The sequence below is a fragment of the Canis aureus genome, chromosome 18 (genome assembly GCF_053574225.1).
Source record: "Canis aureus isolate CA01 chromosome 18, VMU_Caureus_v.1.0, whole genome shotgun sequence".
NCBI classification, from domain to species: domain Eukaryota; kingdom Metazoa; phylum Chordata; class Mammalia; order Carnivora; family Canidae; genus Canis; species Canis aureus.
In genome coordinates this window covers 30687693-30809588 of record NC_135628.1, presented here as the reverse complement: position 1 = coordinate 30809588, position 121896 = coordinate 30687693, and the positions used below count along the sequence as shown (strand labels likewise).

General features: G+C 34.6%; 1 protein-coding gene and 1 long non-coding RNA gene across 2 annotated transcripts; one reads left to right on the top strand and one right to left on the bottom strand.

The window, feature by feature from the left end:
• Nucleotides 1-4508: 4508 nt before the first annotated feature.
• MEOX2 (mesenchyme homeobox 2) lies at nucleotides 4509-69806 on the bottom strand. The gene is made up of 3 exons (XM_077856703.1): nucleotides 68838-69806; nucleotides 21257-21429; nucleotides 4509-5921 (listed from the first exon to the last, which is right to left on the bottom strand). Exons 1-3 carry the CDS (start codon nucleotides 69349-69351, stop codon nucleotides 5697-5699), a joined length of 912 nt encoding a protein of 303 aa, XP_077712829.1. The 5' UTR covers nucleotides 69352-69806; the 3' UTR covers nucleotides 4509-5696.
• Nucleotides 69807-71372: 1566 nt separating this feature from the next.
• LOC144288819 (uncharacterized) lies at nucleotides 71373-104359 on the top strand. Its single transcript, XR_013356816.1, has 3 exons — nucleotides 71373-71561; nucleotides 72103-72165; nucleotides 103876-104359. It is a non-coding gene; the product is annotated as an uncharacterized LOC144288819 (long non-coding RNA).
• Nucleotides 104360-121896: the final 17537 nt, after the last annotated feature.

Here is a 121896-nt window from a genome sequence, read left to right as displayed (position 1 = left end):
TCAGAATGTTAAATTACAATACAATGTTAGCAAATCCAAAGAAAATTAAACTCTGCACTCAAGAAAGTGAAAGTCATGCAAATACTTTACTGGCATTAGTAGTTTGATTTTTTTAAAAGATTTTATTTATTTATTCATGTGAGAGACACATAGAGAGAGGCAGAGACACAGGCAGAGGGAGAAGCAGGCTCCATGCAGGGAGCCTGACGTGGGACTCGATCCCGGGACTCCAAGATCACGCCCTGAGTGGAAGGCAAATGCTCAACCGCTGTGACACCCAGCCATCCAGTAGTTTGATTTTAAATATGTAATTTAGGTGTGACATTTCATCAAACTGGGCAAGTAGTGATATATTTTCAAAATTAACATTTGTACTAAACATAAGAAAATAATATTTAATGTTTTCAATTACCAATGAATGTCACACACATGAAGAAACATAATACATGTTTAAATAATTTTGGGATAGTGTAATTATTCCTAATCATGTGCTTTATTTTTCATTCAAATCAAATATGTGTTTATAGCAGTTCATTTGTTCATAAAGAACAGAAATATGAAAGTACAGCCCAAACTTGATATTGCTATATACTCAAATCACTGTTTATCGCTCCCTGTGTGAAGCAGAAGTGATAATAATTTGTATTTGCAAATTCATTGTCTTTTAGAAAATTTTTCAGGAAAAACATATATTTTTAAATTTATTTATTTATTTATTTATTTATTTATTTATTTATTTATTTGAGACAGTGGGGGAGGGGCAGAGAGAGAGCAGGAGAATCTCAAGCTGACTCCGTGCTGAGCATGGAGCCCGATTCGGGGCTGGATCTCACAACCCTGAGACTGTGCCCTGAGCCGAAATCAAGAGTCAGAATCTTGACTGAGGGAGCCACCTAGGTGCCCCCGGAAATCATCTCTAACAGGAGTAAACAATATTTTAATGGAGATTTACTGAGCTGGTTAAATACATTATGATGCCATCGAAATTTTTCTCGATTGTTTTCTTGACCTTGGTTTGAAGCTGGATTTGAATAATAGCTGTTAAGGAGAAAAATAAGCTATAAAAAGAAAAATGGGTAACCTCTGATTGTACCCTTAAAATATTCAACCATTTTAAATGTCAAGATAAGAATATTGTAAAAATATATAATAGAGAATTACTTAAAGAAAAGCCATATTTAAATCCTGAAATATGTATTTATAGGTTTGCCGAGTTTGCCATAGCAATTTTTTTTTTCTGGACTTGGTTTAATCCTTTGTGTACTACCTCTAGCATTGTTTTGCAAGAATTGAAAGCAGAAATGTTGAGGTACTCATGAGAAGGCCTATTCTTCAGTATTCTGGTCAGCTTTTGGTAGGAAATAGGGAAACATAACAAGAAACTCCACTTTTATAACACTTTTGTAAACACTTTTACTTTTTGCAGATCAATGCTGCAGATTCCTAATGTGCGTAAGATTTGGAATGTTTTGAATATCAAAATAAATGTTAGATTTTTAAGTAGCTATTAATTAATTTTTTTTTAAGATTTTTAATTTATTTATTCATGAGAGACACAGAGAGAGGGGGGCAGAGACATAGGCAGAGGGAAAAGCAGGTTCCATGCAGGGAGCCCGATGCGGGACTTGATCCCGGGTCTCCAGGATCAGGCCCTGGGCCAAAGGCAGGCGCTCAACTGCTGAGCCACCCAGGGATCCCCCTATTAATTTATTTTTAATTATGGACTGCATTTTACTGAAACAAAAGGAACTGCCAAGAAAATATAATTACAATATCCCCCAAGTAGTTCAAGAACTATACCAATTAAGTATTCATGTTTGATAGCATTGTAATCTAAATACCTCTCACCTCAAATATTAACTGAATTATCTTAATGACATCTTATTAGAAAATAGGTCATGGCATAAGTGACTATTCTTAAAAATCATCAGCCTAAGTATATTTAGAAATAAAGGTGGAAACATATTACAGTAAATATTTCTAGTCACTAACTTGATACTCTACGCCACTGATTTTATTTTAGTTCCATAGGTTCCTCAAAGCTTCCCTAAGAAATTAGCATTTGCCATCATAATTATGCTAGTAATTTTTTAAAAGGTTATTGGAAACTAGTAGCATTAAGAACATAAAATATTTATTTTTGTAATTTACTTGTTCTATTTGCCCTTCACTCTTATCCTATTATCTCAAGGAAAGCCCTTATTTAATTTTATGAGCCATTACTACATTTATTTTATGTAATCATTCACCGAGTGTATTAAAATTGTGTTGGGGTTATTTTAGATGCATGCAGTTCTTAAAAAAAAAAAAAAAAAAAAAAAAGGAAAACTAAGGTCTTAGGTTTCTGAAAAGAAAAATATAGGCTGACAACCCTAGGTAAATATGGGAAGTAAGGGGTAATTGGGGTCATGTTAACAATGAGTTAAAAATATGTGGATCAGCTTTTGGAAAAACTTTGTAGTGTTTCATCCTTCTGAATCCTGCTGGAAAAATCGCTCTAACCATGATTCCATACTATTTTCAGAGAAAGGTACTTTCATGCTATTATAAATTTCCACAGAGCTACAAGTTCTGAGACAGAATTACATGAAAAAGGCATTATGTGAAAAGATACCATGGCAAGCCAGGATCCCAGTGTATAATAAAAACCGAGTTCTTTCAGATTTTGCCATTTCTGGAGTAAATTAAACCTGATAGTACATGAGAATATCTTAAATTTCCTCTGAGGATTTTAATTCTAGAACAAAGTTGGCATATTATCTAGCAAACATAAGCACCTTGTTTAAGATAGAAGAATACAAAAATGCTCCAAAAAGATAGCAAGTTTTAATTAAAATTAATCTGGCCTGCTTGTTTACTTGTCAATGTGTTGTCATTGTGCTAACATGTTTCAACATCTTATATGGTGATCATTTTAATCTATTATGAATAAGATGATGCCCCCTTTTGGTCATCCAGTGGTCCATCTTGCCTAGTGATTCTTCATGGTCTCTGGAGTCAAATTTCATTACATCATTTTAGAAGAGTTCACAACTCTCTAATAAAGTCCACAATGCAAATGCCTCACATTTCCTGTCATAACTATTCAGAATCACTTTTTTCTTACTCCATTTATCTTACAAAATTGTAATTCTCATATCTTTCTCTTTGGCCACAACCCTTAGCTCTCTCTTTAGCTACCCCTAAGCAGTCTTTTCCTCTTATTTCTGGAAATTATTTTCCTGCCGCAATGAATTATCTTCCACTTTGTCCCTATTGAACTCAATTCGATTTATATCTTCCCACTTCTTCAATTTGTCAAGATGTTTTGAATTTAAAGCTTACAATATGGAAAGTCAGTCCACCCAAGTAGATGTCATCAGTACAAATATACTTCGTATTCATTCAAGTGATTGATAAAAGAGTGTTTGTTTTATGCCTGGAAGGTGTCAATGTAAATGGTCTCTGCACCCATTGTTAATTTAGAAATGTTACTAACTGCTCTGATAACATTTATTACACAAAGGGAAAAATGTGATATACACAATCTAATTTTTTTTAAATTTCTTGAATACTCTCTACATATCATGCTAGAAATTGAGATCATTCAAATCTATTTTTTTTTGTCAGTCTGACCATTGTAAAACAAATGAAGTTAATTAAATAATGAGGTTTTGGAAATGTTTACTGATTAGTTTCTATTCTATTTTGAATTAATTAGGGGGGGAGAGGAAGCTGCTGGATATTTCTAAATATTTTAGGTTACAATATGGAACAAATGAAAAATAGTGTTTATAAAGTTATCACTAGAACTTAGATATCGCATATGTAATCATGCACGAAACAAAAATACATCAGTGTAATCCTTAACATTTTACATTGGTAATGTCTATTAGAATTTAGATTAGCCAATTTAGCTTATTTTCACATATAAAACACTGGATATTTTAACTTTGGAACAATCCATAGATTCATATCTAATATATATAAGTTTCAAAATGTGTGACTGCTCCCTTTACCACATTGTAACATATACTACTACTTTTTATCTTATCTTTAATTTCATAAAATACACATAAAAATCCATTTGGCATTTTCTTCTTTTTTTTTTTTTTATAAATTTTTATTTATTTATGATAGTCACACAGAGAGAGGGAGAGAGAGGCAGAGACACAGGCAGAGGGAGAAGCAGGCTCCACACAGGGAGCCCGACGTGGGATTCGATCCTGAGTCTCCAGGATCGTGCCCTGGGCCAAAGGCAGGCGCCAAACCACTGCGCCACCCAGGGATCCCTGGCATTTTCTTCTAAGCAGGAAAGTAGCTTTATATATATGTATTCTTAGATGTTCTTTGATTACCCAAGGATTGATTTTTTTCATAGTAAAAAATGTCAGAAACCAGAGAAAAAAATATAGATGATTCATTTATTACGATCATCTGGATATACATAAGTGCAGATGAATTTGGGACTTTAAGTATTTACATTAAAACGTGTAAAAATTTAGGAAATCACAGTAGGGAGACCAAAATTATTTACAAAGGATCATTTATTAAACACCTTTTTTTTTTTTTTTTACAAAATACAAAGATCGTTGTTCTGCATGAATACATCATATATGAAAAAATAATGTTTTTACTGAATCTCATTTGAAGACATTCAGAATTTTATCTTCTACCAACGTGAGGAATCAATTTTTCTTTGCAACTTGTCTAATGCCAATACCAATCAAGGGGATACCTTTTTCGTGTTAATTAAATCATATAACAGCTAGCATTTTAAAGAAACAAAATCAGACAAAGTCTGTCATACAAAGCTCTTTCTGTAAGTTAACTGATTTGCCTATGATCCTAAATTTTTTGTCAAGCTATAAGATAGGAAGAATTGAGGAGCTAGGTAAGTTTTATAATAACATATTAGCAGCAGTTGATAGAAAATGCAACATAAGATTTGTTTTGTCTGTGGTACAAGAATATGTCCTATCAGACTCTAATGTATTTTTCTCTACTTGAACACAAGTAAGCACGTGCTGATTGTTTCTGGGATGACAAAGTGTATAAACAGACAGGAAGCTGGTTCTGGTTGTCATCGTGAGTGCCTGTTTTCATCAGCTAATATGAATGCATCGCTAAACTTAGTGAAGACAGGAAAATGACTTAAGGGTAATATATACAGAGTTAAAATACATTTTTTATCCACTTAAGAGTGATTTCAGGCACTGTGGCTATTCAGGATAAAATGTTTCATTGGTTTATTCTTGATAGCAATTTAATTGTCAGTGCAAGCAAAAGCAAATACCTGCCCACTGTCATACACATGACCTTGTACATCTGGAATGTTCAAAGCAAGTTCATCTTCTGCATCTTCACTCTGGAGGCATCTTGAATTAAAATGTCTCATAGTTTGCTCTTGATAGCAATTTAATTTTCAGTGCAAGCAAAAGCAAACAGACCTGCTTACTGTCACACACACGACCAACACATCTGGAATAGTCTAAGCAAGTTCACTTCCATCTTCACTGTGGAAGCATCTTTCATAAGCGGCACTTAGTGTAAACCCTTTATAAATCAGAAAATGAAAAACAGACTGGAGATGCCTGAATTTAATAATATTAAAAAAAAATCACTGTCCTAGTGTTCTCTCTGTGTAAACGATGTTTGAGTAAGGCTTGCCATCACAACATTTCTTTCCTGAGAAGGGAGCCAATCCTCTCTGTGTATCATAAGTGTGCATGCTCTGAGCTGTGATCACTGTCGTGGCTGTCTTCATTTGCTAGAGAGTCCCCTGTTTGCTGGAGGGTGGCTGCACCAATCCCCGAGAGCTCTGAAGGGAGAAGTGTTCCTTTTTTCACATTCACCAGTTCCTTTTCTCGAGCAGCAGCTCCTTGTTGTCCTCCTTTTACTCTCTTCCATTTCATCCTCCTGTTCTGGAACCAGACTTTCACCTTTAACAAAGAAAAGGAACAAATAAAAGAAATAAAAAAATGAAATGGCATTTTCCCCTTCCTTTTTGGGTCGTCAATGTAAAAATAGCCCCTCATAGACTTGGACAAAGGACACTGTGAAGCAGTGACTATGAAAATAAATGAGCACTGAATTTAACCAGATACCATATTTATGATAGTAATTTAAACTTTCAGAAGATACTTACAAAGTGCTATATTTCATATTTTATGACATGCAATATAAAAAAAAATAGATGGGAAAGAACTCTGTCATTTGGGGTTACTCAAAGGTACTTGGCTTTATAAAGAGTTTCTATGAATATCAGCTAACATCTAAATTATTATCATGGTCAAACTTTTTTTCCTCCCAAGTTCTTTAACCTCACATCTAGATATTAGATGTGAGATTAAATTCCTGAACGAATTTAAAACATATTCAAAGAGCCACTGGTGAAGCTACATCATGAAGGACCATTCTGTGCCACTGCGGTCCACTGCTGCATTCACAAAGCTTTATGCGACCATTCCAGCTCAGTGTGAGTGCTCTTATACCCTATGTATTTCGAACTATATATATTTCACATCAGTTTTGTAAACATACATTTACCTTCTAAAATTTAATTGAATAAGTCTAATAAAGTACACATATCATAAAACAAAAAATAATTATGTATTAATTGACCATTTATTTTCAGAACCAGAATAGAATTGACGTCATTTCATCTTGTTTTGGAGGAATTTTATGTTCCTTTCACATTGCTTTGATCTGTCTATTCTACTCAAAGTTACCACAAGCCTGAATTTTGTGCTTATCATCTCTAAGCCTTTATGTAACAAGCAAACAAAGATAAACAACAGTTTGTGTACAACATGTGATCAGAAAATGTACTGTTTAATTTTACTTATCAAAATGGAATGTTTCTAACTACAGGCTTCTTGACCTATATCCATGTTGACTCAGGAGCCCACAATCACTCATTCTTTATGATTGCATACTCTTCTGCTGTGTGAATATACCAGTTTATCCATTCTTCTGTCCATGGACACTTGAATTCTTTTCTTTTTTATTCCCCTTTTATAAATGATGCTGCTATAAACATTTTCACATTTGTGTTCTGATAAACATATGATGGAAATTCTCTGAATGTATATCCAGGGTTGCATCAATGGTTGCAGAGTGTATGAACATGCAACTTAACATTATAATGCAGAAAAGTGTTTTCCAAAGTTGCATCAATTTAGCTCCCACATACACACATAGAGTCAAATGTGTAAGAGTTATTATTGATCTACACCTATGTCTCTGTTTGGAGTTACCAATTTTTTTCTATTTTGACTATAAATGTTATCTTACCATGTTCCTCCTACTTTACATTTCCTGATTACTAATGAAGTAAAACAACTTTAAAATGATACTTACATCTTCTGTGAAATGCCTCTATATGTCTTAATTGCATTGAATTTTTTAAAAAGATTTTATTTATTTATTCATGAGAGACACAGAAAGACAGAGAGAGGCAGAGACATAGGCAGAGAGAGAAGCAGGCGCAATGCAGGGAGCCCGATGTGGGACTCGATCCCAGGACCCCAGGATCACACCCTGGGCCAAAGGCAGACACTTAACACTGAGCCACCCAGGTGTCCCTGCATTAAATTATTTTTAATTTAGTTTTTCTCTACAGATGTTTAAACTATGTTCTGAATGATAAATTACCGCTTTGCACTTAGATGGCTGCTACTATATTCTCTCAATTTATAGTCTTTTTTCTTTCCCTAAAGTATCTTTTGGTCAGAAACCCTAAAATTTAATATACTCAAATTTATCAATTGCTATCACTTTTATGTCTTCATTAAGAGCCCTCTTTCTGCTGAGGTTATTAAGATATTCTTCTATGTCTTCTTCTAAGAGTTTTAAGGTTCATATTTCAAACTGAAGTGCTTAATCCATGAAATAATTGACCTTAGTATACATTGCAAAGAAAAGATCTAAATTTATTTTATTCCATATGGATAAGTTGCCCAAAACTATTTATTAAAGAGTCCACACTTTTTCCAGTGATCACTATTTCAACTCTGTCATAAATCAAGTTTCCATGTATGCATAGCTTTATTGATGAATTCAATTTTTCTAACTCTATGACCAAATCACTGTCTTAATTTTTACATTTCATAATGTCTTTATATCTGGTACATATAGTTCTGTTTTAGTCTACTTCAGGAATATTTTGAATATTCTCCATTTCCAATTAAGAAACAATGTCAATTTCTGTAAATGCACAGTGCTAAAGAAAAGGTGAAGAGAAATAAATTTCCAAAAATGTATTTATTTTAGTGGTCTTCAAATCACAATACTCCTTCAAAATTAGTAGTTTCCTCAGATGTTTATACCAAAAAAAAAAAAAAATTAACTAACACATTTCTCCACTCTGGATTTTCATTATCTATGAGGCCATAATTGAACTCTTATAATCATACCTTACTCATACATATATATTAATCCATGTGGTAATTTTAAAAAAATAATAAAATATTGAAAAATATTGTTTAAAAACTCAGAAAATGTAGTAAAAGAAGATTTATTAAAAACTAGTTGATTGGGCTGTACAGCTGGCTCAGTCAGTGTAGTATGCAATTCTTGATCACGGGATTGTGAGTTTAAGCCCCATGTTGGGTGTAGACATTACTAAAAAAAATAAATAAATAAACTTTAAAAACAACAACAACAACTGATACTGGCTGATGGGTGTTCATGTGTTATTGTTACTTAATAACTGAATGATCAGTAGTTACCTTTTATTATATGCCTATTTAAGGCTAGACAACTATACTATAGGTGTTGTATATAAAATATTTCTAATAGTCATGATTTTTTCCAGATATCTTTAACATTATTCCAATTTTATAGATAAGGAAGTTGAGACTCAAAGGTTAAGTAACTTGTTTAAGATTACTCAGAAGGGGAAATAGGGTGCCAGAATTTAAACCTGGGGTGGTTTGGCTTCAGATTAGGTTTTTGTTGTTACTGTTCCTGTTATATTTCTTTTTTTCCCGCTGTTATATTTCAAACTCCTACATTTTAGGTATTTAGAATAGAAAAGTAAAGCATATAAAATATGTGAACTCCATCCATATGATTACTATCATTCATGTAATTCTCCTACTTGATATAATTAGGTTTGTAAATATGACACTATTTCCTGTACTATAATTTAGGTAATTATACTACTCAATTTAATTACCTTTGTAAGCTTGACATTGCATGTTGTATTAGATCTTTTCCACATGAGTTGTGTTCTACTCCTGGCTTCACTTCTGAGTTTCTGTGTGAATTTGAGAAAATTATACTTTTCTCTACCCCAATTTTCATATTTGTAATATTGGAATAATGAGCCTTTCAAGATTCTCCATAGGGACATTTTCTCCATGGACAATTCCAGATGGAAGAAACACATCATCATCATTGTCACCAAGAGCTGAAACATTCAGTCAAAATAATCTTGGCAGAAAATGGGAGGAATAGATTTCTTTTAAAATCTACACTTATTTCCTTTTCTGGGAGAAGGGGTACAGTAATTCTATAATAACAGTATAAGATCTGTTATATGCAATTCTAAATGAGAAAAATGTAAGAATATGGTATTGATTTTAGAAGTTTTATAGGCTATTTTGTGTTGTTTTCTGTTATCATGTGAAATTTTGCCACTTCAGTTTTTAAAAAACAGACTGATAAAATACGTTTATAGTTTTCAATGGTAGCTATATATCTATACATACATCTATGAATATATGCATAAAGACACATATGTAGATGCATATGAAAAGCATTTGATACTTATACAGTAATTATATACTATTTTTCTTTAAAGATTAAATTACATATTTGATACCAGAACTCAATGAAATTCATAACAGAACAAAAAACAGCAACAAATACATAATGGCTACATCTTATAAATATTGAAAGGAAGAATGCAAAATATCAAAAGTTAGTGTGTCCAGACTTATTTCCAAATATACTATAACATTTTGAGTTGAATTGGAATGAGAAAGATTTTGGGAAAAAGCATGTTTTTCCACTAGCAATATAGTATTAAAAACAAATCTACAACAGTAATAGATTATAAATCAATATTTCCATTAGAATATTAATACCAAAGTTTTATAAATAAACAAATTTAATTTAGTATCATTTTATATTCTAACTTCATTGGTTGAATTGAAAAAAATAGCTTTTGTTTTGTTTTATTTGTAAGTTAGTGAAAGTATTAAAATGTCTTCATGTTTTAAAAATAAACATGCTATTTATTTTGATTAAAAATTTCATGTGCATTTCATACAATAATCTGCATTTATAAACTAGACAGAGTAAAACTAATCTCACATTTCCTTGGTGACTTTTTTTAAGATTTTATTTATTTATTCATGAAAGACACAGAGAGAGAGAGGCAGAGACACAGGCAGAGGGAGAAGCGGGCTTCCTGCCAGGAGCCTGATGTGGGACTCAATCCTGGGTCCAGGATCAGGCCCTGGGAGGAAGGCAGCGCTAAACCGCTGAGCCATCCAGGGATGCCCTCCTTGGAGACTTTCAAGCTCCATTTATTCATTCATATAATTCATATTAGTGAATGTCTAGCAACAGCTACTTTGTTAGATCAAAAATAAGCGGGCTTAGAGTGAGAAATGTACAAATAAATAAGACAAAGTCCCTGCCCTCAAGACATTCAGAGTCAAGGAAAAAGACACATAAGTAACAGTTTATTGACTGTATATAAGAGCCTTTGATATGAAGATTAACTTCATATTTTATAGAATATCCTTAAACCATTTGTTGTTCTAGTTGGTATCATTGCTAATTAACTATTAAGAGATTCTCCCAATGGTCCATGATTAGTAAACAACTCTACCCCTACAGTCAATGTTCCACACTGCAATACTGCTGCATAATTATTATAGAAAATTATTTCTTTCCTCTGGGAATCTCATGTTCTTGATATTACTGGCATCCAAAATTTTTGTCCTAGCTACCTAGAGCAATACTGTAGGTTCCAGGAAATTGGGCCATCAACATTCTGCATATAATTAAACAAATATGTCCATCTTGGAGCATAATATGAAAATTTTGTGAATTTTCATTATTTTGGGAGTCCTAAAGCCAATCTTATATTGTAGTATACAATTTCTCCAGAAGGTACTAGATAAGTGAGGTTTTTGTTTTTGTTTTTGTTTCTTCAAATATTTCCTTTTTCAAGCTTGGATCTATGGGCAAGATTCCATACAAGATGCATTTTGTTTTGTTACAAAGTATGATTAACAACTCAGATAAAAATAAATTTTAATCCCAAGAATTTGAGTTATGAAAAAATACTACTATTCATGAAATCATAGCAATATGAAACAAACTTGAGAGACTCCTAATATCTATGCATACAGCTAGCTTTCAAAAAATATGCATATTAAAAAGTAACAAATATATAATAGCCTACTGTGTTATAGTAGTGAATATTTAAAGTGCTTGGCTATACATCCTACTTTTTAGAACATTTGCTTTAGCATGAAGAAGTCATGATACTTGATATCCCTTAGTATTTACATTGCCTGGATGATCAAACTAGTTTAAATAAACAGAAAAATCATTTTTTCATATATTGACTGCTTTTACTGAAGAAAGCAGCCAAATGTCAATTTGTTAGAATGATGTATTTCAGAATTTGGAAATCATCTTTTTGTCCTTAATAACACTGTGAAATCAATGCTGCCATTTGCTAAACATTTGTTTTACCTTTTTATTTAATTTATGCAGTCATTCATATTACAGTCTTCTATATAAAAGTCCATAATACCTGTCCTTTCAGGGCTCACAATATATCACAGGATAACACAAATGAAATATGCATCTGCAACTGCCACACAATTTTCTAAGATGGCCAGAGGCAAAGAAATTGATAGCATGTTGGACTACATAAGGTCATAACCCATATTTATATAACACCATAAATGTCTGTCTTTTGAAGAAACAATCGTAACACCAAACATCTGGATGAAAACTGAATATTTCAGTGACATATCTAGAGGTTTCTAAACATCTGGAATTTGTAGATTTAACATTCTAACTGTTTTCATTTGTATCTGGGCACTTGAAATACTGTAGACATTATCTAACAAATATTTATTCACATCTTTACCACGTAAAAACATGTGAAGAATAATTTTATAAGTACAATTTTCAGATTTAATCACATGCCCTGTGATTAAATTTGGTCATGGCAGCTGATCTAGTTAGCCAAGGTAAACACACTCTAGAAAAACTTACCCAAGTAATTCAGTGGCAAAGTCAGAAGTTGAACTGAATAATTAGAACCAAGAATGCTCCATAAGGTAAGGATGAAAAATGAGGAAAATAAATACTCTTCCTGCTTGAATAGATTTATATCTGATTAAGAGAAGGAATCCCTCAGCTATTTCCAAGCAGTGTGTGGGAGCAAACAGTTGACAGTGCTGTTTCTACAGCCATGCAACATGGGGTTGGGAGGTATCAGTTTGTGTGTGTGGGAGGATGAAGGGTATTAGGATATATTCCATGGCCAAAGCCTGAATTCTTGTTTAGAGGGCTGCCTTTCATGATTATCCTCTATTTTAGTATAATGTTTATGACCAAATGAATCATTTCCTCGCCTCTCTAGTTTTTAGTTTCAAAGCCTCTTTTTTTTTCTTATTTAGAATACTTGAGAATTAGGTTTACCAATGTAGTCATAAAATATTTACTATTTTGCATATTTTGCATATTTTTAAACAAACTGGCTATTGGGAGCCATAGCAAATTATATATTCCAAAAAAAAAAAAACTTTTTTGAGGCAACAAATAAAATTCTCCATATTAAATTGTACGTTATGGGTATTATTACAAGCCAATAGCACAGCCTCCTTTCCAAAAATGCAACCAAAGTAGCCATTTACATGATAAGCAAAATTCTCAGAGGAGTGATTCCTTTTAATTGACTTTTAGGAATGTCATGGTAGTAATAGATGCTAACAACAATACCTCTTTCTGTCATACCTGAGGAAATTCAATACAAATGGCCTATTTCAATAATATTATAGTGAAAATTTATTATTTCCTAATCCTCCTTTTTATGCATTTTATTTTTATTTATTTTTATTTTTTTTATTTATGATAGTCATACAGAGAGACAGAGAGGCAGAGACACAGGCAGAGGGAGAAGCAGGCTCCATGCACCGGGAGCCCAACGCGGGACTCGATCCCGGGTCTCCAGGATCACGCCCTGGGCCTAAGGCAGGCGCCAAACCGCTGCGCCACCCAGGGATCCCTTTTTATGCATTTTAAAAGTAGGTATACCTTTTAGTTATTTTAAGTGAAATATTGTTTACCTAAGCATAGTATGAACATATGACTTTAGTAAATTTGTGTGGAAATATCAAAACTAAATTAGGCACCTTTGCCCTTTATTTGTGTTAAAAAATTCCTGACTAGCAAATCTTTAATACATAGAATTTGTGTATCCTGAGCCACTACTGGTATTTGTTTTGTTCACACCACTAAGATGAACTAGAATGATGGCCTTTGCTCTCAACGTTTTGCCTAATCTCTGGGATGATGTTTAACAATAGTAGAATATCACAACCAGTATATACCATTTTGATATGGTATATATGGTATATGAGCAGACTCTTCTAGTCATATCTAATTAAGGGAGACTCCTCAAATACAAATATGTGGTTGAAACATAGGAATACACTATTTTTATCAAGACAGTAGAATAATAGGCAACTTCCTATGGTTCAATCTAATGAAATTAATATTCTGATTATTTCCAGACAAGCTTAAGTTCATTATTATAATATCATAATATTTATGAGCCTTCACTACACTCATCATTTCATTTATTAGATTTAGGGATCACTTTCTTATATCTAATATTATTTTAAGAAAGTGTAATAGTAATTACTATCATATTCAAATGCACTGACCACAAAAAATAGTCAATAACCTAATATCTGGAGAAAGTTCAAAAATTTAAAAAAAGAAAAAAAAAAAACCTGCCCAGAGGTGCCTGAGTGATTCAGCCAGTTAAGCTTCTGCCTTCCACTCAGGTCATGATCCCAGAGTCCTGGGATGGAGCTCCATGTTACCCCTGCTCAGCGAGGAGTCTGCTTCCCCCTCTTCCTGTGGCCCTTCGCCTGTCTATGCTCTCTCTCAAATAAAATAAATAAAATAAAAAAAAAAACTTTCCAGCATTAAAAATGAGAAATGATAAAGAGATTTGAGGTTAAAAACTATTCCAAATTGAATGCATTTTTGAGGTTCTCATGACAAGTGATGGAACTATGGCAACCAATTGGTAGAAATTCTTTAACAGCCAGATTCTCTACAAATTGTTCTCTTAGGTCTGTATTTATTAGTTTATAGATGTCACAGACCATATGAATATACTGCCGTATAAACATATGTCAATAATAGAACATCTTGGGCAGCCCGGGTGGCTCAGTGGTTTAGCGCCGCCTTCAGCCCAGGGTGTGATCCTGGAGACTGGGGATCGAGTCCCACATCAGGCTCCCTGCATAGAACCTGCTTCTCCCTCTGCCTGTGTCTCTGCCTCTCTCTGTGTCTCTCATGAATAAATAAATAAAATCTTTTAAAAAATATATAATAGAACATCTTTTTAGAACTGAAAATATCCAGCACAAAACTGGCTCCTCAAAATTTCTAGAAGCTTATTAGTTTTAGAATTCCTTTAGATGACATGAAAAAAATCACATGTATGCAAGGACAGTGTGGAAAAGGAATAATCTTTCATAGTAGAAATTTCTTTCTCTAGTATTACATTTTAAAATGGTGATCCTGTGATGCAATGCATGCTATGTTTCAGAATGTTAAGTTGACTTACTGATTAAGCATAAATTTATACATTTGTTTCCTTATTGAAGAAATTGGGAAATAAAATGTGACAATTCTGAGATTAAAAAGAACTATCTTTATTCTTTCATTATATCAGTTTGATGAATGCTCATAGCAAGAATCTATAGAGCAAGTTTAATAAAGTTTCTAAAATTTTACATATATAAACATATATACACAGACATATATGTGAATGTATGTGTATATATACATATAGATACATATCTGTATTTGCTTCTCTATCCATCTAACATTTAAAAAATTGATTTGTTATATATTCTCAAGGCTATATTATGTTATTATATTCTCAAGGCTATATTATTTTTCAGAAATTTTTTCTACATTATTTCATGCTGGGTATTTATATTTGTAAATTATTAGAGATCAATTGCTTATTTCTCAGTCTTCTACTTTATACAGGTAATATCTCTAAAAATTGATTTAGGAGAGGGTTAATTCATTGAACTTTTCTTTATAGATCTTGTTTTATAATTGATTGTCTTACATTATGCTTCTTACACTATAGCCTTGGTTTTGTAGTATGTAAGATAGTTCTGCATTTGCCTTTTAGACTGTCCATTGTCCCAGGACTCCTGGGCAGTTCAGTTGGTTAAGTCTCTGACTCTTGATTTCAGCTGAGGTGGTGATCTCTGGATTGTGGGATGGATTCCTGTGTCAGGCTCCTCACTCAGTGGGGAGTCTGCTTCTCTCTATCTTTTCCTCTCCTTCTGCCTCTCCCCCTGCTCACATTCTTTTTCTCTCTAAAATAAATAAGTAAATCTTTTTTAAAAAGTAAAGATTGTAAATTGCCTATCTGCATTTCTTTAAAAAAAAAAACACAATAACAGCAGTACTAGGCAATACCACTTTCCATTACAAATGAAATTTCTATCATATTCCACCATCAACTCCTCCACCTTATGCTAATTATCATTTTTCCAATAAGAATCAACTCATGTTAATTTTTTATTTTTTTACTTTTATTTTTTTAAAGATTTTATTCACCTATTTGACAAGAGTGAGCCTCAGCAGGGAGAGGGACAGTGGGACAGGTAGAGAGAGAGAGAGAATCTCAAGCTGACTCCTTTCTGAGCACAAGACCTGACGTGAACAGTGATCTAACATACAACCCTGAGATCACGACCTTAGCCAAAGCCAAGAGTCAATGCCCAGCCAACTGAGCCATCCAGGAGCCCCACATGTTTAATCTTTTAGAATAGCAGATACCATAATTTAAGCAAAGAAATGCCTTATTGTTACTAGAGGTGACTGTTAAATACTACTTTAAAGAAATGAGGAAATATTCTGACATAATTGGCTATACATGTAGTCCTGAATTACCTTAAACAGACAATATATCTGGTCATTGAGAATAATTTATTAGCTAAATAACTAAAAGTATTTATAAGAATTTGTAGAAATAAACTTGCAAAGCACAAGTATTGTATAAATTGATGAGCAAAAGTCAAAACCAGTGTTTATTTGGCACATGGAAAATTCTCCTTCACAGTGATCCAAAAAATGGATGCCTATTTTGAAAATACTTGGCATTGAGCCATTTAATGATTTAGGAGTAACAAACAAAGCATAATCTGTCTCATTTCCACTAATGAAATATGATCCAACTAGGTGGGATTTTCCATTTATCTTGGCAGAGGGATCCTGAATTCGGTCTGTTTATTCCAGTAATCTTTGCTAGTTTACAAATCTGCAACATTGCACCTTTGATTAGCTTTGTGAAATGAAAGGATCTCCCATACTTTCTATGTTTGGCAGCCTTGGCCATATAAAAATGTCCATTTTGTCACTCCTGTTATAGTTTCATGCAGCTGCCTTCTCTCTTCTTCCCACTGTGAGATATTAAAAAATTGGCAGCAGCTTTCTCCAAGTGTGTCTGGATGGATGAAAAGGCCAGAATAAGCATGTCAAATGTAAAAATACCTTGGGACAGGAGGGTCTTTAGACTGACTGGCCTTCAAAATATTCCAGGTAGCTCTGCCAATTGAGGATTATTAGCTGTTGATTGAGAAGGGTAGACAAGAATATATTGTAAAATGGAAACTCTAAGTGAGAAGCTGGTAGATACTGGAGTGGTAACTGCCACACAACAGCATTATATAACTAAAAATATATGAAGCTCGACTGTGTTCTAGTATCTCCATTTTTATTTAGCATAAAGTAATCTTCTTTAATACTTAGGTGCTAAGGTGGAATAACTTCGTGGAATGAGCCTCTTTTTCTTCTTCTTTGACCAGATGGAGTTCAAAGGGGATTATAGACTTCCCTGACCTGTGAAGGCATTGCATTATGGGAGAAACAAACATTAAGAATCTGACTTCTTTGTAAAATTACAGAACTATTCTTCAGAAAGGGTGTTGAAAGTTCAAGGACTCAGTGATAGTTAAGGATTTAACGTATCTTACTTTTTCCTTAAAGGAAATCTAATCATCATAGCAAATATGTTTTATTTATAGTAAATATTTATAATGAAATGTATGTGGCCTAGAATAAAATGTAGTAAGTATATTGATTAGTGGTATCAACAAAGTAAGAGTATTTACAAATAACATATCAGTTATACATAGATATACTTCATAGGCAATTATATAAAATTCCTACATGAAAGTATATCTAGAGACTACTTCTGATTATAAATTAAGTTTTCATTTAGGAGAAAGTTATTTCTGTAAAACTATTCTGCCATAAATTGTTATAAATTATTTAATATTATTTTTTTCTCTTTACATTATACACATAAAAGTTCTGCCTTTGCATTTGAGTTTTGAAAAGCTTTTACAAAGTCAAGAAAAAATATTTTAGGAGATTGAAATTTTTATTAAAGTTAAGGAAAACACTGCTCAATATGGAGTGAGATCTAAGTCTCAGGTTATTTTAAAGTATGGAAAGATAAATTTTGCAGAATGGAAATGAATAAAGTACATGTCTACAATTAGAATATTTTACATATGGTAATCCTGTTAAAGGGGTGCTATTTAAGAATATATAGGGCTAGGATAACAGATTACATAGATAAGCAGGCACTGCATTGATGAAAAATTAAAATAATGGAATTGCTATGTCACAACTAAAAGAAGATGAAGGAAATGGGTTTAGTTTATAATTCTACATTTATAACTTTAAAAGTCCAAGCTTCAGAAAATAAACTGAAAATATCTCACTGGGACAAGAGCTCTGGCATTTTGGAGAAATATGCATTCAGACTTTTAAGAATAGTAAAATTGATGACTGATAGCATACAATGTTTTTCTGATAAATTGAGCATAGTAAAATCCATCCCAGAAAACATACATAAAGTCTTCAGATTCTCAGCATGAGATAGTTCATGTTATATAAAAGTCTAGGAAAAAAACAAACATCTGGCATAATCAGGGAATGTTCTCCCATTCAACTCTGTCATTCCTTTCTTATGACAGTCAACACTCATCACAATTGCTAGTATTTGTTTAATTTTTGCTTCTTCCAAGAGTTCTAGCAGAGACTCGTCTAGCTTATTTTAGCAAGATTTTATTTCTAGCATCTAGCTCAACAAATATTTGTGCTACAAAATAATTAATTCACTATGCCTTGAATGGCAAAAAGTTTTCCTTCCTCTGATTGACAGTTGTGTTTTTCAGTTTATGCTAGAAATTCTTTCATATTCATTATAACACATAAACCTGAGTAGAAGCAAGAGAAGTTAGCTTTAATTTCCATTTTGTGACTTAGGGAGATTGTTACTTGCCTAAGAATCCAAATTCCAATGGAAAATCTAGTTGTTCTATTCAAATTTTTATCATAATAATTCAATTTTTCTCACTGTCACATAGTGGCCCTCTGAAGACTTAACTTTGACTAGGAATTTAGATTCCACATGTATGCATCTCCTTTTCATATTAATCTGAAAAACTGGAAATAAAGATTTATAGGATAAAAAAATCTTCACGATATAAAATTTCAATTCTTTCAAAATCCAATTATATCTCAAGATTTGTTTGTTTGTTTTTTCCCCTATGACACTATAGTTAGATCATTTCGGTAACGGCCTCCAGCAAATGTCACCTTCCTTCCATATATCCATTCCTTAAATGGTCTCCTTCTACATTGACACTGTGCTTGGTCATATGACTTGCTTTAGACAATGAGTCATCAGTAAATATGAGATAACGAGAGTCCTTGAAAGCCTTGGTCCATTGGAGTTTTTCTTCTATTCCTGACAATGCTTCTATCCCCATTTGAAAAGTCTCAGAGAGCCTATTAGAAGAAAATGAAACCACATACAACAGAGACAAATGTCCCAGCTGAGACTATTTAAACCAACCAGCTCTTCAAACCCAAACCCGCCATGTGACTACAGCTCTATGGGAGATTTAGGTAAGGTAAGCAGCTTAACCATCCAACTGAGCCCAGTCAAAATCCCCGACCCACAAAACTGTGAGCAAATTGAATGTCGGTTATTAGTTGAAACCACTATGATTTTTGAATGTTTGTTACATAGTCAAGGCTAACTGATAACAAAATTGAAAAGGGACCTTTGATAAACAAAAACAAAGATTAGAATTGTATGTGTGTGTATTTTGCTTAAAATTACATATCATCCTTTTCCATAAATGACAACTCAGGAAGACATATCCAAAATACCTAAAAAATTGCCAGACCAAATTTATAGAATTGCTTTTCTAAAAGAAATTATTTTAAACCATAAGGGAAACTTCTGCTTTATAATCAGAAAATCACAGGTAACCAAAGCCATCCCCAGAATAGCAAGCACAGAATCTTCACATTCCCTCTTGGCTAAGAGTATAGTACTGCATCCCATTATTTCTATAGCTTGGAAACAAGTCTTAGCTTGTTTCCTTTATGTACCATAGAAAACATGGTTGCATTTCCTAGAATTCACTGTCTATGGATAAGAACATTAAAATATGTAATTCTTTCCCTCCCTTTTTTTATCTGCTCCCAGTTTAAAAAAAATGAAAATAAAACAGATGTCCAATAATGTAGATTTTGGATTCTCCTTTCCAGCATGCCAAATGTTGTACACTTATGGAGAGGAGTTTGTCTGTGAAGTTCAAGGGAAAGAAAATGTTGTGCTTCACAACTTAGGCACTAGTCATAATATTTAATAAAATATAAACTGCCAATAAATAAAACCACATAAAAGTGTCTCTCTCTATATTCCCAATCCCCAGAAATACCCTACAAAAGCTGAAATCCAGAAATTAACAGAAGGAAAGCAGATGATTTAAGAAACTGGATAAAATAACTTGCTCTCCTAAGATAGTATTCATACGTCCACACCCTGTTGGTATTTCTTTGGTTCTGATGGGATCCCTGGAGGAGGTGCATACAGTGAAAGGAAATGAGACTCTAGTCCTAGGAGTGCCAATCATAACTGCACTGTCCATAAAGATGTTTGGATTTGCCTTTCAGGAATGTTTTCCTAAAGATTAGCAACTGTTAACCATCAGTAAGCTAGATTCTCCCAGGGCAAATCAGAATCCATAAAAAGAATGCACTGGGAGCACTACTGGAGCAAGTAAAATCCAAGAAAGGACCTTTTAGGTTTTATCAACTGGAGTCCACAGATCGTTCATAATTGCAAAGTGTTCTCTAAATGAGTCAATGTCAGAAATTTAAATTTTTGAGACCAATATCAGTTCAAAAATATTTGGGAAATATTTACGAAAGACCTATGGGCCCTTGCTCCCATCATTTCCCAGCCCCCCTTGAACTTAAGTGGCACCACGGATGATTTCCGGACCTTGGAGTATAAATGGAAGTGACATGGGTCATTTCCGGGTGAAAACATTTAAAGGTCAGTGCATGAACCTCTACCTCTTTCTTACCTCCTGTGGTTACCAAGGACACCACATGTCGAGATGCCAGAGAGTCAGCCTGGGTCCGTGAGTGACTGATTGTTTATAATGCTGAACTTGTAAAGTTAGTATGGAGAGTGAGCAAATAGTGAACTTTTTTGTTATGTCATGGAGGTCCGGGGGTTAATGTGTTACAGCAACATAGCAAACCCTGTCCTGAGCAATAGAGGAAACTAATATGGGGTTGCTGGCTTTCTATTATACCAAAATAAGGAGATTTTAAAATATAAGCAAAAAAGAATTGCTCACTATATGCCATCATTAAATACAAGAAATACTATTTTAAACCAAAATATATAGGAAGGACACAAATACAGAATAAAGAATGATACCTTAAACTGAATAAATGTAGTTTTCCTTAAAAACACTGCTATCTTATCCTTAATTTTGCCATTTTGCCGTGCCAAAACTTCATCATGGAACAGAACACCTATCTTACAAATGGCATTTAAGAACCACAGATCTAGATATTTCAAAAATGGCGAGAGAAGATTGTTGACTCAACACAATTAAAAATACCATATCACAACAATGTCCAACTTTACCTGTCTTTCAGTGAGATCCAGATTCACTGCTATCTCATATCGCCTCAGTCTGGTCAGATAATTATGATGGGCAAATTCTGCTTCAAGTTCTCTGATTTGCTCTTTGGTAAAAGCTGTCCTTTCCTTCCTGGGTTTGCTATTGACTTCTGACTTGTAATTTCCTTCCTGGGAATCTGGGGGGAATGTAAGAGAGAATTAAATTGACTTTATTCATTCAAATGCATACAATCATATCATTCATACCAGAAGCATTTACTGAATAACTACTTTTTCAGGTACTATGTTAGATATGGAGAAACAGAGAGCAAAGGCAGAAGACTGATCTCACAACAGGATAAGATACATTTCTTACTTTTTCGATCTGCTCTCCTGTGACTCAGCCTAATTGGCAAAGTGTCTAATATTCTTTCAAAATATGAACAAAAAATGTATTTGCTCTTAATATGATAAAAAGATAAATAAATAAACCACCTCTAGAAAACAATTTCGGATGTAAAATTGTGTTTAATAAGTTGTTTAATAGGTATACTTGGGATCTAGGTATGATTGAACTCTTTAATTCCTAAGAAAAAAAGTGTTGACTTAATATGTGAATATTTAAGCAATTTGAATGTTTAGCAACTGGACCATAAAAGTCAGTTCAAGGTCAGACAAAGCATACATAAAAGTGTGTGTGTATTTACTGACTTTTTAATTTCTATTTAAGTTTAGTCTCTTTGAGGGCAATAGCAATTCTATTCTCTTATTTTATATAATACCTATTCTAATGTGGAATCTATAAATAAAATTGTGTTCATAAGACTCAAAATATGAAACATTTTTAAAATGTTTGTTCACTATATATGAGATAGACAAAGATGCACAACACTGGAGGGCCGGGGTGGCTGAGTGGGTTAAGCAGCCAATCTTGATTTTGGCACAGGTTAATGATCCTGGGATTGAGCCTGGTGGCAGGCTCAGCACTTAGTGGGGAGTCTGCTTGAGGATTCTCTCTCTCCCTCCGCCCCTCCCTGCCATTTGTGTGTGCATGCTCTCTCTCTCTCTAAAATAAGTAAATAAATCTAAAAGAGAGAGAGAGAGAGATATGCACAACACCTAAAAAAGCTATCCAAACACCAAAGTTTATAATGCCATTTAGAAATAATAAAAATTTGGAGCATAGTGTTCCATTTTTATTCCTATGCATTTAAGGTATAATTAACATATAGTATTTTACTTATCCTTATCGTATCCCTGAGATGTAGGTTAGAAGACATTCTTAATATACTGAAGAATAGAATATGTGCCTATATTGGAAAAAATTCCACATAAACCAATAACAGGTAATCATACCAGCTCTAGTAATTCATGTTGAATCTATTTTCAGTGAAATAGCAACATGATCAAGGTAAAGTCTCTTAAAAATTACGGTCTCTTAAAAATGACTTCAGTTCTCTATTTTTGTGCATGTACACACAAATTGTGATGTCTTTATTAGGTGGGAGTACAAAGAACCCAAACAAGAAAAGCAATATAGGAAAAATGATGGTTAATAAAAGGTTACAAAGTGTGGGGCACCTGGGTGGCTCAGGTGGCTAAGCCAACTTAATTTTGCTCAAGTCATGATCTCAGCATTGTGAGATTGAGCTCCATGTTGGGCTTCACACTGGGCATGGAGCCTCCTTAAGATTCTCTTTCTCTCTCTTCCTCTGCCCCTCCTCCATCTCTTAAAAAAACCCTTAAAAAAGGGGTTACAAAGAATGACATTTTAAATTTTTTTAATTGACAAATGTAATATGGTATACTTTAGGAAAGATCTTTTTGGGCAACATTTGTTTCTTCACCCAGTGATGTTTAACTATGATAAGTAATATACATATTATATACATATATGTGTATATATGTGTGTATATATATATATATATTAGTGTTCTTTTCTGTCTGGCTAAGAAAGTCTAACTGAAGTCAAGAGGGCCCTGGATAATGGGAATCCACTAGACAAGGCACTCTGATGTAAACAGTTTCATTCTGACTCTTACTAGAATCTCTGTTGGCCAGATGTAAAGTTGTATAGGTCCAGCAGCAGCAGCCACTACAAAAAGTCTGCATCAAAATTTTGGCACACTGGCCATTACTTTTCCTCTGAGGGATGACCATATGATTCACTGAAGCAGTGGCACAGTCGGAAATTCCTCAGATTTCACTGACCACATTTCTGGGTGTGTCACTTACCCCTGTGTTGACTGGCTCCCCACGTTGGCAGAGCAAGCAGGGCTTTATTCAGAGCAAAAGTGGTTTGTGATATGTCACACATAGGCTTTACCTTATAATAAGCCACTAAGACCAGGTAAGTTTTGTAATAGATGATGTATGAACTCTCGGGTAGGGTATGCCTACACAATGCCAACTTACCTGACTCAAAGTGGAAGCTTCAGTCATTATTATTATTATTTTTATTACTATTATTATTATTTAGCTACAGATTTACCAACCTCTACATTTTTAGAGCGTTTATAGCTATTAGGTGTAAGCAAACCTTGATGACTTTTTTTTTTTTTTTTAATTTAATGTTTCCATTGACTGTCCTGGCAGACTGCAAACTCAGTCATAGCCTAGAATACTCAGATAAGTACCTCTCAAAGGATCTATATTCTGTGAATCAAAAGTATTGATGCCAATTTGGAGCCATGCTCAGTCTGAAATCTGCAGCCGATTATTCTTTATATGGGGACAACACTCTTTTCCTTTCTGTAAAGCAACTCTGGAAACTGACAGCAAAGCCAGAGCATTTTTTCTCATAAGCAATTCAATTTGAATGATTCATGGTTAACACAATCCCTTATATAAGCATGAATGAACAAATTCACATGGAGGAAAGCCTATTAATTTATATTTATTTTTGAAATACTTTAACTTTTGTAGTATTCAAAAGTCCTTCAAAATCAGTACACACATCACACACAAATACACAAGCACACAGAACTTGGGCCAATACTTGTAAAAATGGTCATTTGGAGTGGATCTAAATACATGCCCATTATAACTAGAAATATACAACAGGAGGTTTATATATCCAGTGACTGAATTTAAACAAAAATCTGGCTATAATTCAACATTTAAATCCAAAAGCAATTTACTGAATGCCTGAGTTCCAGACCAAAGTAGCTCACAGAGTATAATCCAGTGACTAAAACAATGCAAACTGTGCACACTTACATTTACATTTACCATAATCACACATGGGATAGTTATATTGTAATTAACTTGATGAAGAGTGGGTGTGTGCTTCCTGAATTCATCACCCGAGAGAGAGTGCCAATACAGTTGAGGTATCACCAATGTCAATTAATTCTGTGTACACTTTCATCCGTGTATCTGTGATTCTGTTGTGGTTTTCACCCACATTGCTCCCACTTTTGCTTCCTACTATTGAAAACATGCTCCTTGGAACTACATTTCTGCACTTATATTTCCTATAATCTCAGATTTTTAAAAATTTGTCTTTCTTCTTTTTCCCTGTCCATGTCCTGAAGCCCATCATTTGCTAACCCTAAGGCCTCCACTCCTATCACCTGACTAGTTTTTCTTTGGTGGAAAATGAGTGGGACGCTTGAACAAGGCTTTTGGCAAATTGCACACCAGCTTCCATCTGTTTTCCAGCTGTTTCAACTGAGGCAAATATCCCTCCGTTTTCTTCAACCTCCTGTATCCTATGCCAAATGGTAGGTGTTGAGGGGGGAATCTGGAAACTGCCATACTTTCTTCCCTACAGCCACAAACAAAATGTCACCATCTGTACAGTATATTCCAATGTAAAATATTACAATAGTTGTTTCTCGTCTCAGATGCTTTAAGGCACATGTGGGTGCACTCTCACACTCCCTCGCTGCTTGGAGGAAATGTTGACTTATGTGTTCAGGTAGAGTTGGCAGTCCCAGTTCCCTAACCTTTTGCTCCCTGGGACTATGCTAATGGAAGAAGTCTGCAATACTTCCGTGGAGGATAAAAATTGCCCTCCAAGGATCATTTCTGTCTAGCATTTAGAACTTCTCCACATGTGACTTTTTATTTCCCCTAGTGCAAGAGGATGCCAAAAGATAATAATGTTTTATTGAAGACAAGTAATGTAAGGGCTTGGTCTGTTCACTAGTGCCATAGAATGCTTTTTAGCAAAAGAGAAATATTAAAGTATGATTGAGTATATTTTTTTGGCTAACCTGGGTAAGCTTATTAACTTGTTTAAATGAGGAATATAATTTACCTATGTCTGTAAAACATCAAAATGTAAAGGAATGTCTCTATAGCTTAGACTACAATGAATATTTATTCCATACTCCAAAGGAAGATTGAATACTAAGCCATTGTCTATTTTAGTCCTTTGCAACTTCTTGTATCAATGTTTTTGTACTCTATTCAAAATGATAGATATTCTGTTATTATTAACAAAGCTGCACAAATGGTTGGTATCGGAAGCTAATAATTATAATTACATGGGCATAAGGATTGTGGATGGAGGCAGGGAAATTTATAGAATAATCCTATTGGTGCTAGTATTTTCACATTTAAATGGGAAATAGCCTACCTTATGGAAATTTATCCAACTTGCTACTCCAGCTTCTTAATGACTAGGAATATCAGCTTCTCCAGACTTTTTTCCAGAATAAGCAACCTTCCCAGGGGTTCTTAAATCCTCTTGCCAATCCATGATCCACTCTCCAGATTTGAAAACCATAGCTTAGTGATCTACTATTACTAATGAATATTATATACTGAGATGTTACAGGAAAAAATATGATTGGAAGCCACTATACTCATTCTCGAATAAGAATTAGTTCTGAAAACATTCACTATTTCTTGCACCTTTGATGTGAAAAACATAGAGCTATAATAATTGTTTCTCTTTACTTATACAGCAAACCCAAATTTCAAAGACCATTTTTAGTTTAGTATTGGTAATAGTAATGGCAATTCAACATGCAAAAATAATTCTACAGAGCCTCCTTGCTCATTGCTCCTTTGATTATCAGTCAATAATTCATTTCAATTCCCTACTTTTTGTGCACATAAATACAGGAATCCATTTTTACCTTGCAGCCTCCTCTTAGTGGAGTCCCTTTGTTTTTAAAGAATGACACGTTAACAATTGGTTTTAATTTCATTACCTTGCCCTTCTTATTATTTAATTACTATGTAGTTCTTTCTATAATAAGAGTATGTCAACCTAATGGTCCTTCCTCTATGCCACAGAAACAAAGTAAAATACAGAAAGAACTAACAAATTTTGATAAAATTAATATTGTACAATTCCAAATATTCTTAAACAAAAGAGTATTTTGGTTAAAAAATTAAACAGAGGCAAAGACACACAAAATGAAAATACAATGCAACTTACTCGAGTCAAATTTAGCATAATTTTAGTTCTCACTACCAAGTTCAAAGTATTTAACACAAAAACAAAACCAGCATATGTCTTCTGGGTAAATGTAAACTTCTTCAATCTTGCTACATACTTCTAGGATTAGAAACTGGTTACAGATGCCCAGAATTGACTTTATGCCTCTTGCTATATTCCAGAGAGAAAACATAAACTACAGAAATATCATGGCCATCTGTCCAGCAAAAGAAGGCACACATACATGTTTGAATTGTGCCTGCTAGCAAAGGACTTTACAATAATCACCATTTGCACTCCAATGGAACACCTAGTGAAGAGCTTTTGACATATATTTTCCTGATCCTATTAGTTTAAAGAATGCACCCTTCCTGTGAGATCTCATCAAATGATCTGTGCTCCTTTCTTCCAATGATTACCACATTCTGTGGTAGTCGTGGATCCTTTGTTTCCTCAAGTAGGATATAAATGTTTCATACATACTACTGTCCTCATTTATTCAGTAGTTGGAGGCAAATATAAAGATAATCCTAGCATCCACGTTACATCCCAATTCTTGCAGAAGCAATGGACAAGGGCATGCAGAAGATGCAAACTTCTATAGGCATCCCCCATTCACCTCCTCCTCAATTCTTATGTCAGGAAATGGCTTTGTGTTCCATGGTGTTACTGTAGCCTTGAGAGAATAAAGAGGGAAACAAACTCTTTTCAGAAGTTAGGGATAATAAGTAACTTGGCAGTGCCAGAATTGTGACATTTCTAGTTTACAGCTGTCAATATAGCAAAAAGGATGGAAATCTCTTATGGCTTCCGAAAACACCACACCGCTTTTGCAGTAAGGCACCAAAATTTTCAGTACCAATTCTGCTAGAAGCTTGGAACAGGAGAGCTTCTATAAAGGTTTTTTGTTTTGTTTTGTTTTGTTTTTTATTCTGGAAGACAAATCTATATCCTCTAACAGTGTGAGGGCTTGCACTTATGTCGTGATTCTGAGACTTTTTTGTTAAGCCACCAGTATCTCTAATGTATTTTTATAGCGGTAACTCATAATAAATTGAGTTTCTTATTCATCTTCATGTTTGCTTTGCTTCTCGGAATTCTAGACTCCAGCTAACTTAAGATTAAAAAATGTTCTTTACTCATCTTCATATTCCCAATATTAAGCACCTAATTCCGAGTTTTTGCTGGAACTTGGATTTTCATGCTGTTTGTGGATTATGATTCCAATGATAATCCTAAGGGGTTTTGTTCATTTATCAGAATTTAAATTATCTTCAGCTTAAAAAAAGAGAAAACACCACAGCAATATTACTTTATATTAGCTTTTCAAAGCACTTAATTAATAGGAGATGGGAACAAGGAATATTATTTACATTTTATATCTGTAATGATATCTCTAAACATGTTCAGATAGAAAAGCAGCAATTTAAATTATAAAATTTAAAACTGAGGAGGCTGGAGGCTTTGGGTGGCTCAGTTGCTTAAGTATATGACTTAGTTTTGGATCAGGTCATGATCTCAGAGTCGTGAGATGGATGTCCATGGGTAGGGCTCTCCTGCTGCGTAGAGCCTGCTTAAGATTCTTTCTCTCCCTCTCCCTCCCCCTTTGCTCTTAAGGCCTCCCACACTCTCCCTGTTTGCACAGGTGCATGCATGCTCTCTTTCTAAAGTAAATAAGTAAATAAAATACTTAAAAAAATGAGGATACTAAATGTTATACAAATGAAGGAACAGACCGTACACAGATTATAATTACTATTCTTAGCACTATTAATTGACATATTGGACTAGATAAACCTTGTTAAATTTATATTCAGTGAAATATGAATATAGGGCATTTTAGGATGTTTGGCAGCATTCAGGTTTGTACTCACTAGATGCCTGTAGCAACTCTCAAGCCCATTTTGGCACTGTCAAACACTACACAGAACTTTCAGTTCAATTTAAAATCCAGATAAACAACAACAAAAATCAAGGTAGACAATGCATTTTTTAGTATATCCCAAATATTGCATGGAATGTATTTACATTAAAACTATCAAAAGTTAATCAGAAATTAAAATTGAACTGGGCATGATGTATTTATATTGGCTAATTCCTGGCAACCTGGTCCCAGTTATGGCATTCAAAAATGTTTACAAATATTGTCCAAGTCTCCAAAGGGAAAAATCTCTCCCAGTTGAGCCCCACTGCACACAGGTAATACTTGAGACAAGATATCAGTAACTCCGTGGTACACAACTCTCTCTAGGAGTGATCAGCTTGATTCAGAAGTTAAGGTGAATTTCTTGTGTGTAAATAATACCTTCTTTACGCTATGGCCAATCCTTGTCTCTTTCAACTCAACGACTGGATTGTCTCATGATAAAAATTGCTCAAAAAGTGTTTTTGCCAATGCTAATCTATCCAAATATATAACTGCAGAATAATAATTTCTAAGAATTTCTGAGATTCTGAGAATTTCTAACAATTTCTGAGAATTATCCAGACAAAACAGTAAAATGGTGCATATAAAATCGTTAAAGCATTTTTTTTGCCATTTCTCTAAACTATCCTGTTAGAGATGTGATGTGTCAATAGATTTCAGAAGAGAGCATTATGTTTCTCTAGCACATCAAAGCACATAATACTAATTTAATTATTCTATTATAATAAATCTGAAACAGCCTGACTTAATATGCATGAATTTTAGAGTCTGAACAGTCCTTACAAATCATCTATTTGGAAACCCGCTCTATTTATAGATGGGAAAAATGAGACTCAGTGACTGAGGGGCTCACTCAAGGTCCCATACTGTCATACAATGTTTCTGGCTTCCAGTGTCAGTTATAGAAACAGACATAAATCCATTTTACAGACCTCCCTAAATATCCTTTACCCCTTGCATGGCCTTTTCATAAGAACAAAGATTGAGAAACATCAGCATTTTTAATTGTGATACTAAATATGGCTAAGAGCACCATCTCTGCCACTTATCTGCTTATTCCACTAATCAAATCATCCCTTTTTCTCATCTTTAACACAGAATTAAAGTGAAGTGGATTAACTTAAGTAAATCATTCGGCACAGTGCCTGCATATTGTGGAAACTCAATAATCAGTTGTAAGTTCTAGCCATTATTAAGGAAGGACCTTAATACTGCATCTCAGAATCTCAGTAATTGACAATGATAGATTAATAGAATCAGGTTTTAGAAGTTTTTTTTTTTTCCTTTAAACTGTAGGAAAATTTTCTCTCTCTAAAATAAATAAATAAATAAATAAATAAATAAATAAATAAATAAATAAATCTTTTAAAAGGGGGAAGGAGAGTGCCTGGGTGGCACAGTCTTTTAAGTGACTGATTCTTGGTTTCAACTCTGGTCATGATCTCCGGGTCCGGAGATGGTCCTAGTCGGGCGCTGCCCTAAGCACAGAGTCCTCTTGGGTTTTTCCTCTCCTCTCCCTCTGCCCCTCCCACCACTACCTCCTGCTCTCTCTCTCTTAAATCAATCAATTAATCAATCAATCTTTAAACGGAAGGTAAATCTCATTCTGAAAACAAAACTCAATATAAAACCAAAAAAAATTTATAATTTGCATAGTAACTAGCAAGCTTCTATTTTACACTGACAATTAATGAATCCCTAAAAATACCTCTGTTACTTTTGATTAGTCTACAAATGAAATTAAGTTTAAGATTGAATTATGATTTTCCAGTGAAACTGTTGAGGTGACAGTTTATCTAAGTCCTGTGGGATCAATGTCTGAATTTTTTTTCTCTGAAAGCTTTTATTTAAAAATTTGATAAAACTTAACTGGCATATCCAATGAACTGGAGTCAGGTTGTGTTTGTGTTGTGTGTGTGTGTGTGTGTGTGTATTTCTTCTCCTTTAAAGAATCCTAGCAGCCGTTTACATGGATTGAGATAGTTTAGGTAGATAGGAGTCACATTCTGTTTTGATGTTAGGGCATACAAATGTTTATTAGCAAACACTATTAAATAGGTTTAAAAAAAACAGGTCAGGGGTATTTATTAAACAAATAAACATACAAACTTACTCTCTTAAATACTGTGCACTTATTTACTTCCTTAGAAATATTATCTAATAATTTTCCTCTCATATAGAAGGTTTGAAAATAAATTATTTGTTTCTTAACCTCAGGTATAATATTAGAAGATTAATGGCAAATAATTTATAAATTGATTTTGCTTTAATTTCATAGTAGAAACTATAAAAAAATAAATAATACATTAAAATAATAAAATAAAAACAATCATAAAATCCCAACCAACCAGGGGCTCTGGTTCAGGAACCAAGCAGCAGTTAGTTTCCTTCTGATTGCTGTTGGTAGGGTTAAATGCTTTTGTCATCTATTTCTTTATTGCAGCTGTACCAGCAAGAAGGAAAACAGTCTTCGGATGACTCATCTGCATTAAAGTCAATTTGTGATTATTTTTGTAAAGGGATTTTCCCAACTGGAAGAAGTGTAAGAATTTAGAACTTACATTTATGGAACACTATTTAAATCCCTTCCACAAATAGAATTCTATTCACACTGACTAGGGAACACCTGCTTTCTATTAAATAAATAAATAGGTGAATAAATAAATAATCAGCTCTTATTAAATCATCTACTTGTGTGATTTGACAATTTCTCTAAATAACAAAGAATAAAGAATAAGTCTGATGTAAATATGCTTGAGCATAATATGAAAATGACGCACGTGCTGATGGATCTCAAAATGTACAAGTCATATTATCCTCTTTCTCCTCAGCATCATTACTACTATTCACTACTTATATATATTTTGAGTTAAAAAAAAAAACAGCAATGAAATTCACTTGGAAAAAAGTCTGAAACATGAGATCTAAGTATAGGGATCAAATGGTAACTGAAAAGGATTTTTGACAATAAAATGTTTAGAACTTCTGGCCTGTGCCATAAAGAATATGCAAGCAAAGATCGTTGGTGGCAGAGACCAGTGAAGCTAGAATGGTTGCAAGAGTCTAAAAGAGTATGAATAATAGGAAAAGATGAGGCCTCCATTTAGTTCATAAATATTATTCTGAGAGGTGGAGGAAGAGGTTGAGGCCAGAGATACTGATTCTAGACTTCTATTTCTTGGACAAAGGAAGATAAGAATGATACCCAAGTCCAGAATCTGCTTGCCTATAGAGAAAGGCCATTAGGAATTGACAATATTGTTGAACTGTGAGGCTAAATAATAAAGTGTCATTTACATACCAATTTATGCTATAATTCATTTTTGAACCAGGTTTCTACAGCCTATACTCTTATGTTGACAGTGGTGTGCTATATATATATATATATAAAATTTATTGTGTCATGTGCTAGCAAATGGGTCAGTCCAACATAATAATCAGTCCTAGAGTAGTTTATAATCAATTGGGAATAAAAGCTGATACAGATAAATCTATAAATAATTATAAATAGTTATTTGGGGTATAACATCACAAGCACCTGTTTATTAAATTTAATATTTGGGGATGTATAGCTTGTGTTTTCATAAGACCGTTTTGTGGAAATATCTGAATAATATCACTATTACTACATTTCATGGGGGGTGATAATATAAAGATATACATATATATTTGCATATATAACAGATTCTAACCACCTACCCATGAAGCCTTTAATCCCACATATGGTATGAAACATTCTATAAAGTCTTAATGATTGCTATATAGGAAACTTCTAAAAGACTTTTTGAAGGTCTTAAATGCAATTATACATTTGATATAGAAACTTAAGAACTTAAGGGCAATTATCATCTATCCATCCATAATAATTTAAAGACTAACTTGAACGTAAGACTAAAAGAATTACACTAGGAAAATTTTTACTGAAGTCTAAAAGATAAAAATTATCGTAATACCTCCTATATTATACTACATGTGAAAAAACTTCTACATCTATTTCTAATCTCTACCAAGTCAGTATACCGCTTTAAGCTAGGTTTGGCAGATAATTCATGGCTTGTAACTTTACATCAAATTGAGGCACTCCACCAAAACTCACAATTTAATAAAATATTTTATTTTTTTCATATGTCATAGATCACAGACTATAGTTTTTGAAATGTTTCAAAAGCTTTTGAACGTTACATATCAAATAGCATTTAGTATTCCACTACACCCTGGAGGGAAAGGGTGTTTCCCTTTTCCATTTCACAAACATTTTTGTTGTACCCAGTACTTGGGAGTCAACACCGTGTTGTACAGAAGACATGTATAGTTTGCTCCTAAAATGTAATTTTCCAACACACACATACACAAAGCATATCCTCTGCTTATCTTGTAATAATTTCAATCAGTGGACAGATCTATGTACACATTTTTAAAAGTTCTGCATTGATTAAACAGAATTGTGATTATAATTAGAGCTGTATAAGTTTACAGCTTTACATACTTACTGTTTAAAACTTTTACATATTTAGAAGGGAAGAATGACTTGGGGGAAAGTAGCAGGAGCTTTGAAGTCTGCCAACCTGAGTTGGAAATCCACTGTTGCTACTTACTGTGTGGTCCTCTGAGCCTGTTTCTGAAATTCAGATTCCCCATTTACAGAATCCACATGGGATTGTTATAAAGAGAAAAATTAGGGAATTTAAAGTGTGTATATCTAAGATATAGAACCAATTCACTAATATATATTTATTATTAATAATATTATTAAACTAAAGAAGTATCATGAATCAGACTTAATTAACTGAAATTTTTACTAAATCACATTTATTAGACTTTTAATTTTATATGAATCACTTAACTGTCATTTCACACCTAGCCTTTAGCGAAATGTATCTTGATGTGTTTTTTAAAATGAAACTGATTTGAAAAAAAAGGTGATCATATTTTTTTAGCTTTTTCTACCCATACATATTTTAAAAGACCCAGCTGTGCTCATAATTTCTTTGGCCAATCAGCAAGGTTTAATTATGTTTCCTTTAAAAAATAAATGGGTTTTGCAAGTCTGTATGATTTTATTTTTTTCATATTTTCTTTTTACAGCTTTGCTACTAAAAAGTAGAGTCAAAATTATACTTTTTTTGAGTATAATTAAATGGCACTATCTTTTATTTTCAAAGTAAACCAAATAAAAAGTGTACATTTGTACGTACGTAAGTAAATACATATATATGTATACTTTAAACATTTAAAATATTTTGTTTGCTTCAATCACCACTGGTCACATATGCATGTAGTCAAAGTCATGCACATATCTGGCACATAAATAAAACATTTGTAGATTTTTACATTTTTGATCACTTGTGCAATATTTGAATACTCTTTTTGAATGATTTGGAATGAATCACTCCCAGTTGTGTACTGATAGGAAGGGAAAAATCCTATGGTAGTTCAAGTTGCCACTTTCCATGATGTATATACTTTCACCTTAGGGAATTTCAAGCCACTAAGTTAAGGTGATATCAACTGGTTCTCAAACTTCCCCAAAATTTAACAATTGACTCCAGAAAGTCCCTCCTTAAATGGCCCCAGCACAGCAGTAACACCCCATTTCACAAACTAAATTCTGATATCCAGAAACTATCATAAAATCATAAATAGCAATGTCTACAGTAATAAAGTCTTAGAAAAGAAAGAAAGATCAATAAGGCTAAGAGTATATGTTTAGCTAATTTGGAAATGATCTCAAGGACTAGACAATAGTATTTACAACAGTATTCTAAAGTTCATCTATAAACTAATAGTTTGATCTGATAATCAATTCACCAAAATGTGTAAGTCACAGAAACTCTGCTCATGCTATTTTGGGCAAAGAAAGGCTAGGAGTTACTTTAAATAAGTAAAAAAGATTTATTTTTAATCTTATGCAATACATAGTAAACTACCACCAATCATAAATTTTTGGGTATCCAGCAATAATCACTACATCTAAGTATTTTGTTGTTTAAATGATATAATAACTGTGCCAAACCTAAAGAATACTATAAAATACATCAATAAGAAAGAGGACCATCCTTCAGTATCCAAATACTGGAAACTAAAAATATACACATAGTCTCATACCAGTGAAAAGAAACTCCAAACTTCCCACAACTGCAATAATACTTTCCTTTTAAGATGGAAATTGAAATTATTTTCTCTTGAATATATTTCTACGTTGAAATTACTTAAGGAACTTATAACTGAAAACAAAGGAAAATATTTAAGAATTGTTTGGAAAAAGACCATAGAGTACCTAAATTTGGGGGGCTGTCAACAAAGAAAAAAAGCATTTCTCAGAGGGTCTCTGGACTATCATGCTATTTTAAGTACCACACAATGTAAGTAAAAAATACAAAGTACCTGGTGTCTAGAAAGATGTTGGCTTACAAATAGCAAACAGAAGGAAAATTACACAGAGGGATATAAACCTTGTATTCTGAGGAATGCATATAAGTAATTTTGTGTCACATGCATTTAAGTGTGTGCCTGTGTGTATGCACATGTGGCAGTACTAAAGGGGAAGTTTTCTTATTTTTAAGCTTACATTTAATTATAACATCAGGGAATCTTCCATAATGGGCACTTGCTATGAAAAACTGGAAATGAAAAAGAATGTGTTTATAATTAAGCTCCATGTTAGCAGTCCCACAATAAATGTTCATTAATCTATTCTAAAACACTAAGCTTTCTGGGGATAGCTATGGAAATGAAAATGGCAACAGGCTTGGCATAAAAATCTCAGCGCTCTCATCTCTCTGCACTGACCTAACAGTTGTAATGCCGTTATTCTCAGTTTACTGCCAGCCTTGTAGATTTCCTAAACAGACTAGTGAGATAATAGACATAAAAGTACTTCATAAACTTCCCCATAAATAAATACTTTAACCAGAGATAAAGTTTCTAAAGCACTTTGAGATATGTTTTCACAATATAATTGCATTTTTTTTCTCCCCAGATCTCGGACGAAGTGACATTGGCTTTCTATTATCAGCTCTTTCACATACTACACACTTACCTCTTTCCACTCTGGAATATACTATTTCTCAACTGTAGAAGAGACTATCTTTGCAACATATGAAAGTTTTGAATTCCAGTTTGATAAAGTATATTAAGCTCAGTAAAATCCATGCTATTAAAGATCTGGGCTATGGGAAATACTGTATTTAAGCGATCATGTTTTAAATGCTTATTATATTACAAACAGATCTCCATCATGTGCTTACTTGGCTATCAAGCAATGTCTTATTAAAAGTACTCCATGGAACATGAGAAGGTTTTCATAATGAAGAGAAAAAGCTCTATAATTCCTAATTATATTTAATCACCAATTTGAGAACTCCAGTATTTTTCATGTAAATAAATCACACTGACATAAAATTAATATCCGAAGTATGAAAGAATAATAATTTAGTGAGTCCATGTTAAACATTGCTAAGATAATAATTGATTTAAATAAGTGTTTTCTCTTTACCCCAGCTCATAATCCTCAAGGTACTATACAGAATGTTGTTCATAGGTCAAAATGTATTTGCCATACTAAATGCAATTTTGTCACATATTCTATTTTTATATACATGTGGATACATACCAAGACACAAATATAACAAACATATTTATTATATGTTAAGCAAACCATAGCTAAACTTAATACTTTACCTAATGTTCATAAGACTCAAATATAAGAAAAATTCCTTAATTTAGGTATTTCAATAGTTTCATAAGAAGAAAGTTTTTAATAGCTTAAGTAAGGTCTTTTCTGATTGTGATTATGCTCTAAAAATATCAGTTGACATTTCTCCTGTGAAAAAGAAATCATCATACAATTCCCACAAACCTATGATACTTAGACATGCATAAAATGACTGTAGGAAGAACTGTCAAGGCTGATTTTAACCAATAATCCAGGTTTGTCTCATGAAGCCATGAGACATACCGTGTTATGGTATACCATAACATTATCTCAGTGAGGTCTCTGTGCTTCCCACATTAAAATGGTAGGACATTTCCAGACATATGGCTCAAAGATATGTTTTAGTAAATTCTATAGCTAAATTCAACAAGCACTAAGATTCTGCTTGTTATGCAAAAGTCTGCTTTGATGGCTTGATTTCTTTGTCTTCTCATATTACACTATTTCCTTTCCTTAAGTAATTGTATGCATTAACATAGCAAAATCTCAAGGATCACAATCTAGGTTCTAAAATGTAAAGACAGGAAGCTCAATTTTATGGAACATGTAACTAAAGCTGCTGTGAACAGTTATTATATACTAGTGGCAATGCTATAAAACGGAAACTTTATAATTGTTTATAATAGCCAACAACAACAACAAATCACAAAAAGTTTATTATTGTACTTTTCCTTAAATTGCTAGAACATGAGCTCTCAGTTTTAAAAGATAATCTTTAATAAAACAATAAGATTTTTAAAAGTTAATTAACTTCATCTTTTTTAGGATTATCATGTATACGTTAGCTCATCTTCTTACAAAGATATCACTTCAGAACTGTAGTTTACTTTTAAAGCCCTCAATTTACAAACCCTGTTTTGGAGAACTCATAAGACAAACTCAGATAATGGAAACATAATAATCTCAAAAGAATTTCCTTTTTTCACTCATTGAAGTGGAAAAATCTGGCCTTCAAAATACTAAATATTAACATGTTGACCCTATCATGACAGTGGTATTCCCACAGCATTCAAATTCATCCTTATGACATATGTTTTTTTAAATTAAATTAATACACATTGGAAAATAAATATCAAGAATAAGCAAACTTGGGGCACCTGGGTGGCTCAGCGGTTGAGCATCTGCCTTTGGCTCAGGGCATGATCCCAGGATCCTAGGATCTAGTCCCTCATTGGGCTCCCAGCAGGGAGCTAGCTTCTCCCTCTGCCTCTCTCTCTGTGTCTCTCATGAATAAGTAAAAAAAAAAAATCTTAAAAAAAAAAGAGAGAATAAGCAAGCTTTGTCTTCCTTATATTTAAAAAGTCTAAGATTTAATGTAATATTGGCTTCTTTGAGTTATTATCATTAGCAGTATGAATAATAAATATAGATAAAGCATGGTTACTTTAAAAGATAAGACTTTATTAGAATTATTTCACTGAACAACAAGACAATTTTGAACACTTAATCATGATTTAGAATGCCTTCTCTTTCTTGAAAAATGTAGCTACCCATAAAAAAAAATGATTTTATGCTCTTGTGAAGAAAGGAAAAAAAAAAAAAAAAGACAGGAAAGTGAGGATCACATCACATCACACAGTAAATAAATGACAGCTTTCATTTGGAAGTTTTAAGATGGCTCTCTTGTTGGAAGCTGTATAATCACTGCCGGGACACAGAGAAAAGGATAGCAAGCCAGAGAAGGGGATCTGGGTCCTTTATTGTTACCATTAAAGTCTTACATAAAACTGTCTCCACATTCCATAAAAATGCCATGGTGCTTCAGGAAAAATACAGACCTGAGACAATAGTTTATTTTGGCTGGAACTAAAGTTCCAGAACTGAAGAGTTACTGCCAGAAATAGGAACCAGCTTTGAGAAAAATCTAACTGACCTAGGATGCAGCGAAAGTGCTGCAGCATTAATACCCTTGTGCTTGGAGATCTGAATCAAGGCTCCTTTGTTAAGAACCTTGCAACATAATTAATCATCCAGAGGAAGTAAAGAGCTTTGAGGTTGGAGTCTAGTTACCCAGGGAATTCCCTCTTCCTCTGGCACCCATTTGCCAGCAGAACTATAAAATAGGAGCAGAAATATCTCACTCTGTAAATGATTAATATAGCTGATTTACATGAAATTAAGTTGTTCACTAGCTAAGCCACAGTTGACCTGGGTTCCAGGGAGGCCCTCCCACAATTCCCTGAATAACCAAAGCAAGTCACCATGTCTGGGCTGCCCCATTGCCATTCCCCTTAATCTTCCCTCTCAAAATGGGGAATCCTCCAAGGGCTGAACTTCTATAAAGAATTTCCATAACTAAACAGTTCACAATTTTCAAGGCATCAATTACCATATAATTCCACTCCACAAATATTTATTAAATGCAAACAAATTGGTAAATAATAGATCATGTAACTTCATTCAGGAGCTTATAAAAATTGTGTGTGTGTATCTGTGTGTATGTGTGAGTGTTTGGGGCAGAAATCAGAAAGAATTTTTTTTTTTAATTTCAAAAACAGCTCAAAACATCAAAGAACAGCTTAGTGCCAGAAGAGAGATACAAACATCTATGGATAATCAAAGAAGGATTTTAAAAATTTGCATGAAATTGAGGGATCATGAAGTTTCCTGAATAGATTATATTTTTGATGGTTTTGGAAAAAAAAGGCAGAGCCTCTGCAATGGGAGAGAACGTAAGAGGGCTTCTCAGGTGACAGGGAAACTCAGGTTAGAGACTGAGTAATGAGTACAGAAAACAGTGAGCACCAGTTGTATGAAGCACAGATGAGAGCAATGATTGGGATCATCCCAGAAAGATAGGGTGAAGCCATGTGGTGCCTTGAAGGACAGGCTGAGGGAATTAATATGTTTTTGAGCAGAAAAAAAGCTGTATTGTCACAGTGGTAAGGAAGAGATACAGCAAAAGTATACAGCCTACAGGATCAGGGTTGATCAGAACACTGCTGCAGACAATCATCTAGAGTTCTGGGGAGGTTCTAGTTCAGCAGAAAGCTTGATAGCCCACAGGAAAGTCAAACAAGACCTTCAACTTGAAACACTACAGAGATTAAAGGGTGGGATGGACCTGTGTATTTTGCAAAACAATTCATCCTAACCTCTGGAAGTTTGTAACCAAATCAGCCTAAAGATAAGATCAAAGGTTTTGGAAATCAACAACAAAGAAGGGGTGGAGAGATCTCATCAGCTCCACCCTTCCAACTGCCTACAGGGCATTCCCAGGAGGTTCTCTTGCCAGCCCCTATGAGGCAACCCATTTTGAGTTAAATTCTTTCCCCAAACTAAACCAGCTTCCTTTTCCAGCCTAGCAGTGGTACAATAGTTAATCCTTAAAAGGATTTTGATTCTATTTTTCTCCATCCCTCACAACCTATTTCACAATGTTCTGTATAATTTTCCTTTGAAACAGGAAACAACCTGAGTCAGGTTCGGCATCTTGTGCTAAGAGTACAACCGTAATTGCCTAGTCCAATCCACACTTGTCTGCCTGCTTTCTAGGTATTCTGAAATTGCCCTTATGCTGCTTTTTAAAAATATGTTCATATTGTGTCAAGGAAGGTATCATATCTACAAAAGACGCTGGTCTCATTACTGTATCTCAAGAATATCTCAAGCCAATTCCATCTCCTGCAAATGTGATGATTCATAAAATGTTTACTGAGTGTTTCCTGTGTGCCAAAACTGTGCAGGATACCAAGGGGACACAAACTGGAATAAGCAATCATCCCTACCCTGGAGGAGCTCACAGAATTGAAGAGGGAGAGGGAAAAGAGAGAGGAGGAGGAGAGGGATAGGGAGAGGGAGGAAGGAGGAGGCGGAGGAGGATGAAGAGTGGGAGGAGAAAAAGATGAGATAGAGACAAAAAAAAAAAAACCTTGGATTCCAATTATTCTCTTATTTTTACTTTTCTGTACTTAAGAAATTTTGAAATATGAACTCAGACTAAAAAAAAAAAGACAATACAATGAAGGAGTTGCTAGTAGAGCAGAGGGATTGCCACTCTGGTTTGAAAAGAGAAGAGAAGCACTCAATCAGCCTGATTTTAGTTAAGAAGAAATCCTGCAGGAGGCAAATATTAAGCCAGAACTTGGACATGGAGAAGAGTTTTTCTGAAAGAGAAACTAGGAATTGCATTAAGATCAGAGTGAACAGAGGACCTGATAGAGCACCTGAAATATACTGGGAAAATTAAGTACTTCATAGTGCTGGAAACAAGGATTTGGGGAAAGATGGGGAGAGGAGGCCAGGGCAAGCCCATGAGAGCCTTTGATTTCCATGTTGAGTGTTTCCTCTTGACACTAGGAAGCCACTGATGATTTTATACCCCCCCCTCCTTTTTTTAGTTTAAATTCAGGTTGAGGGACACCTGGGTGGCTCAGCAGTTGAGCATCTGCCTTCGGCTCAGGGAGTGATCCCAGGATGTGGGATCGAGTGTCCTATTGGGCTCCCTGCGAGGAACCTACTTCTCCCTCTGCCTATGTCTCTGCCTCTCTCTGTGTTTCACTCATGAATAAATAAATCTTAAACAAAAAAATTCAAGTTGGTTAGCCTATAGCATATTATTAGGTTTCAGGGGTAGAATTTAGTGATTCATTGGTTTTGTATCATAACCATCACTGATGGTTTTAAAACTGGGAGTAAAAAATAAATAAATAAATACAACTGGGAGTAAAAGATTGATTTTAAATGCCTAATTTTGGTTACCTATAAATAAAGTATAATACATGCTACCTTTCTACTGCTATGAAAATCTTCATGCTCCTAAACAGAGTTGTTAAAGGCAGGGATCATTTAATATGTCATCACCAGTAAACAGTACATGCTAGGCATTGAACAAAAACCAATCAAATAATTCTAGCATAATTTTGATGGCCAAAGATGATAAGCTGTTTATTGTCTCTGGTAAAGTTCCAATGGAGTATCATTTCTAATCACTAAAAAAAGGAAGGGAAATTCTTTAGAATATAATATTTCTACAATGTTCTTAATGTTGGCATAATAATAATGGCTAATCCCTAAGTCGTGTTTATTATGTGCCACGCTGTATTCTAAGCACCAACATTTAATGGCTCAAGTAATCTTTCATTTTAGGCATAAGGAAACTGAGACACAGAGAGATTCAATAACAAATGCAAGGTCACATGGCCAGCCAGCAAGGCACAAAGCTAGGCTTTAATCCTGATGAATCCTCAATCAAAGTCTGTGCTCTTATTCATTGCACAAGACAATCTTGTGCAACTTCTCCATTTTGAACCCATATCAAAAGACATCCTACTGAAAGAAATGCAAAATAAGGAGAAAAGACCATTATGAGCAACATTTAATGGCTTGTACCTTCTCAATCTAAAAACTTTAAATCCATACATGATCTCAAAATTCTCAAGGTCTTTAATTACTAAGTAACTACATCATTAATAGTCCTACATGATTACTTCTTAATTTCGTTCCTCTAACATAAAACCACTAGACATTAACAAGCATATCTTGCAAAGAAAGGAATAATCTAGAACCCATCCAATGATTAACTCATCTTGTTCTCAACCTTATATTCTACCAAGAAGGGACTGAAACAGCTTGCAAAATACCAATTTTCATATTTTGATATTATTATTGAGTATTATGTTAGGGTATTAGGTGTTAACTGTTTTGAACTTATAGGATCTCATCAATAAATTTATTTTCTTCTGACTTAACTGAAAATTTGTTTGCAAGTGCAGTTATTTTTTTTATTATTATCCTGCTCAAAATAAATTATGATAGATTAATAGGTGAACTAGCTGTGAGTAGGATATCCTTAGGGTGTCTCTTTAGAACACTGACACAAAGTGTAAAACTACTATGTAGTTACTCATGCTTCCTGAATATTCTCACTTAATATTCTCAATTAATATTTTCAACAAAATATATATGACATAAAAGCATGGAACATATGTTGTGACATCTTTGGTAAACACCAGTCATGTAAACACATCTTCTATTCTGAGCCAAAAGTTGTTGCTATTTGAAAGCAGCACTAAAAAAAAAAAAAAAAAAAAAAAAAAAAAAGGAAGAAAGAAAGAAAGAAAGAAAGCAGCACTAACATCTCCACATGGGAAAAGAAAGTATCTACTAGGAGTATGAATAGTATCATGGCCCATATAAAAAGTTAAATAAACTTTATTATAGTAGAGTATATATAAAGATATTCTAAAGAACTACTAAGCCATCATATTTTTTCAATTAAATGAACCTTTTTGAGATAGTTGTTGATTCACATGCAATCCATAAATAACACAGGGAGATTCTACGTACCCTTTATTCAGTTTTCCCAGTAGTAATCTAGCTAAACTAGAACACAATATCACAAGCAGGATATTGGCATTAAAACAGACAGGATACAGAACATTTCCAACACCATAAAGATGCCTCATGCTACTCTTTTAGAGCCACACCCAATTCCCTCTGGGCTCCACCACTTCAACTCCTAGCAACCACTACTCTGTTCTCTATTTTTATAATTTTTGTCCTTTCAAGAATGTTATGTAAATGGAATAATATGGTATCTAACCTTTGGGATTGGCTCTTCTCACTAACCATAATCCTTTGGAAATTCATCTAAATTGTTGAGATTCATGGACAGTTCCCTCATCCTTAACTGCATGCGAGTTAGATCCTTTATTGTTCTATAATTATTCAAGTATTTATTTCACTCTTTTATCAAATATTTGAAAAGAATCTTTTTGCCAGACATTGCCATATGTACTTAGAGCTAGAGACTCAATCCCTGCTATCAAGTTTAGAACATATGGGTTAATAAATAATTTTAATGCAAAATGACTCATTCAAAAATAAAGAGATGCACAATAAGCCAAAGACTAATGTGAAGAAGGCAGTGAAAATCTTTTCTTTTTTGTTGGTTTATTTCAGTGAATACATTTTATAGGATAAGTCAAGGATGGCTTCAAGGAGGAAGCGATCTGGAGTGTGATTTAAAGAATGAATGAATTTCTGTAGATGCAGAAAGAAGGGTTTTCCAGACAAAGCAAGAACAAAATCTTACAAATCCAAGACCAAAGAATGCCCTTTTCCTTTGGAAAGCAACAATTCGTCTGGGATTGAAGGCCAGTGCATGCAGAAGGCTGGAGAATTGGAGGAAAAAAATGCAAGAGAGTGTGGGCTATATGTAACATGGAATTTACTTGTAAAATTTGAAGATTTTAATCAGGGCAGGATTAGATGGGTGAGCCTAAAGAGCAGAAATATGACTTTATTCTTTAGAACCTCTCATCTATATCTCTCCACAAGAATTTCTGAGCTCAGGCATAATTGACATATTAGACCCAATAATCCTTTCTTGTGGGGACCGTCCTGTGCACTGAAAGATACATTGCAGCATCCTTGGCCACTAACCACTACTTGCCAGTAGCATTCCATACACAAAGATGAGATTTGCCTCTAGATATTGATTGCCTCTAGATCTAGAGGCAAAGATTTGCCTCTAGATATTGCCAAATGTTTCCTGGGGAACAAAGTCATCCTGGTTCAAGAGCAGCTGATGCTGCCTTAAAGTTCCAGCACTGAGCTTGACACATATCAATAATCAATGAAAGATGTTTAAATTGACAGTTACACTTGCATTAAAAATAAGTTATATTTTAGTCTTTTATTTTTATTTTTATTTATTTATGATAGTCACACACACAGAGAGAGAGAGAGAGGCAGAGGGAGAAGCAGGCTCCATGCACCGGGAGCCCGACATGGGATTCGATCCTGGGTCTCCAGGATCGCGCCCTGGGCCAAAGGCAGGCGCTAAACTGCTGCACCACCCAGGGATCCCTAAAAATAAATTATAATAAGGAAGGAAGAAGCCTTGGGATAAATTGGAGACAAACTCTTGTAATTATACAGGTGAAAAAAAACTATATTCTAAACTAAGAGGTTAGAGTATGAGGAATATTAAAGTGATTCAGAATGTAAAATCAGTAGTTTTTGGTAACTAAACACATGAATAGATCTGCTATTGGTAATTGGCTTATCAAACTTGTCATGATCTGTAGCTGAGATCTTTAGAGCTAAACTAACAAGCATGGTTTGAGAGAGTAATATTCAAATTATTTCAATTTTCCTCTTAATTGATGAATACATTTAACATTCATTAAATTGACTTAGTTAAATAGGCTTCTACATAATATATGGGACCGAGCTTTGAGACACTTTTTGCTTTTTAAATCAACCACATTTTTTTTTTTTAAGTACAGCACTTTGCCAATGCGAGGCACTCAATACGCACATTATAAATGATTGAATGACGGAAGGAGTGGGGGGGGTGAATCAATCATCCTAAAAATATATGATCAACCAGTTCAAACTGGCATTCTTAAATGGGTTTTCCATTTATGGCTGGGCAAACATACAATTCCCTGTGTAACACAGAATGCATTTATTATACGGCTGGCAATGATTAGGGTGGTGCTCTGGAGAACCACGAAAGAAAGTCATTCTCTGAAAGATGCTAATGTCACCAAACCTAAGCCTATGATTTTGGCATTATTAGCACCCTCTAACCACTTAAGCTAACTGACAAATTTCTGGAACAGATAATGACTGTCTGAGTAACAGATACGGGTCCTAAGATACGGGTCCTACTAACATCATGGTTTATTTAATCACATGAGATAGCATTATGAAATGAAGAAAATCAAATTAAATAAGGTAAGATGAAAATAATTTTATTGTTAGGGCTTGGAAAAGTTAACTATTTCATTTTTACTTTAGGCAAGACTATCCTTATGCCCTGGAATTAAGAAGGACAAAATTTTACACATTACAGTTTATTCTCTTTTCTGGTGTTGACTAAGGAAATCTAGAACAGAAAAATCAATACTGCTACTGCTGTTTGTCCTCTGGATTACTTTGGAGGAAAAAAATAAAATAAGCTCTATATAAATATAGAGCAAATCAGTGGCTCTATATTTAGCAGCTTTGAGATCTTCAAAGAAGGGTACCATCTTAATGTAACACATAAAACTTTTTCTTTAGGAAAGTGTTTGAGTTTTAGTGTTTTTTTCAGTTCTCCATTTTCCTAAACTAAAAACAGTTAAGTATATTTGGGAAAAAAAATCTCAAGTTGACTCTACTTATAATCAACAAAAAGGTGTATACATCAAATGGCTCCTATAGCATGAGAAGATTATTAGCTGTACAATATTCTAATGAAGTTTTCACTACTGGTAGATCAGAACTTTTGAATGAAATAGATTCAAAATAGAGAAATAAAGATAGGACCGAGAAAATCAAACATACCTTGTAGTTGCCAGGCAATAATATTTTTCAAGGTTAAGTAATGTATTAATCCCCTATAGGAATATGCAGACTTTTAGTTTCCATAGTTTTATAAGCCAAATTTTGATATTTTTAGCTTGGAACAATGAAGCAATCCCCCATTCCTTCAAAATTTTCCAATCCTCTTTAATATTCACACAGAGCAGTGACTGATATTTTTGGTAGTGTATTTGTATTTCATCATGATATTTATAAGGAATGAAGCCACTCCAAAAGATTTATGATTGCATATAGTGCATAGAAAAATTTAAAAACACAGTTCTAATAGACCAATAAACATTTCCCATAATTAGAAATCAATAACCTAAAAGACAATATATTCTTCATGTTCTGGATTATCACTGTAGTAAGAACAAAAGCCCAAGAATTAAAAGGCCTCTCTACCTTTTTATCAAAAAACTCATAGATGTACATTATTCAGTCCACAAATATTCTAACATAGTGGTCATTCCCACAACTCTACATGGCCAAAGCTATATCTATGAATAGAAAATCAACTTTCCAACGGCAGCTCCCAATGACCAGGGCCACACAGAACATTCGCTTTCGCAGCCACGAACTGCATTTTCTTTCAAAGTAGCAGGAATCTCCAAAAACCAATATAATTATAAATCTATTGATAAAAAGGTGATGAGTGGATGATTCAATTTTCAAAAAAGCATAATGAAATAAGAACTTTCATACTGTGGCCAAATCTGTTACTATCAAGTGAGAGAAATTTCTACAGTAATCTATATTTTAAAAATATCTTCATTTAAACATAATTGACATATATTACATTATTTTCAGGTATTCCACATAATGACTCAACATTTGTATACACTACAAAATGATTACCACAATAAATCTGGTTACCATCTGCCACCATACAAAGCTATAAAACTGTTTTACTTATGAGAACTTTTAAAATTTACTTTCCTAGCAACCTTCATATTTGAAATACAGTATTTTTGAGGTATAGTCACCATGCTGTACATTATATCCCCATGTAATGATGATCACTACTCATCAGGAAAATGCAACTTAAAATCACAATGAGATCCTAGCTCATACCTATTGGAATAGCTATTATCAAAAAGAAAATATAACAAAACCTGGTGAAGTTGCAGAATACAGAACATCCTTGTGCACTGTTGGTGGGAATGTAAACTGATGCAGCCACTATGGAAAACAGTATGGAGGTTCTTCATAAAACTAAAAGTAGAAATACCATTTGATCCAATAATTCCACTTCTGGATATTTATCCAAAGAAAACAAAAACGCTAAGTTGGAACATGCACTCCCATGTTCGGTGCAGCATTATTTACAATAGCCAAGATATGGAAACAACCTAAGTGCCTGTAAATGGATGAATGGGTAAAGAAGACGTGGTACATACAATGTACCAAATACAGGGGATCCCTGGGTGGCGCAGCGGTTTGGCGCCTGCCTTTGGCCCAGGGCGCGATCCTGGAGATCCGGGATCCAGTCCCATGTCGGGCTCCCGGTGCATGAAGCCTGCTTCTCCCTCTGCCTGTGTCTCTGCCTCTCTCTCTCTCTCTCTCTATCATAAATAAATAAAAATTTTAAAAAATTGCATTTAAAAAAAAACAATGTACCAAATACAATGGGATACTCTCCAGCCCTAAAAATGAATGAAATCTTGCCATTTGACAACATGGATGGACTTTGAGGGTATTAAGCTAAGTGAAACAAATCAAAGACAAATACCATATGATTTCACTTGTATGTGGAATTCAAAAGACAAAACAAACAAAAAAATACAACTCATAGATTCAAAGAATGGTAGAATGGTTTGGTAGTTGCCAGAGGGGAAGGTAGTGTGGAGTGGGCAAAATAGGAGAAAGTGATCAAGAGGGACAAGCTTCTAATTATAAAATAAGTAAGTCAGGGCAGCCGGGTGGCTCAGCGGTCTAGCGGCACCTTCAGCCCAGGGCCTGATTCTGGAGACCCTGGATCGAGTCCCACGTCTGGCTCCCTGCATGAAGCCCGCTTCTGTCTCTGCCTGTGTCTCTGCCTCTGTCTCTCTGTCAAAAAAACTAATGAAAATAAAAATAAAATAAAATAAAATAAAATAAGTAAGTCATAGGAATGTGACTATAGTCTGACTGTAACTGACTATAATACTGTATTGCAAATTTGAAAGTTGCTAAGAAATAATATTTAAGGGGATCCCTTAAATATGCACAGCGGTTTGGCACCTGCCTTTGGCCCAGGGCGCGATCCTGGAGACCTGGGATCGAGTCCCACGTCGGGCTCCCGGTGCATGGAGCCTGCTTCTCCCTCTGCCTGTGTCTCTGCCTCTCTCTCTCTCTCTCTCTGTGTGTGTGACTATCATAAATAAATAAAAATTTTGAAAAAAGAAAATAATATTTAAAATGTCTGAATGGTATAGTACTAAATTTATTTTTAAAACAAAAAATGTGCTAACGTTTTGAAGGCAGAACTATTATAAATAATTGCACAGTGCAGGCATCCTTAAAATAAGGACAGACTAGTATGAGGCAGGCTGTGGGCATAGATATAATAGCAGCAACACAGCAGTCCCTGAGCTACTGGCAGACAAAAAAAAACAACTTGTAGTTTCGGTCTCCCAAACTATACTCCTAGGCCTTTCAACATCATATATTTGGGAAAAATACGCACGCACACACACGCACATACACACCTGAGTTAAGAAGTTTACAAAACCTGAGATGAAGAAAAATTTTAGTTCAAATGAAAATTTCAGTTTGGGTCAATTGTTTTTTTTGTTTTTGTTTTTAGTATTATGATTGTTTGTCAACCACAATTATAAGTGCTCAAAGAACTAATGACTACACAGAAAAGACATGGGTTGAGAAACTGGCTCTGTTGTTGAGGCAAATACATTCCTTAATAAAAAATAATGGATGCAGAAAAAATTTAGAAAAAATAGAGAAGTATCCCTCTTTTAAATTTAATTGTGGGATATACATTAAGTTTTTCTTTTAATGGCTGTTTCTTTCCTTTGTATCTTATTTGCGTTTGGCCTTTCCAGGAGTTTAGCATTTTCCTTCCCTTTTTGTCCTGCCTCTTATGTGAACTTGTATCTCTTTAATGGATTGATGGTTAGAATGTGAATTTACTCTAAAAGAACTCATGTATTTTGGTTGAGATAAATAAAAATAAAACCTAACTCTGTAATTCTGAGATTAAATAAGCAAGCACACACACACACACACACACACACACACACACAAAAACCCTTGACAAAGGACGCTTGATGTTTACTCCTTAACCAAATCCTTGCCTTTCTAATAAAAGTTCTTATATATGGATCAATTACCATTTGATTTAAAGTAGAATATGAAGTAATCTAAAGATTAAAAAAAACTGTAGGGCTAATTCAGTTGAGGGCCACTGGATTTCTAGCCTTTCCTCTTTAAATTTCCTATGTTCCCTCAGTTCAGGCTTTCTATTTAAGAAGTTTCCAAGGGCCCTACAAAAGTTCATTCTTGGCTTTGCCTCTGCACTTGTGCTGAATGTCAAGGTTTGAGGTTTGTTTGAATTCCTGCTCTGTGAATATCTGCTGGACTTTCTAGCAGGTGTGAAGACCCCACGGCTCCTTCTGTTGCATCTCATTTCCACTTATTAAATACTTTATCTTGGAGGATGAAGCAAAAGTGACTTTCGTGTTTCCTGACAGTCTCTTGCTTCAAAGGACTTAATAGTGATTTGTTTATTTCAGAGGAAATGGAGACCAGTCAGTGATGACAGATTTATTAGTTAAGTGGACATCACACACACAAAAACCTTTTCTTACAGTTCAGGCTCCCTTCTAACTACACTCTAAATGTTCAAGACAATGTCATTTATTTGCCAAATCAAACCCATGTGATTCAATATAGTCAAATTTGTGAATTAATATGACCTCCTCCACATACATTTTCACAATAACTCAGAGAAGAGAAATGAGCAAAGAAAACAAATATTATCCTAAATTAAAAGAAAAAACACCCCCTGATGAATTGGTGACACAGGATATCTTTTGGAAAATCACTGAAGGAATATTTAAACAAAGAATCGTGAATTGCAAGAATTCATGCCGGGGATTTGGAAAGAGTTCTTACAACATAGAAAAAGCCTCAAACTCAGATCATGAAGTAATTTCATGTGTAACAACATTATAGATTTAATTGTTATATTAATCACTGACAAAATATTTGTTACTGTTTATATTTTCAGAGTAAATTTGAAAAACAGACATCAACTCCAGAATGACCCAAATTATTGCTCCTCTATGAATGACCAATTTTATCAGGAAATAAATGTCATGTAAGGCAGACACTAGGCTCTCATCAATGGAAATTCTATCCCTTCCAGATATTTTACAAATCAACTAAATAATGTTCAGTATTCAATCAAGTCAAATGGAGAGTGACAATTCAATGATAATATTGCAAGTCCAAAATAGTAGATTTGCATGCTATCGTTACTCCTACTGTAGAAAGTAACCAGCTGAGCAATCCTCAAAAAAGAAAATCTCAACAATTTGACATCTTAATAAATAAATGGAATGAAAATTTTGGGTTATAGAACTAAGATAAAGATACAAAATTCGAAGTTACTAGTTCCAGCACTGCACACATTATTTTAGGGATGCCTTCTCTGAGCTTCCATTTTCTCATCTTTAAGATTAAAGGGATGGTTTTGATGCATTCTAGAATTCTTTCCAATTCTAATGTCCTGCGTAATATCCTACGTAGGTACTTGAATATGGCCTAAAGGAAAGTCCTAACAGCTCTAAAGATAAAGTTGGAGAGAAATGCTAAGAAGCTTGAAGAAAGAAAACCTGGAAAGGACTAAGAGTCATTTCACTTGTTTCACAATATTCCTCTAAAGTCAGTCCTTGAAATAAGGGAGAGCCAATAACATCACTGTCACACTGGTAAATTTACTCCACAATGTCTTCCATGGACCTAATTCTCACTTGCCTTGTCAAAATGACATCAATTTCATGCCAAAAATAATGCAGCATATATACTTAACCACTGAGTAAATAAAATCTCTTACCTTTCACTCTGATTTTATCAAACGATGTCTGGGGAATAATATTTCTGAATTGCCAAGTTTATCTATCTATGATCAATTATTGCTCCACAAACCTTGGTGCATAAGAAAAACAAAAGCTTCAATCTTAAAACTGAGGATATGAACAAGGATGCCCGAAGAACACACTTTGTGCATCAGTCCAAGAACCCAAAAACCTATTTTCCATTTCATGTCTTTATGATTCAACAAGGGTCTTTGTATTTTTCACCAATGGTAATTTGGTCCAATCAGTTCTAACAGATTTTCATGAATTCATAACTTCCAAAGTAGAAAGTATGAAGTGAGAGGAACTGAGGCAGGTGCCATACATTTCCAAAAACCTTCCTGGATTTCTCTGGATATTTTTACCACCTTTGCTACATTATTATATTCTCTATCGCAGTGTTGCATCCAGTTGTTTCCATCTTTGCCTTCACCACTATGCTCTGGACCCCTTCCAGAAACCTCAAGGTGTTCTATTCATCTTAGTGTACCCACTGCATAGAACCAAGACCCAGCACGTAGCAGGCACTTGGTGAAGTAAGTATGAGTTTGCGAATTAGGATCCTACTGAAACACCTATGGCATTGGTGTGGTCTGGGGCCAAAGGGAGGATGGGCTACAGTATGACACTAATTATCATTTATCTAGTTAGTTCTTCTTCTCTGAGCCATGTTTTTGAGGAATTCAACTTTATTTAAAATACTAATGCTGCTTCATAACATTAAAAGTTAAGTGATTCAAAATGAAGTGAAATTCTATTAGAAAATAAAAAGTGAGGTTTGTTTTTTTTAACATTAGGAAAAGTAAAGAAAAAAATGTGAGAAAGTATTTATATCTGACCTAAGAACAGCACAACTACCTCATGAAGAAAAGCCTCCAATAATATTTCTGCTTGTAACTCGTGTTAAGTACCTTTCCCCATCTCAGTTCAGCACCTCTTAAGGACATAGTTAAATTATGGATCCACTTTATTCCATCCATTTTGAATAACATATTTAAATTTCTTATTGGTTTAGTTTGGCTTTCTCACATTCTGAGTTTTCAAGGTAAAACCATTTAATTTGGAAGTCCACTATTTCTACTATGTACTAACATGGTTTAACTAGTTTATTGCATGCAACTAACATATTTTAATTAGTGATGATTTTTTATTTTATTTTTTATTTATTATTATTATTTTTCAAAGATTTTATTTATTTATTCATGAGAGACACAGAGAGAGAGAGGCAGAGGCAGAGACACAGACAGAGGGAGAAGCAGGCTCCGTGCAGGAAACCTGATGTGGGACTCAATCCCGGGTCTCCAGGATCATGCCCTGGGCTGAAGACGGCGCTAAACTGCTGAGTCACCCGGGCTGCCCAGTGATGATTTTTTAATACAAATGCTTTGCATATGGAGACTTTCTTCTGAGTGGCTTCTTCTAAGTGGTCCTTAAAAAAAAAAGCCCAAACCCCCTCATATCTCTGCTTACTGTGTCCATGGAAAAGCACACTTCGTTTTTAAATTAGGAAAAACTAATAATCATTCACCTAAAATGAAAAATAATTGCCATTAGTAATATAGATTACAATATCCACACATTTATGCACCAATGGCCACCAAAATAATATGAGCAAATTTTCAATATAAAAGTAAGCTTACAAATTTCACTCGCTGAAAACTACTAACATGTTTTCCCTACTCTTCTGCGATGCCTACAATAAAACTTTATGACAAATTATATTTGATCCGCCCTGATTCTATTCCAAAACATTTTAAAAACAATGAGAGCTACCTGGACCCTTGCATTTGCTTGCTTCAGAGCTATACCATGTATATTTGATTTTTGTATCCATAAGATAGCCTGAATGTAATTATTAACATTTTTCTACATTTTCATACTTGAGTGTACACTCTTAATGCATATATTCTTACATGAAAGTATCCAGTGAAATCTTTGCTTACCATGTAGTGTCAGTTTGCCTTTTCCTTCACAAAGCAATTGTCAGCAGGTCAATCATCAATTAATTAAAATTAATCCCATTAAAAATTAATCCACAGGTGAATAGTCCTCCTGCTTCCCACATATTGAAAACTTTGAAATTGTGGCAACTTAATTGTGTAATGTATGGCCACACCAAACATGCCCAGATGTTTCACAGTACAGACGTGATACTCCCTATACTCCACTCTTTGTTGCATTTGTTCTCTTCTAATGCCAAAAGGAATGTTTTATCCTCATCTTTCCCCCTAAAATCTTAAAAAACTCCTGTAATAGGTTCCTCTGTCGGCTACCTGACTTGCAATTCCAGAAATCACACCAGGGATTGTGAAAGACTAAATCTTTTGAGAGGCTTTAAAAGTTAATAATTCTTTGTCATTAATTGCCACTGTCTGATTCTATTAAGTTTTCATACTTTCCCCCTGGAAAATCTAGCCTAATTCCTGGCATGTTCCCCACCCTTTCCCAGAAAAATGTTCTCCTCCCTATTCCTCAAGAGGCCTAGAAGAATCTCCCTAGTTGACCTTACATTTTTGAATATGCTTTGTTTGCCTTCCCTCTTCCAAAATTGTTTTTTGTTTTTACATTTACATCCATTGTTACGTTGTGTTTTATTTTCTTTTAATTGTGTTTATAACTCAACCATTTAGTATCTCTGACTTTGCTTTTATGCTGATAATTGCCCAAGTCCCAGGCTTATACATTATGTTTTATTAATAATTATTTTAGGAATTATTTTAGGATACATTTTGGCCTCTTTGAAATCATGAATGTATTTTATTTTAGTAAACACATAGTTGACTAAGCATGAATTTATCTAAAAATAAAAAGTCTTTGAAAAAAATAATGTTCTCTACATTTTACTTTCAGATATGCTTCAACTTTTACAGATAAACTTTCAATCGCATTTAGTTTAGTGTGGCATTTAAATTTTCATCATCTCTTTCTCAACTTGAGGAAATGCTAAGAAAGTTTGTCTTTTTGCCTAAAAGCACTGTTCAGTTGAACTTTCTAACAAATGGAAATGCTCTATATATGTACTGGTTAATACATTAGCCAGGAGCCACATATGGCTGGTAAGTATGTGGAATGTGGTTAGTGATACTGAGAATTGATTTTTAAATTTTACGAATTTTAATTAACTAAAATTTAGATAGATCTATGTGGTTAGTGATTACCACATTATACAGCATAGAAAAGTATCATGATTATTGGTGACACACACAGTTACATAACTGGCCATTTTTAGCAAATCCATAATTTTTTATTGAACAACCAATTGCTCTCCCATATGCAGAAAAGGATAAGATTTAAAATACAAAGTCCATGCTTCTCAGATCTTTTCAACTTAGAAACAATATTTTAAATCAGTAATTCTCAATCTCAAGTTGCATAATCACTTTGGAGTTTTTTAAAATAGTGATGTTCAGATGAAATAAGATATCTGAGATGTGTTTCAAAATAATTAAAACAAGGTAAAGGAGGAGTGGGATTGTATAAATGAGATAAGATTCATAAATACTGAATACAAGGGATACATGAGTGTTTGTTATATGATTTTCTCTATTCTTTAAAGGTTGTAATTTTCCATTATAAAATTTTAAAAATTCCAGCTGTACTCTAGATTAACTTAATTATAACCTATAAAGCATCAATATTTTTTAAGAGCACCTCAATCATTCCAATGTAATATCAATGTTGAGTTACTGTTCTGAATAATGTAATCTTATGATACTACATTAATGAAAAAGGCCAGAAGCATGGAGAAAATGCAAGTTACTTTTCTTCATTAAATGAAGGACTTGTTGAAACAGAATCAATATCAGAGTCATGGGTACCAAAATTTTAAAAAATCATCAAAATATATCACAATATGGATTAATTTTAACTCTTACAGAAATAAAAGCTAACTCACTCACACAGGTAGATTTATTGCAAACTTTCTCTTCCTTAGTTTATATGAAATGTAACTAACCTCAGAACTACAAGTGAGATGATTTCTTTAACGTGCCCACCCCTCATTATCGTTGTTCTTTCCTTACTAGGTAGGCCACCTTATGTGTGGTCATTTGACAGTATCTTAGATACACATTTTCTCATCATGTAGGATTGTCTGAATATGGTTAACGAGTCTGCGTAAAGCAGATTCCAAGGCGCTGTGGATTGAAGCAGCATCATTGTAACAATGTCCTCATAAAAGGGCATATGAAAATATCCTAATTTTCTTTTTCATATCACCAACTATTTGTGCCACTACCTAATGCAACAATGCAGATTAATTAATATTCCATATTTTTCCCAACTGCCCAATGATTTCAAGTTTAATTTAATTTGGGGGCTTTGTTGGACAGACATTTTTAATACTACAATTACTTGGCTGTATGTAATGTGCAAAAATTCAACAATGCATGGCATAACTTCACAGAATGTTTATAGAATCTCATGTTTCACCCAAAAATAATGGAATGAGGCATTCCCATATATTAACAGGAAGTTAGGTTTAACAATCGCTGAACTGTTGAAAATATAGACACTTTAACTTTTAAAATGTCGGGCTTTTTTGGCTAATTTATGATAAAGTTTTAATAAATGCATATTTATTTTTGTCTTGATTTATTCATAAGCGGTAACTATATACCACATAATCACAGGTATTTGACCTTGGAAAGTGTCCATAAAAATCAATTAGAAATGAACACAGATTGTTATTTAGGCTGGATATTCATTATATTCTCCTATGGACTGCCTAAGAATCTTCCAAATTTGCCTGACTACTGAAAGCTGGAACCAAGAATTAAAAAAAAAAAAAAAAAAAAACTAATACAGATAATTCATTCATCATTAGTGAACTATTTTCTATGCCACAAATAGGATTTACTAAACATTTCTGCATGCCTAAACTGATGCTCAATATCACACTAAAAGAAAAAGGCAACACTGATTTTTCCCTAGGGAGTATATATATATAATTCAAGTTAAAGACTAGAGTTGTGAAATAGGAATAGCAAAAAGAACCTCAAGGTAAAACTTAAGTGTATTATTATGCAGTATAGAAACATTAATGTGGTAAGGGAAATGCAATGATTAGCATAGGACAGTAGTGACCTGAGAAGGTATCATAAGCCAGCTTTTATTTTTTTTATTTTTTAATTTTTTAAAAAGATTATTTATTTATTTATTTATTTATTTATTTATTTATTTATGAGAGAGAGAGAGAGAGAGGCAGAGACACAGGCAGAGGGAGAAGCAGTCTCCATGCAGGGAGCTTGACGTGGGACTCGATCTTAGGTCTCCAGGATCAGGCCCTGGGCTGGAGGCAGTGCTAAACCGCTGAGCCACCTGGGCTGCCCATAAGCCAGCTTTTAATTAAAATAATGAATATGTATTGAAAAAGGTATTACAGGCTATGAGATCAAAATTCAAAATAAATCCTGCAGGCAGCTTAGAGATAAATACACACATTAAGTACATGTAAAACTAGTGAAATGTGAATAAGATTAGTGGATGTATCATTATCAGTTTTCTGGTTAAGCTACTGTATTATAATTAAGCAAGATATTACCACTGGGGGAAACTAGGTGAAGGGTATACAAAATCTCTGTATTATTTCTTACAACTACATGTGAATTTACAGTTTTCTCAAAATAAAAAGGGGGTAGGCATAAATAAGTTTATTCAAGAAATATTGTTTAAAATAAAAGAAAAACCACTAACAGCAAAACTGACCCAGTTGATCAATAAAGTCTTTAATGATGGAGTGGGGAGACTTCACCTGGAAGCCCATTAATAATGGCCCTAAAATTTTACCAAAGGAAGTCAGATAATAAGCAATACTTTGCATACCATGAGGGTTCTTGACTAAATGGGAGATGCACAAAATCTTGTGGAAAACTTCTTGAATGCAGCTATGATGATATATTTTTAGGTACCCACACAAGGAATAAGAGAACACTGTTTTAAACTAACACAAATGCCAAGAATTGTGTTCCAAAGACTAAATGAAAAGATCATTTTATCAGAAAAGCACTACTTTAAATATCTATCTATGTGGTTTTATACATAATTGAGATTATACAACATTATTATGTTATATTATATCTAATTATATCATATATGTATATATGATATTAAGCAAAATTTGGTTGCATACCAGAAACAGTACACGTAAAATCTAATAGTATATTGTTGATGGATGTTAGCCACCCCATGTGCCTTATACATCAAAGCCTATAATTAAACATTCATACTGTGTGAAATAATTTCAGTTTAATGTAGAATTCCAAGAAGAGGCATGAAAGTCAAGATATTACTGTATGTTGAAAGTAAAATTCCACTAGGGAAGGATGAAATAAGATAAAGAAAGATACTCAGAAGAGAGCTACATCAGGAGTCCTAGAAAGAAAATTAAATTAAGTGCAAGAGACATCAAAGTACAAATAAGAAAAAAATACAGAAGCATGTGGAATAGTATGGATTTGGGCCAAGGTTGTGGGAAGAGGTTGCATGGCTGAGTCCTGAATATAAGTCTAGCAGAAAAGGAGAAATTATCAACTGAGACCATTAATGTGAAAGCGTTCTGAATATAAAATAAAATTAACTACATAAAAGAGGGATCATGTTTTATTATTTTGGAAATGGTGTGTTTAGAGAAAAAAAGGAAAAGAATTTCTTGAATGAACAAATTGTATTTTTGATGTTTAATTTTGTGTTTTGAGGGACTAGTAAAAACTAAGGATCTGGAATCATTACAAAAGGTGAATGTTAGAGTGATCCAGAGGTTGTATGGGTCAATGTATTGGGGAGGAACAGATGGGTCTGGTGTTTACAGATTGTGGGGAAGATGGGTGTGGGCAGGAAAAGAGGGGAAACAAGGAAGGTACAATTCATTAGCCAAGGTAGTAAAATGGTCAGCCACTAGCATTTCTGAGTATCTTCTATGCAAGAAGATTGCATTCAAATAAAAACTAAGAGTAATACTTATCTAAGAATGGACTTAAGACAAAAGAGAGTTGCTTAGTATCTATTTGTAGCTATTCATTTCTTTGAACACAAAAAAGCAAATACATTATAAGTAAAGCTCAATTTAGCAAAATTCGCTTGAGTTAAAATTAAAAATTTTTAAATAGAGGGCAGCCCAGGTGGCTCAGTGGTTTAGCGCTGCCTTCAGCCCAGGGCCTGATCCTGGAGACCTGGGATCGAGTCCCACGTCGGACTCCCTGCATGGAGCCTGCTTCTCCCTCTGCCTATGTCTCTGCCTCTCTCTCTCTCTCTCTCTCTCTCTCTGTCTCTCATGAATAAATAAATAAAATCTTTAAAATAAATTTTAAATAGAAGACAAATTCTTCAATTCACAAATGGCTATCCAAAATATGATTCTGTTACCTAAATATCTATTATTTATAGATATAATTCAGCAAAGTCCACCTGCACATTACCAAATATTGAACTTTAAAATGCTATGGTTGATTATATGAAGGTGTCAAAAATATATAGGCAAACTGGTACTTGATAACAAGAACTATGTTATTTGAAAACCGAAGCTAAGAAAATTTAACAGTGTTTATATTCATAAAATAAGAATGAAAAGTGACTGAGGTAACCATAAAATCAGATTTAGAGAGAGGTAGTTTACACCCAAGTGAAGCACTTTGTCAAATTCCATTTTATTCACTCAAAAGCAGTAGCCAATATTTTAAATGATGCTGAAATTTATTTTTATTGGGAAGACTAAAAACTTAAGGTTTCAAAAATATTTTATGAGATTTTCCTTTTAAGGGCACTAGGCTGAAGTCAGGATATGGAAGTTCAGCTTCCACTACTTGGCTGAATCTACAGACATTACTTAATTTCTCTGGGCACATTCTCTCATCTAGGAAATACATTCATTGAACTGGGTGATGCCTTGGGAGTCTTCTAGTGTCTTGATAATTCAGTTCCTAATGATCTATTTAAATATTACATTAAGAAAACTGACCAATCAAGCCTACTTTGAAATCTAAAAATCAGGGGCACCTGGGCGGCTCAGTGGTTGAGCATCTGCCTTTGACTCAGGGTGTGATCCTTGGGATCACAGGGTTCCTGGGATGGACCCACATCGGGCTCCCCGTGGGATGTCTGCTTCTCCCTCTGTATATGTCTCTGCCTCTCTCTGTATGTCTCTCAAATAAATAAATAAAATCTTTAAAAAAATCTAAGAATCATGAACTAAACAATGTCATCTGTCCTTTCTTGTCATTGCAAAGTAGTACGGAACATTTAATATTCTGTTCCTCCTGTACCCCCTTCCCTACTCACTCCCAGCTCTTCTGTTATTCAGCAGAGAAGCAATCACTAGTGATTTGAACTTCTCTAATTTTAAGGACTATATTGCTTTGAATCTAGGAACTCTGAAGTGTTAACTCTGGCATTTAGAATATTAATACAGTATTTGATTCTACTATTCATTCAAAAGCAACTGCCTCAGACCATTGAATATAATAAATTTCCCTGAACTACTTCTCTGAATTCCTCATACCGAGCTGTGGGTATAGGAAAGGCGACTAAGGTTACCAGAGTGAAATCAACCAATCATCTAGGACTTGCCACTCAGGCCAGTAGTCTGTAATTCTCAAAAATTTATTAAATTTAAATAAATACACAAGTAAAATATTGCTTTTTTCTATGAAAAATAAAATTATAAAATATAACTGTTTCTCTACATTTTATGAGGGATCTAATACATTCTTAGCTTTCAGTGGTATCTGCATATTTGCCATTCCTATTTTTTTATTATTTTTAATTTTTTATTGGAGTTCGATTTGCCAACATATAGTATAACACCCAGTGCTCTTCCCGTCAAGTGCCCCCTTCAGTGCCCGTTGTGTATTTACCATTTGTGAGGGGCTCCAAATGAAACCACCACAAATAACAAGGAGCTCCAAAATATAAATTCCGTCTGCAATAAACTTCATAAACATGGCAGAAAAAAATGTCATGCCTCTATCCTTCTAGTTAACAGCTGAAAACAGAAACCTGAAATTTCATTATAATGTTGAAATCCCTTTCGTTTAAGTTCTGCTCCCTTTTGACTACATGTGCCTCTGTATGTTCCTCTTGAAGGGAATTATTTGATGGAAAAGTGGCAGGGGACACCTAAGAAAGGAGGTTAGGAGATGCCCAAGCAAAAGAGGCTATGGAATGAGAATCTCAAAAGGATGATTAAGTGAAAGAAACTGGGGTCTCGTGGTCTCGAAGTCACTCTACATTTCAGGAAAAAGGCAATGGGACTTAAAATTCTAGCGACAATGGCAGATTATTTTAAATCTTTAGCCATCTTTTCAGCAAGCAACATTTCCAATAGCAATCTTAGTAGTAAAATACAAACAAACAGGCAACGTAAGAGAGAGACTGTTTTCAGATGGGGCACAGCCATGACATAACTGCACCTACACCGATGTGTGATAAAAATAACAACACTACTGACCCAGTCATTGTTCTAAGTGCTTTATGTTTATTAACTCACTTTAATGTTTAGGAAACTAAGAAACAGAGAAGTTGAATAACAGCTAGTGAGAGTCAGAGGAAGACGTTGGGTTCTCCCAGATTTACTATTGACATCTCTTCCCTGTAGCCTGCATTCCTTTATGACTTCTACAGATTTCATTACCAAGACTAGTGTGGTCTGCTACACTGTCTTCTGATTATATTTGGCCAATGGAAGGTAACAAAAGAAGACTGGAAGGCATGGACATCGTTTACTGGATGATATTTGATATCAGCTGCAATCCTCCACCTGAGGTCTCCACTTTGCCAGAAGGCTTCTGTCCTACTGCTCTCATTAGATTCTGGATTCTTGTAATTGCTCCCTCTATTTGTTGCTTCATGTTTAGAGGAGCTAATGTTTTCCAAATGTGGGCAGACCCTGGACGATTGAGCATTTCCTGTTGCTCCCCCTACGTACTGCTCACCATCAAATAGTCATCATCAAACTCTCTTCATCTTCAGTTATCTCTTTGAGTGTGACATCTATTTTCTTGTCTGATGGGATGACTAAGAAATAAGATCCTTTAGGATTTATCAACTAATGACTAATCTAGAAGAAAAGATACCTGTAATTCCCTGAATTCTGAAGGCAGGCATCCAAAAGATGATAATCCTGGAAATGTGGGCAGCAAGATCTCAGATTTGGATGCCTTACCTCTGGCTTTCCTGTCATTTCAATCTGTCTCAAAAGTTTACTTCTAGATGCTGTCTAGTTTAACATATCCAGATCTGTTTGTATTTCAAATTAAAAAAAAAAAACTCCCAAAGTAAACATAGCCTGTAGTTGGAGAGATTTTAATTGTTAAAAGCAGTAAACATACTGAGAGCTCATTTTACATTTGAAAAATATTAAATAAGGAAAGATGTCACTTAATTTTAATCTACCCAGTTAACACTAAAGCTCTCTTTGCATGGTTCTTAAAATGTGAAAGCCATTTGCTAAATTATTGGTGTCCTACAAAATCAAAGCTACCTTTTATCTATGTAGTTCCCACTAAGTTTCTGATGACACAATTCTATTTTCCTGAACTTCATGTTTTAGCTCTCAAAATAAAATCAATCATTTGTGAAATTTACTTGATGTTCACAGTTTATTTGACAAGAATCACTGCTTATTGTACTTTTTTTTTTTTTTTACTAATAAGAATACATTTCAGTTTAGTCTGCTAGTTTTTCAGGAGGCTAAGAATGATCATCTGTAAGTTTACTGAGCAGTCTAGACAATATAAGAAGCCGCCTCTACAGACACTGAATACATTTCACCAGTACATTTGCAAATAACTATCACTTTGCAAAAATAAGTTTTTATTTGGGTGTCATTTCTGGCAAAGCTTTAAGGCTACATTTTCAAAGAGCAAAATTCCAGGCCTTTAAAATTCTACTGGCATCCACTCGCCTAAGCTGGACCCTCCTCTACGTTTCCGCAGAGCCCGAGAGAGAGATGACTTCATCTTAATCATTTTCTTGCCCATAGTCATGTAAGATACTGAGAGTTTTTTCTTCTCTTAGAGCATTATGGGATCTCTTGAAGTGTGGGGAAAATAATGAGCTAGAGGAAGAGAAAAACAAAAGAAAACAAAAACTGCAGGGGAGTTGGCAGATTTGACTTTAATGACTATCATTGATTACCAGTCTCAGCCTGGTGGACTCTCTACACAGCTGTATATGCTTCAAACCTAATATTTTATTTTCTAACCAGAATATGTAACGTCGTCATGTTAAGGTCTCTAATGAGGATGGTCTACTTCAGGTCATCTTTTATCAAGAAATTGGTATTCTATTATCGTGTATGTGTACCTGTATATATTTCTTTTTTTTTTATTTTATTTATTTATGATAGTCACAGAGAGAGAGAGAGAGAGGCAGAGACACAGGCAGAGGGAGAAGCAGGCTCCATGCACCGGGAGCCTGATGTGGGATTCGATACCGGGTCTCCAGGATCGTGCCCTGGGCCAAAGGCAGGTGCCAAACCACTGTGCCACCCAGGGATCCCTATATATTTCTATATAAAGATTATTTCAAAGCACGCTTTAAGAATAGCTGCCATATTCTAGTTAAATTAGCTCCCTCCCTGTTTTTTCCTCAACACCAACCTTTTACTAAAATGCAGTAGAAACGGAAAACTATGAATAATAAACACTTTATATTCATAATTTCAGGCAATCTAGTTTATCTAAAATTCAAGAAATATGCCTAAAACATCTTAGTAAGAGAGCTTATGAAAACAAAGAATACACTTAAATACATTTGAAACATTTGAATTTAATTGATTCTATATGATTTTGAAGAACAGTAATTTTTTAATTTAATTCTTTAATCAGAACCCTAATATTTTTACCACTATGGCTTATTACCTTGTTAAACTTATATTTACAGTAAAAGTAAAACTCCAAGGATGTAAGAATGGAGTCACCGAAATACACAAATATTTTTGAATTATTAAACGTTTAGGAAATGCTAACTTTTTAAACAGTATTTTTAAACCTATATAGTATAGAGAGAACTGATTATTTCTGAAAGTAGTTTTCTCTCCTTCATACAAACTCTTTCCAAGAATGTACGCATATAATACAGATTTTACCCAATGATTCTTGTTCATATGCACATGTAAGAGATCAAAAAACGTATCATAAAACATATCATAAAACATTTTCAGAACCCTATGAAAACCAGGATTCTAATACATAGTACTAAGTTTACAGAGGGCAATGTGTAAATTCAGAAATATTATATTGTTGTGGAAAATGGAACATTATAAATGAAAGTTTCATGAATAATTACAAACATTTTTATTGCATATTTAAAATTCCAAATACAGGCAAAATAAATAATTGACCCATTCAAACACATATGAATGTATACTCTCACTAAGTAACTTTCTGTTAATTTACTACTAAATACATCAAAAGGTTTCAAACAGAAATGCTTACTCTGAAATATAAAAACTATGTCTGGAATTTATACAGATAGATCAATAGATATATTGTTGGTTGTTTTGTATCTTAAAATACTACCTAACACAACTTACTTGAAATAAATTCCTTACACTTTTATAATGTAAATGAAAAACCATTAGAGAAATGGGCATTAGATTTAAATTAATTCTGTTTCAACACAGGTAACCCAAATTGAAGGCTAAGACCCAAATGACCTTTACCATTGTAAGTTTTACTCCATGAGAGCAATAAAATATTCTGCAAGTTTTTCTCCAGTTGGATTTTGAACCTCACCGATGACTATGATTTAGGAGTAGTGTAAAGTGTCACAAGTAACTTTTCTGTACTGTGTTCCTCCATCCCTATTTAGACGTTTCAGTTTAATAGCTATTCCAACAGTCATATGAGTATCATAACAAAAATAGGAAAATTGTTAGTGCTTCATTTTCTTTACAACCTTTACAGAAAGCTTATCATTGATAACTAAACCATATTAATGATTAAAACACATAATCTAGAAAAATAAGCTGTGATAATAAAATGTTATTTATTTATTTATTTATTATTTTTCTAAATAAAATGTGTTTTATTGCTTAAATACATTAAATAGGAAATACATCATACCTACCTCAATTTCTAATTTGCGGACTTTGGTCTTGGTTTGTATTTCATCTTTTTTTAATTTTCTTTTTATTTTAACCACTAGAATCAGTTACCAGTACCATACCACAGCAAATATAATTTAACTGGCCACTCAAGAATTAATCCTTCTTATTTTATGATTTCAATCAAGGGGGAAAATGCTACTTCTGATAGTCTCACTTCATGTGCTAATATACTTTCCCAGAAATTGTTTTATTATTATAAAAAAAATTATAGCAAAAATATAGAAAACATGATAGAGATAAATCATCTACAACTATTAACTCAACAAATATTAAGTAATTCCTGAATGTATTTTGTTTTCTAATAATTTCCCATCCTTAACGGTCTCATTTATAGATGTTTCTAATCATTATAGCAATGCTTAGAAAAGAGACATGCTCTGAAACTTTAGAAATGAACTACCTAAGTGAATAAGGTCTAAAAACTAAAATATATTATTGTATTATATTGGTCTTTCTCATTTGAAAAGAAACTCTAAAAGGCCCTCACATCTTTGTTTCTGGCTGCCATTTTTAATACAGTTAATAAAACTACCCAGTATATATATATAATTATTATAGTAAATGAATAAAATTGGCACCATTACCAGGCCAGGTATAAGAAATAGATTTATACACGGCCAATTTTTATATTTATTCAGCTATACATTAATCCATAAGTTATTTCTCAAATGAAAAAAAAGTTAGCTTTTCTATTAAATATGGAATTAGTCTCCCAAATTTCCCTGAATCTGATGAAAAAGTTTATCCACTTTTGCGATTTCATTTTTGTTTAAAATTAATTTTTTTAGTGTGTTTAAGTCTTATAATAAACATTATGTTATTATACATGCCAATGTTGTGATAAAGGGTCGATATTTTCACATCACACAGAGGGAAAACAGAGTAATTCTCAAAACTTTTTTTCAGTTTATTAGTAGAGATCAGCTTACAGGGCACCAACATAATGGTTTCCATTGATAGCTATTATAAATAAAGATTATAATTTCAAATATTTGAGTATTGGGTTTTTCACCAAAATGAAAGTATTAGCAGTGCCATGACTCGCATTTAATGCTTTTCCTTTTTAAAGTAACTATAAATAAAGATAGTCACAAAGATCTTGAAACTATTGCTATTTGCATTCTTCCTTCCATTCATTGGTAGCTTTCAACAATAAAGCACCTTAATTCTAAAGGGACTGCTACTCTTGACTTTTTTGAGTGTAATCATTTGAAATCACTCATGTAGGTCAATGGTTCTTAGAATTTTTTTCATGTCAGGTCACCATTTTAAAATGTTCACACCTAAAATTAACCTACTACTCCAAAAAAAAAAAAAAAAAAAAAAGACTTAAATGACATTTTTTATTCCATAGATTTGAGACATTCAATTTGTTCAATCAATATTCTTCTTTAATTATCAGGATCCAATAGACTTTTTTTTAAAATTCTAAAGCAAATGCTGAAAAGCCATAATCCAGTAACACAGAGATGAGTAATAAAGTATTTTTTTCCTTTCAGAAAACATGACACTTGAAATATCTAAAAAAATATATAATATAATACCAGTGTTAGGGTGGAGAAGACATTACCCTGTATTTAGGTTCCAGTTTATTAAGGTAATACTTACTCATTATTCTGCATAGCCAAGCATATAGACAGATATAATTTGACAGCAAATATTTTATGATATTGTAGCTAATAAATATTTGTCATTTTACAAGAATCTAATATTATTCAAAACCTTGTAAAATCCATATTCCTAAATCATTTCCTTCCTTTTTAATATAATTTTGATTTTTAAATAAAATGTATACTTATATTAATTCAACTCATTTGAATACGAAATATTTATAAGTTTATACTGTATTTTACCTGCATAAGAACTCAAGTTAGATTGACTAATTTGTTTTAGTTATTTTAGCTAAAATTGGACAGTTTATACCTACTAGTACATTGCTTGAAGAACAATCAAATGTAATTGAAGCCAAGTAATTCACACTATTTATAGAGTTTTTTTTTTTCAGAATCACCTGCTTTGTATAGATTGTTTTAAGTGCAGTTGTAAAGTTTTGATTTTTAAGAGTTCCTTTGAAGACGTCGCAGATGTTGGCTTTGCTAATAATGCTGGAAAGCATGGCAGGTTCAAAGTTGCAAAAATGTTTAACACATATAAAAATAAGTGTGCTTTTCCATTAAACTCGGCTATTTTCAATTGTCAATAAACTATAATGGAAGCCCAAAGTCCATAAATATTTGTTTCTAAGCCCTTAAGCTTCTTGAGTTTGCATATGTGTGTATTTGGGAAGAGAAATGCATGTAAAGGCATACTGAAAAATATTACACATTGTAGTTTCAGCATCATTACCATGGATAAAAATTTGGGTTATTCTTCAATATTTTCTGTTGCCTAAAGTTCTATTTGAATTTCAACTTCACAGGGCCATGCACACATACACATACACATATATTCTGGGTCTTATATGCAAGGATAAAGAATTTTGGTTCTGACTTTGCCCTGGATTTATGTATTACATTTACTTTCATTATAAATACATAGTAATTATAAACTTCCTAACAAAATATAAGTAGTCTGTTCCACGCATGATATGACTTTCGTCTAATACAGTTTTAAAATTTTGAAAGTTCAGAAATTAACCTAATTTTTGGAAATATTGAAATATTAAAACTGTGCAATAAGCAATGAGAGATATATGTGTTAATAATATGCCAGAATTATGTGATCTTCTACATTGCTTTAGTTTCTGCTAGATCAGGATGCCTTTATAATTCTATGAAATGAAATAACTGTAAACATAAATATGGAAGACCAATTGAAATATCACAGGAGAAAGATATCTTGAACCTAAATCTATCGAAAAATCTAACAAATATTAACTCAAATAGTGAAATTACCAAATTAAATTTACGAGTATACATATATTTAACTGGAACCCATTGTGATATTTCCTTTTAGTTAGTCAAAGTGTTCTTTAAAAATATCCTACCATGAATAGAAAACTCTCACTCTAACTTCCCAGTGATTCTAACCTTGGTGATGACTAATTATATTTCCCACTCAAGATCAATTGATTAATACTTTATGTAGCAGATGCAAATTTTGTATTTGTTTTTCCAGTACTCTAATTAGTTTCAACATGTAAATATAAACTAATTTTGCTATATGGTCATTTTCCACCAAAAGAGAATAGCACTATTAGTATAACCAGTTTTCTTAAGAAATTTGTTATCAAAATACTTTAAGGGAAGCAGTTCTTGGGTCTCACTTTTTTTGTTTCCCCCTAACCAAAATAGTATGTGCCTATATGAAAATCCAATTTCCCCTAAGAAGCTTAGGTGCATTGATTCAGTCCAGGAAGGAAAAGAAACAGTCCATCATAGGTTTTTCACTGCTGAAAGTAAAATGAACAGTAAGAGCCTCTGTTAATCGCAAAAAATGGACCGACCAACCTGAACTGGGATCTGCTTCCAAAAAAGTTACATTGATATCAAATGCTGAGCCCAGGAAATGGAACACTGTATTTTAAGAGATTTTTTTTTTTTAAAAGAAATGAAGATGGAAACCTTAGTGCTACGGTTAACCTTTCAACTCTGTCTTAAAAGTTTCGCTTATAGTTAGTAAAAACCGTTAAACGTGAATAATACTGCTGGTAACTTTCTTAGATATCAACTAATTTGTGATGGAGCATAAAAAGTTCACCCTTGACCTTGGAAAGTAAAAGTTAGATTTTAAGTGTGTGATAGAAGAATCCATCTCTTACTAACGCTGAAGAACAACTGATACCATTGTTGCAGAAGAACACGAGATACGCAGCTCAATCATTGCCATTTACGTGGGATCTTACCTAAAGCATTATGAAAAACAAACATCTTCCAATCCTTCGCATCAATACCTGTCATTGCCTTCTAGGACTGTTAAACCAATTCCACAAAAGAAGAAAAATGTGTAAATATTATATTAAACAAATGACACTTTCCAAAAGGGATGGAACGCAGGGCACGCTGTAGCTACAGAAGAAAATCCACAAGTCCCTTAATTGTAAAGTATCTCTTAACAATTGGAGGATGATACAGATTGTGAAGGGCTTTAAGGAGTTGCTTGGAAAGCTTTAGTGTCTGGGATTGCTACAATTTACTTGGCAGTCTGCGCATTCAAGCATCTGCATTTAGTAAGGTTCGCTTTTGCGTGGCCACTCAAGTTATCCCCACATAGATCAGCGCCTCCTGCGCGCACCCTCGAATACCAGCCTTAAGCACGTAGAGAACCAGCACTACCCCGGCTGCTGTTTGTTTCCAAATACTTGCCTCCAATAATACTCAACAGAAAGATATTTTACTTTCCACTTTGAAACTCAGATTCCCTATTTAGATTAGCACCACACGAATACAACTACTATTAAAAATCGTTTTTTTTTTCCGCAAGAGTCTGAGCATGTATTTATTTACCGTTCTTTGACACATTCCTTAAAATCCTCTGAATTCCTAGATTGTCTCCTTCCCCAAGAAAGGGATTTTTTTTTCTTTTTTTTTTTACCATTTGGAATAGGGTGCTATTTAAAGAACTCTGAAATCAGAATAAAAAAAAAACTAAAACTTTTTTTTTTTCTCATACGTTCTGCCAAGTTCCACTGCAAGTTCCAAATATTGTGCAATAATTTGGAAATCCAGTTAACGATGGGAAAAATCGAGCCAGTCGGAGTCGGGAACTTGCAAGGGAAGAGTCAAGGAGCGGCACCCGCACGCACGCCCAGCGGACGCCGCAACCCCGGGTGCGCTCCCCTCCCCACCGCTCAGATGGAAGGTCACGCTTTGCAATCGATTTCACGTACTGTCACTTGTCCTTTTTTCTTAACCCTCTGGTAAACTAGTTTGAACCTTGGAGAGCTTATCGCTGTTGGCTGCAGTGTTGCCCTTGGAGAGAAACACGTGCCCCCAAATAACAGGACCAAAGCAGCCCCCGCCGAATTTGGCGGCGCGGAGCCAGAGAGGGCGAGACGCGTACCCTATTCCCCGCCGCCTCACTGTAGCGCCAGAAGCTTCTCTGTCCTTTCCCCGCCCCCTTTCGCCGACCGTGCCCGGTGCGCTCTTACCTGAGCTATCACTTTTCCTTTTGCCGCCACTTCTCTTCTCCGCCTCCGCGGGTGACAGCGCCTGGCGGCCGTAGTCTCCTGGCGCGCACGCGGCCCCGGTCGGGGTGCTGGAGCCCAAGCTGGAAGAATTGGAACACAGGACCGGCGGGCTGCTCCCCAGCTCCGGGGGCCCTCCCGAATCCGGCTGGAGGCAGAGGCTGTGACGAGCCGCGCTCGGGGGGGAGGACATCTGCGGAAGGTGCCAGTTGGTTTGCAGAGCTTGGTGCTGCTGCTGCTGGTGGTGGTGGTGGTGGTGATGGTGGTGGTGGTGGTGCCCCCTGTGATGCTGGCTGGCAAACATGCCCTCCTCGTTGGGGTATCCCGCGATTATGCAAGACGAGGAAGAAGTGGAGAGCTCGGGGTAGGACATATGGTCAGATCTTCCATGGAGGGCGAGAGAGGACTGGGAAAACGGGTGCAAGCCTTGCGCGGTGGCGTGAGGGCTGCGCAGGCAGCCAAAGAGCGGGTGTTCCATAGCATGCACGTCTCAGGTTCCAGGCAGAAGACTTCACGATGGTTCCGAACGCTACCACCCTCTGTCACTTTTCACTGGAAACCGTGTGTTTTCCCCCTCCCAAACAAATTTTACCCGCCGTTTCTGCAGAGCTCGGATAATCCCGGTCCGGAGCCCTAGCGGCCAGTCTCCTTTACATATAAACACTCGGACCTGGAGAAGCTTCCCTTCGAGCTACTCAGATGTCAAGAGTAGGAGAGGTTGAAGCCAAAAGAAGGTGGTCCCAGAGAACTGCGTTCAGGGGGAAACGGCTCTGAGAGGTTATAAATAGAGTGTAATGTGAGCTGGGGGCTGGCTCAGGAGCCCGGAGCTGACCACATGCAAACTCCCTCCAAAACTCCCGCTCAGTCTGCGCCACGCGCTCCCAGTTCCACTTCCTATCTCCGGCTGGACGTGCGCACTGCGTCCACGCCCGCCCGCCCTTGCCAGCAGCCCAGGCTGCGAGCCGCGCGCCTGGCGCCTGAGCCCGGCCCGAGCCCGAGCCCGAGCCCGAGCCCGAGCCCGAGCCCCAGCCGCGCGGACAGCGGCTCTCCCCGCCCGCCGGGCCGCCGAGGTGCCCTCCGCGCCCGCCCGCGCACGCCAGCCCCAACTCTGCACCCACCGCCCGACCCGCTCACTTCTCTTGTCACTGCCACTCGGGCGCTGTCACCTGCGGGAAAGCTCGGGGTACGCCCGGCTCTTGGGCTCGAAAGGGGAAGTAGGATTACGGAAAAAAAAAAAAAAAAAAAAAAGATTAGTTTGGCGCGCGCTCAGACAAGTTTTTCAAACTCTGCATCGACTCGTGCCCAGGGCGCAGCGGCGCGTCTAGCTTTTCGCAGCTGTTTTCTCCGTCCGGGTGGGTGGTTACCGCGCTCGGACCCGGCATCCGAGGTTTCTGGGAAGTGCCCCGCGGGTAGGAAAAGGGCCATTCTCAGCGCCGAAAAGAGAGAGACCTGCTGGGGCGCGGGGGACAAAAGCGTGGGGGCAGCAACAGTTGCAAGATGTCCCGAGACGCTGGCATCCTCACCTGCGGTGCCAGGTGGGGGTCTTTCTTCTCTTCCTATCTGAGTATGCCTTTCCTGCTTTGCACAACGTCCTTGCCCTTGCTTTCCTGGTCCACGTCAAATTCCTAGCCATTTGTCAACCCAAAACTTTTCGGGCAGGAAAACCCGAAGCGCTATCGCCGTGGTGACATGTGATGCGGTATCTTGCAAGCACATTTCCAGTCTTTCCCCTCAGGAGTCAGCTCATGTCCCCTCGTCTCCCTCCAGAAATTCACCTTCTCTTCCGCTCGAAAATAAATCAACTAATGGCACTGCTTCTGGCTCCCCCTTCCACCCCACCCCCACCCCCGCGCCTGCCGCCATGGTCCCATTTACAGGGCAAATATTACACTTCGATAACCCCCAAAGTTCACCGAAGCTGGGTGCTGCTTCAGATCTCCCTGGTTCCGCTCTCGCATCATACAAAATTAGTTAGAAGACTTGCAGTCAGTGAATCAGTGAGTAGGCGCGGCGGCTGGGCTTTAACACTGCCACTTGCTTGAGGGGTGACACTGTCTGCTGGGGGCACAGTCGTTTACACAAGGCAAGCGAGCCGCACTGAATGAGCTACAGAAACAGTCAAGTCCTGTCTGGGACGGTTCGCATCAGAAGATTGGCGCTCACCTATGCCGCCCAGGACCACAAACATGCCACCAGCAGTGTAGCCCCGTTATTTTCATTGTCTCACGTGTCCAGAGGATGGGGACCAGGTCTTTGAAGTTGTTAATGGGATTAATGAGGACAGCAAACCGGGCCAGCCATCTGGTTTGAATTAGGAAAAAGTATTGATTAATCTTTGAGAAGTGTCCCCAAGGCAGAAACTTTCCCTCAACTAGTCCCTTCAGGTTTCAGCCTATCTCCCTGGTCTTTTAAGCCCCACTGCTGAATAGTGGCCTCTCAATAAACCTTTACATCCGTGTGAAAGTTCGAATTGTTTTCCATTGCTTAGAGGTGGGATGGGGTGGGGGTGATCAGGAATTCTGAGATTTGTAAGCGCTGCTTTCTTTAACGGAAATTGAGCCCTATTTTGAGGGAAATTAGTTTTGCAGACTTCGTTAAAAAAAAAAAAAAAAAGCTAAAACTTTTGTTCACCAGCTGCTCAGCTTTTCAGTCTGGGTCTGAGCTGGAACCTGCTGCAAGCTTTTGACGGTAAGACTTTCTTTGCCGATATGTTTTGGGAATCTAATATTGTTTTAGACTTCGAAAGGGGGTGTTCTTCAGGTTGCACGTTTCTAAGGGTTTTAAGCACTCCCAGGATGGCGTCCAGGGCTTAGATCTTAAGAATGTTTCTTCCTGCCACTCCCCACGCCCTTGGCTCTTTAAGGAAAAAAAAAAAAAAAGGAGGGGGTATATTCTTCTAATATGGTCGGAATATTTTTTGAATTTTCATTGTGTTTATGGTTTCAATATGTGCTGATATTAAAAGTTGAAGTACAAAGAGCAACACTAAACTTCCCAAACTTGAGCAGCTCCTCTATAGGGATTATGGGTGAATGCATTAAAAGCTTTATCCAAAGAGAAATTTAGGCAACCACCTCCATAAACAGTAACCAGAAATATTTACATAATATAATGCTGTCTACTAAAAGCATTGTGGAAAAAGTCAGACAAGGCTAACTTAAAGATATACTAGATCTACAAAGATCAACAGAAAACATCCATAAAGGTCCCCTTTTGGTTTGCATTACAGTGGTTTAGAGGGAGCAAAGCAACTGAGAAATGAATGGATTTGAATTTAACCAGTGTGCTTCAGGTAACTAGCAACTAACAAACACAAACTTTTCATCTCCAGGAGCTGTCAATTCTTGTTGAACCTGCCCAGTGATTGTGCTGGTTTTTTCTCACTTACTGTGTCAGATGTTAACAACATGTCCAGAAATTTCTCTACAACCTGCCTCAGTCAGCCTCTAGAACTATGGGGGCTAGAAGTCTGGGAAAGCTAGAAAAGATTGGAAAAAGGAGTCTCTTTGAAAAGCACACAATTAAAACAAAGCTAGCAGGAAAGGTCTTTCTAATTGAAGACCCAAAATACACAATATCAATACAAGTGATGGAAGTCTAGATTTCTAATAGAAAGCATAATACAAGGAAAATATTATTTGAAAAAGTGTGATTCAAGGAAGAAAGACAGTCTTGATGCACTCAAGAATTAAATATTACTTTATTTTCTCTAAATTTCCAAATATATATTATTCCATAAAGTTTTTTTTTCAAAATTTTCATTTCCTTGAATATTTGGAATAAGAAAAAATACTGATTTTTATTCTCTAGGCCATAGAAAAAAAATTTTAACATCGTAACAACAGGAAAAAAGTCCTAACATTTCCTAAAACAGCTACTTCAGTGTCTACATCTTTCACCCGATATTGAAAGATGCCTTTTAATATTTAATGACTAATTATATTAAGAATGGTAAATTTTTCAGAATTTATAGAATTTTAGTGGCTTTCATTTTAAACTATAAATAGTATAGTGTTTATCCTGTATTAAATAATATACTTGAATCTTCCCGAGGAACATTCTATTACTACAAATATTTCATGCGATGTTTTGATATCAAGCAGCACATTGTAACAAGAGCTTGAGTGTATGAATAATGTAAGCTACTAATCTTTTCTAGAAAACATAATCAAAACTATTTAAAGCGTGTCCTAGGCTCGTTAAATTTGGTAAATGTGTAGATCTATTATTCCTTTTGCTTAACAAAATGATATTCAATAGTAAAGGCAGAGACTCTTTTGAGTTAAGATTTGTTTATTTTAAAGAGACTATAACTTAAATTAAGCAATCTGAAAAATTTGTTTAAATTTTAAGAATTATGATGCTTCTTTTAAGAGTTGCCATCCTTGTGTACATTTGTGACGTGAGGTATGATGGGAAAAATATTTAAAATTAAGTATGATCTTTAGCTACAGATATTATAAACTTTGCCTTGCATTTTATCTGCCAGACAGATTTATCTTGGTAGCATATAGTTAGGATATATGGGTTTAAGTTTGGAAAGTTAAACTAAAGTTGGAATTTGTTTCTGAAAGTTTTGTTATAGAAAAATATTTTTTCTGCTATATTTCTCCAAGAAATAGGAGTTATGCCTTTCTGTTGATTCTTCTGAAATAAAAAATTTTGAAAATGTATTAAAATATGCTAAATAGCCAATAGTAAGTTATGTGATTTATGATGCACTCCATGTTTAAAAACTAAGGAACTGCCTTTCTTCAGGAATTATGCATTTTAATATTTCAGGAGCAATCTTGGTATGGCTAATGCATGTTATTTGGTGACTCTATATACTTTTACTGATTTTAAAGTAAGTTGCTATTTTTATGTAACACTAATTCGTGCTTTCACAATAAAATTTGTTATGTTTCTACATAACTAAATGAATACTTAAACATTACTTCAAGAAAGTGTAAAGTGATACCCAATATTCTGTTTTCCTAATTTCTGTCTCTTCCTACATAGTTGTATGATTTCTTTCCGAAATTTGTAGTTTTCTTCAAGTATCATAGAATAAATAATGTTCAGAAAACTGGCAAGAAATATAGATTATGACTGATTAAATTTATAAAATGTAATTAAAAGTTCAAAATATATGCAGTCTTTCATTATTCCAATTCCTTAACACATATATTTTATGAAATTCCAATTACCTTTTTGTGTATAGTAGGGAGTGTTAAAATTAAGAGACACTGACTACCTTCTCAAGCTTCAAAAACTTCTAAATGAACTTCCTTTTGTCTACTTGTTTTAAAATCAGAATTTTTAACAATTTCCCTATAATGCACAAGGGAAATAGTCAGTTTCTACATTTTCATTTGCATTCACCTTGTATGTTCTTTTTGTTGATAAATGTATGCATCTCAAATTGCCCCCTGCACATATCTACCTGTAAGAAGTAAAGGCACACTAATGCAAGACAGTTCCATAATGAAATGCTATATATTACATTATATATTCTATACCATCAAACTTATAAGCATTAAATTTCTACCCAGAATTTAAGGGAAATAAACCATTTATTTCTCCCATGTCATAAAAAGCAACATTATACTTTTAAGTGGACTGAATTTAGAACAAGTTCATAAATCTTGGAGAAAAAAAAATTCAATCAAAACTAAACACAGGAATTATAGGTAAAACTTTAGTCTTCTGTTTTAAATTTTCCAACTTGAAGAGTTTACCATGACTAATGTAATTTTGGCACTATGGTAGGTTATTTTTATGTGTTTTTATTTTTCATGCTTCATCAATTTGTAGCATGTTTTATTCTTAAAGTGGTTCTTTCATTTTGAGCTTGGGTTTATGATTTGAATCACTAAAAATCTCTGTTTTAGCTTGTTGGTATAGCTCTCCCAAAATATTTAATTGCACACTCCAGTTTTATATGATTCTGACTCAGCAAAGAACCACCAGCTGCCTTTGATATCAATGCTTTTATTTGTAGGAATAAAGGAAAAATGTTGTGTATTTGTGTACCAAACAAAATAGAAATTTAAGGCAAAACACATGATCTCTTATAACAAAATATTTCAAGAGTTTAATATTAGTACCTTGATAAACTCAGATGTATAAAAGATTTTGAGAATAGGGAGACTTTTTGATCAAAATGAGAATGAAAACGATTAAATGACAACTATCTGCTTATGTCTCATTTGTCTAAGGAATTCGATGACAGAAATACAAAATAGGCCACGGGAAAACCAGAAGAAGGTATGTAGTAGATAAGTCAGAGAAATAAAACAAGCCAAAATACATGAAAAATAGTTCTATATTTCATAATATAAGCATATAATTCATAAGCCACGTACCCTTATGATAATGGTGAAAAGATCCCAGGTACATGTTTTAGTTTAATTGGAATTTAAAAAAAAAAAAACTAGTAATCACAAAAGTTTTTGTTTAAATATATATACACACATATCTAGCATTTTTTGATAAAAGAAATACTAACAAAATACTGTTATTCTGAGAAACATTTCCAAGTAATCACATACATATAATGTGAAAGTTAGGTAAAGATGAGGTCAATGCCTGGACATGTGCAGGCTACTGAGTGTCTAAAATTCTGAATCACTGCTTTCTTGTCTTACAAATCTGTAACCTGAAACTCATTGTAGTCAATTTTTTCCTAAATTTTATTTATTTTTAGGGGATGATTTCTGCTAAGTTGGGGTAACAGTATATGTGACGAGAATAAAGCAGTTTTCAAAAGCTTTCAGTGGCTGAGAAAAAAAGAAAAAAAAGAAAAAGAAACCTATTGGGCCAACTGCATCTTAGAACACTTCAAAGTACAAGTGATTCCAATAGAATCAAACACTAATCAGAACCCAGAAGGAGTATCAGTTCTGAGCCCAAGGGCCCGGCATAAGGCAATTACTCATACCATCAGTTAACAGTTGTTTTCACCAACTAAGGAGACCTGTGATCAGAGCGATGCTTTCTCTATGTTACATAAGAATGTATAAATACTAGATGAAACTTCTTCAACACAGTGACCGCAGAAGATTCTTTCCTCCTACTTGGCCTATTCATTTTGCACGATCCTTGCCTAATAATCTCAGAGTAGCGGGAATCACCTTCGTCCAACTCCATGTTTCTAACGACTAATTCTTGAGGGATAAATAACAAACAGGGAAACAGAGCTGTGACTAAAAAAGTCAAAACAATCCTGGAATATGTTATGATAAATACAGTAAAACTTAATTACTGATCTTGAAAGTAAACTACACAGTAATGGGAAACCTGACAGTTCTTTCCTCTAATTTATAGCATTTGTAGTGATCTGCAGCAGCATTTCTGCAAATAATTTATTAAAGATAATTATATGTACTGGCTACAGGGAGGTTCATGTTTCTATGAAGACATAAAGTCAATTTAAATAAATTTCACCCATAATCAAATACAGTAACACCTCTACTTATTGCAAATAACTTTAATATTTCCCTGATGTAGTAAATACAAAGAAAAAAATGGTACAGTTTTGACTTTTCAGGATAATTGTTACATTTTGCTTCATAACAGTTCTCATCTGTGCATCAGCATTACCTGTCAATAGCTTATGAAATGCCTGTATTCTCCCAAGTTTTGTTCTTAGTCAAAATTTATATCCTATACTGTCCAAGTGAAAAGCTGAGTCCCTTTGGATTTTTAAGATCAGATTTCCAAATATGTGGCATATCATCATCTCATAGGCTTTGCCAAAGCAGATACCCACGTGGCAACACTTGGAATTGTTCTTTCAGGCCCAAAGATAAATACATAATTAGAAAACTCTGTAAAAATCTCCACTGTCTCATGTGTGGTGACAGAGCTGAATGAGTGTCTTTTAAAAAGACATAAAGAAGCACACAGAAGCTAGTAAATGTTACACTATGCAAATATAAAGTTGTTGAATTAGCTGTTGGTGTTCCTCTTTCTGAAATAATATTAAAGACTTGCCAATCCATGTGCAGTTCCTTATGTAGAGTCATTTAAAAAAATAGTTAGCAGATGCCATTATCATCTGGCATTTGTGACCAAATGTAATATAGACATGGTTAAAACAAAAAAGTGGGTAAGGTTCCTTGCACTGTACTGCCAAATCCAGTGATCAAATATGGCTGTATCCTACTTCAGATTAAAAGGCCCATGTCAGTCTCTCTCTAAATGACATCACTGCCAACTCAGTTGCTCAAGTTAGAAGAACCCACCCCCCAAAAGCACCTCCCTTTCTACTCTTCCCCAATATGCAATTAATCATCAAGTAGAATAGTCTCGATTCTGCTTTAATATTCATTAAATCCATCCTTCTCTCCATCACCAATGCCACTGCTTTAATTGGGGCCCTCACTTTTCTTGCTTGGATTACACAGGACTCCCAGTTGTACTCTGCTTGCCTTGTGCACTCCTCCATCTCCAGAGGCAGGAGGGAGAATTGGTTTGAACCTTAGCTCTGTCACTTTCTGTGAGTGCATTAATTTACTAATGCAAGAGAATATTATAATGAATAAATGACAATGTTGTGAGTGTACCTAAAAAGATGCCTAACAAAATGTGGAATAAAGGTACATCATGTGGCTGTTGAGCATTTGCAATATAACTTTTCCAAATACATGCTTTAAGATTAAAAGACTATATGTGAAATTAATAGTTTTATCCTGATTGCAATTAAAATAATTGTTGGATACACTGGACTAAATAAAGTACGTTACTGAAGTTAATTTTCTTTCTACTTTTTAAATGTAGCTACTAGAACATTTAAAATTACACATGGGGCTTGCACTGTATTTCTCTTGGATAGCACTGATCTAGAGGATGCCACTTAAATTTTTCTCTCATTCCCAACCCCCTTGCAAATAGGTACCAAATTACATATGTATCTGTCAAAATGATGTAGGGTTTGAAATATCTCTGTAAGTTGAACCTCTTGACCCCATGATTAGGAGCTTCACAATGTGATACAACACATGGAAACCTCCCGAACAAAATCTCAAGGAAACACAGGAAATTCCTGGAGTGGCAAAACATCCTATTTGAAGACATTCAGTTATTCCTTTGTGCATCAGGAGTATCATTATTAACCAACTGTTGATAAGCTTGAAAGAGTTCATTTAGCAACAGTCTTTACAAAGAAAGAAGAGCCATGTGTATTATTCAAGATGGACTAGATGAGGTTGTTACAATGTGTTAACCTCTATCTCTTAAACCTTTACAATAGTTCTTATTCCTACAAATTCTGATACAAGATGGTGGGCTCTCCACGCAGCAACTGATTTTGTGAATTAGTCACCTCAATATGTTTCTCCAAAATACCACAGCAGGGAAAAGAGATGTAGAGGGTTACACACGTGGTCTTACATACTTTGATGCAGAGGTGATATATATCAATAGTTTGTAGGTCAGAACCAAGCCTAGTATACCTATAAGGGGACTGAGAAATAACCTAAAGCACACAGCTATTTTGTGAGCAGTAAATGTTTCTGCTGTATCAGGCATTATCAAACTTCAGTTTGCTCCTAATAGGCCTAATTCACTCGACCAAACAATATATTCCTGGAGTCTTCTTGGCATCTTATGTGTCTGGCACAGAGTAAACACTCAATAATTATACTCAACAGAGCACTTAGAGCTGCAAGTTTCACTTTATCAGTAGGCTTTAGTGCCCATCGAGCTGCTATCAAAAAAGTCTATCTGTTATATAACTTCAAAGAAAATTTAACTGATAAATGTTCAGCCCAGCTTCAGTTTTTGTTTTGTTTTGTTTTGTATATTTTTGCTTTGATTTTTGCACTGGAACGGAGAGATCTCTTCCTAGTTTTCATTAGAATTAGAACATTTGTGTCCATATGTAGTGAAAATGGTTCAAATTCTTTGGGGGAATTTGCCTTCAAATGTCTATAGTCATATTGTGACACAAATCTTTGTGTAAATGAGATTCATTCGCTGTCAAATACTGTATTTTCAATCAATACTGTCCATTCTATAATGGCTCACAGCACAGACTTTGAATATGACACCTTGGGTTTCTTTGGTTTTGTCACTTAATAGCACTTTGATCACACCAAGACTAAGGTTTGCTTACCTAGGGTTTTTTTTTACCTAGGTTTCCTCATCTCTAAATAAAGATGTTTCTATAGTTTCAGACTGACAAATGATATAAACTAGAAAATCAACCTAAGTCTAGTAAGTATGTCTATAAATAACAAATATTATTATAATTTATTATCATCAAGTCTTGAGGATCTTACACTATCTAAAAAGGAGTTCCTGTAAAAAAAATTTGAGAGTATTTACTTATATCTAGCCATTCATTCCACTTTTCCTCCAATTTATACTCTAATGATATCTCATGACATCTTATCCCAGAAAAAAATTCCATAAATGTCTGTTGAATGAGTAAAAAATGTTCTAATGATAATTGTAACTTAATTATCTCAACATTTTATATTTAATGATCAAATGTTCAGGCTGTACATTTTTCACTTGACTTTTCTATTTGCTCCAAAATATGATTTTAAAAAAAACCTGTTCATCATATAAAACTTATACTGGGATGAGTGACAAAAACTCTTCATTATGGCCAAAGGACTATTAATTTCTAAGGAAGAAGCTACATGATATTGCTTAACTAGTACACTGAAATTAATTTATAGTAGCATTTGATACCTTTTATTTTAGGCTCTACTGGATCTAAATTTGTTTCAGAGATAATGAATATTTCTTTAATAAGAAATGTTTAGTAGCACAATAACAACTGAATTAATCTTACCCTCAATTCTATTGAAATATGTAATTCCCTCAACTCCAAACAATAAAACATAATAGCAATAAAATATCCCTGAAACAAATAACATCCTAGGACTTAAAATTTAATATCTTTGTATATAACTGATGCTTGATTCAAATATGTAGTATATATAAATTAGGCTAAAAGCTAATTGTTACATAGGTAATGTTCAGATACTGCTATATCATCTATACCTGAATAATATGAGATAGCTATAGTAGATAAATATGAACCCTATCTTATTATTCTGATTAAAATACATATTATTGTAGAACTGAATCTCTTCCTAATCTCAGAAAGGTTTTGTGGTGATTTATAGCAAAATCTGACATAACAAGATAATTTCACATAAAGATACGAAAACTTTCTAGAGTGGTCAATATTATCAGATAAGTTCTCTTAAAAAAAAAGGAAATTTGTTACAGAAATACAACTCTGTAAAGTGACCGATAAGAAGCACAGAAGTTATGACAAATACAGGTAAAGAGGCCCTGGTACACCTGCTTAGTGTTTTCTCTTCTCCTCAAAAGTGTGTGTGTGGTACCTACAAAGAAACAAAGGGTTCTAGAGACACAGTCTGAAAACCACTCATCTTTAATATATACAACCGGTCTGATAAAATGGCCCTTGAAATGCCACACCTGTGTTTCCTTGGTCCATTAATTTATTCGATAGGCATATTCCTGGGCAAATATTTGAGCCACATTACTTGCTTTATTTTAGTTTTCAAATTTCTAGTTATTAATCCTTCAGATTTTCTAATTTTTTAAAAAAGATATAAGATCATATTGTCAAAAACTATGTGTAGAAGTATTTTTAGTGAAGAATATTCTAATTTAATAATCCTGTATTTATCAAGAATACAGTTAGAAAAAAACAGCTATGTGAGAAACATCTCCATAAGGTATCAACAGCATATACTATTTAATGGAATCCAAAAAGGACCTCATTGTGATAAGCACCGGGTATTACATGTCAGCGATGAGTCATGATTGATGAGTCATAATTGTTACTTCTGAAACTAGTATTATAATACATGTTAACTAGAATTTAAATAAAAACTTGAAACAAACAAATAAAAGGATCTAATCTGTATAGAATTCAGTGCTAGGAAACCATATTATCAGATAGGAAAAGGAGAAAGGACACACATTGCTAAATCATAAAGGAAGAATATATATGATCAAGAAATATAAAATACTGCATGCTTACCTATAATGAACATGCAAGTTAAAGAAGATAGCATTTTCCACCTACCAAAATGACAAAGTTTAAAAAACAAATTGGTGGGACGCCTGGGTGGCTCAGTGGTTGAGCATCTGCCTTCGGCCCAGGAAGTGATCCTGGAGCCCCAGGATCAAGTTCCACATTGGGCTCCCTGCATGGAGCCTGCTTCTCCTCCCTCTGCCTATGTCTCTGCCACTCTCTGTGTCTCTCATGAATAAATAAATAAAATCTTAAAAAAAAAAAAAGCAAATTGGTTACTGTGATAAGGATTTAGGAAAGTAATACATCTCATACACTACTGGTATGCATATAGTTAAAACAGCCAAGACGAAATTAGCAATACATAAAAGGTTAACTTTTGATTCTATAATTCCAGATGAATATATTCAAAGTTAATTCAGAATTTTTATAATCAGATATATCAAAAAGTTTGTGTATAACCAAGTCTCTGAAATAATATTTGTTGTATTGAAAATATATATCAAAAAATAAAAATTCATTAAACACTTTATGGCAAATCATTATGATAAATACAGTGCAAGTATTAAAAATTATGTTGTAGGGGCAACTGGGTGACTCGGTGGTTTAGCGGGTCTGCCTTTGGCTCAGGTTGTGATCCTGGGGTTCTGGGATCAAGTCCCGCATCAGGCTCCTTGTGGGGAGCCTACTTCTCTCTACATATGTTTCTGCCCCTCTCTCAGTGTCTCACATGAATAAATAAAATCTTCAAAAAAAAAAGCTGTTTTATAATATTGTGTAATGAATATATATCAATTTTAAAATCAAGAAAACATTTTTATTTCTCTACAAGTAAAAGGTGTCCTGTGAAGTAGAAAAAGCCTTTGTGGTTTGAATAAACCGTATGTGTGTTAAATAATTCCATTATGTATAGACATAATCATCACAAAATTATTGATTGGCTGGTAGTTTATGTCAAATGCACTGATTATCTTTGCTATATCTTTGCCTTAAAAACTACTACTCAGATTGGCTGGGTGGCTTAATCAGTTAATAGGCTGCCTTTGGCCCAAGTCATGATCCCTGGGTTCTGGGATCGAGCCCCGCATGGGGCTTCCTACTCAGTGGGGAGTCTCCTTCCTCCTCTCCCATTCCCTCTGCTATGCTCTCTTGCTCTCTCTCAAATAAAATCTTTAATATATATATATATATTTTTTAACTATTTCTCTAAGTAACATCCATTGCTCCAAAACTGTATTATTGTGGTATCCCCAATTTGCAACTTACCTGAAACCAAAACAAATGTAAAAGATCCAAATGTCTTCCTACACGGTATGGTGAAGCATATGGAGTGCATCCACCTAAGGCTCAGAGTTCACACTGGAGGCTTAGCAGTATCTGGAGTACAAACTAAAGTTTGTCTTGGACAAATAAAGACCTTAATTTAGGTTTTAGTTACCATACATTTAAAACCGATTCTTCTCCCATGTATGAAAGTAGAGATTGGGTGAGGGAATGTTTTTGGGGGGAGGGCAGGCAATGGCAAACTTTAATCTTTAGTGAAGGTAAGAACAGGTGTTTTCATATTAAGGTATAACAAGAAAAACTTCAGGGCATCATGTGACACTATCTTCCAAGCAGTGTGAGTTGCTACAGTGTTAAAGCAGAAGTTTACAGTTTCAATGTCTTGAGATTTTCACACAGAAACTACAGAGTTCAAACCCTTACCTTTTCTTCTGTTGATATCATTTTGGAAAATATGTTAACTAACAATGCAAATATAGCACATTCAAATGTCTAACATATAACCAAAGTTCTCTTTCCTTACTTGATACTGAGCACGTTGAACAAGAAAACACAGTTTAACATTCACTGGCAGTAAGAAACATCCTCTCTCTCTCACCTTCTTCCTTATTCTCCTCTCTCTAGCTCATGACTTAGATAATATTATTGGTATCTTTAATATAAAATACCCTTGGCATTATCAGAGCTTAAACCATGGTTTAATGCCGTGAAATGTAAAATTAAAAACAAAGCTTAGAGTTGTAAGAGACTTTAGAGCTCATCTAGTACAATCCTCTTTTTTTAAAGATACAAAGGCTATTGACATCTGACAACTTATGAATGACCAATAAAATTCTAAATTAAATTAGTAATTTGTTAAATTAGTAATTTGTTTAATATCAGAGAGCCAACAAATCTGGTATTATATTTCAAAGCAACACTGATGTTTGCTGTTATTTCATTATTATCCATCTCAAACTTTCATCAAGGATCTAAAGAGGTCTCTCTCACTCCTAGTTACATATATTACATATATTGCTTAGCTGTGGAGGGAGAACTATGAATACAAATGGCATTCATAAATATAGGAATTCACAAAACCTAGTTGGATGTCCCTCAAAAATGTTAGCACAGTTTTTTATTTTCCAAAATTCCTTACTGAGGTATAACATATATTTTTAAAAGTGGGCATGGTTATATTTTGATGAGAAAATTGTTCTAAGAATTTCTTTAACAGACCCAATATAGTTCTCTAGCCTATAATGTACACATGGAAAAACAAGAAATTTACCAAATGAATTGCTCATTATTCATTGTGACTTTTTCACCAAATACCACCAGATCTATATCCAGCCGGGCCACAAGTGGCAAAGTAACTCCTTGTTTGGTGCTTGCCTTTGCTAAGGACTTTGGTATAACTACGGTCCTCTCAAAACTGTGATGTCACTTAGAATTGACACCATAATCAAGTTCATATATAAGGGTACATGTATACATTACCTATCTAATGTGTCTATAAAAGGAATTTTATCTGAGAATAATAAAAGTGTAATTATTGAAGCACCTGCAACATATCACTTATCATTGATACAAATGCCCCAAATTGTCTTCCACCCCACTGCTATTACGGCATGCACATTTTATTTTTAAGTGCTCATTTTTGGGGGGCACCTGGGTGACTCAGTTAGATCTCTGACTCTTGATTTAGACTCAGGTCATGATCTCAGGGTCCTGGGATTGAGAAAGCATCAGGCTCTGTGCTCAGCGGGGGATATGCCTGAGGATTCTCTCTCCTCTCCATCTGCCCCTCTCCTCATTAGCACTCTCTCTCTTTAGAGTGAATAAATCTTTTTAAAAAAATTTTAAAAAGAATGCACATTTTTAATGTGTATTTTTCAGCTGAAGAATTTTAAAGCAAAATTTGTTTTGTATTTAATTACAAAGTTAATTCTATTAATAATTTGACTCAGAATTTCTAAGTGGTCTCGGTTACTACATGTTTACATCTTTTTTTAAAGATTTATTTATTTGAGACAGAGAGAGAGAAAGAGAATGAATGGGTGTGGAGGAGTACAGGAAGAGGGAGAGAGAAACACGAGCTGATTCTGCACTAAGCATGACCCTGAGATCAGACCTGAGCTGAAACCAAGAGTAAGATGCTTAACAACTGTGCCACTCACGTGTAACATGCTTATACCCTGAAAGAACTAATCTGAAGATTGAAAAAAGTAGACTGCCCTAATTCATACCAAAATGTATGCACGAAATACTAATATTTTATTGTCCCCTTAAATTCTTAAAAGGTCATTCTTCTGTTTTGTATAACCAAGGCCAACTAAAAGTAACTGTCCATAAAAGCCTCCTTACAAATATATATTAGTGAGGCACTATTATGATTTATACTTAAGGAAGGTTAATAGAAAGTGTTTTCCATTGGCTATAAATTATTATATCAAAGCCCTATCATGTATTAAAGCATCAACATTCTTATACTCTAAGAGAACATTTTAATTCATGTTAAAATAAATCTTACATAAGTAAGCACTTTAGTATAAACATAATTAACATGCATACAGGGAGGGTTTGTCCCATGATACCTACTGGATGTATACTTTTTTTATTGTAAAATTATAAAACTGATAGGTTTGTGGGAAAAACTATGGCTTAAGGGAGAAGAGGTTCAAGATTCCAGAGCAAAATGTGTGCTAGATGGAGAAAAAGCATACCATTTTATTTCCCTGATAAATGTCAGTAGTGTTCCTCTCTTTTTATTTTGACTTATATTGCTCCCATTCAAAAAATTTATTATATTTGACAAATCATAGCTGTGGTAATAGTTTGTTTTGTTTTTAATATACATGACACAATTATGGGAATATCTGGCTCTAAAATAGGCCATGTATTTCAACCTTCATAGGTCAGATATGGCTTGGGTCCAAAGTTGACAGCAATAAATTTATGCAGTAATTTGCTATCAGTTCAGCATTTATAAAGGTGGTGTCAAGAATATGAATATAAACCGCTTATTTTTAAAAATTAACATTATGCTGATAATAAGATTTCACCGAAGATTTGAACAAGTGTGACATTTAAGTACATGTTCTACATAGGCTGTAGAATTAGACAACCCAAGGATTGAATTTCTATTCCACCATTTAACATCAAATGATCTTGGAAAGGGAACTTGACTTCTTTGAGCCTCAATTTCTTTTCTGTAAATAAAACAATTGTAGTTAGGATTAAATGAGATTGAGCACATACAAGATTTGCACAGTACTTGGTACTGTACAAAGGATTTTATTATTTTATTTTTATTTTTTTAAGAGAGAGCCAAGTGAGTGGAGTGGGGTGGGCAGAGAGAGGGGAAGAGGAAGAGAAAGAATCTTAATACGAGGAGGGCACTTGATGGGATGGACACAGGGTGTTATACTATATGTTGGCAAATTGAACTTCAATAAAAACAAAACAAAACAAGAAAAGAATATTAATCTCCAAGCCAAGCTCAGAGCCCAACACAACACAAGCTCAGAGTCCAAAAGAATCATGAACTGAGCAGAAATTAAGGGTTGGATGCTTAACTGAGGCACCCAGGCACCCCTGGTACAAGATTTTAAAAGTATTTCTTATTCAGAATATTTTTTCTATTTCAGGCACTTCAAATTAGACTGAAGTGATATTTGCATTTTTAATTTTTTTTTTTTTTTAGATCTTATTTATTTATGAGAGAAACTGAGAGAGGCAGAGACACAGGCAGAGGGAGAAGCAGGCTCCATGCACTGAGCCTGATGTGGGACTCAATCCTGGGACTCCAGGATCATGCCCTGAGCTGAAGGCAGGCACTTAACCACTGAGCCACCCAGGCATCCCAATATTTGCATTTTTAAGACTCCAGTGGCTCCAGTATATAAGAACGCATGGATGGCGAAGCATGTATTAAGAGTATAAATGTATTAGTGCAAATGTATTCCTAGGTTGCCATAACAAATTATCACGAATTGAGTAGTTTAAAACAATTTATTGTTTATTTATTCTCTCACAACAGTCCAAAAACAAGGTACAGCAGGGCCATGCTCCTTCTGAGAATACTAGGGAAGGTTTCTTTTTTGCTTCTCCCTACCCTCTGGTGGGTTACCAGCAATGCTTGGAGTTCTTTGGCTGCAGGTGCATCATCCCTGCTCCATCATTATCTGACCTTGTTCACTGTGGTTTTTTTCTTATAAGGACACCAGTTATATTGGACTTAGAGCCCACTCTAATCTAATATGACCTCATTTTAACCAATAACATCTGTAAATATCCTATTTCCAAATAATGTCATATTCTGAGGATCTGGATAGACATTTCTGGAGGGACAATATCCAATCCAATATAGTGAATGAAAAGTATTCCATAAAAGTAGAAAATGGAAAAAAAGTAACATTTCTAAACCATATACTATTTTATATAGTACGTAATTTAATGTTTTTGAAAATTTATACATTAAAGAATATAAATAGACATAGGACTATTTGCCTACATTTCCTAAAATTTATATATCCAAAATGCCCAAATTTTTACTTTGCATCTTTTTTTTAAAAAGATTTTATTTATTTATTCATGAGAAAGAGAGACAGACAGACAGACAGACACAGGCAGAGGGAGAAGCAGGCTCCATGCAGGGCACCTGACATGGGACTGGATCCCGGTCTCCAGGATCACGCCCTGGGCTGAAGGCAGTGCTAAACTGCTGAGCCACCAGGGCTGTCCTATTTTGTATCTTTCTATAAAAAAAATCACCTTATATTCAGGCACAAATGGTATCGTGGTGAATCAAATGGCTTATTATTATTTGCTTCCTCAGGAATGTTTATTTCACCTAATAACTGCCCCCCCCCCCCGTTTTTGACACCACAGAGGTTGTTCTTAATCTTCAAGGAGATAATTATATCTGGCATGCTTTCCAATGGAAAAACAAAATAAATATCCTTTTTTCAAAAGAGAGTTCACATGTAATTTAATATACTTTAGCTTCCACAAATGGAGTTTCAGCAAAGTTTTTGTGTCTACCTCATTTAAAGACTAGAGTGCATCTATCATCCTAGATGGATACAGATATTATCCATTGGATACAGCAATGTATCCATGTCTTTTCACTCTCTCCCTTCCCTCCTCTTTTTTACCCTTTTACTAAATCCTTAAAGGTGCAGTCCAGTATTCATTTTTGTCAGGAAACCTAATAATATGTTATTTGCTTAACCTTCTACTATATCATCTATTACTTCTAAAAAAAAAATCCCTCTAACATATAGTTATTTCTCAATCATTTCACCAATGACATGTTAATAGTTCATACAAATTTGCATAGCTCTTGGGAGTTGAGGACCACATAATTGCTCAATACTTTCAGATTGCAATCCATGCCTTCTGTAAAACCTCCATTATTTTTATTTTTCTAAGCATTTACAGCATTTATGATTGATATTATGGAAATAGAAAGTGTTTCACCCTACTTGTTTTCAGTTAAGCTTCTTATCTCCCTAGATCTCTGTGGGAAGCAGCAGATTAATACACTTGGGAGCAAAGGACTTAAGAGTCTAGGTTTGTAGCATGGCCTTACTGCATTCTAGCTATGTAACCTTGGACAAACTACTCCATCTCTTTGTGCTTCGATATCTTCATCTGCAAAGTGAAAATAATAATACCTGAAGTATTACTGGAGTGAGAATTTAATGAATTATTCCATGTCAGCTAAGTGGAATAGTACCTGGCAGACAGTAAGTGCTCAATAATTCTTAACCATTGTTCTTACCTTAGATCCTCAAGCATTAAGCAAACATTAAGCATCTTATGTATACTTTGATTTATAAAAGTTCTTTGAAATATCTGATTTGATTTAAAAGCTGCCTTAGTGTTGAGTCACAGGATAATTTAACTTGAAAATTAACTGAAAAATGTATATTCCAAATATTACTTTAGTGAATTTGAGGACTCTGATTTCTAGCTTTTGAAGAAATGAAAATTCATATAAAATATTCAAAAAAATAATTTGGCTTTTGGGCACATTCTTTCAGATGTACCTGTTTTAGCATTCCTACTTAAATTGTATTATTTTTAACATTGTAGTAATGTGATAGATACAAGATCCTGGACCTGATTTCAAAAATGCCATTCAGTAATATCAATAGATTTCTGAATAGAAAATACTGATAAAAAATACTAACGTATTAATGCTAAATAAGCCAATACTTAATTGTGTATGATACATATAATAAAAAGGTATAGAATATAATTATAGCTATGGAAACTAACATATGAAAAGAAATACATACCAATGAAGTATACTATTTGTACCTCATTAACTGAAGGCAATAAAAATTCCTATGGAAGAAGAATTTCCAGTTAAACAATAAGTGCATGAAAAATAAAAGCTGGGGGACTGTGATTAATGAAAAATATACACAATAGTTTTACACCCTTTGAAATAAAATTCTAACTATATTACATGATAAGAGTATCAGAGTTCACATACTTCAAGTAAATAGATACAAGGCTTTTACTTTTATTTACTATACCTGCTCAATAGAAAAATTTTAGTGTCTAGTTTCCTCAGAATTCCAATGAAGTCTGTATAAAATGCATTTTCTTTGTTAAATGAAATCATCTGAATTACAATGTATAATTGTTAATCCTCATTTTAGGCAACAGAATAAGGAGAAAATTTGAGTAATTTTATTCCTATAGCATTTGCTTTGTCCAACTTAAGTTCATGACAAAAACCAGGGCCAATCAGTTTCACATTCAGTTCAATTCATTTTCACACAGACTTAGTCAAATATTTCCAGGAAATAGTTTATTCTAGAATTTTCCATTTCTCTAACCATAAAGCCCTAGTAATTGTCAAATTTTACCAATTCTATCTCTTAAATATGTTCCGATTCTCTTCCCTTCAGAATCATCTATATCGCATAGTTTATAAAATAACTTCTAAGTTCTGTTGTTTCTAGTGCATGCCTCATCAAATCCAACCCACATACTGTTGTCAAAAGAAAATACAAATCTGCTTGTAAATATTTTTTTATGCACGTGTGAGGCACACACATAATGCATGACATATAAAGAAAGATACCATTTCATTTTAAGGTAAAACAACATTCCCCTTTAAAATTTATCTTCCTAAATTGGCTTATTATCTACTTTTTGTCTTCAAAATGAAAATCTTTGCCTTGATAATGAACTAATTGGATGAACTTGGCACAAGAAACTCAGACTCTAAGTGGCTTAACAAGAAGAATATATTTCACATACCAGTTTAGACATATAGTGGGCTCTTGCTGGGTTCCAGCTCCACTTTTCAGGTTTTTGATTCTGTCTTGTATCAGCTAATGATTCTCACTGTGGCTCCTTTCACGGTTGTGAGACTTTTGGCTGTAACTGTGGAACATAATTTCCACCATACATCTAGTTGGAGAAAAACTGTTTTTCTTTTCCATGGAGCTAGAGTAAGTTTCTCACTGATTTCAACCTGTTTACATATACTTACTCTTGAGTCAATTATTAGAGAAGTAATGAAATTACAACAGTAAGCTTATTGATTTGTGGGGAGTAATCATCTGGAACATAATTAATATTGAAGAATACACATATTCCCTTCATGTAACATCTAATTTTTGCATGTTATAGCCCCAGATTTGCCTACACATACTCTAAATGCTAATCCGTGACCAACTACCTCTTGCAGTCTAAATGTAACATGCTCTTTTCTCCCCATTAGTCATATTTTTACTTTTCTAAGAATGCCCTTCACCATGTCTCCATTTGACTCATCTTATGCATTCTTTAAAGGTTAGCTTAAGTACCAGCTTTTCTGAATAAATGTTCCTGATTCTACCAGACTGAATTAGAAATACCTTTCTTATGACCTTGCTTACTTCAAGCATAGTACTTCTCAACCTCTGGAACGTTGGTTTACTTCGTAGAGCATTTCAAAATACTAACTAGGTGTTATGCTATATGTTGGCAAATTAAATTTAAATAAAATCTTAAAAGTTAAAAAAAACCTCGCAAAATACTAATGACCAAAAATAAAACCGCTTCCAAATATTCTGATTCAGTTGGTGTGGGATGAAGTATGGACAAGGGAATTTTTTCTTTTTTAACTTCTCAGATGATTCCAATGTCAAGTCTGGACTGAGAATCATCTGTCATATCACTTGCCACATCTACTACTAGGTATTTGTCTTTCTCTCCTACTGAGTTGTGAGTTGTTGGAGATGGGGCTGTGTTTTCCACCTCTAAAGGAAAGCTAAGCACCTGAAAAGAGTATCTGATACAAAGTCAGCACTCAAAATTAGTTGATGAAAAAAGCTGTTTCCGAAGGATGGTTATTTCAATTCAATAGCTATTAATTGCTTACTGTGTAAACTTCATAGGAAGTTTTGCTATACAAAGGTAAACAATGCAGTTTCAGCCTTTCAAGGAGTTTTTATCTAATGCAGTGCTCAAAACTGAGCATACCGATGTAGTATCAGGCTACCACATGTTAAATTACTCTTTCAGAATTCCGAAATTCTCAATGAATAAGGTAAGCAATTTTTCCCTTAGATAATACTCCTTTATCATAAGTAGTTGAATGTATAATTTTTAAAAATAGGGTCTTATAGGTATATATTTATGACTATGTAAAGTCTAAATATGCATTCCCCTTTTTTATACAAATATTTAAAATATAAGTTTCTCTTTTATCTGAGCTCCAAAATAAAAATGCTAAAATAATTCAGTAAGTTTTACTTCAGTTCAGTATTCAAGGAAAGGCAGGTGTTCACCAAACAGAATGAGAAAATTAAAAGCAGTCTAACTGTAGAAAGTCCCTTTGAGCCACAAGTTTAAATTTTTTAACGGTTTTACAATCTTCTCAAGCTGTCAATGGAAAAAAGTGGCTTGACATTGAACACATACCAAGTCAGTAGCATAACTATTTTATAATGTCTGATTGGTCACTGAAAAAAATAGTTTAAAATTCAATCCATGTGATGGAAATGCCACTTAGAAAAAGACCATTCATACTGCAGTGCTGCAGGAAAATTGTGGTTATAACAGTTCCCATTTCATTCAGCAGCGGGATTTTTAAAGAATTACAAATGGAATCGTTCCTAGAATATTGCATGTTGAGTATTAACATAAATTTTACCATCATAAAATTCACATTAATAATAAGAAAATGTTGTTATCTTTTCATCTTATAGGTTAAAAAACTTTATATGCTAAATGAAGATTCTCAGGTTAATTCATGGAAACCCTTTGGGAATACCCATTCATAATTCCTCTGGGACATTCATATTAGTTTAACTGAAATGTATCAAATACTTGTTTCTCATAGTGGAAGGATTTGCCTAGTCATCTATTCAAGTTTCATTTATATCAGTCATATATTTTGAACTCTACTTGGGAAGTCTATGAATGGATATTAATGATTAGAGGTTGCAGTATTAGAGATGACCTGAAATAGAAAGGTTTGTATGTTGAATAGCTGTCTCTGAAAGAGAGAGAGAGGAGAGAGAGGAGAGAGAGGAGAGAGAGGAGAGAGAGAGAGAGAGAGAGAGAGAGAGAGAGAGAATCAAAATAAATCAACTGGTGAATTTTTAAATGGACATCAACCATGTTTAGAAATAAGATATATCTCCTATATCTCAGTATTAGACAGTTTTGAGGCCTGGAAACTTTCAACTTCTAAATTTGTGTTCATTTCAGCTAAATGTCAACTGCCTAATTTTTAAAAATCCAAACTCACTGATTTTCTTTTATTCCTGTTTTCCTATCTACCTTCGGGCTTTTCCCTTGTCAATTAACAGTTTCCAAAATGAAAAGGAAGAGACAGGGAAAGAAAGCATTACAAATAAAACAGAATTGGCTCTATCTTGGTAATCAGTTTTGAAAAATGAGTTAGTAGTTTTACTTGGTTTCTTAAATAAAACACAGTACTAAGGTTTTGTTTTGTTCTGTTTTTATAAATAGACTTTATTTTTTAGGTTCATAGCAAAACTGAGAATCAAATATAGAGTTCCCATTTAATCCCTGCCTCCATACACACAGCCTTCCCAGAGTGGTACAATGAGGAACTTACATTAACACATCATCAAAGTCCATAGCTTACCTTAGGGTTCTCTCTTGGTGTCGCATATTCTGGGGTTTTGACAAATGTACAATGACATGTATCCACCATTACAATATCATACAGAACAGTTTCACTGCCCTCAAAATCATTCGTGCTCTGTCTGTTCATTCCTCCCTCTCCACAACTCGTGGCAACCACTGATGATTTTACAGGGTCCATAGTTTTCCCTTTTCTAGAATATCATACAAATAGAATTATCTGGGCAGCCTGGGTAGCTCAGAGGTTTAGCGCCGCCTCCAACCCAGGGTGTGATCCTGGAGACCCGGGATTGAGTCCTGCGTCAGGCTCCCTGCATGGAGCCTGCTTCTCCCTCTGCCTGTGTCTCTGCCTCTGTGTGTGTGTGTGTGTGTCTCATGAATAAATACAATCTTGAAAAAAAAAACAAGTAGAATTATCTAGTATGCAATCCTTTCAGATTGAGTTTTCTCGACTTAGTAATACGTAAAGCTCCTCCATGTCTTTTCATGGCTTGATAGCTCATTTATTTTTGGTACTGAATAAAATAGTATTTCATTGTCTGGATGTATCACAGTTTAACTGTACATTTTCTGAAGGACATTTTGGTTGCTTCCAAATTTTGGCAATTAGGAATAAAAATGCTATAAACATCTCGTATGCAGGTTTCTGTGTGGACATACATTTTCAACTGACACTAAGGAGTGTGATTGCTGGATCACATAGTTAAGACTATGTTTAGTTTTCTAAGAAGCTGTCAAACCATCTTCCTAAGTGGCCGTACCATTCTTTGATCAATGAGTTTCTGTTGCTTCGCATTCTTGTCAGCATTTGGTATTTCGACCATTCCAGTAAGTGTGCAGTGGGATTTCATTGTTTTTCCAATTCCTGAATGATTTATGATGCCGAGGGTCTTTTCATATGCCATCTTTATACCTTCTTGGTGAGATGTCTGTTTAGGTCTCTGGCTCATTCTTTAATTAGTTTATTTTCTTATTGTTGAGTTTTAAGAGTTTTTTGTAGATTTTGGACAAGAGTTCTTTATCAGACTTCTCTTTTACAAATACTTCCTCCCAGTCTGTTGCTTTTCTTCTCATTCTCTTAACATTGTTGTTCATAGAGCAGAAGTCTTTTACTTCAGTGAGGTCCAGCTTACCAAGACTTCCTTTCCTAGATTGTGCCTTTGGTGTTGTATCTAAAAAGCCATCCTCATACCCAAGCTCATCTAGATATTCTCTCACATTATATTCAGGAGTTTTACAATTTTACGTTTTATATTTAGGTCTGTGATCCACTTTGAGTTAATTTTTGTGAAGGATGTAAGGTCTGTACCTAGATTCATTTTTTGTATGTGGATGTTCAGTTGTATTAAAGTTTTATTTTATTTTTTTATTTTTTTTTGTATTAAAGTTTTAATGTTTGTTTTCTGACCTGTGTCTTCTGTGATAAAAACTTTGAAAAAAACTAAAACTATTTTTGCAATACATTTATTTTTAAAATGTATTGCAAAGTTAACATTAGCAACCGCTATCAAAGCCAAAAAATCAAGAATTATAACCACAATGCTCATGAAAAGAATAGACTTTATAAAGACATCAGGCAAATACACAAGAGAACACTTTTACAGGAACCAGAAGAAACATTTCCCTATTGCATTTTAAATATCTTACTGGGAAAATAGTCACTAGTATTTCACTATTAGCTTGGGTAGTATTAGTAATTATTAATCAGACAAATTCACACTAAAACAAAATGCTGTTTGTAAATAGGATGGCAAGCCACTGGTTTACAGAAATGCTGAGAAAAAGGAAAAGCAAGGAAAAGAAATATCTAGCATATTCATTAAGCCTCTAATTTTAATAATTTATATATCAATCTTTGTATACCCACTTTAAGCATTACTGCTAAAAAATTCTAAGGCTTGGAACTTCTCTTAGAAGGTAAACATTTATTCTTTAAATGTGAAAAATGCACATTTAGCCTAAGAAGAGGTATGGTGTGAAGGATTAAGAGTCATTGTTGATACCATGATACACTGTCTTTTCCTCAGTAAGCAGGCAATATTCTTTTCACCGTTCATTCTTAGGATGAGAAGTCAAAGGCTGTGGTGAGAGTGTGTGTGTTTACATGTGTGCGAGGGTGCCTATGTGCATATGTGTCTATATGTATACACATGCTCTCTTTCCATGTAAGTGATGAGGAGATAAATATAGAATTTTTTTCCAAGAGTTTGAGAACTGCATATTTATATATCTTCCTAAATCAAGCCCAAGTTAGTATTTCAAATGATGACATATACCCAGAAATGAAAGGAACAAAAATCACTGACAAAAAAGTTATGTGATATAGAAAAGAGAGTTAAATATGTGTGTGGAGAAGTTACACTGATTCAAATTTTGGTGGACATAGTTCCGTGCACACATTATTTCAATAACTTTTCCTTTTTGGAGGCATAAAAGAACGTATTTGGTTTTTTCTATCCTAGGTATATTATTAAAAGAAGCAGATTTCCCTTTCTCTTTCCTTTCAACCCTTGATCCGTTTTCCAGTTCCCCAGTGATTCTATGTCAGCAGGCTCTGTTTTTGACTAGACAAATAGTACACAGATTTATTCCTACAGAAACAACCTCTGGTAAAATCGTAGAGTGTCTGCTTGAATAATGCCCAAAAGTTAACTGCGTGCTTTCCACTGGCCAGAAACAACTCACAGAAAATAATCCACAAAGCAGTCAATGGAATATTATAACCCTCTTAGGGGAGCCATTGTACTATGAGAGAAATTTGAGGTGGAGAACCAGCCTTTACTTTTTACACATACACACACATACACACACACAGTATTGTGTATGGTACAAACTCTAGTAAGAACTAGTCAGACTATTAATCTGTGAAAATTTTTTACTTGAAGTCACATAATGTTATCTTAATATTCCTTTCATCCACATAGTATCTTGGTGATAATATTAAAAATGATATCCATTTATTACAGTTTTAACAGTGACAACGTCCTGGATGGCAGTCATTCCAAAATGAAAATGGACTGATGTTACTTCTTAGATATAATTTGATATGCATTGGAAAGTTGGTAATATGGGATGTGTACTCCTTATGCATCCCAGAACTTATTTCAGGCGAAAGAAAAATCTCACACTTTCAATGCATACGGGGATTCTGTATTTCTGAGATTGCTTATAGGCATTAATTTGACAAATTTCTTTTACTAGAGCCATTTTGAATTTGGTGGCAGGGTAGTGCTAAAGGTATGGACTGATGAAGACGAAAATAAATTTTTTAGAAATAAAACTCAAATTTGTCACATGGGAAAAAAACCATTAACTTTTCAAGTAAGAATGTTTGACTATTGTTATACCATGGTTCTGTCAATGTGCAGATTCACTGTTTTATGCTGACATGTTGCGTTCTAATTTTTGCATTATTTTGGGGAGTTCACACACTTTTGAAACTTTCTGTGAACAAATTTGAATCTAATATGCCTGAAAACAAAGAAAGGTGATTTTTTATAAAGGAAATCAGTGCACAATTAAAAGTGGAGACACATTCTCAATTTACATCAGTACAAATTAAATATGTACCTTGATGGTAAATGACATAAAGAATTAAAGTATTCTAAAGCCTGGGGATTTGGAAAATCTTTTCCCCTTCCAAAATGATATCCAAGGGGATTTCCAGACCTTTCTTCTCTATTACACTTGATAGCCTCCTATCTTATCACCTCAAATTCTGATATTTCCTAGAATATCTACAGATTTATACACAAACACACTAATTACTATATCTACACTGTGCTTCCTTTTGCCCTACTTATATTTGTCACTTCATCTATTTTCTGGATGGTCGCTTTTTTTTTTCCTCTGACTTCTGGGCAAGGGCAGTATTTACCATAAAAAGACTGAGAGCAACAAAGAGCAGAATGAAGGTAGAAGAACATACCCATGAGAATATGGATCTCATTCTATCACTCTTGCATCAGAGGTTATGCTCCAAGAGACAAAAAGAAGTGATCAGGTTTGCTGCAGTTACAGTGCCTCTGAGAACACAGGACCTCCACAGTTTCTACACCCTTTATAATTATTTCCATGCACTCGTATGTCTCTATATTCTTAATGGGTAAGACAAATTTAAAAAAGGAGGAGATCGAAGGTAAAAATGGAGCCCTTACTCTCCATTTGTTAATAAGTATGAAGATTTTTTCAAACATCAATGAGCTTCTTTGTTCTTCAAAGACAGGAGAGAAAAAAAAGACATGGTTGACTTCACACTGTTAACGGACAGAGACAGAATTCAAGAGTCTGGTGGGAACAGGCAAAGCCAGTAGAGGGTAATTATGCAGCCAAATTCATGCCTTGAAGGAACACGAAAAGTATGAAAGACAGATCCTGGACAGAGAAGTGTGCTCCTAGTAGAGCCTTTTTCCCCAATTCATATTTCCACTTCTTCCCCAGCCCTTCCAGAACCATTATCACAGATGTAATGCCCCTAGTAGCAGCTTAGAGCTCATGAAATGCCAAATCCTGCAACCAAGGCAGGGTGTCCTCATTCCAGGGTCAGGCTGGGGTGTGATTAGAGCCACTAAACATAATATTTTGACTGAACATTCCTTGGTTTAATTTTTTTTTGCAATGTTATTCTTTATGCACAATACCTAGGCTAAAGAGAACATTGTGAGTCAGGATGGAAATACAACCAACCACTACTGACAACAATGCTTTTATTCATTTGCTCACTAAATATCAATAAATACTTATGAAAGTACTATAAGGATGTATTCCAATTTGCAAAGGAAAATAAAAGGTTTCTTAAAGGACAACAGGTTGGTGGTTATCTGAATATGGGAATATGGTGGGATTAAAATGTCTATATCAGTTATTCATTTTTCAACTTAGATAAGATGGTTTCTTCCCACAAAATGGCAAAGAATGAATTTCAATTCTTTTGATCACCACTAATAATATATTATGACTTCTCCAATTACATGTGCTGGGATAAGGTTTTCTTACCTTCAAAACATAGATAACTTATATACTAATTATTAAGACAAATCAAATATTCTAAAAAAATATTCTGTCTCTAACTAGATAGTTATATATACACACAAAGATCTCTCTATATAGATATATACTAACACATGTAGAGAAGATATATTTCTATCATGTAACTGATACATATCTTATATCTAATATATGTCTTCTATCTTACATCTAGAGATATCTGTTTCTAGAGATAATGATCAAGAATCTTTCATTTTTCTTAAAAATTAGGATATACACACTCACTGTCACACACACACACACACACCCCTACTAATAAAGGTGTAGGGATGCGTGTGTGTGTGTGTGTATGTACCTACTACCTCAAAGTGGAGGATAAACTGGGAGAGTACTAAAGATTTTTGCCATAAAAATAATAAATAGAAAATGACATGATCTGAAAGGGACTTTATTCCTATATAATTTTCATAAGATTTTAAATTCACAATATGAAGAAAGCAAGCTTGTATTTGAAAAAGACACTATACAAAAAATTTTTTTCTGAATCCAGTTTCAGATGCAGAGAAATATTAAGAAACATTTTACTGCTAATCATACAAATTTAACTTTCACATCAATAAAAAACACTACATGATATTTAAAAATCTCCATACTACCACAAAAAATAGAATAATATTTAATGTTTATCTATTATCAAAACTTAATTTTTGCCAGTGCATATTTTAATTAAAAACAATCATAAAGATTAAGTTTATTTTAAAAAGAAAGGAATGAATTAAGGCAAAATAATATGATATAGTTGAAGAACTACAGTGAACAGTTGTAATCAATAAACTGAATTTCTGACTTCTTGTCAAATTCTAATTAATTGTTTTGACTTTAAATTTATATATCTGAATATACAATATTTTAATATGAAAGAGTTTGGTTTAAAAATGTTTGGCATTTCTCATAACACCTTAAAAATATAACATTTATATCTGTTATATTGTACCTGACACTACAGAAAAGTTTTTTCTTGATCTCATTAAGTTGAGCATAAAACTTCTATCTAAAAAAAATTTTAATAGATTTTATTTATTCATGAGACACACATAGAGAGAGAGAGGCAGAGACACAGGCAGAGGAAGAAGTAGGCTCCATGCAGGAAGCCCGATGTGGGAATTGATTCTGGTACTCTGGGATCATGCCCTGAACCAAAGGCAGATGCTCAACCACTGAGCCACCCAGGCGTCCCATCTATCTACAAAATTATCATCAAAATTGGAAGTATTTAACAGTATAATACCAGCTTATCGTTTACAAAGTAATAATTTATCATCCAATCTTAACTATTTTCATGTAGTAACAAAAGGCTCTTTTCGTAACAATGATATCTATTTTGATGACCGTTTCTAAACAACTGCATTTTCCCATATAATTTCATTTATTCAAATACTTATTTCCAGTTTCCTATAAGTAGAATATTTACTGTTTTAGATAGTATTTCTAGACAGACAAATTATCTTAAAAAGACTCAATCCTGGAATTTGTATTTGGACAAGAAAAGCTCATTAAGGTTTGTGACATGGAGGCTGACATAGCCAGGACATTCTCAATGTTCATGATTTACAAATACCATTACTATGATGAAAAATCTTCAAATAGTCTTGGAATAATTTAGACTTCTGATATTCTAGAACTCTAAATAAATATTCTAAATACATATATAAATATTACTTATGCATACAATCAATGCATATATGTGTATATGGATATTTTCCCCCAAATAAATAGTATTATAACAGAAAAGAAGTAAAAACCTAAACCTAATGAGTAACTAAAAGCCACTAACTTGATTTAAAATCAAGTCAAAAAGATCATGCTTCTCTGTCATTGAAGCAGCACAGGCTGTATGACTACTGTCTCATTCTTTCCCACACTAGTATCTGATGTCAGGGGGACATATATTTGGATTCCCAAATTCTTGCCTCCCTAAGGGAATTTTAATTTCCATACAATTCTCAGTAGTGAATATGAACCATCATTTCACATCATAGAACATTTCTTTCAATGTAGCAGATGCTAAAGATGACACATTTAACTGAATCACACTTCCACATGATACAATGCATTGTATTTGCATTATAGTTGGAAATAAAAGTAACCTATAGAGGCAAAGAAAATATTCTAATAATATATTTAATGTAGATGATAAAAACTTTTTTTAAAAAAATTGCTCCTTTTCTATTTTCATATTTTTTGGCAAGAAGTAAAATACTTAGAAATCTCCCAGGACTGAATTTTAAAATTTAAAATCAAGATGTTACTTTTTTAAATTAAAAATGTTAAAATTTGCATTGAAATAGTATAGGTTTTAATGCTTTAAATTTAGAATGCTTCTTGGTTTCCCAATTTATACATAGCCTGTATTAAATACCACATAATCTTTGTAGAAAAAAGAGAAACTAAAGATACTATCTTCAAAAATATTCCTCATTTGCTTTTAATATGGAATGTCAATCTAAAAACTACATATTTTAGACAGACTTTGTAAACTTTTTCAGCTATAATTACTAGGAAATGGTAATTCTTAGGTGACAGATGAGCCCTATTAACTTTGTAATCCTTTGAACAAAGACATTTTGCTAATTATTGTACATGTACATCACTTTAAAATTTATATTTTAAGTAGAGAATAAAAACCAACAGGATATAACTTCTCCAGATAATTGCCTCTTAATTTATAATTACAGTATATCTAGGAAAAAAACTTCTAAGAAGCATTTTGTTATTTTTGTTGTTGTTATGAAATGATCCATAACATGTAGATGTGGAAAATCCCTATTTTTCCAATGGTCAGATGTTTTGAACCATAAAAATGGCTGAGTCTACCACTAACGGAAATTAAACCTGAAAGATATATTTCCTTGTTTTGTTCCTCTTCTTTCTTTTTCCTCTGAATTACCTGCTTTTGCTACAAATTTTAGATTCCCTTCATTTACATTTTAAAATTTATTAACCTCTTAAGCAAGTGAACAAGATAGTCCAATCCAGTTATGTGGCTAAAAGGTGATAAAAAAGAATGCTGCACCACAAAGTTGTTTATTATTATTATTATTATTATTATTATTATTATTATTATTCCCTGTATTATTTTAAATGTTTAGATGTTCTGGAATGGAAAAGTTGTACTGGGAACAAAATATACTTAGAACTACAGGCCATGTTTCCTAAAAAGACTACTTTCCACACCTGTATGATCCACCACTGAAATCTGAATGTAGGAAAAAATAGAAAAAAAAAAAAAACTTAAAAAAAGAAAAATTGGAAAATATACTTAAGTGTTGGAGAAGTTAAAGTCTGTCAGGGCCACTAGATTTAGATATTTTAATTACCAGGAATAACAGTCCACCAAAAGTATTTCACAAAACACAATGACATTTCTGAGAATTACCTAGAAAATCAGTTCTCAATATGTTTAATACCTAAGAACATTCCTCCAATAGATTCTGCTAATATGAAACTGGCTTTTGAAATTCTGAGAAGACTGCAATTTCACTTGTGACACTGAATTATACCTTGTCAGCGCCATCTATCAGTTGCAGTTTAAACTGCAATGAAAAAGAGATTCTAAAGGCCTCTGACTAGAAATAACCAAAATAATTTCTTAAATCATGTAATATGCAGTTGTGTCTAATAGGAAACATTTTATTTTGAACTCATTTTATATTTTTTCTATGGCCTCATAATATATGATGTTGGTGGTTTCCAGTTAGTTGAAAATATGTAGTCACATAATCTATGAATATGTAGAGATCTACATGTCACACAAAAAATGCAGTTTCCTAGACCAATTACTACTTGAAAATTCAATTATTTTCATAACAGTGGAAAATCTTTTTAGGACAATATAGTGTGCTAAGAGTTTTTCCATGTCTTTCTAACCATGATGGTATGTCACACAGTGAATATTTTATATCCTGCTGGCCTTCTCTAGGGTCTAAAAAAATCCTATCTGCTTTGCTAGTACAGATATGAACTTGACATTTAAAGGCCTAGGAGGTTAGTCTTTACTTTTCTCTTGTGATACTTGATAATAAAAGAAATGAAGCTTATTACTAAATCATTATAGCATTATTACAAAATGTTTTCATATTGGTTTTGAGCCTGCGGAATGGGAAGCACGCGTTGGAGCCTTTGCTTCAGTTACAAGACATTAAAGTCTGTCATGGGCATGTGGTGTATAAAAGCTTTCCCAAAACTAAGTCAATTGGCTCCATTCTCATTTCCTTCTTTCCTTGTCTTTTTCCTCTTTCTCCTCCTCTTCTGACAGAAGCAGAAATATTTGAGCATTTTGAAATAAATGTCCTTCTGAGGCCCAACATGTATCTCTTTTCACTACACAATTAGAAAAGCAGAAGAGGCTATACAAACTCGAGAACCACTCCAAACTGAGAGGCTGAAGGGTGAGCAGGTTTTCAAGATGAAACACAAACACTTCCCCATGGGTAATTGAATTGGCTTTGGCACTTGAATCTACACCAAAGACTGAAAAAGATAATTTGCTTATAAGCATAAACAATAAAAAGTTGTAAACATTAGTAATTTGCCTCAAGGTATTTCTTCTTTCACATGTAGTCTCCATTATGTATTACAAATGAAATGAATGAAAATATTTGTTGGATTTTAAAGCTCTATTTGGTTGACTTCTTTAAAAACTTTATAAGTTTAAAGGCCCACAAATAACGCTCCAATTGTTTTTGTTTTTAGCAAGAGTCTTCGGTTTGCACTTTCCAGAACTCAGCAATACAAAGGCTTTTCATTTTTGGGAAAGGAAGTTTTTTATACCCTTGGTTGACTTCAAAAAAACAATATGGGACATAAATGTAGGCCATTTAAACTAGTCGTTTGGGTGAAAATCTCTCTGTCTTCATCTCACTCAAAATATTACCTAAATGTAATCTGAACCATTTAGAGTAGCTCTACTTAAACCGTGTTATGTTTTCAGTAGTAAAGACTGATAACTTGATAGTTCCCAAGGGTTTGATTCTTACAGTTTAAGTAGAGAGTTGACATTACATGCTATTTTTCTGAAAATCCCCAAGGCTATGTTAGAGATGAGATAAGTAAAGATGTATAGAGCTGTTTAAAAATTTGTGGGTATCTTCAAACCAGTACTATTAGTCAACCTTCCTATAGGTCTATTCATTTCCACTCTAATATTTTCATTGGTAATTAAAAGAAGATAGTGAAAAAGTTCTAAATATATATGTATATCTTGATTGTACTCTAAAATTTGCCATTAAAAACACTTTGTAGGCATTATTTTTTTGGAGGTTCTGAGTTCATTTTTTTCATTCTCTAACACCAAATTTGATTTTTGTTACCAGAAAGGCACTTAGTTCAGGCCATCATAAATTATCCTCTGGGTATGGCTCTCCTTCTAACTATGTCCTTAACCTCAGTCTCATCATTTGTCAGTAGATCCTTCCCAGATTGATCTTTCTAAGGTGTTTACCTCACCATCACTGCATAAAAATACATACTGGTCCTCAACAACACTCCCTCATGACAAAACTTAATATCCCTACTTCTCTATCTCAAACTTGAAATTCAGCTACATCGAACAGATGACAATTATTTTAAAGATTCTGAGCTCACTTGCACTCCTTTCCCCACCCTCTTCCCCACACACTCCTATCTTCCAAACTCCTATGTTTAGAACTTCCTCACTCATTTTTTAGTACCTACTAAAATGACACTTCTATGAGAAATCTTTCCTGACCTCTTAAACCCATCTACCAGAATGCATGCCTGATCCATTTAGTAACCCTAGCACTGGACAATGCCTGACCAGAGCGTGTTGATCAATGTAAGTTTACTGAATAAATGGATAAAAAAAAAAAAAAAAGTCAACTCAGTAACTTTAGAAACAAGGAAACTGATAGGTTAAGAAACATAAGTCCAAATTGGGGGAAAAAAAAAAAAAGCATTACAACCCAGATAACAATTATCATTCAGTGTTCTTCCCTTTCTTATATCTTGATAGTAATTCCTAAAAATTCTTAGTATCAATAACATTAGTTTATGACTGTATCTTAATTATATACAAAGGCCTGGTAAGAATAATATGCTATGCTTTTTTTTCTTTTTATTTAAACAAAGTATCTAATCTAGAACAGTGAAATTTGAATTTAGTAGTCTCCGCACCATGCCTGGGGTAGAGAGCACAGCTTTGGGAGCTATGATTGAGTGACAGCCCTACTTATGAAGTAACCAGGCTGCCCACTTAGCCCTCTTTTCCATGGTTTCTTAAATACTTGGGTTTTCCTGACTTTTTTTTTTTTTTTTTTTTTTTTAAGGCTGGAGAAGTACAGCCAGCTGGCTAGAATCTGCTTCCCATGTGTTCTTAATAACTTTTATTTCCCTAAGGGCTAGCCTATGCTTCTCAAACCTGGCTACACATGAGAATCACCAGGGTAACTTTTAAAAAAATACCAATGTGTGAACCCATAACCAAAGATTCTGATTAAATTGGTCAGGGGTGGATCTTGGGCAACAGGTTATAAAATCTCCCATCTGATTCTAATGTGTGGCTATAGCCCTGACCATCTCTACTTTTCACTTTTCCAGGTGAAATACCAGAATGCCCTGACCTTTTATTCGATCTGCACATCATTTCTGCACACAACTTCCAGGGCAGGGGATGCTGCATGCTCCATACATACTGACTCATCAAATGTGGAAGGAATGATGCATTTGAAGGGATTATTCTTCCCTTTTCCTTCTGTTTTAGTTTGGGAATGTGGATAGTCAGTAATGCCTGTGACGACCAATTGGAAGAGAAGAAATCATTGTAGTCTTCACCATCAATGTGTGACTCTGTCTTAAAGAGAATATACTGGGGATCCTGGGTGGCTCAGTGGTTTAGCGCCTGCGTTAGGCCCAGGGTGTGATCCTGGAGACCCGGGATCGAGTCCCATGTTGGGCTCCCTGCATGGAGCCTATTTCTCCTTCTGCCTATGTCTCTGCCTCTCTCTCTCTCTCTCTCTCTCATGAATAAATAAATAAAATCTTTTTAAAAATAAATAAAAAATAACAAAAGAATATACTGCAATCCTACTCAGCCTTGATTTTGGAAAGCCCTCCCCTTCCCCCAGGCTGAGGCACGTGGTCAAAAGAACATGAGCACAGGACAGGTAACCAATTCCTCTTAATTTATCTTTAATTCCCGGTATTTTCTTACTAAATTCCCATTGCTCTAAACTCAATTCTCCCTTGATTGGAACAAGTGATCTGAAACAGGTCCTACATACATATTACATGTTAAAAAGATACTACTAGTATTAATAAAAAATAGGAGGATAACGATCTACACCTCCCGTAACAACAGAAGAGATAATAGCACTTTCATGCCTTACGACTGCCTAATTGGTGAAGCATCTCTTGAGACCTTAATTTTGGTGTTCGTGGGGCGGTAAAGGGAAAAGGGGCCGCCGCCAAGCTGCCACTGGCACTCAGACGGTGTTGGACACCGAAACCTTCAGGCTATATATTCTGAGCGCCGGTGGCCAATTTCAGCACTGTGTAAACTGACCACTCAGCAGAGAAATCTGGTTGCGAATTAAACGTATTGAGGATCTGGCTTAAGGAGCATATGCTAGAAGGTGCGACTAAGAGAAAAGGGGGAATTACCAGAGTGATTCGGGAGGCCCCAGCCCGCGGCCACGGGGCCAGGAACCCGCAGGGCGCCGGCCTCGCCCCCGTGAGCACGCGCGGCCCGCTCCCCTGGCCGACGACCACGGCTGCAAGAACTGCCACGGCGCAGAGGCCCACCTGGCGCACACGCGCGTCGCCTGCGCCCACACCTGGACGCCCCTGAGGTCTACTAAAGCCCTGATGGGCGTAGACCGCGTCACTTCCGCCCGGCGCGTTGCAGGCTGGGAAGGAAGCCTCACGCCGGAAGCCGGCCTACGTGGCCCGCTCTTCCGCGCAGGGCTTGGCACCCCCTGGGACAGCGTCAGAGACCAAGCGCCCGAGTGGCCCCGGGCCTGGCAGGATGGCAGCCCAGGGCCTTCTGCTCAGGCCGCGGCATCTCACCCTTGAGCGGACCTGCTTGTCCTTGCAGATGACGCCCCCTCGCCATTCAGAAAAGGCGTCCGCCCCCCCCCCCCCAAGAGGACCACAGCGACTGCCGTGTGCTTACCTGCGTCGCCGTCAAGCAGTCTTCCTACTGTTCCTCGCAGCCGTCGGACGTGTGACGTGAGCCGGCTGACACACGGCGTCCGGAAGACCACTGTCCTGCGCCAGCTTCTCTATCCGGGAGCGAGGGTTGGCTTGTCCGCTCTGGCAGAGACGGGACGACCCCCCGCTCGGGCCCGGGCTGTCCGTGACTCGTGGTCCTAGGAACGCCGCCACGCAGAGATACCTGCAGTGCGGCCTGCTGCAGCCCCGCCCGGACCCCGGGCCCTTAGAGGAGTCCAGGTTGATGAACCAGCCTCAACAGCCTGGAGCTGAGGAGCAGCCCATGGGCTCCTGGCGACTTTCCGGTTCCCGGGAGCCCTTGCTAAGTTGCATTCAGATTAGTTCGGGAGGGATCCCCGGGTGGCTCAGCCGTGCAGCGCCTGCCTTCGGCCCAGGGCGTGATGCTGGAGTCGCGGGATCGAGTCCTGCATCATCGGGCTCCCTGCAGGGAGCCTGCTTCTCCCTCTGCCTGTGTCTCTGCTCCTCTTTCTCTGTGTGTCTCTCATGAATAAATAAATAAAATCTTTAAAAAAAAAATTAGTTCGGGAGATTTCCCTGTATTTATCTGAAACATTCATTAGCTACTTTGGGTTCATTAAAATAACAGTGTTCTTAACTAGGAAGAATAATAAAGAGTTCCGGAATATAGATATCTATCGAGTTTGATTTTTCTTTTGGTTTAAAAAAAAAAAAAAAAAGGTGTACTCTAGGATGGACAAGTTTCCAAGGAAGGCTTTTCACCCAAAAGACCAGACTGTGGAAAGAACCACAGGTTTATGTGATGCGGGAAATGCAAGAACTCAAGGATGAGGAAAGCATCTTACAAGTCACTGATAACTTTGTATCAGTCAATTATTTCTTTTTATATAGTATAGATCAGAATATTCTTCACATGAACAAACATTGTGTGTGTACTTTTAAAAGGCTTCATGCGTACACTGGTAAAAAAAAAATGCTGTCATTTTGAGGAATTATAATGATGAATGTTAATATTTATGTGCCAAAGCAATAACAACAAATGTGGAAGATAACATTGAATTGTAAGAATTTCATGAAATATTATTCTTTTCATATGGATAAATAAGCCTAGGCTTGGCCACGTGGGTGGGAAGATCGGGTAACTGGGTGATGGGCATTAAGGAGGGTGTGTGATGTGATGAGCACTGGATGTTATGCACAACCGATGAATTATTGAACACTATCTGAATCTAATGATGTACTATGTGTTGGCTAATTGAATTTAAATAAAAAATAATTTTTTTTTAAATCAGGAAAAAAGTAAAGCTTGGCTTAAATGATTAAATCACATGTCTAAAATCATATAGCTGAAATCTGAAAGATGCAAATCGCAAAACCAATTGAGTCCTGTTTTAGAGTCTGTGATCTTAACCACTCTGTTTTGTTATACTTAGAGGAAAACTTTTCTCAATTTCTGGAGTTACAGAAGTGGAAAATTATCCAGACTAATGGCCATGCAAACCATCTGAGAAGGGAGAGTCAGAGAGTCTGGCTTTCTGAAAAACAATATTTCATCACATCTGGTATTCTTGGGAACCCTAATAGAGACTTTAGAAGAAAGATTTAACATGAAAAAGATTTTCTTGACACTTTTGTGGAGGGTTGAGCAGAAAGAAGATAAGTGAGAAGACTTTTAGTAATTAGAATGAAATAAAGACATGTGGACTTGGGTTATGGTTTCAAGATTTGTAGAAGTTGGTAAAGGAGGAAAAGTTATAGACAACTCTAAATTTTGAGACCAGTGGACTTAAAAATTATGGTGCTGTAGGAGCAATTGGAAATTGTCATTTTTTGATGACAGAAGAATAATTCATATTTTACTGGTGGTAAAATCAAATAGTGAGCAAAGGTGTAAGATAGATCTTTTCTTATTCAAATGCATTTTCTACCTGTTCTGTTCTAGACAGGTCATCTCAGTATATAGCTCAGAATCTTAACATCAAATTAATACTTTAGCTGGTCTTATTGTCATCTTTGTCTTGTTCTTCGGGACTGTGTCTTCTCATCCCTTATCTTTATTTCAATAGTAGGATAGTACACTGTGTTATGCCCTGATCCTGTCTTGATTCCCACATATATCCAAGGTCATAGAGACCTGTAACTTAACCCAGTGGTTAGAGTTTCTAACTAGCAGTAGCCCTTTGGTGCTAATTTTGAAATACTTCGGACCTTTGCTTACTGTCTGATATGCCTAACTCTCATGGTGCCATATTTTGCCTGTCACCTAGTATTATCACCTTGAAAACTGTCTAGTAAGCTTTATTCCAAAGAAATATCATCTTAGATATCTAACTAGTTTCCAAAGACTAGCAGTTTCCAGTAGAGCTAATTCCACCTGGGCCATCGTCTGAATACTTTCTTTGATTCCCCCACATACACAGAATTCCTTGATTTTATTTAATAGAGCAGATGAAATGTATTGCTATAAATCTATACATTAATAGCCAGTATACCATCATGTTGCCTTTCTCTTACTTTTTAAACTGGGAGTCAAAAAAAAAAAAAAAAGGAAATCATCAATAACCTCAAAATTTTTCTTTGTTATTTACACAGGAAGTCATTCTTATGTTTGACTTGGTCAAATCCATCCCCCGTTAATAACCACTACTGAATTTGCTAAATATGTTTTTCTAGTTTCCATATATTTATACATATGTACATAGTCAGCTTGATACATTTATTATATTCAGTAATTAGTTTCCTTATTTATAAGTTGGAATCGTGCTGCACATATTGATTTGAGTTCTTTTTTTATCCACTTAAAAAATTATAATGTGTAGCTTTAAAGGCCAATACCTCATTCTATTTTGTACTTTTACTAAACTTTGAATGGAGGTATTATAATTTTTTTCTAATTGTTTACTGCAAATCATGTTTATAACAAATATTCCTCTGCATGAGAGTGTGAGGGAGTGTGTCTTTGTGTGTCTGTGTGCTATCATTAGGCTTGTATAACTGAAGAATAGATTCTTAGAGGTATTGGGGCAAAGGATAGTCAAATTGTAAAATTATATACATATTCCCAGATTACCCTTCAAAACCACATCTAATATTTATCAGTGCCCTCTTTACCACACCCTTGCCAGCACTGAATGTTATCAATTTTTAAAATATAATTAAGTAGCTGTGTTTTAAAAAAATTAATTATGTTAAATTAATGAAGATTAATGAAGGTCTTTTTATTTTTGCTGACTTATTATATTTCTTATTACATTAATTTGTGACTTCATTTCCTTTGTCATTTTATTTATTTAATTTTACTAAATTATTTTGGAAATTACTAAGTTTTATATCACAGATTTTACTAAATATTACATGTAAGAACTGTTCTTTATTAATATGTTATTGACGTCTTTGGTATAATTTATTAGGATTAAATGTATTCTTCTGTTCAAATATATTTTAAACTTTATATTTAAAACAATTGTTCTTGGAATGATTAAAAATATATTAAAACAGCCACAGTTGATTTTCTTTTTTGGGTTGTAATTAAGCAAAGACTGCATAGACAATTAGATTTCATTTATCCAAATGCACATACAATTACAGCAAACTCCCAATACACACATGCTAGACTTTAAAAACATGTAAAATATGTCAGCCATAAACTGTCCGCTCTTAATCACTGCAGTATGTTAAAGGATATTTTGAAAGTACTTAACAGACATAATTGAAGTAATTTTAAACAAATAATTTAAAATTTGAGATTATGCTATGCTGTTTTATACTTCATATGATTTAGATAGATGATAGATAGATAGATAGATAGATAGATAGATAGATAGATGATAGATGATAGATAGATTTAAAAGATTTTATTCAGCCATTCATGAGAGACACACAGAGAGAGGCAAAGACATAGGCAGAGGGAGAAGCAGGCTCCATGCGGGGAGCCCGATGTGGGTCTCGATCTCAGGACCCCAGGATCACAACCTGAGCCAAAGGCAGATGCTCAACCACCCAGGTGCCCCACATACACTATATTTTTAAGGGACAGCTGATTTTTAGAATATTTATAAGAGGCATGTATAAACAAGTATACCCGTGTTATCTCCCTACAAAATATCGTTTCAAAACTTTATATTGGTTATAATAGTTATTATAATGGGAGCTTAGGACTTTATAGGCAATAATCAAATTGCAGTGAATATATCTTTTAAAAAGAACTGAGGGATCCCTGGGTGGCGCCGCGGTTTAGCGCCTGCCTTTGGCCCAGGGCGCGATCCTGGAGACCCGGGATCGAATCCCACGTCGGGCTCCCTGTGCATGGAGCCTGTTTCTCCCTCTGCCTATGTCTCTGCCTCTCTCTCTCTCTCTCTGTATGACTATCATAAATAAATAAAAATTTTAAAAAAATGAGAACTGAGGAGTTAAAAAATGAATAGGAAATGAGAAATTATATTTGGAAACAGATGCTCAAGGAGCAAATCTTGAATTACTAAGGGAATCAAGATAAATATATTTGTACAGAGATTTCCTTTACTCATTTTCTCATCTTTATTTCAGCCCAATCTCTCAATTCCTCTAGAAAAATGAAATTGGTGGAGTTGAATAGGTATATCCCCATATAAATAGAAATCTATACCATTCTTTTATTATTACTTTTTTTTTTTCTATGAGTAAATTAGATCAGCTAGATACTTCCTTCACCAGTCCAGAGCATCTTGGGTCACAAAAAAGTTATCTGTAAGAGTTTTAGAGGAGGTGATTCTTGGTATCAGAGAATTATAGCCAACACAAATGCCCATTGTTTTCTAAGTGAATAGTTGATATGCAATCAGGTTAAACATTATGTACATTAAAATCAATCAATAGGGACACTTGGGTGGCTCAGTGGTTGAGTGTCTGCCTTTGGCTCAGGTCATGATCCGGGGTCCTGGGATAGAATCTCATATCAGGCTCCCGAGAGGGAGCCTGTTCCTTTTTTTTTTTTTTTTTTTTTTTTTTATAAATGTATTTATTTATCCATGAGAGACACACAGACAGAGGCAGAGACATAGACAGGGGGAGAAGCAGGCTCCCTGCAGGGAGCCCAATGCGGGACTCAATCCCAGGACCCCAAGATCAAGGCCTTAGCCGAAGGTAAACGCTCAACCACTGAGCCACCCAGGTGCCCCGCCTGTTTCTCCTTTTGCCAATGTCTGCCTCTCTCTGTGTGTCTCCCATGAATAAATGAATTAAATATTTTATTAAGAAAAGAATCAATATATGTGAATTGATGAGTGAATATCCAATATTTACTACAGACTTATGATATGCTAAATGCAATGATGAACCAAACCAGAGAGTTTCTTTCATGAAACTCAAATATATTTTAACAAAAACACATTTCAATTGGTTTTATAACAATTTATAAAGAATATAATTGTATATTATAAATAATGGGCTTCGGGTTCTCCGATTTCTAGATTCTTGTCCCAGCATTGCCACTTACTAGCTATATGACCTTGGACAATGTATTTGACCTCTTAATTATGTTGTCCGAGATTATTCCCTTTTGTCAAAGTATCATGGGAAGAACACTGGACTAGAAGTAGTATTGTGGCTTGGTTTCCACTCCCAGCTCTTTATACGTCCTCACGCCAGGCTTCAGTTTCCTTACCTATACAGAAAGGAGATTTGATCAGGAACTTTCTTAAACCCTTCCATATTTTAGGACACACAGAATCTTTGTTTTTACACTCAGTTTCACATTCATAAGGTAAAAGTAGCTTTCTTACTGTTCCCTCATTCTTTTATTTTTAAGATTTTTATTTGTTCTCTTGCAAGGCTGTAGTTGGAATCGAGGAGCAAAATATGTTGAAAGTTTTAAAGTTTCAAAATCATTTATTTACCAGAAAAAAAACCTTTGCCATTAGATTTCAAACATGATAGGAGTTGTTTTAAGAAACATAGTCTACGCTACAACTTATTTCCCAAGGGCTCTGTAAGAAAGACCTCTCCTAAAACTTACATTTTTGGGAAAGGTGGGGCTGAACTCTCATCTGTAGAAAACATCTGTCAGAATATATGACTCATTGCCAGAAGCCCTCTTTTGGAATCTTCTTAATAACAACAATGTACAACAAAAAGATGCTTTGTATTTCAGTAAAGCCTTTATTTAGACCACCTTTCCAATCCATTTATAAACATGTCTAAGAAACACAGGCTATGTCTAGACTATCAAACAAAAAAGGCACCAAAATTGAACAGGAAGAGTGTTACAGCATTTCTTAACTATTGCATTCAGTAGTCTGAATATTCACATGAGTTTATTCCATTGAAAACTTTTGTAAAGACTATAGAAAGAAATACAAATTCTATGGCAGCAAATTTCATTTAAATTCTTTTCAATAGGTTTAGACATAATGTAAAACATCTTTCCTAACTATGATTAGTGCTGGTATCTCAAAGAAATGTAGGCTATGCAGGGTTCACTCACATAAAAAGATAAAAATCAAAACAAGAGTGTCTATGAAAATCTTTCACCCATTTTTAAAATGTATTATCTTCTAATTATTGAATTAGATTGATTCATATATTTGAGATGAAAGTTTTTTCTTAGATATAAGTCTTGCAGATATTTTCCCCAGGCCTTTTTGGGGGGATCTTTTGTTTTTATAAGTGTCTTTTGAAAATCAGATGTTTTATAATTTCATATAAATTTTAGAAACAAATTGTTAATTTCTAAAATAAAATCTACTGAGATTTTGATTGGGATTGCATTGACTAAATAAGAATTTGCAGAGAATTGATGTCTTAACAATACTGAGTTTTCCAAATTATGAATGTAAGATATTTCTCCATTTTTCAGATATTTCTTTTTAAATATTTTATTTATTTATTCATGAAAGACACACAGAGAAAGGCTGAGACATAGGCAGAAGGAAAAGCAGGCTCCCTGCAGGGGATGCAAGACTCTATCCCAAGACACTGGGATCAGGACCTGAGCTGAAGGCAGATGCTTAACCACTGAACCACCCAGGTGTCCTCAGATCTTATTTTGCCCCAGGTAAATTTTATAATTTTCAGTGTATAGAATTCACACCTCTTTTATCAAACTTCTACCTAAATATTCCATATATTTGATATTAAGTGGCATTATTTTCATACTCTCAATTTCAAATTTTTCACTAATACAATAAAAACATAATTAATTTTGTAAATTGATCTTGTATCCTTGAATTTTTGTTAAATTTACTAGTACTGATAGCTTTCTTTGTAGATTTTGTAGGGTTTTCCACAAGGATGATTGCCTTTTATTTCTCTTTCCATCTGAGTTCACAGGCTAGAACCTCCAGTATAATGTTGGATAGAAATAATGATAATGTACCACGTTGCTTTATTCCTAATCTTAGAAGTAAAGCATTCAGTCTTTTGCTATAAGTTATTAATTTTTCATAAATTCCCTTTGTCAGGATTCAAAGATTTTTCTCATTGTGGATATTTGAAAGCATTCGACCAGACTCCACAGAAAACACATATGTGAAACTATTACTTAGAGGCAAAGGATAAGGTACAAAAACAAAGAGAATGCAGGCAAGCAACAGGTGTCTGAAGAACATACCACAAGGGAGTTCCCCAGAGCCACTAATCATGTACCACACATGGACCATCCTACGTCTTCATCTTGAACAAGCTGATCTGTGCAAGGAATTTTGGCTTCAGAACAGTTCCTTGAGAATCTTTTGTTGGTCATTTAATTGGTCAAGCAGTCTTGTCAAAGTGGTTAGGCCAGTTGCAAGCATTACTAAAGAAACTGACCAGTAGGGTCATCAGGACAGTCTCAGACCTTAAGACAACATTCAATAAACTCTGATGCCTTGAAGATTCTCTCCCTTTACCCCTCCCCTTATTCCTTTGTGTGCATGTCTGCACACTCTCTCTGTCTCACTTTCCCTTTCTCTATCAAATCAATTAATTATTCAATCATTAAAAAGAAAAAGAAATGTATACTTGAAATGTATATACTTGAAATGAATGTGTATTCTGTTGTTAAATAGTGTTCCATAATTATCAATTAGTTTACGTTGACTCGTAATTTTGTTCATGTTTTTAGTATCTTTAAGGACAACATATTTATATTATCAATCATTGAGAGAAGGATGCAATCTGGACCTACATAGGTGGATTTCTTGATATTTTTTCTTATAGTAACACAGGATCATTTTTCATGCTTTTTGAAGCTCTGTTATTTGGTGCATACACATTTAGTATCCTAGGACTGGATGAAATGATCCCCTTTATCATTATGAAATGACTGTCTTTACCCCTTTCCATATTATTAGTTTTGAAATCCATTATGTCTGAAATTATGAAAGTCATTTTAGCATTGTTTTCACTGATGTTAATATGTATCCTCTCCCATCTCATTAATTTTGGCCCATTAATGACTTTATTTAAAGTGGGTTTCTTGGGGGATCCCTGAGTGGCTCAGTGGTTTAACGCCTACCTTTAGCCCAGGGCATGATCCTGGAGTCCCAGGATGGGGTCCCGCATCGGGCTCCCTGCAGGGACCCTGCTTCCTCCTCTGCCTGTGTCTCTGCCTCTCACTGTCTCTCTCCCTCTTTCTCTCTCTCTCTCATGAATAAATAAATAAAATCTTTAAAAAAATAAAGTAGGTTTCTTTTAGCTCATGATAGTTGGATCTTATTACTTTATCCAATCTAACAATCTCTGTCTTTTAATTGGAGTGTTTAGACCATTTATATTGAATGTCATTATGATGTTATTAATTAAATGACTTCCTTGTTATTTGTTTTTTAACTGTCCCTTTTTTGTTTCTTTCAGGTTGAGTATTTTTTTTTAAAGATTTTATTTATTCATTTGAGAGAAAAGAGAGGGAGAGAGAACAATTGGGGGGAGGAGCAGAAGGACAAGCCGACTCTCTGCTGAGAGTAGAGCCTAAGGCAGAGCTCCATGCCAGGACCCTGAGATCATGTCCTGAGCTGAAGTCAGACATTTAATTGGCTGACCCACATAGGTGCCCTTAAGGTTGAGTATTTTTATGATTCCATTTTATAACTTTTTTGGGTTACTAGCTATAATTCTAACTAATGACAAATAAGCATATGAAAAGATGCCCAACATCATGAGTCATTAAGGGAATTAACACTACAATGAGATATCACTATATATTCAGAATGGATAAAGTTAAAAAGTTACATAACAAGTATTGGTAAGAAAGTGAAGGAACTAGAACTCCCATGCAAGGCAAGTGGGAATATAAAAGTTGTACAACCACTTGATAAAACTGTGTGGAAGTTTCTTAGAATGTTAAACACATACTTATGTTATGATCCAGCCATTTAACAACTAGGCATTTATCCAAGAGAAAAAAAGTAGATGTCCATATAAAAATTGTACATAAATGTTCAAAGCAGTTTTATTCATAGTAGTAATCTGAAAACAATGCAAATGTCCATCAAAAGATGAATGAATACATTGTAGAATATCCATGCAATGGAATTCTATACTGCCACATGGATGAATATCAAAATAATTATGTTGAGTATAAGATACCAGATAAAAAGGAGCTCACAGTGAATGATTCCTGTAATAGTTAATTTTATATGTCAACTTCACTAGGCCATGGGATGCACAGATAGCCGATTAAACATTATTTCTGAGTGTATTTGTGAGGGTGTTTCTAGAAGACATGAGCATTTAATTTGGTAGACTGAGTAAAGCAGATGTCCCTGCACAATGTAGATATCATCCAAACCACTGAAGGCTTGAATAGAACAAATAAATACCTTTTTGACCTAGGATATTGATCTCCTGCCCTAAGTGCTCTTGATACTCAGGTTTTCAGACCTGGACTAGAATCTATACCATTAGGTCTCTTAGGTCTCTCTCTCTCTCTCTCTGTTTTCTATCTCATTAAAGCAGTAAAAAAAAAAAAAAAAAAAAAACCAGCATAAGATATTTTATACATATATATGTATATTATATGTATGTATATATATGTATATGTATTATATGTGTATATGTATTCTATTAACTTCTTCAACATCAGAACTCTTATATTCTGATGAATATAAAGAGCTTGAAAAAAAAACGGTTTTCATTTTTGTTTCCTTGCTATTTTCTTTCTAGTCCAACATGGGCAGTATATCACCTCAGTGTGGAATGTGGAAGCACTTGCTCCCTATTGTTTTCTTCATGGAATTTGAAGTCTCGGCCAGAACTAAAACAGAAAGGTTTTCATTTTAACATCCTGTCAGAAGAATGTATACTGCCAAGGATAGGATATGATTGAATTTGACTATTAAAATCCATGGCTCTCAGAACATAAGGTTACAAGAAGCATTATTTATGAGCATCTTGAAAATATGTGTGATTAGAATTAGGATATATATATTTTTTGTTTATTTGCATTTATTTCAGACTGTGTCAATATGATATTAGGATTTGAATTGGAGAACAAAACAAGGTTATGTAGAACTCTGAAATTGCCAAAATGTTGGAAAACAATCTTAATAATATAATAATTTTCCATGGAAGCTTTCAAAATAAAATTATATTTTGAAAAACAGTTGTTCTTTATAATATCACAGATTTATCTAAATTGACACTTAAATCATGATTTGCTTCTTGTAACAAATAATGCATGATTGATTATTTTGGGCATGGGATAAAATGAGCAAATGTCAAATAGTTTTATTATGTTTTGAAGTTATCAACCAGAGTTTGCAGTTGAAAAATTCATAACAAATTAAAATTATAAAATCTTTAAAACTATTTCATAAAGCACGGGAAGTATGTATAAGCATGTGAGAAGGTGTGTCAAAGACAAAAATCGAGACAAGTAAAGATAATGATTTTATTCAGGCTATTCCAAAAAGGAGAGTGCCCAAGATCTCAATATCAGAGTTTATTAGCAGTGTGGTTTTGCTTTGGATATATATAAACAGGAATAAACAATTTATAGGTAGGACAAATATATATAAAGATTGTTTTTATAATCAGAGAGAGTCTCAGTCAGCTGAATAAGACATATTTATCTTTGTGTCTAGCTCCTGACCTTGTAATAATTAAGGAAGGGGGTTATCTGCAAGTCATAAGGGAGTCATGAAAAAGAGTAAATTGTGAGTATTATGTAGGTCATGTGGAGAAGAGTGGTTAACTTTCCTGTAAGCCACCTCCTAGGACACAGAAGGTTGGAAGATTCTAGAAAATAAAGTAATGGTAGAGATTTCCTCAATAAAACAATAAAAACAACAACCACAACTCTACCTAGAATCATCAGAAAATTGGAGTCACATGGCAAGCCAGTGCCATGAAAACCGAAGACAAGGGAATACACTAATTCACATTTTACCAAGAATGGTAGAAGCTATAGGCAACAATAGGTTTGGAGTATTTAAGTGTACAACATTTTACCTACGGTTAATAACAATATACACCTAATTTTTTTAAGAAGGTAAATCTCATATTCAATGTTCTTTGCACAATAAAATATGTTTAAAAAAACCATGTGTAAGTGACTAATTGCTAGAAGCTAATTTTGTACTACCTTGAAAGATTAAAAACTCCTGAGCTCAGCCTGAGAGGGACTGCCACATGTTCTGTGTTTTATCTCCAAGGTTCTCAAGGAGAAAATCAGAGGAAAATTCTGTCATGCTTCTGGTGAGGGGTTGGTGGGGGGTGGGAATAACTAATTGGAAGTATGCTTATAGTATTCTGTCCTTTATAACAAAGGTCTGGCCTCAAAGAAACTGCTTTACCAGAAGCAGTGTCATCCACAAGTGAAGATGAAATAAAGATTTTCTCAGGCAAACAAAAGTTGAGGGAATTTGTTGCCAGTAGACCTGCTTTGTGAGCAATATTAAGTTCCTCAGAGATAAGACAAATGATATGTCAGAAATTCGGATCTATACAAACAGAAGAGCATGAAAGAACAAAACAAGTGAGGGTAAAATATTTTTTTATTTTTTTATTTTTTTAAATTTAAAAAAGATATAAAAAATTTTTATAGAGAGCAAGCATGAGCAGTGGGCAGGGCAGGGGGAGAGGGAGAGTAGGAGAGAATCTTAAGGAGGCTCCACACTAAGCATGGAGCCTATCTCAGAGCTTGATTTCATGATCCTAAGATCATGACTTTCACGTGAGAGGGATGAATTCGAGGTGCTGTTACAAGGAATCTGCACTACCCACAAAACACTATAGTGTTGTGCAAAAATGGACTTTAATTACTTATACATGCATGTTAAAACTCTAGGGAATCCCCTAAATTTTTTTAAAAGAATATAATCAATATGCCAAAAGAAATGAGAAAATGGAGTTGTATTAAATGCTGAGCTAAACCAGAAAGGGGAAAAAAGAAAACAGCAAAGGACAAAACACAACAAAATCAGAATAAGACCCATGAAAGAAAACAGTTATAGATATCATAGAATTTAAGACTTAAGTAGGCTAAAAATTAAGGGACTTTTGGAAAACATAACATGCTAGCACTAATCAAAAGAAAGTTAGAGTCATGATATTCATTCCAGATAAAACATACTTCAGAGCAAGGAAAACCATCAGGGATAAAGAGGACACCATGTAAGCAAAAAGGGATCAATATTCCAAGAAGACATAACAATCTTTAATGTTTATGCACCTAACAATAGAATGTCAAAATACTCATGACAAAAACTGAACATCAAGGAGAAAGAGATATATCCACTACTGTTGTTACAAACTTCAACATCCCTTTATTGATAATTGATAGCTCCAAAAGGTAGATAGATAATCAGTAAGCACGTAGTTGAACTGAACAGCACCATCAATCACATGGATCTAATTGACACTTACACAATATTTCATCCAACAATGTCAGAATGCACATTCTTCTCAAGCTCAGAAAGAACATTCACCCACATAGACCATATTCTGGGACATGTAACCCACCTTAACAAATTTAAAAGAAGAGAAATCATATAAAGCATGCTCTTGGTCCACGATGGAATGAAACTAAAAATAACAGAATGATAGCTGGAAATTCCCAAAATATTTGGAGATTAGACAACACACTACTAAACAACATATTAGTCAATAAGAAATCCCAAGAGAAATTAAAATGTATTTTGAACTAAATGAAAATAAAAATACAACACATCAAAATTTGTACGATACAGTGACAACAATGCTTAGAAAGAAATTTATGACATTGAGTGCATGTATTAGGAAAGAAGAAAGCTCTAAATTCAGAAACTGAAGCTTTCATATTAGGAAACCAGAAAAAGAAGGGAAAATTAAATCCAAGTAAACAGAAAATAAGAAATAATAAAAATAAGAGCAGAAACAAATTAAATTAAAAGTTTGAAAAATTAGATAAAACCAATGAAATGAAAAACTGATTCCTTTAAAAGATCAATAAAATACATAAACTTAGCCAGGCAAACCAAGAAAAAAAGAGAATAGATACAAATTACTAGTATAAGAAATGAAAGAGGGACCAATACTACTGATTCCATTAAAGGGGTAATAAAGGAATATTTTAAATAATTCTATGCCCACAAATTTGATAACTTAGGTGAAGTACAACAATTCCTTGAAAAATACTGCTGTTCTTGGGACCACACTTTGAAGACAGTTGCTTGAAATGAACTTAGACCACCATGACTTTTAAATGTTTGCAATTTTTTATGACATCTTCTTTAACATTGAACTTCCATTTGTCACTTCTCTTACATCTTAAAACAACAACAAAAGCAAACATCTATAGTTAGATATCCATTTGTTTATTCTTTTTCCTCTCTCAGTTATCTGTTGGTAAGTCTTCACTCTGGATAGGAATCTCCCCAGTCATGGATAGGGGAAATCCATCTACACACTAAACCTCAGCACAAGGTGTATCAACAATTCTGTAACATAGAGAGATAGTATGTCTTGGTAGATTTAGGAAAATAAATGTCTGAAAATGATTTATCTTAACAATTTATAGAAAATGGAAGACATTTGGAAAGATCTATTTAATGTTCTTACAAAAACATTATCTGTATCCTTTCTTTAAAAACCTGACTTGATTATATTATTGGATAGGAATCACAAATCAAACTCAAAGAGAGTTCTGTTAGACTCCCCTATATAAACAATAGGCAGAATGCAATTCATCATAAAGGCTCTGTCAAGAATCATCACTGGAGACTGCCTGGTGGGCTCAGGTCATGATCTTAGGGTCCTAGGATCAAGTCCCTCCAGGGGTTCCCTGCTCAGCCTGCTTAGCGGGGAGTCTGCTTCTCCCTCTCCTTCGCCCCCCCCCCGTGAGTGCCTCTCTCTCTCTCTCTCTCTCTCTCTCTCATTCTCTCTCAAATAAATGAATAAAACCTTACAAAAAATAATCACTGGGGACAAGTGTAGTGGAAGGATTGGCCACATCATTGAATCCACATGTACGCACAGAACAGTACCATACTTTTTACAGGGTAATTTGGGTAATAGCTAAGGGAAACAATTTCCTCAACTCTGTTGTTACCAGGTCCTCCAACAAATTTTGCTACCAGATTCTAAGTCCAGTGAAATATTATTATAGCTGGGTAAAAAATAATGTCACTTCTGTCTCCTAGTATATGTGCTGCCGAAGCGAGCACTCACTTCTGTCTCCTAAAACAAAGTTCGTTTATATTTAATACATATCATTCTAATAGTGATATTATCTAGCATGATATTAATCATGTCTAATTTACCTAGTCATACATATTAAGGTAAATATAATAGAATAGTTATTCCATAGTTACCACTAAATAAACTCAATAATAAAACTCTTGAAGCAGTAATATATAATGTTCTCTGATTAAATGCATATTACAGAAGGCATAAGCAGATCCTTTCAAAGTATCTCCCTGTGAGATTCTGAGGTGTATATGATTTTCCTAAATACTTCTATGCATTCTATTAAGTTCAAAATCAGTGACATGTTTAACACTACCTGTTGAGAAAATCCCAAGTTTATATTAATAGTTAAACAAATATTTAGAAACATAAAAGACTCTTATAAACTGTCACTACATGTCACCTATCAATGTATTCACTTGCTGGAGTGATCACATAAAAACTATACCCAGACAAAGTTTGGGGAAATGAACATAGATGTTTCATGCCGAAGGAAGATGATAAAAGAGAAAATTTGGAGCAAACTCAACTGAGCCTCTTCCCACTTTGTGTGCTGCCTGAGTAGGATGGCCAGGAGCCTTCTTGAGTTCTGAGGAGGGGTAGGGGATGTTCTGCCTAGGGTAGTCATCTTAGGGTAATCTAGAAGTATCTGAACTGGCTAGTGTGTGTGTGACATAATCAATGTGTATGCTGCCATCGTGCATAGATTTGTCAGGATATAAGTGCCATCGATGTATCTAGACTCTAGAGTATCATACCAGTCAGACTGGACTTCCAGTTTATCCAGAAAGGCATAGATACACAAGTAGTTGGTTCATAGTGATACATTTCCTAGCATCTTTGTTGGCTTAGAGTGGTCTTGACTCTATAGCTAAGATTTTGCCAGGGGCAGATTGCTGCTGAGGCAAGATACTTTAAAGATATCATCTTGGAATTCAAATTCCTACTGTTACAGCAATGCTCTTCTGGCTGGGTACATCTGAACTGTCTATCATCCTCCCCTATAGGCAAACAGGCAGGGAAACAATCTCTGGAACATACTTTAAGTACAGGTAATCTAGACAATAGGAATCTCTTCTTCCCCAAACTCTTCCCAATAAGAACCATCTTAAACCCATGGGTGTGTGGGTTGCTCAATAGTTGCCACCTGTTACCTTTAGAATTTGACTGAACCAAAGTCTCAGTTTTACCAATTACTGGTTGAACAACTCTTTTAACCCCTCCATGCCCTAGTTAACTCATGCAATAAAGGAATCAATAGAATTTGAAATAAGGGCTCTGGAGTTAAAACTAACAGCTCCCGTATTTTCTAGCCGAGTGACATAGACAAGTTATTCAACACTTCTGTCCCTCAGTCTCTGAGGTAGAGAAAATGGAGACCATGGTAGTTCCTACCTCAGAGAATGGATATAAAGATTAAATAAGTTAAGCTATATAAATACTTAAGACAGAATCTGGTACATAATAGAAATTATATAAGTCTTTGTTACTATCTTTATTACTATTATCATTATCATCATGGCATTTTCCCAATAACAGAAAGTTGGAAAGGTTTGCATGTGATTATTGAATGTCTCCACATTCATTGGCCAGTATGATCATGTAAAAATTACAACCAGGTGAAACCTTAGAAACATAAGTAAATAGGGAAATAAGCAATATAGAATACAGATATCAGTACTTGTGTGGTATTTCAACATTTCAGTGGGGTACTTGCTCTTCTAACTTTCCTGTCTTTAAAAAAATGTATAAATAAATGCATCATTTTTAACAAAAATATAAATGAGAAAAATACATTATAAAAAATACTGA

Bases quoted from the DNA above. Each gene is read 5' to 3' on its own strand.
- MEOX2 (XM_077856703.1), bottom strand. From the start codon at position 69,351: ATGGAACACCCGCTCTTTGGCTGCCTGCGCAGCCCTCACGCCACCGCG. The intron at 21,430-68,837 runs GTAAGAGCGCAC...CATTCCCCCCAG, and splicing joins AAGGAAAAGTGATAGCTCAG to ATTCCCAGGAAGGAAATTAC. The intron at 5,922-21,256 runs GTAAAGTTGGAC...TCTTTGTTAAAG, and splicing joins TGGATCTCACTGAAAGACAG to GTGAAAGTCTGGTTCCAGAA.